Source organism: Tamandua tetradactyla, chromosome 20 (genome assembly GCF_023851605.1).
Source record: "Tamandua tetradactyla isolate mTamTet1 chromosome 20, mTamTet1.pri, whole genome shotgun sequence".
In the NCBI taxonomy this organism is placed as follows: domain Eukaryota; kingdom Metazoa; phylum Chordata; class Mammalia; order Pilosa; family Myrmecophagidae; genus Tamandua; species Tamandua tetradactyla.
The window spans coordinates 33,122,777-33,266,955 of NC_135346.1; the positions used below are offsets into that span (position 1 = coordinate 33,122,777).

At 38.4% G+C, this 144,179-nt stretch overlaps 1 protein-coding gene and 2 long non-coding RNA genes across 4 annotated transcripts; 2 read left to right on the forward strand and 1 right to left on the reverse strand.

Moving 5' to 3' along the window:
* The first annotated feature begins 7,128 nt into the window (after positions 1-7,128).
* Positions 7,129-11,282, forward strand: LOC143664533 (uncharacterized). The gene is made up of 3 exons (XR_013166465.1): positions 7,129-7,367; positions 10,152-10,331; positions 11,216-11,282. It is a non-coding gene; the product is annotated as an uncharacterized LOC143664533 (long non-coding RNA).
* Positions 11,283-14,036: 2,754 nt separating this feature from the next.
* On the forward strand, positions 14,037-115,779 carry LOC143664535 (uncharacterized). 2 transcript variants are annotated; one of them, XR_013166467.1, is made up of 3 exons: positions 14,037-14,381; positions 32,553-32,693; positions 115,720-115,779. It is a non-coding gene; the product is annotated as an uncharacterized LOC143664535 (long non-coding RNA). The 2 variants fall into 2 exon arrangements; XR_013166466.1 differs by lacking the exon at positions 115,720-115,779 and adding an exon at positions 41,382-41,587.
* NMUR2 (neuromedin U receptor 2) lies at positions 65,148-76,363 on the reverse strand. Its single transcript, XM_077138078.1, has 4 exons — positions 75,590-76,363; positions 69,610-69,694; positions 67,335-67,460; positions 65,148-65,622 (listed from the first exon to the last, which is right to left on the reverse strand). Exons 1-4 carry the CDS (start codon positions 76,304-76,306, stop codon positions 65,366-65,368), a joined length of 1,185 nt encoding a protein of 394 aa, XP_076994193.1. The 5' UTR covers positions 76,307-76,363; the 3' UTR covers positions 65,148-65,365.
* Positions 115,780-144,179: the final 28,400 nt, after the last annotated feature.

Sequence of the window (144,179 nt, forward strand, 5' to 3'; positions counted from 1 at the left end):
TGGTTATAATAAAAATTTCTGTAAAATGTATCTAATTTCCAGCCCGAGTATGGCTTAATGATACCTACATTTATTTTCCATAAGAAAATCAAAGTGAACAAAATTATTTGAACTGTCCCTTAGGATTGATATAATGGTAACAAAATAATGTATTTATTCACTATGAATCCTTTTCATGCTCTGTAAGAACAGTAAGAAAGAAACTTAAGGGAAGAAAAAATGCCAAACCAATGAAAACATGTCTCTTGTGTTTCATCTTTATCAGAGTTGGGGTTCTAGCTTTTTTAACTTAATGAATAATAAAATGTTGAATTTCACTGAAAAACATCATTCAATATTACAAGATCTACATCTTGAATTATGCTTTCATCATTCCGTATCTATTATTCCTTGTACCAACATATCTATTTGATAACTTTTGAACCAAATGAGCTTCCAGGTCTTGGCCAAGGTTAAGGGCCTATGACTATAGCTAGAATTAGTCCAGGCATTCAATATTATTTCCTCTAATATATTAACTGGATGCTATGCTGGACACTGATGATTCTTCTTTTTTTTTTTTTAAACTTTTTTTATTGTATAGTGTAGCATATATACAAAGCAAAGAAATAAAAAAGCAATAGTTTTCAAAGCACTCTTCAAGAAGTGGTTACAGGACAGATCCCAAAGTTTGTCATGGGCTACCATATATGATCCTCTCATATTTTTCCTTCTAGCTGCTCCAGAATATAGGATACTTTTTAAAATACTTTTTTATCATCACAATTGACTTTTTCCCTTCTTTTTTTGTGAAAAATAACATATATACAAAAAAGCTATAAATTTCAAAGCACAGCACCACAATCAGTCGTAGAACATACTTCAGACTTTGACAGGGTTACAATTTCACAATTTTAGGTTTTTACTTCTAGCTGCTCTAAAATACTGGAAACTAAAAGAGATATCAATTTAATGATTCAGCTTTCATATTTGTCAAGTCCTATCTTCTATGTATGATTCCACCATCATCTTTGATCTTTCCGTACCTCTCTTTAAGGTTGTTTGAGCTATGGCAATTCTAAATTTTTGTTATTGGAAGCATCTGTCACTAATATGGGATGAGGAGATGGAACTATCTGATGTTCTGGGGAGGCTGGGCTACGTTTCAGGATTTATCTGGACCAGGGACCCATCTGGAGGTTGTAGGTTTCTGGAAAGTTACTCTAGTGCATGGAGCCCTTGTGGAATCTTATATATTGCCCTAAGTGTTCTTTAGTATTGACTAGAATGATTGGGGGTTGGCAGGTTAGGATAGGTAGCAAGGTCTACCTGAAGCTTGTGTAAGAGCAACCTCCAGAGTAGCCTCTTGACTCTATTTGAACTCCCTCTGCTACTGATACTTTATTAATTACACTTCTTTTCCCCCTTTTGGTCAGGATGTAATTGTTGATCCCACTGTGCCAGGTCTGGATTCATCCCTGGGAGTCATCTCCCCCATCTCCAGGGATGTCATGTCCCACCCATGTCAGGGGGAGGGCAATGATTTCACTTGCAGACTTGGGCTTAGAGAGACTGACGCCACGTCTGAGCAACAATGGAGGTCCTCCAGAAGTAATTCTTAGGCATGCCTATAGGTAGTCTAAGCTTCTCTGCCACCTACATAAGCGTCACAAGAGTAAGCTTCATGATCAAGGGCATGGCCTATTGATTGGGTATCCCTAAAGTTTGACACAGTTATAGGGGGTTCCCTGATGGTAAGGTTTAATAGTTTCTTTCTCCCCTCCATCAAGGGACTTTGCCAATACTTTTTGATTATCTGCTTAATGTACTCTGGGGTATTTCCAGGCATTACAATAATCTATAGAGGATTAAAGGACCTCTTTCTTATTCGGTGCTTCCTGTGTTTTAGTTGTTCAAATGAGCTATACAGATAGGTTGAATTGGATTATGCACTACAGAAAATTTTAGTTCCAGATCAAATAAACCTTTCTTCTATTGGTCTCAAAGAGTATGCATAATTCTAAAATATAGACACTGTCTTCCTTACCCCTATGTTCTGAATTACTTTAGCCCCACACTGTTCAACTTTGTTCTTATCTCTAAATATCAGGTTATGTATATAAAATAGCCTCTCAAAATCCAGAAATAATAATCACCACTCTGAACTTAATGTGTCTGATGAAAGCTTACAATCTAAGCCCCTGTTTTCTTATAAGTATTTTCTAAAGGTGACCATACCATTGTTGTTTTTTTGTTTCTGGCTTATTTTGTCTCATCATATGTCCTACATGTTCATTCACATTGTTGAATTCCTCACGACATTGTTCCTTTTTGTAGCAGCACAATCTTCATTCGTAAGTCCACACCATTGATCACCAATCTACTTCTCCGTCAGTGCATCCTTCAGCCACCTGCCTTCATTGGGCACCATATAGAAGGCCCAAAGTCCACAATCCATCAACATTCTCAATTTTAGAGAATTTCATTGTTCCCAAGAGACAGAAAACCAATAAACACACCTTCGCCAAATAGGAAATCTAAACCTCTTAACTCTTGTCCCTCACCCCATTAATTACCTCTGCTGTTGCTGTGGTAATGCTGATGGTTTCTTTTTGAACATAGCTCATAGCATGCATTAGCAGTGTTCCCCCATACCTTGGACTTAAACACTCTTTATACAAGAATCATATCTTTGAAGTAATTCTTACGAGAACTCATTGATATTTCTAGTGTTAATCAGTGGGACACGTAGGTCTATACAACCCCTTACAATCTTGTTCATCTTCAAAATGGTAACATTACTTCTAGAACCACTAGAGAATGGTGATTCATTTTTGAGCTGAAAGAGGCATGGTCTCTATTCTCATCCTGTTAGAGCATACAGGCTGTCAGGAGAGACAGGCATTCAAACTAGCTCGCAAATGCTGACATTATAGATGTAGATGAGCATTTTGAATAACAGAGACATGCCTCTGTAAGGGTAATATTTAGCAAAGAAATCTGGCCTAGACCAGGGAATCAAGAAGGGATTCCTAAAGAAATGATTGTGTTGGTATAGGAAAGATGAGTAGGAGCTATTTATGTAAAGAGGGCAGGGATATGTTTTAGGCAGAAGGCACAGCATTTGCAAATGCCCTGTAGGAGGAATGAGCTTGGCAAGTTTGAGGAGCTGAAAGAAGAGCTCTCAGCTAGATGGGGTCTGGGATCAGATTTGTATGAGGGTGAGAAAGAGTCAGTCTCTCACTGGAATTAGATGCTTACTGTATAATAACCTGACATGGAGGATTAGTTTAGACTAAGGCTGAGAGTTGGGTTAAGTATGTGATCTGGATTAGGGCTTATTCAGTGCTGGGTTAAGTGGGCAGACTATGGAAAACGGTAAGAGTATATTTGAGGTCAATCATTCATTTCTTTAACACATATTTATTAAGTAGCTACTATGTGCCAGGCAGATTAGTGGTAGCCCAGAAGAATGGAGGAAAAGTGAGTTTACAGTGGTGGTTAAACATGTCACCCTGTGGACAGACAAATGTGGGATTGCATCTGGGCTACATAATGTAAGAGTTTGTTCACGTCACTTAATTTTTCTGAACTTCAGTTTTCTCAATGCTCAAACAAGGGACAATAACAGCCTTTTCAAAGATAGTCATTAGGATCAAATGAGTTAGCGTGTAAAGAACATTTAGCATGGTGCCTGACACATCATAGATAGATAATTAATATTAGCTATATGAAAGTGACTCAGCTGGCACCTACCTTTAGACAGCAAATTGCTACTGTCTGGGGTGGTTATAGTGGGCAATTATCCAACTTTAAATAGAAGTTTCTTTGAAAATTGATATAGCATTGAAATTACCAAGCTTCTGTGTTTTTCTTTCCAAATAGAAGACACATTTTAAGTACATTATACCAATGTAATTGAAAATCTGAAGCAAATGAGGGGGATGTGCTGTAACTTCGGCACTAATCGGAGATTCCACTTCCTGACCTCCAGTTAGGTAAGGGGAGAGGAAAATGTAGAGAAGAAGATATGCTTACAATATCTTTGTTTTCAGAATTGTTAAGATATGCTGGATTCTTCACTGAGAGCAACCCAGCATTTGGGAGACTCAAAGCCCCCAGGTTCTCTCCAGGGATACAAATATAGCAACTTGAATTTCAATTAAATTTCTGTTATCCCCATGATAGAATTCTCTTAATCCTTCAGAGTTGCTGCTTGGATAATCAAACCCTGGCTCTGCAAGCTGCAGGTGTTTTTGATCAACCCAAGCTTTACTGCAAAATCTCCTTGAGGTGAGCTCACCTCTTGGAGTCTATGCATCTATGCATCATCGCCTTCTGTTGACGATGTTGGAGGAATTGCAATGTTTCCATGTGGTGCAGGAGGCGGGCCAAAAAACACAAACCTGTGAAACTACAGGAAATCCCTGGACTGGCTGAGAGCCTGGCTTGGCTTCTTGTCTTTTTCTTTATGGAATGGTACCTGACAGTGGTGGTAAGGGAGGCGGATGTGGGCTTCCATCCCTTACTACCCCGATAGCCTACACTCAAACCTAAGTTTAACAATGTTTTGTGTGAACAATTGAAGATATTTCCTCAATCTCAAAAAAAAGTGAAAGAGAGCATCTTTTTACTTTTTAAAAATATAAGTCAGTGCCACCTGGGTTAAATGGGGTAAGAAGTGCCCAGCCCATTGCCACCCTAAGATATTTCTATATAGAGGAATCCCCATGGACACCTCTTCACCCCCCCCCCCCTTTTTTTGCTCATTCAACAGCATCCTGTGGCTAACTCCTAAGCATGGGGATGAAGTTTTCTCTGGAGGTGCTGATCGTCCTCACATCCAGCAGGCAAATCTGTGCAAGTCTGTCACAGAAGGTTGGTAATGGTGCTTTATCTGCAGAATAGAGTTTTGCTTGAAGAATACTGGCAATGGCATGTTATTTGAAGACCATTGATGTGATGGTTAAGTTAATGTGTCACCTTGGCCCAGTTATGGTGTCCAGTTTGGTCAAGCAAGCCCTGGCCTGGTTGTTACTTTGAGGATGTTTCATGGATTTAAATCATCAGTAAGTTGATTGCATCTATGGCCGATTACGTCTACAATCAACTGAGGAGGTTGCTTTCAACAACGAGAGAAGTCTCATTCAATTAGTTAAAGGCCTTAAAAGGAGAATTGATGATTTCAGCAGTCAGAAGGGAGATTTTCCATCTCTACTGCAGCCAACCAGCTTCTCCTGGGGAATTTGGACTTGCCTGTCCCCACAGTTGTGTGAGCCAATTCCTACAAAAAATCTCATATATATATAAAATATATATATATATATATATATATATATATATATATATATATATAAAACGTCGGTTCTGTTTCCCTAGAGAACTCTGACTAATATAAAGTCAAGTGATGTTATGGAGGTTTTCATGATAGATTTGTTTAGATGGCTCTCACCTTTGGGCTTTCAGTGTGGAGCATTTGAGTAAGTTCTTGGGCCAACATCATTGATGGGCAGGAATGCATTTTTATTTCTTTGCCATTTCCACCTTGAGTTGAAATTCTGCTCCTTTATGTCCCTGTTTCATGAAGTAATGATAACCTAGAGAATCAAGTTTGTCTCATTTTATTGGGGAACATGTTGCAGTGAGATAATGGTTGAGATGAGACCCACTCTCACTGGAAGTACCTGTGGTGCTGAAAGAAGTCAGAAAATATGGGTTTATTGTCAGTGATATGGGCTAGATGCCCTCACCCAGCACAGAATTGCAGAAGATAACGTTTGTTTTCAGTTCAATGAAAATCATTGGTAATAAAACCTGGGTTTGGTTCTTGTTCCTAGCACTCCTGAGCTGAGTGAACTACCCTCTTTTTACTCCAGTTTGCTCAACTGTAAATGAGGTGTTAGATTATATGATCTCTAAGATTAAAATGTAGTGGATAGGGGTTCATGAATTCATGAGACCTGGACTTAAATCTCACCGTTAGAACTAATTGGGAAAGTATTTCTCTTCTCTGGGCCTCAGCTTCCCGTAATATAGGGAGTTTTGACAAGATGTCTTTAAGATTTCTCTCAACTTTATAGTAGAGATGGCTCTATCACTAAAATAGGAAGGCAATGATCAGATACTGGCCCCTGAAACACAGCTGCATCAAGTTGAAAATTTACTAGAACAGAGTTATAATGCAGAGGAAAATTCTCACCATCACCTAATAAGCACTCTCTCCTCCATCTCTTTGGACCACTTTGGGCATTCTTAGAAGCTCAGGCCATGCTCACTGTACGGCATCACAGAACAAATGCAGATAAATGGGACAACTTCAGGAATGTTATTTCTATTGCCTACACTGAATGATATTTTGAAGTTACTATATGCTACAGAGGATGAGGGGAGCATGCACAATTGGGAGAAGTTCAATAATACTTCCAGTGAAAAAGCTTTGGGTGATAGTAGTTGACATAACTCCACTGAAACAATAGTTAGTTGGCACTCACTAAGATTGATTTATGTCGGTAGGGAGTGAGATGTTCACAGCTCCATACAGGAGGGAGGGCCTAACTCCAATCAGAGCAGATAATCCTGGAAATGAGGCTTAATTTTGTGTAGAAGAGGGTATTAATGTAGTGGGGCACATCAGAAAAGTGACTAAGTAGGGAGACAGTTGAAAGCCCATGCTATATGAAACATAGCTTAAATTCCTTGAAGCATGGGGGATTTGGAAAACTGAAAGAGATAGTGGAAAAATCTGTGATGAGGAGGCAACTTGTGACTGCTAAGAGAAGTAGGGAGAGGATTTATGTCCTTCTGGATAAAATAATAGTCAGTTGTGGACAGACAAATATTGGCTCAAGACAAAGAAAAACTTTTGGAATCTTCCAAAAGTGGAAGGGGTTTTTGCATTAAGTAATGAGCTCTTTGTCAATGGGGGTGTGCAAGCAGAAGCTGGGTGGCCTATTTTCTGAGATGCTGTGATGGGTATCCCTGTATTGGCGAGTAGGTTTAGCAAATCCTGTTATTTTAGGAGGGATAAATTATTACAATTAAACCCTCAAGTTCTAGTTGGGGCTCTTCTATTAACTTGCTTTGTCATTTTTTGACAAGGTCATTTAAACTTCCTAGACCTCATTTTATTCATCTACAAATGGAGACAACATCACTATATCCAACAGTATTCAAGGATAATGTCACAGAAGACTTGTAAGGATGAATGGAATGAAGTGTGTGAGGAACAGGTCGGATTACGCATAAATGACACATTAATGATGCCACAATTCATCATTCCCCAGCCATTTGCTTGGCAGTAAATCGTGGTGGTCAACAATAGAGGCTCAAGAGTTTGACTGCCTGGATTTCAATCTCATCTCTGTCACTTGCTGGATATGTGGCCTTTGGTAAGTTACTAAACCTTGTTGAGTCTTAGTTTCCTGGTTTAAATAGGGCTGATAATGATAATTGATTTTAGAGAGTCATTGTGAGGATTTCAGACATAATGCATGTAAAATAATTTTCATAGTACCTGACACAGAGTCAGCCCTCCACAAGGTTTGTTAATATTATCCACAAGTAGGATAATATTATAGTATTATAATATAATATAGTAATATTATAGTCTATTATAGTAGAATATCACACTAGCTAATTAAGTTGTAAAGGCATCTTCCAAATACCTCTTGGAGGGACTTTGACCAGTCTCTGAATATCCAAGGTGGCAATATCCAAGACTTGCCCATCAAGATCTCTCAAGGGCAATCTAAGTACACCTCCCAACATTTGTCAATTCTGTAACCCCAAATGTTTTCTATTTTTTTGTTTTTTTTTTTACATGGACAGGCACTGGAAACCGAACCCAAATCTCAGGCATGGCGCACGAGAACTCTGCCACTGAGCCACTGTGGCCCACACCCAATAATTTTCTTATATCTGGAAGCTCATAATATTCTATCATAAATGTTTCATAATTGCCTCATGAATTATTCACCTGCAACTTAATAACCTTAAATTTTATGGGATTATGGTTTTGTGGGAGAAAAACATTACTAACCTGGGACCCAGCTGTGAAGAGAAAGTGCTGATGTTACCAATTTATTTTTATGATGCAGTAGAAGGTTTTTTGTATCTGTGAAATGTAGAATATTAATAAAAAAGTCAATAACTAAATAATGAGGAAAACAGCCTTAAGTTGCTTGTTTTTAAAATTTTAATCTCAAAGCTGTATTTGTAATATTTTTCCTATTCCCAAGAAGCTGATCCACCTCCATTATAGTTGGTGTCACTTTCTTTGGTGTAATCAAAAAAAAAAAATCATTCATTATTTCCCTTCCACATCTATTTCCTTTCCTATACTTTTATCCATTACTCAGTTATTTTTGCTCTGTATTCATTTGTAATTCTCACTTACATTAGTATCACCTTCTCACAATTCTAAGATTACAGTGGTAGTTTCGGCATGTCTTTGGGGTTGTCTAAAAAGAATATTGTATTATAGTGAGAAGAGTGGTCAGGAGATTTGCATCTGAATCTTCAATTATTACTTAATTGACATATTATCTTAGCAATTTGATGATGTTTCCTTATATATAAAATGGGATAATAATGCCCATTATACTTAGATCACAGAAATCTTGAGAAGGACTAGTAAGATAATGGTGGAGGCAGCTTTTTAGGAATAAAACACTAACATAAGTAAGGAACTGGTCTAGCACTAGGGTGAGGGGAGGGTCAGTGTATTGACATGACTGATCCAGCAGCAGGACGTATAGCAAGACCTAAAGAGAAAGCTATTTTATTGTGCATAGATGGAAAAGAAGCCAACTTCTTTATATAAGTTTGAATTTTCACTAGTGGCAGAAAAGAACAAAGCACTGCCAAATAGAGATGTTTACCCACCAAATCATATTAAGATAATTGTATAGCAAATAATAGGATATGAATGCACTTTTAGAATCAGCAGAAAGAGTGTTGACCAGAAAGGCAATTGGTCTATTCCAACTTCCCTATTTTACAAATGAAAAAACTGAGACCGAGTGAGGGTGGTGTATTTGCCCAAGGGTCCCCTGTGGGTTAGTGGCAGAAACTAGGACCAAAAGCCTGTTTCTCTGATTTCTGATACCAGGCCCTTGTCTGCCCCAGAAAGTGCCATAAAGCGTTACAAGTAGGAGCCTTTGGAATGGAGGGCAGGGGCTTCTTACAAAGGAGGATTGAGAGCAGATGTTGAACAATGCAGGAGTGAGGAGAAGGGCTATGAAATGTGCTTCTGCCGCTAGCAAATGAGCCCTGCAACAAAGCTTGGGAATCAGCGGAGCATTTTTTTTTCTGGACTGGCTAGACCTGAGTCATCCAATTAAAACAGAAACAAGTGCCCTAGAGACTACACCTCCTCTCCTCCCCACAGTTTACACTGACTTCTAATAACATTTAATAAAATTCTCTGGGTCCTGATTAATTTCCCTGGCTGCTTTTTTTCTTATCACACTCTTGGCCACAAGAGAAGAACAGCGAGTGCTCTAATGAATGGAGTGAACAGTTAGGATCAACTCATTAGGTCTAAATGGCATTCTGTCCTCTGCCTAAAGAAGCTTTGGGGATTTCTCCCCTGACTCTTGCACTGTTGAGTGGGTGATAGGAGGTGACACCTACTAGTGTCTGAAAAGTCAGGCATTATCAAGAACTCATCCTCTCAAGGAACCATCTATTAGATTATTGTGTTGAATACTGGAGGGCTCACCTGTCAGCTAAGAGAAGACAGGAACTCACATTTACTGAATGCCTACTGTGTGCCAAACATTTTTTCTAATTGTCACTTCTCTGGGTTCCTAGAGCATCTTATGTATTCTAACAGAGTTGTTGAGTTCTGTTCCTCCAAAAAGTAGTGTGAGCAACTTGATTGAAGGCACTGTCTTCCTCATAGTTGCATTTTCAGTCCCAACACAATGGCTCACATGTAGTAAGTTTTCAATAAATAGGTGTTCAAGTGGTGAATGAGTTCTGGGTGCTAAACATATGTTTTCTTTTTTAATCACAGTCATTTTTTACTTCCATTCTTACTCCCCTTTTACAGATGCATTAGGCAAGGCTCAGAGAGATTTGCTTAGGGTCACACATATAATATTTATAGGTTTGTACGAAATTAAAAGGCGATGTTATTTCAATTGATTAAACATATTGCCCACTTCTAGGGATACTGTCTGGTCCCGGGAGATCTGATGGACTTTTGCATAGATCCCAATGAAGTGTTGCCTTTGGAAGATGAGCTTTGGATTTATCTTTATGGCACACAGGATGCTACAGCTACAGGATCAAGCTTGACCTGCACTGAAAATATTATGGACTGAGAGGTGGTTTCACCTGAAGCAAAGGTAAATTTGATGGGATGTAAACTGGAGTGGAAGGAATTTTAATTAGTAGGAGGGAAGATAATTCAGGATTTTCCCTGTACAATATTGCGATTTTCTTTAGCTTTGCCAGTGAGTACTTGAAATTATGGACATTCTTATTATTTGTATGCTGTATGGTATGGGTCACATTTCATTCTTTGTCCGTGTGACTATTCCATTACTGCAGCACCATTTGTTGAGTTTTTTTTTTTTTTTTTTTGAAGAGTGCATGGGCTGGGAATCGAACCCAGATCTCCCATATGGCAGATGAGAATTCTACCACTGAACTACCCTGGCACTCCCTTGGACCATATTATTTTGATTCACAGTAGTTATGGGAGCTAAATTAATTAATGGAATGGTTGGAGGCAGGTAGGAAGGGGATGGTTGAGAGGATATTACACGTAGAATCAGAGAAAACAGGGAGGAAACAGAAAAGTAACAGGAAGAAATGGGTGTAGAAGCCAAATTGGGGATGAGCAGACTTAAATGGTAGTAGATTTTAGCCTGGTGAGCACAGTCTAGGGTAGGCTCCAGAGGGTCTAGATAATCCCTTGAAAGTATATGCAAAATTTGCATATATATATATTTCACTGGAAAAAAGCGTAAATAGCTTTCATTTTTCAAAAGGAACTGTAAATTTATGAAAGATTAAGAACCTCTGGTTGGGGATAAATAAAAGAAGTCAAGGAATACTAGAAGTAGAGTTCCAGAGTGGCCAATATGTTCCTCAAAATTGGATTTCCCACAAAGGTGACTCTAAGGGCAGGTTATTGTAGTTAAAATTTATTGAGTGTAGAATATATTCCCAATATTACTTTAGGATCCTTTTAATCTAATCTTATTTTATCGAATCCTCTCAACAGTGCTACGAAGTGGACCCTATTATCATCTCCATTTTGCAGATGAGGAAATTGAGACACATAGAGATGTAAGTTGCCCAAATTTACATCATTAGTAAGTGATTGCAACTAAGCAATCTAATCCCAGATCTTGTCATCCTAACACAGCCTTTATTGGCTCTTTAAAGGAATAAAAAGGGAGTGCCCATCAGGGATGGCTGAAGGATTTACATTTGTGCAAGTCTTCCTAGGTCATGTGGCGATATAGTTCTGTGGCTGTAGCTTACCCACATGTCTGAAGTTGGGTGTTTGAGTTGACTCCATGGGAAAGACTCTGGTGAATAATGTCAGGAAATACTGCCAGAGAACCACCATGTGAGAGTGAATTCATGGTGGCGGCAGCAGCAGCAGCAGCTGCAGCAGCAGAATGGTTCTGAAGACCAGAATTTCTGGAGAACCTTCTGTTTGTTGAGCAGCTTGGAAGAAAACTATTTAAGAAGGAGCTTTTTGGAGGAGGGCTGCTGGAAAGACCACAAAAACTGAGGTTCCATCTTTAGAATTTGCCCAAGGAGAGTTTCAGTGTTGTCTCTTTCTATTCCCATGGTTGAGAGCCAACTGGCTTTCCTTCCATGAATTTCTGTTGTCCAAGTGGCAGCACAGGAAAGTGGAAAGAATGGGGGCTTTAGGGTCGCACAGGTCTGGGCTCCACTCTGAGCACTTGCCCTGCCTACCTTATGTCCTTGGGCAGGTTTCTTAATGTCTTACAGCCTCTGTCTCCTGCTCTATGATCTTGGCAAATGGTAGCTACCTTACAGAATGAAAGCAAAGCACCTTGCATGTGGTAAACACTCTACAAATAGATTTCCTTCTTAATCCAAGGAAGATCCACACACTCCATTTACAGAAATGTTTCTTGACCCAAGCAGGTTTCCGCTATCTTGCCAACCTCTCTTAAACTTCCTCTTTAGCCTTACCTCTGCTAACAGAATATGAACATTTCTTCTCTCTGTTTTACTTGAACTCCACTGCTTCAAGGGATCAGGGAGACATCTGTTGGCCATTTCCAATCAGTACTCAATAAGAGGGAATGAGGAGAAAAAACTTTAATGTAGTGATATGCTGTAGCTGGTTTGTATCATCTCACAAAAGCTGATTGTTAAATTTTAAGAGTTGACTTCACTTTGCTAGCTTGAAATTGGCCACAGTGAGAGTACTTAGAACACAGACATTGTCAAATGCTACAAATCAGAGCTTTTCTTCTATTCTCCCCCTCCTTCAAGAATTGATTTTGAAAAGTTACGAGCACATTGAATAGCTAACAGGTATAAAGCATGCTATTTGTTATATGCTGTCTAAAATCTTTACATATACTGACTCACTTATTCATCAACAACTTTTCAGGGTTACTATCACCCCCCTTTACAGATGAGGGGACTGAGATATGGAGGGAAATGACTTGCCAAAGATCATGTGGCTAATTAGTGAAAGAACTGAGATATGAAGTAAGGCAAGCTGGTTCCAAAGCCTGCATTCGTATTTCGTATTCAGCTATACTGCCTTTTGAGGATTCTTATGAGGATTCAGTAATTTATATAAAGAACTTGGCCCAGTATCAATAATTGCCTGATAATTATTATTAGTTGTTTTTATTTATAGCAGGGATTCTCAAGTTTTTTGAGGTCATGAGAATCTAACAAAAGCTACGGATCCTTTTCCTCTAAAAGAGGTAAACATGTTCAGCACATACACACTTACAATACATGCACACTTATACACACATATGCATGCAAGTGTAAAAGCATGCATACACAGGAACACACACAAACACACAAAAAACCACACAAATATATGGTGAAATAAAATCTTAGGAGAGAGTCATGGATTCTCTGAGACCCATTCATACTAGACATACCTCTTTGGACCATATATCATAGATAAGTCAGTTGCTCCTAGTTTCCTATACACTCTTTGAGTGCTGAGACTATAGGGATCAAATTTTCCTTATGTTTTCTCTATTTTTGTAGCTGAACATACCATATTTCTTCGTCTCTTCTTCAGGAACTGTTTGTGAACCTTCCTGAGTCACTCTTTGTTCTGTGGGTGTGCTCTAGCTTACTTTGTGTTTCTCACAGCGTCGAGTACAGAATTGGGTAGTAGTTCTACAATCTTCTTCCTTATCTCCAGATCTCTCTGTGAACTGATTTTTTCCTAGCCCCATTTTACCTCTGGTGACCTGCCTCCAGGGGACTTCACATAATCTTTGGCAACTGGGATATAAAGCTGAACTATAGTTTTAACGTCACACCTTCACTTGCCCTCCCCTGTACACCAGTACACACCCTACAAACCCAAAACAGGAAAAGAATACCATATATATATATATATACACACACACGCATTTTGCCATGACTTGACTTGCTTCTTCTGGACGTCTATGAAATGTAGATACTCTGGCTTCCTTCTGCCTTTTAACCTTTTCTTATACTTCATTCTTCCTCCCATAGCCCTAAACCTCTGTTGGTTTGCCCACTTTCCAGGCCTTCAGTACAGCTCTCACTTTGAAATGACAAAAGAAGAACAACAACTAATAAAAAGGATTTAGATGTAATATGTGTTTGAAATTTTGTATAAGTTATTTCATTTAACTAAACCTACATAACAACCCAATGAGATGGGTTATTAGCTCCATTTTTCAAAGGAAACTAAGTTCAGAGGTGTTAAGTAGTGGCTTAAGACTTCACAGCAAATAAGTGGCTAAGCTAGAATTCACACTCATGTCCAAGAATCCTAGGTTGGCACCTATTGTGATGCACTGGATCCTCTTCCTGCCTAGAATGAGAGCCGACAGTAGTCTTCTCTGAATAGTTGCACATATCAGTGGGCTTAAGTGTAGTTAGCTCTGTGCTTATAAGACTTAAAGAGCTTCATTTACAGGACTTTGGGGACATTATTGCAGATGGAAGCTCTCCCCAGGCTTTCTTATGACACACAGCTGCTTTGCCCCCACCAATCAAATGGCTCACTGGCCAGGTAGGAAGAGGTTACAACCGTTTTCCCCTTCCCTTTAACTTGAGGTGGAAGTAGACTACACCTTCACAGAAAACAAAGCCAACTTGGAGGTTCTTGAGATAGGCTTCTTGGAATCTAGGAAGCTCTTCAAATCAATGATACAGTTCTTAAAATCAAACAGGTAGGCATCCGTCCAGTTTCTATGGTTTACCAACGGCCCCTAGTGGTCAATGGCTTTAAGTGCCATGAGCCCTGAGCCCTGCCCTCTTTATACATGACTGTGCATGACTTAGTCATAATACACTGTGCTAGTGTCCTATCAGAGTGTTTGCAGTATTGGGACAGAAAAAAATGGCAAAGTTTAAAACTCTAGGCAAAGAAGGTATTAAGATGGATTATCTAATCGGTAAAATCTGGAGGTGGTTTGTCATTGAAGCCTTTCCCTTTTTATCATTCCAGACCACAAATCAATGGGCTAGATAATACTGTTCCAGTTTAGCTTCCAGGGGACCTGGCACTCAGTTCAGAGAATTTAAGTAACTAGGTCACTCATGTTTATAAAGAAAGGACTCCCAGGCTTTTGTGGATAGAGGTCTGTGTGAACTGCAGGCTCTACCCTTTGCCAGGCATGCCTAAGTTAGCACGTGAAAAATGACAGGGACATGGCAATGGTCTGGACTTGGGAAATAATGGCAGCTAAAATTTAAGAATTCTTTCTATGCCACTCACTGTGCTAAACGCTCTTATTTGGACTATTTCATTCATGCTTCATAGCCAACATGTTAGATAAACACCTCTAATTTATAAATGAGAATTCAGCCTTGGTAATATGAAAACTGCCAGAAATCACACAGCTTATATATGGAGAAGCTGGGAATTGGAAGCCAGGTTGTTTGAATACAAATCAATTGCTTTAATCCACCTTAATGTACTGCACATGTGTTCTTCTGGTTACTCTAGTTAATAGGTTCTTAATACTCACCTGAACATTCCATTCCTTCCTCCTGATCTGGCTATGTGCTGAACAAAGTTTTGGCAAATCAAGAGCTCATGGGGCTGTGGATGTCAATTGGTCAATGTCCCTGAACGTAAGACTTTATGGCTAGGAGACAGTCTATTCTTTATTCAGCTAATCCTCTCAGAAATCCTCTCTGGCTTTTAGGGTATGGTGAGTAGGATAGGGGCTGCTTTCAGAGACTCATTGGTGATTTGGTTATTTCCTGGAGTTTTGGAGGGTTTCAGTTAGGCAGGCATTCTTGCGTAGGCATTATAGTGTAGTGATCAGAGGCAGGATTTGTAATCTGGAGACTTTGGAACAGTTACTAAATCATCCATAAAATGGAACTGTTAGTGTCTACCTTATAGAACTGCTGTAATAATAAATAAGGCAATGCATATGATTTTCCTAATACAGAACCTATTGTAGGTTAAGCCCAGCTACCCTACTAATGAGACAGGGAACATACAGTGAGTTAATGTGATTCCCTAGAAAGGGTTTCAACAGAAGCAGTAACCATTGAGGACCTGGATCCTTGTTAAATGTTTGATGATGAGATTTGGTTGGTTTTCCTTTGCAACATAAAGCAATTAAAGCAAGAATAACTTCCTGTTGAAAGAAAGCTAAAAGCAAAGAAGTCATCTTCCCATAGGGATAAAATGGGTAGGGAGAGATGGTGCCAAAGCCTTTACCAGGAGCCATGCCATCCAACTTGCTTGCCAGGAAAGTATTAAATCTCGGGAGCAACAGGGGACAGAGCTGTAGAGGAATGAATTTGCATCAAAAGAAATCACCATGACTTAACAGCTTTATTGAATCTATGGTTTTTGGCCAATTGATTCCTGCTTACTTTAATTCTGGGCTACATAGGAGCTGTGCCGTTACTTTGCCTCGTCATATTGATCAGCCAGTATCCCTCCTCCTCTGGCTTATGTTAGTCCTCCTTCACACATATCAGTGTACCCTTTTTGTGCCTTCTGCCTTCTGTCTCATTACCTCAACCAACTGATGTGACTGGAAACTGTGTAGATGGACCAGGCAAACCTACCAAATTCCTTGCTTAATGGAAACATTGGCATCAGGCAGGTCAGTGATGCAACCTCACCCTAGGGCTCTTTGCTCCAGTTATAATAATACTTTTGCTTTAGGACTGATTTGTGTCATTAAAGTAAAAATATAAAATACAGCTTTTAATATGGGGGTTCATTTGAACAATTTTTCTGCATAGCTGTACTGCAGTTTCTTTAGGAATGCTTTTCAAACTTTAAAGTGCATCACAACCACCTGGGAGTTTATAAAAATGAACATTCCTGGGCCCAAATGTTTTGACTCAGTAGGCTCTTGGCCCTTCTCTCTTTTTTTTTTTTTTTTTTTTTTACATGTACAATCAGTAATTCTTAATAACATCACATAGTTGCATATTCATCATTTCTTAGTACATTTGCATCGATTTAGAAAAAGAAATAAAAAGACAACAGAATAAGAATTAAAACAATAATAGAAAGAAAAAAAACAAAAAAAACAAAAACAAAAAACCTATACCTCACATGCAGCTTCATTCAGTGTTTTAACATAATTGCATTACAATTGGGTAGTATTGTGCTGTCCATTTCTGAGTTTTTATATCCAGTCCCGTTGTACAGTCTGTATCCCTTCATCTCCAATTATCCCTTCTCTTTTTTTTTTTTTAATTAACGGAAAAAAAGAAATTAACCCAACATTTAGAGATCATACCATTCTACACATGCAATCATTAATTCTTAACATCATCACATAGATGCATGATCATCATTTCTTAGTACATTTGCATTGGTTTAGAAGAACTAGCAACATAACCGAAAAAGATATAGAATGTTAATATAGAGAAAAAAATAAAAGTAATAATAGTAAAATCAAAACAAAACAAAACAAAAACCTATAGCTCAGATGCAGCTTCATTCAGTGTTTTAACATGATTAGTTTACAATTAGGTATTATTGTGCTGTCCATTTTTGAGTTTTTGTATCTAGTCCTGTTACACCGTCTGTATCCCTTCAACTCCAATTGGCCATTATCTTACCCTGTTTCTACCTCCTGCTGGACTCTGTTATCAAGGACATATTCCAAATTTATTCTCGAATGTCTGTTCACATCAGTGGGACCATACAGTATTTGTCCTTTAGTTTTTGGCTAGACTCACTCAGCATAATGTTCTCTAGGTCCATCCATGTTATTACATGCTTCATAAGTTTATCCTGTCTTAAAGCTGCATAGTATTCCATCGTATGTATATACCACAGTTTGTTTAGCCACTCTTCTGTTGATGGAGATTTCGGCTGTTTCCATCTCTTTGCAATTGTAAATAACGCTGCTATAAACATTGGTGTGCAAATGTCCGTTTGTGTCTTTGCCCTTAAGTCCTTTGAGTAGATACCCAGCAATGGTATTGCTGGGTCGTATGGCAATTCTATATTCAGCTTTTTGAGGAACCGCCAAACTGCCTTCCACAGTGGTTGCACCATTTGACATTCCCACCAACAGTGGATAAGTGTGCCTCTTTCTCCGCATCCTCTCCAGCACTTGTCATTTTCTGTTTTGTTGATAATGGCCATTCTGGTGGGTGTGAGATGATATCTCATTGTGGTTTTGATTTGCATTTCTCTAATGGCCAGGGACATTGAGCATCTCTTCATGTGCCTCTTGGCCATCCGTATTTCCTCTTCTGAGAGGTGTCTGTTCAAGTCTTTTTCCCATTTTGTAATTGGGTTGGCTGTCTTTTTGTTGTTGAGATGAACAATCTCTTTATAAATTCTGGATACTAGACCTTTATCTGATATATCATTTCCAAATATTGTCTCCCATTGTGAAGGCTGTCTTTCTACTTTCTTGATGAAGTTCTTTGATGCACAAAAGTGTTTAATTTTGAGGAGTTCCCATTTATTTATTTCCTTCTTCAGTGCTCTTGCTTTAGGTTTAAGGTCCATAAAACCGCCTCCAGTTGAAAGATCCATAAGATATCTCCCAACATTTTCCTCTAACTGTTTTATGGTCTTAGATCTAATGTTTAGATCTTTGATCCATTTTGAGTTAACTTTTGTATAGGGTGTGAGAGATGGGTCTTCTTTCATTCTTTTGCATATGGATATCCAGTTCTCTAGGCACCATTTATTGAAGAGACTGCTCTGTCCCAGGTGAGTTGGCTTGACTGCCTTATCAAAGATCAAATGTCCATAGATGAGAGGGTCTATATCTGAGCACTCTATTCGATTCCATTGGTCGATATATCTATCTTTATGCCAATACCATGCTGTTTTGACCACTGTGGCTTCATAATATGCCTTAAAGTCAGGCAGCGCGAGACCTCCAGCTTCGTTTTTTTTTCCTCAAGATGTTTTTAGCAATTCGGGGCACCCTGCCCTTCCAGATAAATTTGCTTATTGGTTTTTCTATTTCTGAAAAATAAGTTGTTAGGATTTTGATTGGTATTGCATTGAATCTGTAAATCAATTTAGGTAGGATTGACATCTTAACTATATTTAGTCTTCCAATCCATGAACACGGTATGCCCTTCCATCTATTTAGGTCTTCTGTGATTTCTTTTAGCAGTTTTTTGTAGTTTTCTTTATATAGGTTTTTTGTCTCTTTAGTTAAATTTATTCCTAAGTATTTTATTCTTTTAGTTGCAATTGTAAATGGGATTCGTTTCTTGATTTCCCCCTCAGCTTGTTCATTACTAGTGTATAGAAATGCTACAGATTTTTGAATGTTGATCTTGTAACCTGCTACTTTGCTGTACTCATTTATTAGCTCTAGTAGTTTTGTTGTGGATTTTTCCGGGTTTTCGACGTATAGTATCATATCGTCTGCAAACAGTGATAGTTTTACTTCTTCCTTTCCAATTTTGATGCCTTGTATTTCTTTTTCTTGTCTAATTGCTCTGGCTAGAACCTCCAACACAATGTTGAATAATAGTGGTGATAGTGGACATCCTTGTCTTGTTCCTGATCTTAGGGGGAAAGTTTTCAATTTTTCCCCATTGAGGATGATATTAGCTGTGGGTTTTTCATATATTCCCTCTATCATTTTAAGGAAGTTCCCTTGTATTCCTATCTTTTGAAGTGTTTTCAACAGGAAAGGATGTTGAATCTTGTCGAATGCCTTCTCTGCATCAATTGAGATGATCATGTGATTTTTCTGCTTTGATTTGTTGATATGGTGTATTACATTAATTGATTTTCTTATGTTGAACCATCCTTGCATACCTGGGATGAATCCTACTTGGTCATGATGTATAATTCTTTTAATGTGTTGTTGGATACGATTTGCTAGAATTTTATTGAGGATTTTTGCATCTGTATTCATTAGAGAGATTGGTCTGTAGTTTTCTTTTTTTGTAATATCTTTGCCTGGTTTTGGTATGAGGGTGATGTTGGCTTCATAGAATGAATTAGGTAGTTTTCCCTCCACTTCAATTTTTTTGAAGAGTTTGAAGAGAATTGGTACTAATTCTTTCTGGAACGTTTGGTAGAATTCACATGTGAAGCCATCTGGTCCTGGACTTTTCTTTTTAGGAAGCTTTTGAATGACTAATTCAATTTCTTTACTTGTGATTGGTTTGTTGAGGTCATCTATGTCTTCTTGAGTCAAAGTTGGTTGTTCATGTCTTTCCAGGAACCCGTCCATTTCCTCTAAATTGTTGTATTTATTAGCGTAAAGTTGTTCATAGTATCCTGTTATTACCTCCTTTATTTCTGTGAGGTCAGTAGTTATGTCTCCTCTTCCATTTCTGATCTTATTTATTTGCATCCTCTCTCTTCTTCTTTTTGTCAATCTTGCTAAGGGCCCATCAATCTTATTGATTTTCTCATAGAACCAACTTCTGGCCTTATTGATTTTCTCTATTGTTTTCATGTTTTCAATTTCATTTATTTGTGCTCTAATCTTTGTTATTTCTTTCCTTTTGCTTGCTTTGGGGTTAGCTTGCTGTTCTTTCTCCAGTTCTTCCAAATGGATAGTTAATTCCTGAATTTTTGCCTTTTCTTCTTTTCTGATATAGGCATTTAGAGCAATAAATTTCCCTCTTAGCACTGCCTTTGCTGCGTCCCATAAGTTTTGATATGTTGTGTTTTCATTTTCATTCGCCTCGAGGTATTTGCTAATTTCTCTTGCAATTTCTTCTTTGACCTACTCGTTGTTTAGGAGTGTGTTGTTGAGCCTCCACGTATTTGTGAATTTCTGGCACTCTGCCTATTATTGATTTCCAACATCATTCCTTTATGGTCCGAGAAAGTGTTGTGTAAGATTTCAATCTTTTTAAATTTGTTAAGACTTGCTTTGTGACCCAGCATATGGTCTATCTTTGAGAATGATCCATGAGCACTTGAGAAAAAGGTGTATCCTGCTGTTGTGGGATGTAATGTCCTATAAATGTCTATTAAGTCTAGTTCATTTATAGTAATATTCAGATTCTCTATTTCTTTGTTGATCCTCTGTCTAGATGTTCTGTCCCTTGATGAGAGTGGTGAGTTGAAGTCTCCAACTATTATGGTATATGAGTCTATTTCCCTTTTCAGTGTTTGCAGTATATTCCTCACGTATTTTGGGGCATTCTGATTCGGTGCGTAAATATTTATGATTGTTATGTCTTCTTGTTTAATTGTTCCTTTTATTAGTATATAGTGTCCTTCTTTGTCTCTTTTAACTGTTTTACATTTGAAGTCTAATTTGTTGGATATTAGTATAGCCACTCCTGCTCTTTTCTGGTTGTTATTTGCATGAAATATCTTTTCCCAACCTTTCACTTTCAACCTATGTTTATCTTTGGGTCTAAGATGTGTTTCCTGTAGACAGCATATCGAAGGATCCTGTTTTTTAATCCATTCTGCCAATCTATGTCTTTTGATTGGGGAATTCAGTCCATTGACATTTAGTGTTATTACTGTTTGGATAATATTTTCCTCTAACATTTTGCCTTTTGTATTATATATATCATATCTGATTTTCCTTCTTTCTACACTCTTTTCCATATCTCTCTCTTCTGTCTTTTTGTATCTGACTCTAGTGCTCCCTTTAGTATTTCTTGCAGAGCTGGTCTCTTGGTCACAAATTCTTTCAGTGACTTTTTGTCTGAGAATGTTTTAATTTCTCCCTCATTTTTGAAGGATAATTTTGCTGGATATAGGAGTCTTGGTTGGCAGTTTTTCTCTTTTAGTATTTTAAATATATCATCCCACTGTCTTCTAGCTTCCATGGTTTCTGCTGAGAAATCTACACAAAGTCTTATTGGGTTTCCCTTGTATGTAATGGATTGTTTTTCTCTTGCTGCTTTCAAGATCTTCTCTTTCTCTTTGACCTCTGACATTCTAACTAGTAAGTGTCTTGGAGAACGCCTATTTGTGTCTAATCTCTTTGGGGTGCGCTGCACTTCTTGGATCTGTAATTTTAGGTCTTTCATAAGAGTTGGGAAATTTTCAGAGATAATTTCTTCCATTAGTTTTTCTCCTCCTTTTCCCTTCTCTTCTCCTTCTGGGACACCCACAACACGTATATTTGTGCGGTTCATATTGTCCTTGAGTTCCCTGATACCCTGTTCAAATTTTTCCATTCTTTTCCCTATAGTTTCTGTTTCTTTTTGGAATTCAGATGTTCCATCCTCCAATTCACTAATTCTATCTTCTGTCTCTTTAAATCTATCATTATAGCTATCCATTATTTTTTCTATGTTTGCTACTTTATCCTTCACTTCCATAAGTTCTGCGATTTGTTTTTTCAGTTTTTCTATTTCTTCTTTATGTTCAGCCCATGTCCTCTTCATGTCCTCCCTCAATTTATCGATTTCATTTTTGAAGAGGTTTTCCATTTCTGTTCGTATATTCAGCATTAGTTGTCTCAGCTCTTGTGTCTCATTTGAGCTATTGGTTTGTTCCTTTGACTGAGCCATATTCTCAATCTTTTGAGCGTGGACAGTTATCTTCTGCTGCTGGCGTCTGGGCATTTATTCAGATTTCTCTTGGTGTTGGACCCAGCAAGGTTGTAATATTTTTCTGTGAAATCTCTGGGTTCTGTTTTTCTTATCCTGCCCAGTAGGTGGCGCTCGTGGCACACGTTTGTCTGCGGGTCCCACCAGTAAAAGGTGCTGTGGGACCTTAAGCTTTGGAAAACTCTCGCCATCCTGGGGGTTCGCTAGCCGAAGCGGCTTGAGCCGGCCCGGGGTCCGAACGCAGGGAGGGTTGCTGGTCGCCGCAGCCAGGGAAAGAGCCCGTCCGAATTTCCTAGTCGGCCCTGGGCAACAAGCGTGGCGGGAGGGCGCCAGCGGCAGCGGCCCGCCCGAGAGAGTGCACGTTCCCCGGGAGTCACGGGGTCACCGTTCTCTGCGGCCTGGGGGTTTCCGATCCAATTCTCTCAGTTGGTCCGGGGGCTGCACGTGGTGTGGGCGCCAGTCGCCTTGGTTTCAGGGGACCACCTCTCCAATTCTCCCAGCCGGCCCGGGAAGGGGGAAGGGAGTAACTCCGGCCGCTTGCCACCCCACCCGGTAAGGCCCGCGCGCCTCGGCGATCTCACCCGAGCTGCTTCTCTCAGCCAGCCAGCCGTTCCAGGATGGGGTACGCTGTCTTTTTTATCTCTGTTGTGGCTTTGGGCGCTTTCTGTATCGTTTCTACTCCCCTAGTAGGTGTCCTGGAGAAGAAACTAAGATCCGCGCGTCTTACTAAGCCGCCATCTTCCAGGAAGTCTCCTTCTCTCTTAATCAAGTATCTCAGCTGACTTTGCAGCAGGTGGTCTCTGGTCCATGCTCTTGGGAATCACTGGCAGTGGAGATCTGGATTCCCCTTGAGCAGCTTGATACCTTGTCAGAGCAGGAGTCTGGAGAGTACCAGACCCCAGATGTTAATTGGGTGCAGCAGACCTTTGAAGATGGACTTAGCAGTGGATGATCAGGAGATGCCCAGCTAGGCAGGAAAAAGCACTGGGCCAGGGCAAAGAGACCCAGGAAAACAGTACAATGAAATTCAAGGTCAGAAAGACTGTCATCTTTGTCCCAGTTTTGCTGTCTAACTACTTGCAAGTTACTTAAACTTTCTGACCCTCGCTTTCCTCCTTTGTAAAATGGAAACAACAACAGTATGACTCTCACTGCAATGTTATTTGGATTAAATGATGTGCGTTAAGTGCTTAGCATAGGGCCTGGCACAAAATGAGCAGAGTGGAGCCAAAAATGGCCACGGTTTTTTATTACTTTCTAGAAAAGGGGTGATGTGCAGCTGGAGTCTGGCACAGGGTAGTAGATAATTTGTGCAGACACAGGGGAATGTTCTGAACAAGGCTGTATCATCTACAGGAGAAGTCATGAGGGCAAGGTGTGGTCCCTGGCATAGGAGAATAAGGAGGCCCAGTTTCCACCATAGGACACTGTCTCTGGAATAAGGTAGAAGCATGTTTTTAAAATGGGATATAGGGTCACCATGTTAGCAGTAATAAGGCTAAACTGATCACACTTTATTGTAACTGCTTGTTGAATTGTTTTATTTCTTTACTAGGCTGTGAGTACAGGGAGAACAGGGCTGTGTTTGTCATTTTTAATACTGTGTTTCTAGCACCCAGAGTGGAGTATGTACACAATACATTTGTTGAATGGTTGCACAGATGGAAGTATGGAAGGATGGATGCTAGGTCACATATCTATTGGCTTAGGACTCTTCAGAATCTTCCAACATAGTCTCATGTACCGTTGGCAGAATATGCACTGCCCAAGATCCCCTTCTGTGGTACTATTTCGAAACCTGCTTCACAATTTTTAAAAATGTGCACATCTTTTGATCTAGTAATACTACTCCTATGTTTTCAGCCTAGGAAATCCCTTGAAGCTCAGAAGGACTATGGCTTAAGGACATTCGTTGTGACATTATTTAGAACAGCATAAGTAGTATCCAACAAAGGGGGATTGGTTCGCTATATTATGATAGCTTCATTTATTAGAGTGTTTCAAAAGCATAAAAATGAAAGAGATTATTTAATAACATGAAGAAATGCCCAAATTAGGTATTTAGTGAAAAAAACAAGTTATACAACAGTATTTTTTATATAATACCATGAATGTAACACTGAAAAGTTATATAGCAAACTGTTATGAAATTACATATGATTTTATTTTTGAACTTTTATGTAATCCCCAGTGATGTGCATTAAACATGTAATCAAATAAAATAATAATGAATATTATCAATGATGATCTCTGATAAAAACTTGGGTCTTAAACCTCTAAAGTGTGTCTGATCCCATCTATTGGCTTAGGTGGAAACTGAATGGTTACGGCTAAGAGATACAGAAATCTGTGAAAAGACACTGGGGACAGACATTGGACAAGTGTTCTCTGACATTCTAAGGGTAGGGAATACTATTCCTGTTTTGCTGCGTAAGAATGCATTTCCTGATATGTAACCCCCCTTGCCTATCAGGTACTCTTTCTTTCCCCGGGTGTTAGCGTTAAGTACACACCAGGCTGTGGTAGCTTTGGTCCACATGAATTCTGGACCCATATTGTGGGCTTCCAACTACTGAATTAATAAGCCACACACTGGTTTTATAGAAGATGAATTTAAACCTTATATGGGATGGATGGGCCATGCAAATAAATTCTGTCCTGTGTTCTGGGAAATTAAAAGAAGAAAGTCTGGACTGAGATAGTACACATGGAATAAGTACTTCTATTTAAAGAAAAACAAAATGACACCTCTTGAGCACTTGCTTTTTAGATTTTCAGTTAACTAGTTACACATATCCTCCTCCCCAGACCTAACCTGAGGCTTGGTTCTGGGCCAAGCAGGTATGTCTGACTTTATCTCCCTTGAGGTCAAGTTCTCCTCAGAGGTTCTTGGTCCCTTCACACCAACACATGTCTCCTGGCTGTGTCTCTGGGATCTCTCCATTTGTCAACATCTTAGAGGTAGACAGGATTTAGTTTCACATCAGGACTGGTGCAAAATGTGCAAACCAACAGTGATGATAGATTGTGGCACATTCTTAAAAGGGGAAGGAGAGGTGTTAGAGTACTTTTCAGGGAGGAGCACCTACAGTGACACACACTGCAGTTTGGAAGATTAATGGGAATTCTCCAAGAGGACAAAGAGGACACACTGTCCTAGGCAGGGGCATGTCCCTGAAAACCCACCGAGGCAGGGGAAATTCACTGTGTATAGGGAAACTCAACATCCACACAGAAGGCATGTGGAAGTGTAGCAGGGACTAGATAATGAAGAAGCTTGTATTCCATACCCAGGGGTCTGGCATTGATCCTTTGGGTCTTCGGTTGCCATGGGAGGATTTTAAGCAAGGGTTACAGTTAGCAATATGTACACCCTATCTGTCCTATAAATCCATGAATTCCTGTCCTGGAAGGCACATGTTTGTTGTGAGTCATCTTACTTGTTCCCCTCTATGACTGCCTAATTCAGTCCCTTATTTATAATAACTAACTTTTTACATGGATTATGTCACTTAACTTGGACAATGATTTCACAATATGATTTCTATTTTTATTCTAGTTTATAGATGAGGAAACTGAATCTTAGAAGGTTTAGTCATGTCCATGAATAACAACAATTGGTAAGTTATAAGGCTAGATTCGGACCCAGACAATTAGATCCTGGGGTTCTATGACACTCTAACAATTTTTTTTTTATTGATTACTTACAGTCTCTTATATAGTTAACAAAAATATAATTCACTAATAATATAGAGATCAATTATATTAGACATCCATTAATATTTGCAGAATGAGTAAATAAATATACTATTAATACCTAACACTTGACCTTCAATAAGCCCATGCGTTACAAATTTTCCCCTGATTTTGGAGAAGAAAGGCAAGGTATAGGAAAGATGATATCGCTTAGCAAAAACTGATGAATCTGGTAGAGAATGCAGTCTCTTTTCCCTGGTGAGTGTCATAAGTCATAGCAGGTATATTTTGGGAAGAAAGAAATGTATGCATTAAGGTATGAAGGCAGTAAGTGCTGTCAGCCATATGATATATGTGCTGTGAACAGAGAAAAGCAACAAGCTTATAGAGAGACTTGATTAGTAGAATAATTCTGAGAAATAATTTTATGGAGATTGTTTGGACTATGTTTGGATAAGTTTAGAGTCAGCTGAACACATTCCAAGTCTTGGTAGTCATGGGCTCAGCTCTATAGTTTGATAGTTTCTTGTAAGTAGCATATCCTGGAAATATGCAATGCAAATCAAATTGGTTTCTTATTGATTTTTGTGGTTCTCTAAGACATCCTTCAGTGGACAGAGCTATTTTCCCTCCCTCACCCTCTCAGTTTTTCTGGCTAGTTTTTGTCTCTGAAATAAATGGCTACATGTAGAAGGAGGGTGCTCTGAATTTTGAAGCGTTACTTTAGAAAGCCAAATTTATCCTCATAAGGTATTACAAGTTGAGATATTTTTCACTGTAATTTCATTAAAATCAGGACACATCTGATTATAAGAAAGCATAAGGGAAGCTTCTTAATTAAGATTCTGGGATACATTTTAATATCACATTTACCCAGCTATTTAATATTTTATCAAATAGATTTCTGTTGATTGTTTTAACACTTTCCCAGAAATACAGTTTAAAAAAACACACAAAGGCTATTTCAGTTTGGGATAAGGGAACATGAAAATAAACAAATAACCTCATTGAAATAATATTGGCATATTTAGGACTGAACCAACGGCAAGGGATTTGGGGACTTCAGTGCCTTTGGCTGGTGGGAAAATAGGACCTGAGGGTTGGGTAATAGTCCAAGTTGTCATACCTAAGAGACAGCTTCAAGCTGGAAAGAAGCCAGTATACCACACTTAAGGTAATTAATGTAGGAAAATCTTTTTGTTTTTAGGGAACCAAACCCATTCAAGCTGGTTCAAATAAAAGAGGGTTTTGAAAATGTACAAAGGTATTTCACAAAAATAAAACACAGCAATATGCTTTGCTTCAAAGTAGAAAATTGAAAAGCTCCTAAAGATTGAGCTTCTATGTCTATTTATCTTTTTTTCCCCTCTCTCTGTCTTTCTTTCTGGCTGCATTAAAGACTGTTGATGAAGGGTGCACGGTGGTTCAGTGGTAGAATGTTCACCTTCCATGCGGGGGACCCTAATTCGATTCCCAGACCACGGACTTCCCCCACCCCCCACCCCCCAGAATAAAGGTTCATTAGTTTCTCTCTGTAATATAGTTTTCTAAGACAACTTGTTAGTAAGAACATGGCTGAAAATGACCATCCCACCCCTGACTCCATGTGAACTTTCAGTTTAAACATTCACCTGTGTCTGATCACAGATTTTTTTCCCTCTCTTTGTTTAAACTCATAGGGCAGAGTGCTGATTATTGCTGTCCAATTAGTGGTTTGGCATTCTTTGTGTTGGCTTGGGTTGTACACTTGATATGGCTATGCAGTGGGCCTCATGATAAAATATGGCCACCTTGAGTCTCTCCTTCAACAGAGGCTGAGAGTGAGAGGGATTTCTCTGAGAAGTGATTGTGAGCTTACCATTTTCTCAAAATTGTGTACCACAGTGAGTCTCAGCAGGGCTCATTGGTCAGTGATATTACTGTCCCCTGTTATCCTTCTGTGTTACACAGGACTCAAGCCATTTGGTGGGCATTCAGGAGACAGGATTCAGATCTCAGAGTAGAGGAATTGGTATGTATATGGTCAAGACTCCAGTTCAATAAATTTAGGTTCAGAACAAGGTCCTCATCTCAGAATGGAAACAGTGCTGTAAATCAGGATGCAAAGTGGAGGTTTTACCAAATGAAAGGGCCAAATGATATGGGTTATGAGAAGGTTTATGCGTAGGAACTACACTTATTTAGAAACCTCTCACATATCAGGCCCTCAGCCACCTACACACAACAAAATCTGAGCCAGACTACAGCAGCAAAAGCCTTGGTCCTCTTGCTTCCAGTCTGGGGCTCTTCCTTCACATCCACCTGCTGCCTTTATAGAGAAGGACACTGCAAGTTTCTTTCATGTCAAAGAATCAGGTTTGTCTTTTTATGACTATTGGCTCTCATGTCAGATGATGAAGACAGGCAGCATATCTTGGGAGATTTATTTTTGAGTCTGCATTCTTATGTGTATGTAGGAATTTGGACTTCATCAGTTGGGTAAGGTTAGATTTTAATTTAAAATATTTGATGGGTTGAAACAACAAAGGTTTATTTCTTGTTGATGTTTTATGTTCTTCCCGTATCCTCTGAGGATTCTATGGGCTTCCCTAACTCCACAACCCAGACTAGTTGCTGAGGTAGAGGAAAGAGACAGAATAATAAAGCATTCCCTGGCTCTTAAAGCTTCCACCCCAAAGTGACAGAAACCAGTACTGCTTACATTTTGTTAGTCAAAGCAAATCATATGCTCATACCTTACTTCAGATGACTAGGGAAGGTTAATCCTACCATGCTCCTGGAACAAGAGGGCCATTTATGGGCATTCCTAGATCCTAGCACAAGGAATCTGACTTGCTGTCTACTGCAATTCCCAGCATCTAGAATAGTGCCTGGCCACACAGCAGGTACTTACAAATATATATGAGAGTGAAATAATAATTTGTATTGTTCAGAGTTCACTTTGACTCCTATACACAATCCTGAAATTATTTTTGTTAGGGAATTTTAAAAAGTAAAGTCATTTTGTAGGTTGTCATTTTGCTTTAATGATAAAGTCCTTTAAGGCACAAAAGTTTTAAATTTTAATGAGGTCTCATTTATCTATTTTTTCCTTTGTTGCTTGTGTTTTGGATGGAAAAGCTAAGAAACTATTGCCTAAGTCCTAAAACACATCCCTACATTTTCTTCGAGGAGTTTGATTGTTCTGACTGTTATATTTATATTCTTGATCAATTTTGAGTTGAATTTTTGTGTGAGGTGTGAGTTAGGAGGCCTCCTTTTTTTTTTTTTTTTTGCAATGGATATCTAGTTTTTCCAGCACCATTTGTTGAAGAGACTATCCTTCCCAATTGAGTGTTTTTTTCCTCTGGTCAAGTATCAGTTGTCTATAAATTTGAGGGTTTATTTCTGAGCTCTCAATTCTGTTCCATTGGTCTATATGTCTGTCTTTGTGCCAGTACCATGTTGTTTTGATAACTGTGAATTTTTACTAAATTTTAAGATCAAGAAATATACGTCATATGATCTTGCATTTGTACTGCATGGTATATAGCTTAAAGAATTGAAAGAAGGGACTCGAACAGATATTTGCACACCGATGGTCATCATGACATTATTCACAATTGCCAAAAGATGGAAGTAAACCAAATGTCCATCAACGAATGAGTGGAAAAATAAAATTTGGTATATGCATGCAATAGAATATTATTCAGTCATAATAAAGAATGAAGTCCTGATACATGCGACAAAATGGATGAATCCTTATGACATCATGTTGAGTCAAACAAGTCGGACACAAAAGGAGAAATATTTTATGGTCTCATTGATTTGACACAAGTAGAATAAGCAAACTCATAGAGCCAGAATCTAGAATATAGGTTACCATGGACAAACTGGGGGAAGTTAAGACTTAAAATGTATAGGGTTCCTATTAAGAGTGATGAGAATGTTTTGGTGATAGAAAATGGTGATGGTAGCACAACATTGTGAACATGATAAACAGCACTGAAATATGTGTTTGAATATGGTGAAAAGGGTAAATGTTAGATTGTATATATGATAACAGAATTTTAAAAAGTTAAAAATCCATGGAACTACGCTACAGAATGAACCCCAAGTTAAACCGTGAATATTAATAGTACAATTATAAAAATGTGTTGTCATCAATATAACAATTGTTCCACACCAAAGCAAGGTGTTAATGATAGGATTGTATATGGAATCCTGTATTTTATGCATGATTATTCTGTAAACTGACAACTTCTCTATGAAGAAGAGCTGTTCCATCATGGCCAGAACTAGAAGTTATCCTTACCTTTTTTTGAAGCTTTTATTTTATTCTGCTGAAGAATGTAAACAAAATAGGCACTGAAATAGGGATGGGATGATGGAGAGGAAGGCAGGATCTTAGATATGGTGACTCAGGTAACCTGAGGAGGTTAAATTGAGATCTAAACAATAAGCAGGCTCTACTTACGTGTAGCATGTATGGTACAGAAAGCAAAGGAGTGTTCTGAATACAAATATGGATTCTGCATAAGTGACAGTTGCCAAAAATTATGCTGCCTAAACAGGAGTTAAACTATTGCATTTGATCTGTGTGCTATGTTTTTAAACAAATAATTCATTACAAGTGAAACCAACTGGGAGAGGTCTCGAGTTTATGAAAGAGGAGGAATAAAGAATACAAGACTATGGCTAGCAATGGGTGTGGGGTGGATTTGGGGGTAGGAGAGCATAAATGATACCTTCAAATGTCTGAAGGGCTGTCATGGAGAGGGCAGGTAAAACTCTAGATCAAGGATTGGCAAACTACAGCCTGAAGGCCAAATCTAGCTGCATACACCTTGAACAAAGAATTTTTTTTTTATTTGCAGTTTTAAATGACTTAATTTTAAATGGTCATATAAGTTCTTACTTAATAGCCTCAATTTTTCTTCTTGGCCCACAAAGACTAAAATACTTATTTTCTGGCCCTTTAAGAAGTAGTTTTGCAACTCCTGCTCTAGATCAATTGCAGTTATTGATTTACCAATCAGTAATAATTGGGATCAAAGGATCTTTGTAAGTCAAGTATATTCCTGGTTAGGAAACTGAAGGGACCTTCCTTATGGATCGTCTCATCACCCTTAATTTCACACTGGGTAGTTTTCCACCTACTCAGCTCATTCATGAGAGGATATACATTTGGCATCTTGAGAACAATGTGGAGACACTGAGCCAACTAGCCAAGAATTTGAAATGTGAAATTGGATGGTTTTCTATTTGGCTGAGACAATAGTTTGTTTGGAAACACTCGATTAGTAACTGTAACTAATAGACTGTTTCAGTGAATTAAATTCCTTTGTTTTGCTTTGAATTGTTTTTCAACTGGATTTAGGGAGTAGATAAAATCCTTGAATAAGAGATTAGTGTTTGAATTTAATCTTTGTTAAGACACCAACCATCAGGAGAAGACTAGATCAGAGTCTAATAAACTAGGCTCATCCCCCAGAAACTGGACTGTGGGTCCAGGCACTTGAAAAGGGAAACAGTAGTTTCTGAATAGTTTTTCTGTTTCAAGTGATGAAACATTCTGGAATGTGGTATAGACCATTCATTTGTTTATTAAACAAGGAGCTCACGGTTTAATGGGGAGACAGATGAGAAATAATAGTGCATTTAATGGACATACTTAGTTTAATTTATTTATATATTTATACCTATTAAGGTTATGTCCAGTATGCTAAAAAAACATAATATAAGAGAGGTATATAGATTGGCTTGGAGGGAGGGTGGAGGAAAATTTTCCGAAGGGGGTGGCACCTGGATGCAATCTCAAAGAATGGTTAGAGATTATTTAGGTGAAAGGAGCAAAGAAGCTATCGCAGGTGTGTGGGTGGGAGGATTAGGGTTGTAGAGGAACAAAAAGTCATGCAAGAACATGGTATGTTTTGAAAACTCCAGAACATTTTGTATGCCTAGGCCAGAGTAGTGAGAAATGATTCTGGAGAATCAAAAATAGCAGAGCCATGCCATGCTAAGGAATTTGAATTTCACCCTGAGGGCAATGGGAACTACTGAAAGATATTAAGAGTGGCATGATTATATTTGAATTTTAGAACGATTGTTCTGGCTGCACAATGGGGAGTTGAGTGGAGCAAATATAAGAACAGAGCCTGGGGGATATAAAATTGCTATTGCAATTTTCTAAGTGAGAGATGGCAGTGATGTAGGCAGTGGTAAAAGGAATGGGGAGATACAGATGTGAAAACTAGCAAGGTGGTCTAATTAATAGGATTAATTAGTGCTTGGATGTATGCAGTAAAGTAGGGAGGAGAAGTCAAGAATATCACCCAGATTTATCTTGAATGAGATGATTAAAACAGGATAAATGCACAGATAAGTAAAATGCCAGAAAAAGGATGATTAGCATAGAAAGTTACTGAGAGCTTTGAGAGTTTTGACCTGGAAATCAGGGAAGACTTCATGGAATAAGAAGTGATATTTCAGATAAACTTGAAGGATGGATGAGTTTTCATAAGTTTGTTGTTTTGCTTACAAAGATGAAGATGACTATGAATAAACGCTTGGAAGAAAGTGGTGTGTGTAGGAGAGCCCTCCTTTACTTTCATAGGTAGGTAATGGTTTGCAGATTCCAGTGTTCATTGACACTATTATTTGATTATGACAGTGTTCTTATGAGAAGGGCAAGGGAATTAGTATGATCTCCTTTTTTAAAGGTGAAAATGCTGGCACTCGGGTAAAATGATGCTTCCAAGCTCCCCACCTTGAAAGGAGAACCAAGGCTTGACCTGACGTGACACTGAGTACAGAGCAGACTGAAGGCGATCCAAACAGATTAGGCGGTTGCTGCTGTCATGGTAGGTAAATACACCGGTAAGAAATATCTCCCAAAAAAGAGATTTTTAGAAGTAGAAACCAGGATAGCTTGAACTCTTTACTGTAGATGGATAAAGGCTGAAATTGGGATAGCAGAGGGGTACTTTTTGAGGGATCTTCAGGGACACTGACACAACCAATGCCCCTGAGGGCTTCATTTCTCTTACTCCTAGGAAGTGGTAACTTACATGTGGCAGTTCGGAAAGATATGCCATAAATTCAGGTATCTCTTGCTCCAGCTTTCTGAGGCAAAGCTTTAAATTTGGAAGAACTCTAAGCAACCATGTTGCTCAGGGTTTCTCAAAGACTATTTACAAAATGTGAATTCTATAAGGTGTTAGTAGATAATAAACATAGATGAAGAGGATTCTGTGGTCAAATAAGTTTAGAAAACATTGCATGAATAGTTATACCTTTTTAAATGTAAACTTTCTATTTTAAAATAATTTTATATTGACAGAAAAATTGCAAAGATAGTACAGAGAATTCCTAGTTTTCCCTATTGTTAACATCTTACATTAATATGGCACATTTGTTGCAATTAATAGGCTAGTATTGTATATTGTTATTGCAGTTATTTAAAAAAAAATACTTCCCTACTTTCTGACACTACAAGAGACTCTTGTATATTTCCTGCCCCAGTTCTAGAACCTGATATTTTCCAGAAAGCCACGGTCCATTATTTTGTGAATGGTATTAGAAACCAAGATCTTTGTTCCAATTTCCTTATTCTTTCTCTGTGCTAATTTGAAACTGTTATGTACCCCAGAAAAGCAATGCTCTTTTTACCCAGTTTTGTGGGTTCAGACTGTTGTTGGGTGGAATCTTTTGATTGGTTGTTTCCATGGTGATGCAGCCCTGCCCTTAATGCACTTACTGGAGTCCTTCAAGACAGCGCCATTCTGGAGAAAAGCACAGATGGTTGGAGAAAGAAATGCCCCGGAAGATCTAAACTAAGAGATGAAATCCAGAGTTTGCCCCGGAGAAGCTAAGAGAGGACCCACGGATACTTAGAGAAATACCCTGGAGACACTAAGAGAAAACTCACAGGATGTGAGAGAAAGCCACTGGAATCATAAGATTAAGGTAATAAACCAGGAGCAAGCATCAGCAGATGCCAGCCACATGACTTCCCAGCTGACAGAGGTGTTCTAGAGGCTGGTGGCCTTTCTTCAGAGCCCAGGTATCATCTTGTTGATGCCTTAATTCAGATATTTTTATGACCTTAGAACTGTAAATTTGTAATGTAATAAATCCACTTTGTAAAAGTCAATCCATTTCTGCTATATTGCATTCTGGTGGCTTTAGCAAACTGAAACATTCTGTAATGTCCCTTTTTCAGTTCCAGGATCCCATCCAGTATTCCATATTACATTTAGTCATCATGTGTTCCTGGGCTCCTTCAGCTATGACAGTTTCTCAGACTTTCCTTGTTTTTGATGACTTTGAGAGTTTTGAAGAGGAATAGTCAAATATTTTGTGGAGTGTTCTTCAATTCGGATTTTCCTGATGGTTTTCTCATGATTAGACTGGGGTTATGGCTTTTTTGGAGGAAGATCACAGAGGTACAATGCCATTCTCATCATATTATATCAAGGATATTTGAAATCAAAATGACTTACCATTGATGATGTTAACATTGGCCAACTGGCTTTGATTGTGTTTGTAAGATTTCTCCAATGCAAAGTTGCTCTTCTTCCCCTTTGCATACTGTGATCTTTGGAACGGTGTCATTTGAGAGCCTATACTTAAGGTATTGGGAGTTATATTTCATCTACTTGAATTATTTGGAATTCTTCTGTACATGTGATTTGTTGATTTCCCCCTTCCCTTTATTAACTCATTCAATCATTTATTTTATCAGTGTGGACTCATGGATATTTACTTTATAATATGGGTTATGAAAATTTAATATGAATACTTTCTTGTTCAATCTTTCCATCTTTCGCTATTGGGAGCCCTTTCAGTTGGTTCCTGTGATCTTTTGACATATTCCCATCACTGCAGGCATTTTTTAAGGTACTTCCTTACTTTCTGGCATGAGAAGAGACTCTTATCTATTTCTTGCCCCAGTCCTAGAATCAGCTGATTTTCCAAGGAGGCTTGGTCCTTTTGTTTTTGTGAATGATATTAGAAACCAAGATCTGGGTACTAGGGGTGTTTGTTGCTTTTAGGTATGCTCAGCTGATAGGGCAAAGAAATATCTTGTATGTATATTAACCCATGTATATGCACACATCTAAAAATATTTTTATATATAACCATCTGTATGTATGTTAATTTTAATATGTGCTTATACTGATGTCTCCAATTCTCATCCATTACCATATGGATTGTTCTAGCCTCCTCCCCTTGCTTATCTGTAAATTCCAACTTAAAAAATGAGAGTCCTGTTTCCACCATTTGTCATTCATTTACCTAACTTCACTTCCTGTGTAAAAGTTTAGTGGGTTTAGAGTTAGCTAGTGTCCCCATAGGAAACAATTATATTAACTAGAGTTCAATGCTTATATAGAGTCGCTTTTACCTTTGATTTTATAGACTCCATTACTTTTGAGAGGTAGGTCATTACCTTTATCTCTCACACCATTGAAAGAGGTTGCTTTGTACATTTGTCTAAAGTTAGATTCCTTTGTCATTTCTGTGTTCCATCCTGGGATCCCCTGACTTCGTTAACTATTATTTAAAAAAAAAATTCATATATATAAGGTGCATTCTTTGTGTTATACAGTGTTATGGATTGAGTCACACCTCCCACAAAGATCTGTTTAAGACCCATCCCTGGTTCCATGAATGTGAACCCATTTGTAAATAGGCTTTTTGAAGAAGTTAGTGAGATCAAACTGAATCAAGGTAGGTCTAAAATCCCTTATGGCTGGAGTCTTTATATAAAAGCAAATTTGGATATAGTCAGGAGTAGGAGACAGATGGGAAGAGAGATGACCCTGTAACAGAGGCAGAAATTGAGTTAGAGGGAGCCTAAAAGCCACCATCAGAACACTGCAGACTTCAGAGAAATTATTATCCTTCTACCACCTTGATTTTGGACTTTTAGCCTCTAAAACTGAGACAGTAAGTTCTTGGTATTTAAACCAACCAGTCTTAAATAAAATGCTTTATTATAGCATCCCTGGTAAACTAAGATACCCGATTCTATCAGTTTTGACAAATGCATGGTAACATGTATCTGTAGGTTCAGTATCAAGCACAATAGTTTTACGGCCCCCAAAATACCCTAATTTTCACTTCTAATTCCTAACCCCCACCTCCAAACAACTGGAAAACCAGTGATCTGTTTACCAACCATATAATTTTGTCTTTCCTAGAATGTATTATGTGTTGAGGATTCCCAACATAATGCCCAAGTTTGATAATTCATTAGAAGGACTTATAGGATTCAGCTTACAGTAATTCCATGGTTATAAATTATTGCAGCAAAGAATATGAAGCAAAAGCAAAGGAAAAAGGCACATGGGATAAATTCTGGAGGAAAAAAGGACCAAGCTTTTAGGAATTCTTTCCCAGTGAAGTAACAGAGAATGTACTTAATTCACCCAGTAGTGGGTTGCAGCAATATGTATAAAATGTTGTCTACAAGGGAAGCTCATTAGAGATTTGGTGCCCAGTTTGTTTTGCTTTGTTTTGTTTTGGGGGAGGGGTGTGACGGTTAGTCAGGTAGACATTTTCTGCCTAGCACATACCAAAATTAAAAATTCTCGAAAGGAAATGAGATATTCAGCAAAAAACATATTGCTTGCACAAGGAGTTGTGGCACATGGAGTCACTCTTGGGATGGTGGGAAACCCTTCTGAAATCCATGTTCTCAGAAGCCAGCCAAGGGCCAGCCTTGCATGCAGGCCTTTCTAAGGATACTAGTCTCAGGTCTGCAACGTTAATGCTTCCCCGCATATCAAATAAATTAAATAATGTATTATATAGTTTTTCAAACTGGGTTCTTTCACATAGCAACATGCATGTAAGATTCATCCATGTCTTTACATCATTTAATAGCTCATTTGTTTTTATCACTGGATAGTACTCCATTGTATGGATGTATCACAGTTTGTTTATCCATCGAAGGGCATTTTAATTGCTCTCTGTTTTGAGAGTTTATTAATAAAGCTGCTCGAACTATTCACATGCATGTTTTTGTGTAGATTCACATTTTCAAATTGATTGGGCACCTAGAAATGTAATTGCTGAATCATATTAGGTTTATCCTTATAAGAAACTGCCAAGCTGTCTTCCCAAATGTATATATTCTGACCTGCAATGAAGGAGACTTCCTGTTGATCTGTATTGGTATTGCCGAGTTTATCTTTGTTTGTATGCTTGTTTGTTATTAGATTTTATTGTGGTGATACATATACAACCTAAATTTTCCCATTTTAGTCATTTTTAAGTGTACAATTCAGTGGCATAAATTGCATTCACAATGATGTGCTACCATTACCACTATCCAACATCAAAACATTTTCATCACTGCAAACAGAAACTCTGTCCCCATTAAGCAATAACTTCCCATTTCCACCTTCCTCCCGATCCCTGGTAACTGTTAATCTACACTGTGTATCTATGAATTTGCCTGTTCTAGATATATCATGTAAGTGGAATCAAACCATTTTTGTCATTTGTATTTGGCTTATTTCACTCAATGAAATAAGTTTCATCCACACTGTCACATGTATGTATCAAATATTTGTTTTTTTACCTATGAATAATAGGCCGTTTCTGAATTTAACTTTCTGAGGAACCACCATACTGTTTTCCACATAGCTGCATCATTTTACATTCCTACCATGCTTTCTTGATAAAAATCACTAAAGAAAAAAATAGGAATAGAAAGAAATTTCTCAATATGATAAAGGGTACATAGGAAAAACCTGCCATTAACCTCACATTCAATGGTGAAAAACTGAAAGCTTTCCCTCTAAGATTAGGAACAAGACAAGGTTGTTAACTGACACCATTGTCCTTAAACATTGTACTGGAAGTCCTTGCCAGAGAAATTATGCAAGAAAATAAATAAAAGGCATCCAAAGTTGAAAGGAAGAAGTAAAACTTCCCTTATGTGCAAATAACGTGATCCTATATAGAGAAAATCCTGAAAAATCAACAACAAAGCTAGTAGAGCAAATTAAAAAATTCAGCAAAATGGTGGGGTACAAGATCAGCACCCAAAAATCAGTAGTGTTTCTATAAACTAGTAATGAGCAATCTTAGGAGGATCAAGAAACGAATACCATTTACAATAGCAACTAAAAGAATCAAATATATCAGAATAAATTTAACCAAGAATGTAAAGAATTTACACATGGAAAGCTACAAAACTTTGCTAAAAGAAATCAAAGATCTAAATAAATAGAAAGACATCCCTTGCTCATGGATTGGAAGATTAAATATTATGAAGATAACAATTCTACCCAAAATGATTTACAGTTTCAGTGCATTGCCAATATGATATTATTTGTCTTTTTATTGGATAGTTTAATTGATTTATATTTAAAGCAACTACTGATAGTACGGGACTTTTTTTTTCCTGCCATTTTTTGCTATTTAGCTGTTGTAGGTCCTATATATATTTTTTATCCCTCAGTTATATTTTGCCAACTTTCTTATTTATCTAAATTTTTTATCATATCATTTTGAGTCCCTCTTGTATATATTTTTCAGATTTTTTTTTGTGGTAACCATGGGACTTAATTTACCTTCCTAAATCTGTTATAATCATGTTTGATTTAATACTAATTTCTTGTCAAATTTATTTTTGATTTTAATAGGTGTGTGGTGGTATCTTTTTGCTTTAATTTGCAATTTTATAATGACATATGATGTTAAGCATCTTTACCTATACTTATGTGCCATCTGTATATCTTCTTTGATGAGGTATTTGTCTGGATCTTTTCCCCATTTTTGTGTTTGGATTGTTTGTTTTCTTATTGTTGAGGTTTACCATTCTTTGTATATTTTTGATACAAGTACTTCAATGGATATATGCTTTACAAATATTTTCTCCCAATCTGTGGCTTGTCTTTTCATTCCTTAATGATATCTTTCACAGAGCAGAAGTTTTTCATTTTAATGAAGCTCAACTTATCAGTTTTTTTCTTTCATAGATTGTGCTCTTGGTGTTATATCTAAAATCTCATCATTAAAACCACGATCCCCTAGATTCTCTCCTAGTATTCGTCTCAGACATTTATAGTTTTGCATTTTTCTTTTATATCTATTATCTATTTTGAGTTAATTTTTGTGTAAGGTGTAAAGTATGTATCAAGCTTCAGTTTTTGTTTATGGATGTCCAATTTTTCTAGCACCATTTACTGTAAAGATTATTCTTTCTTCATTTCATTGCCTTCGAAACTTTTTCAAAACTCAGATCATTATATTTGCTTGGGCCTATTTATAGCCTCTCTATTCATTCCATTCATCTGTGTGTTTATTCCCTTCCCCATACCATACCACCTTGATTATTGTAGCTTTATAGTAAATCTTGAAGTCAGGTAGTTTAAGTCCTCACACTTTGTTCTTCAGCATTGTGTTGGTTATTTTAGTTCTTTAGTTCTTTTGCCTTCCCATGCAAACTTTAGAATCAATTTTCTGGTATCTATAGATAGCTTGCACAACTACTTTTTTTTACAGAACTTCTCAGAGCCACTAGTATATGGATCTTTTTTTTTTTTTTTTTGTCAAGGGTCGCATTTCATTCTTTTTCCATGTGAGTATCCTGTTATTGCAGCACCATTTTGTTGAATTTTTGTTTGTCTGTATTTTGTTTGATTTTGGGAAGTACATGGGCCAGGAATCGAACCCAGGTCTCCCACATGGCAGGCAAGAATTCTACCCCTGAACTACCCTTGCACCCCGAATATGAATCCTTAAGAAGGGTATATACTTGGTAGTGTTTTCTAAACTTATTTGACTTCAATCTCATTTTGGTTTGCTAAAGCTGATGAAATGCAGTATACCAGAAGTGAGTTGGCTTTTAGAATGATCATCTATTAACTTACAAGTTTACAATTCTGAGGCCTTGAAAAATGTCCAAATTAAGGAATTAACGGGATAATACTAAAGCTGAAGAAGGGCTGCTGGTGATCCTGACTCCTCTGTCACATGGGAAGGCACATGGCGGTGTCTGCTGGTCCTTCTCTTCCCAGGTTTCTTTGCCTCGGTTTCTGGCTCCCTGTCTTTTTTCTCTGAGCTTCCTGGGTGTTTTTCTCTGTTTTATCCTCTTAGAAAGGACTCCAATAAGAGGATTACTCAATTGAAATAGCCTAATCAAAAGCTCACACCTGCAGTGGGCCTATATCCACAGGAATGGGTTAAAAAAGCATGATCTTGGGTGGTGATATAGTGGCTCAGTGGCAGAAATTCTTGCCTGCCATGCTGGAGACCCGGGTTTGATTTCTGGAGCCTGCCCAAGCAAAAGGAAAAAAAAGAAAGCATGATCTTTTCTGGGGTACATACAGCTTTGAACCATTACAAATCCACCCCTGTCTTTTGATCACTGCTGCATTGTTGTCCTTCCTTTGTTAGAAGAAAACACTGGGGCTCACAGAGGCAAAGATGTCATGCTTTAGGCTAGAATGATAATTTGATTAGGTTCCAGGCCTGGGCTAGAAACCCATTTCTTTATTTTGTGGCAATGAATATCTTTTGGTAATACCTTACATAACACAACATATACACTTTCAAATAATTTTGTAGTTAAAATAAAAGCTCAGAAGCACATGATGCAGCTATTCTCTTGGTTTTACAAGTTTCAGTGATTCATGGTAGATGCCTGCCTTCTCATTCAATTTATTCTTTCAAAAAATAGTGATTAAATGTGATTATATATAATATATAATAATTTTTTTGTATTATAATGATGTAAAATTGTGCAATTTAATATTAGGGATAATAGTAACATAATTCTTATTGTCCCATACTTCCAATCTGTATTCATACCTATCAAATAAACATAATGGAATTGGGGGCGCACTAATTGAAAAGTGCGAATGGCAGTGAAATAAAAATACAGAAATGGGTCGGAAGCCAGTCAAACACACTGAGCTTTTGTTTGTTTTAAAATCCCTCTCTGATTCTTCTCACGCTCCTCAGGGTAACAGACCTATGTTTTGTTCTCCTGTTCACTTAAATGTAACTCTACAAATGAGTGGTTCTGAAAGGCTTCTCCTAAGCAGGCTGGTATAATTGCCCCTTCAATTAAATGCTTCTTTTCCTTCTCTGAAACTCTGACAGCTAATTGAAGTAGTTCTGAAAGGTCACAAATGACATCTACAAGGTCCCTAGGCTACGTGGCTTAGAAAAAGAACAATGTGTGTGCCTCCCTAATACCTCAGTTTTCTGCTTGGTTCATTTCTTTTTACTCAAGTGGGGCAACTTGGAAATAGTACTAATAATGGTTGGTTCTATTTCCAGACATGTGGCTTTACTTATATAACTACACCAAGAGGACCTGGTCACTTAGTGACCATGCTTTCTATAGTAGGTTGAATAAAGTGGCCTATAGAGAGGTATGTCCAAATCCTAACACCTAGTACCTGTGAATGTGACTTTATTTGGAAAAAGTTTCCTTGCAGATGTAATTAAGTTAAGGATCTTGAGAGGAAAGCATTCTGAATTACCGGGTGAGCCCTAATTCCAATGACAAATGTCTTTATAAGAAACAGAAGAGGAGAAGTCTCAGAAAGAAGTCTACATGAAGAGATTGAGAAAGAGACTGAAGTTATCCTGCCACAAGCCAAGGAATACCTGAAGCCATCAGAAGCCAAAAGAGGCAAGGAAGGGTTCTTCTTTAGGACTTTTGTAGGGAACACCAACACCTTGCTAACACCTTGGTTTTTGGTGTTCTGGCCTCGAGAGCTGTAGAAGAATAAATTTCTACTATTTTAAGTCATTAAGCTTATAGTATTTTGTTATGATGGTCACAGGGATCTAATACATCATCTCTTCCAAGTTTTCAAACTTCAGCTTTCAAAAAATTTGGGTCATCTTTCTGGTAATTTTAGATTTTTTTTTTCTGTCCAGAAGTACCATAAGGTGAGATTCAGAGATCTATGAATGAAACAGCTCTGTATACTTTAACTTGTCATCATAGCCATATGCCTGATCATCCCTGGTATAATAGTGGATGCTCAGTAAAAAATTGTGGAATGAATGGTGTCATTGAATGGTTGAATTCTAGGATGTCAGAGTTTAAGGGCCTTTGAGCAATTCATATAGCTATCACATTTGGCACATGGTAGGACAGAAACCCAGAAATGGGAATCCCTATATGCTTTTAATTTAATTATCCATGTGACTAAATAGATGGGTTTAATTTTTTAACTTGATAACTTGGGCATTGAAAAGCAATCCTTCCTTTGATAATAAAATATTCATGTCCATAAGTAGCTGATAAAAGATGTTATTTGTATATGTGAGATGTATGTATTATTTCATATATCACTGTTATTTAGAAAAATGTTTACCCCTACCACTGTGGAAAATAACTTAAGATACCTCTGCTGATCTTAATTCTCTGCAGAGGCTGAAAAACAGACTCTAAAATTTTTCTGTAAGTGTGCCACTGAAATATAAAAATAACATTAATATTTATTCATTATTCTCTTTCACTTTCTCTGTTTTCATGATACTGTTATCCTGCACTGTTATAATAGCCTAGTGTTGGAGACTGAATCATGCTCATGTCCTCCACAAAAGACATGTTCAAGTCTTAATCTGCATTCTGGTGTGTGAATCCATTTGTAAACAGGACCTTTGGAAGATGTAATTATTAGTTATGGCCAACGTGAATCAGCATAAGTCTTTATCCATATGACTAGAGGCCTCATAGGAAATTTAGACTTAGAATAAGTCAGTAGAAGCCAGAAGTAAGTGGGGAAAAAAAGGGGCAGATACAAGGAGAGGCAAATCACCACGTGACAGAGGCAGAGATGCAAGCCAAGCGATCCCAAGGATTGCAGCAAGCCAGCACCAGAACATTACAGACTCTGGGAGAAAATATGCCTGTTCAGATCTTGATTTTGGACTTCTAGTCTCCAAAACCATGAGACCCTAGGCCAATCAATGTATGGTATTTGTTATAGCAGTTCTTGGAAAACTAAGATATGTCATAGCTGTTTCCCTTTACTTAATTTACTTTCAACTATGTGTCCTGTACATTGACAATAAATCTTCATAAATCTCAGTTTGAATATGTATTTATCCTACTTAAGTGCTTTAAGTTGACTTAAATGTCTACAAAAGGTAGACAAAACTGCTCTAGTCAATCTTTCCTCCTTTATTTCTATATCCTTCTTATTAAAAGTGCATAGAGAGGGAACTGCTTGGGAAGACACCAGAGTAGGGAAATCTAGGACTCACTCCTCCTCCAGAACAGCCAGCAGACAAGTAGGAATTGTCTGAAATAAGTTTCTGGGACAGTGAAGGCCATAGGAACATTGCACAGCATCCAGAGAAGAGCAGGAGAAAGAGGCTGAGAAATTGTATTAAATTACTTTGAAGTAACTTGCTCCACAGTGGCTGCTGGTGTCCATTCCCCACTCTCAAGACAAGCCACCATGGAGTCCAGTCCATGGCTGGCTGCTGCAGATGGAGAGGGATATAGAAGTTCTCTTCCCCATGAACAGGTGGGGCATGGCCAAGCATTGATTATGGCTTTTTACTGAATCTCTGTTTCCTAGCTCAGAGCTGTGGTTTCAGCCTACCCCAGACAGGGATGGCCACAGTCATTGTTTCAACCCCACCCCTGACAGGGGCATAGGCAGTGGAAGTTTATAGACACAGAACTCCCTAGGTCTCTAGGGAACAGTTTGATTAATGGCACCATTTGCTGGTAGTCCAGGAAAGCACAACTTCAGGGACTCATCAAAAAGACTTTTGGTGTCTTTCCTGACCCTCTTTCCCAGGGCTCTTTGGAGCTTGTCCATGACCCCTTTATGGGATCCTCGCTCCTTTTTGGCTGGTAAAGTCCTCTCCACAATGGCCTTCCTCCTCAAAGTAACAAGAGTCAAGGAAAGGAGTATAAAACAAAAATATCTAGAAAGGCAAAACAAAAACAAACAGAGCAGATCACGGTCCCCACAGAAGAAACACACATCTGCTAGCCCTTCTCTCCTGGGTTGGTTTCAAAATGGCTCTCTCAGCTTCTGTGGGTGATTCTGGCTTCCTCTGGGGCATTTTCTTTCTTCAAGCATCTGTGACTCCTTTCTTAGCTTCTCCAGAGAAAACTCTGGATTTCATCTCTTAGCTTCTCTTGGCTCTCTCCAAGTTCTGGGCCTTCAGGTTCTGTGCATCCTTGCTTAAAATCTCCCAGGACAATTCTGTCTGAGCTCTATCCAAAATGTCCCCCTCTTAAAGGACTCCAAAAAGTGGATTAAGACCCACCTTAAGAAAGCTTTTTCTTGGGGGTGAAATAATTGTACAAATAGTGTAATCTTAAAAATTATACTGTAGGGGTGCACAGGTGGTTCAGTGGTAGAACCTTACAAGGTAGGTTCACCTTACATGCAGGAGACCTCGGTTCGATCCTGGACCCCGCCCCTCCCCCCCCCCCCCAAAAAAATTATACTGTGTATCTACGACAAGAATCAGATTAAGGATATCAGATCCTTAATCTGATCAGTTGAAAATGAGCAATTCTAAAGGTCTAGAGTAAATTGAACCAAGTGTCAAAGAAGAGTCTTAACACAGAGCCAATCAACAATAACTGACCTACAGAATAAACTCATCAAGATGTAATAACCATCTAAGTATTGCAAGTAATACTAAGAAGCAAGAAGTCATGCCCTATAAAAGAACAAATGAAAACTGCAGAGGAGAGACAGAAATTAGAAGAATTAAAGATGTTCAAATAAATCTCCTAAATCAATTTAAGGAGATGAAAGAAAATAAGACAAGAGATTTAGCATATTAAGAAAACATGGGTGAGCTTAAAGGAGAATTTCATAGTAGAAAAAGAAGCATAACAGAAAGTATGGGAATGAAAGGCACAGAAGAAGAGAGTAAAAATACAAGAAGTATACAATAGCAAATTTGAACAGGCAGAAGGAAGAATCCATGAACTAGAAGACAGGACAATTGAAATCTTAAAGGCAGAAGAACTGATAGAGAAAATAATGGAAAAGTTCAGCAGAGTCTCAGGGATTTGAATGGTAGCATGAAGAGCACAAACTCCTTCTGGAATCCAAGAAGGAGAAGAGAAGGGGAAGGGGGCAGAAAGAAGGTCTGAGGAAATAACAGCCAAAAATTTTCCAACTCTAATGAAAGACATAAATATACATTTCTATATCCAAGAAGTACAATGTATTGAAAATAGAATAAAACCTAATAGGCCTACACTGAGACGCCTACCAAAAATCTGCTGGGGTGGGTATACTAGTATCAGACAAAAGAGACTTTAAATGCAAAACTGTTAAAAAGACAAAGAATGACACTTTATATTAATAAAGGGGGAAATCAAACAAGAAGAAGTAACAATTATAAATATTTATCCACCTAACCACGATGTCCAAAAATAACTGACACAAACACTGAAGGGAGAAATAGATACCTGCACAATATATATGGAGACTTCAATATACTTCTCTCATCAATAGATGGACCATTTAGGCAGAACATTAACAAGGAAATGGAGAACTTGAATAATACGATAAACGAGCGAGACCTAACAGACATATACAGAACATTGCACCCCCAAAACAGGAGGATATCCACGTTTTATAAGTACACAAAGATAATTCTTCAGGATAGATCAATTTCACTAATGGGTATAGATGCAAAATCTTCAACAAAAAAACATGAAAATTAAATCCAACAGTACATTAAAAAAATTATATACCATGATAAAGTAGGTTTTATCCAGGTATACAAGGGTGGTTCAACACAATAAAATCAACTAATGTCATATGCCACATTATCCTACTGGTTGACGCAGAAAAGGCATTTGAAAAAGCCAGCATCCTTTCTTGATAAAAACACTTTGAAAAATAGGAATGGAATTGCTAACTGCTTCCAGAATGCAATATACCAGAAATGGATTGGCTTTTACAAAAGGAATTTATTAGGCTACAAATTTACAGTTCAAATTATGTCCAAATTCAGACATCAAGAGGATATCTTCACTCAAGAAAGGCTGATAGTATCCAGGATTTATCTGTCTCATGGAAAGGCACATGACATCTGCTAGCCCTTCTCTCCTAGGTTGGTTTCAAAATGGCTCTCTCAGCTTCTGTGGGTGGTTCTAGCTTCCTCTGGGGCATTTTCTTTCTTCAAGCATCTGTGACTCTTTTCTTCGCTTCTCCAGAGAAAACTCTAGATTTCATCTCTTAGCTTCTCTCGGCTCTCTCCAAGTTCTGGGCCCTTCAGGTTCTGTGCATCCTTGCTTAAAATCTCCCAGGACAATTCTGTCTGAGCTGTATCCAAAATGCCCCCCTCTTAAAAGACTCCAAAAAGTGGATTAAGACCCATCTTGAATGAGCAGGGTCACTTCTCCATGGAAACAACCTAATCAAATGGTCCCACCCAACAATAGGTCTGCCCCCAGCAGATTGGATTAAAAGAATATGGTTTTTTGGGGGTATGTGACAGTTTTAAACCAGCACAGAAGGAAGCTTCCTTAACATGATGAAGGGCATATAGGAAAAGTCCACAACTAACGTAGTATTCAGTGGCGAAAGACTGAAAGTTTTCTATTTAGGATCTGAAATAAGACAAAGATGCCTATTGTCACAACTATTATTTGACACTATGCTAGAAGTTCTATCTAGAGCAGTTAGTCAAGCAAAAAATAAAAGGCATCCAAATTGGAAAAGAGGAAGTAAAACTTCCACTATTTGCAGATGACATGATTCTATATATAGGAAGTCCCCCCAAAATTACAACAAAGTTTCTAGATTTGATAAATGAGTTCAGCAAAGTGGCAGGATAAAAAATCAACATGCAAAAACAGTGTTTCTATAAATTACTAATGAGCAAGCTGAGGAGGAAATCAAGGAAAAATTCCATTTACAACAGCAACTTCCCAGAATCAAGTGTCTAGGACTAAATTTAACCAAGGATTTAAAGAACTTTTTACACAGAAAACTATAAAACATTGCTAAAAGAAATTAAAAACCTATTTAAATGGAAGGACACTCATGTCTTGCTCATGGATTGAAAGCCTAAATATTATTAAAATATCAGTTCTACCCAAAATGATTTACGTATTAATGCAATTCCAATCAAAATTCTTACAGCCTACTTTACAGAAATGGAAAAGCCAATTATCAAAATTTAATTGTAAAAGTAAGGGGTGCAAATAGCTAAAATCATCTTGAGAGAGAAGAACGAAGTTGGAGGACTTACACTTTGTGACTTTAAAGCATATTACAAAGTTCAGTGGTCAAAACAGCATGATACTAGCAAAAAGACAGATATATTGACAAATGGAATAGAATTGAGAGTTCAGAAATAGCCTCTCATATTTATGGCCAATTCATATTTGACAAGGCTGCCAACTCAACTGGGACAGAATAGTCTGTTCCACAAATGATGCTGGGAGAACTGGATATCCATATGCAAAAGAATGAAAAAGAGCCCTTATCTCACATCTTATTAAAAAAATCAGCTTAAAAATGGATCAAGTACCTGAATATAACAACCAGGATCACAAAACTCCTAGAAGAAAAGGTAGAGAAGCTTATCTTCAGGAGTCTTGTGGTAGGCAATGGTTTATTTGACTTTATACCCAAAGCATGAGCAATGAAAGATAGAATAGATAAATGGGACCTCCTCAAAATTAAAACTTTTGTGCTGCAAAAGACTTTGTCAAGAAAGTGAAATGGCAACTAACTCAATGGGAGAAAATATCTGGAAATGCATATCCAATAAGAGGTTTTTTTTTTGCACGTGTAGTCAGTGGGAATCGGACCCAGGTCTCTGGCATGGCAGGCAAGAACTCTTCCTGCTGAACCACCATGGCCCACCCTCCAATAAGAGTTTAATATCCAGAATTTATAAAGCCAACTTACAACTCAACAATAAAAAACCGAACAATCCAATTTAAAAATAGTAAAAGGATCGAATACACATTTTTCCAGAGAGGAAATACAAATGGTTAAAAGGCAAACAAAAAGATGCTCAATAGCCCTACCTATGAGGGAAATGCACATCAAATCCACAGTGAAATATGATTTCACACCCATTAGAATTGCCACTGTTAAAAAAACAGCATGCCTGCCATGCAGGAAACCCGGATTCAATTCCTGGCCCATGCACTTCCCAGAAACAAACAAAATACAAACAAAAAAATTCAACAAATGGTGCTGCAATAACAGGATATGCATATGGAAAAAAAGAATGAAATGTGACCCCCGCCATACAGCATACAAAACCACAACAAAAAAACAACCAGAAAACTACAAGTGTGTGGGAGAGGATATAAGAATTCTCATTAATGCTGATGAGAATGTAAAATGGAGCAGCCACTGTCAAACACAGTTCGGTAGTTCCTCAGGAAGCTACATATAGAATTGCCACATGATCTGGAAAACCTGCTGCTAGCTATATAGCCAGAAGAATTGAAAGGAGGGTCTCAAACAGACATCTGCGCACCAATGTTCATAGTGATATTATTAACAGTTGCCAAAAGACGGATGTAACCTAAGTGTCCATCAACCAAAGAATGGATAAACAAAATTTGGTGTATACATGCAATGGAATATTATTCATCTGTAATAAGGAATGAAGTCCTGAGGCATGTCACAACATGGATGAACCTTGAGGATATTATCTGGAGTAAAATAAGCCAGACACAAAAGGACAAATATTGTATGAGCTCACTAATAAGAACTAATTATAATAAGAAACTCATAGACTTAGAATCTAGAATATAGATTACTAGGGGATAGAATGCAGTTAGATAATGGGGATAGGTAATTCTGCTTAATTTGTGCAGAATTTTTATTTAAGTTGATTGTAAATGTTTGGAAATGGATAGTGGTGATGGTAGCACATTAATGTGAGTGTAATTAACAGTGCTGAATTATGTTTGTGAATGTGGCTGAAAGGGGAAGTTTTGGGCTATATATCTAGTAGAATGAAAGTTAGAAGACAAAACAGGGCCCTGTATAATATAGTGAAAACTGTTGTAGATGATGAAATATGGTAAATAGTACAGATATAAGAATGTTCTTTTATGAATTATAACAAAACGTATGACACTATTACAAGTTGCTAATAATAGGATGGTATATGGGTAAACTATGGTCTATAGTTAACAGTAATATTTTAGTATTCTTTCAGTTGTAACAAGTGTACCAGGCCAATGCAAAATGTGAACAATAGCAGTATGTATGGGACTGTTGTATTTTTTACATTCCTACAACATCTCTAATGATTTTTTAACAAATTATGCAGAGTGAAAGAAACCAGACACAAAGTACTACATAATGGATGATTCCATTTATATGAAAAGTAAATACAAATAAATCTATAGAGATAGCATTAGGCAGGTGATTACGTAGGGCAGTGAAAGGATAGAGGGATTGAGAGGTAACTGCTAAGGAGTATGGGGTTTTTTGTTTTAGAGTAATGAAATGTTCTAAAATTGATTAAATGCCCAACCCTGTGATTACATTAGAAGCCACTGATTGTGCAATTTGGATGGATTGTATGGTATGCAAATATATCTCAAAAAACTGCTCTTTTACAAAAAAGTACATAGAGACCCTCCAGATCCCTAGATTCTTGCTTCTCAAACTTTCATGCACATACAAATTGTAGGTAAACTCAGTAAATTTGGGGTAGGAACCCGGAATCCTGCCTTTTTAATAAGTGTTAGGGAATGAGTTCTCAAGTGATGTCAATAAAACTGGTCCACGACCCTGACTTTGGGTAGCAAGGCCACTAAAATTTTGTGTTCTCCTGTATTCACTTGTCACATTTCTATGTTACGTATGTCAGTGTTACCCTCACTGGAGAATAAGTTCCAGAGGACTGTATAGGATCTGTTTGTTTTACTACTGAATCCACTGGAACTTATCAAGATGAATTTGAAATTCCTAATACTCCAAAAATTCTTGGAAGGACATAATTCACCCCTTCTCCTTGGGATACAGGCAGTGAATTAGGTTAAGGGAGGTGTAATGACCTCTCCAGAGTGACACTGCATAAGTTGTAGAACTGGAACTAGGAACTGGTCTCTGGAATTAGTATCTACTGTGGCACAAAACTTCCAGGGAAGTTCTTAGAACAGATAGCACATTATTCAGAACTGGCCCACCGGGTATTGGATACTTGACATAGAACTCTCATTGCAAGCCTTTGTCACATTGCAGATGTCTCAGAGAAGACTAGAAATATCTCTGGGGCATTTTTCAGAGCTCATGGAGCCTCCACAATTAAACTAACATCTAATAGAATAACTAGAGTGTAGCCAATTGAGAAGGATTGACCTAATTCTTCCTTTTTAATTACCTTAATTTTATGCATCAGGCAATTAATTGAATGACTTAGTGATTGCAGATACTTTCTCCCCAGTGGAGAATGAAAGGAAGTTGTGTCAGAAACACAGACGAGTGGTGGAGAAGGACAGATTAGGGAAGAGTCCGCAGATAGGAGTCTGCATGAACCCCATGTTGTGATACAAGCATCACTGCAATCTTTTATATCTGGGGACTGTATCTATCTGGCTGGTAGGAGAAAGCTGGGAATGCCTCAAGATAGTTTCTAGGATGAAACCAGGGTTCCTCAACTTTGACAATATTGATATCTTGGACCACATCATTCTTTATTGTTGGGTGGCAATCGTGTACATTGTAGGATGTTTAGCAGCATCCCTGGCCTTTGCCCTTTGAATGCCAGTGGCAGACCCTGCCCCCAGTGTGACAACCAAAAATGTCTCCAAACATTACTAAATATCCATTAGGGAAGAAATTCACCCCCAATTGAAAGCGTTGGTCAGGCTAAATATGTCTACAGGGCCTCTGAATACTGTAACACAGGCTGTGCAGTGCCATTTCCCCAGACTTCAAAAATGTGTGGGACAGCTTATTTCAGATTTTGGTAATACCTGAAATAGAAGGCTTTGGCTTTTAATGATGAAACCTTATAGGCTAAGACACCTCCCCATCTCCACATTTGTACACAGTGTTAGGATTTGCAAAAACTTGTGTGTCCATCAGAATACTGGGTGACTTTAACATCCAAGATGACCCATTGCTCACCTTGATCCTCCACCCACCTCTGCCTAGACCTTGCCATCAGCACATCTCTGGTATCACTTTTGAAATCTTCATTTCAAACATCTCATTCTCTGATTACCAGACTCCATGCTTCTGACTTGATTATCTGATCCTCCTACTGAAACAATATTTTGACCCCATCTGGATCTCCACTGTATCAACTTCAACATTTTGCACTGCTGACCATTTTCCTCTTATCTTTATTTACTTCCTTACCCAGTTTACACTCCCTGGTCCATCATGCTAATAATTTCCTAGTCAACAACCTCAACAACCTTGCCTTTCTAGCTTTCTGATATGATCACCTGGCTAAACCCTTGCAGTTTAAATTTAAGACCACAAAGTTTAAAGAGGCACTCACACTGCCCAGAATACTCATCCTGGTAAGTTTGCTTTCTCCTCTTCAGGACTCTTCTTTCACTCTCTCAGTCACCTTCATTCTTATCTGATAACCCTGCCTAGAAAATAAAAACAAGGAGGACTCTATCATCTATACAGAAACACATCTTTATTTTGAGCCACATGCTGTTTACCATCCTTTCACCTACTTCTGTCAAAGGCCAGTTTCTCTTCTTGTACTCTCTCACCTAGTTACTCCAACTTTCTCAAGAATTCCACTTATTTACCCCTCATCACTTGAATCAGTTTCTTCCTTCTTATCAAATCATTTCCATCATGTGTAAACAAACTCTAGTTTCTCCATTTGGCAATACTGTCTCATGATTCCAAAAAATCTACTTCTAACATCATATTTCTCCCTTCCTCTTCACAATAAGTCTTTTTTAAGGATGTTCTACATTCGCTGAGTCTATTTTCTCATATCACACTCACTATCTCTGTAACCAGCTCCAAAATGGCATTTACCATTCCTAGCCAGGCTGCCTTGCTAAGGGTAAAGATATGGGGGAAGCGGGGAAGCATAAGAAGAAAGCAGGAGAAATATCCTGGGGCAAAAGCTCTCTTGTCCCTTTTAACATCTCTCCCTCTTGTTCTTATCTTTTCTTGGACATGACCCTTCTTTTTTTTTTTTTTTTTTCTTATTTTGGGTTTCTGTTCGGTGCTTTTTTTTTTTTTTTTTTTTTTTGCATAGGCAGGTACTGGGAATCAAACCCGGGTCTCCAGCATGGCTGGCAAGAACTCTGCCACTCACTGAGCCACTGTGGCCCACCCTGCCCAGTGCTTTTGAATTTCCCTTTCCAGAAAGCCAATTGTCCTGGCCAGGAAGTTTTAGCCGGAGATGGGGAAACACACAAACAAAAACATAGAGAAAAAAGCAATAAACATCAAGACAAAACTAATTTTCATTGACTTAGGTAAAAAAGAGGAATCTGTCTATTTCTCCAGTATGTTTCTTCATCAAAGAAATAAGACTTTGAAAAATAGCATAAGATTGTAGCTTGTGATGGTTGGGTTCATGTATCAACTTGCCCAGGTGATGATGCCTAGTTGTCTGATCAAGTAAGCACTGGCCTATCTGTTGCTTTGAGGATGTTTTGTGAACTTAAATCATCAGCACATTGATTGCATCTATAGTTGATTATATATGCAGTTGGCCAAGGGGAGTGTCTCCCCCAGTGACAGACATTTAATCTAATCATTTGAGGGCTTTTAAGGGAGAGGTGATTACTTGAGCAGTCAGAAAAAAGAATCTTAGTCTCTCCTTCAGCCAGCCAGTGTCTCCTGCAGAATTCATCAAAAACCATCAGAGTTACCAATTGGCAGCCTGCCCTATGGAATCTGGACTCGTGCATCCCCACAATTGTGTGAGACACTTTTATAAAATCTCATACTGTTTACAGATACCTCCTGTTAGTTCTATTTCCCTAGAGAACCCTGACTAATACATGGACCTAGGAGAAAACTGTCAAGAACACTTGATTGTTGTTGTTTTTGTTTTTGTTTTTTGTATGCTGTATGATGGGGGTCACATTTCATTCTTTTTCCATGTACGTATCCCCTTATTGCAGCACCATTTGCTGAATTTTTGAATATTTGGTTTTCCATTTGTTTGCTTGCTTGCTTGTTTGTTTGGGAAGTATGTGGGCTGGGAATTGAACCTGGGTCTCCTGTAGTTGATTTAAAATGTTAGTTTGAAACTTTGGTAAAACTAAACTCTCAAAGATATGATTAACAAACTAGACCTAGAAATATTTGAGTCTTTATATCTATAAGGGTTCTTATTATGTCAGGATTGGTTGGATCATTTTCACAAGGGAAATAATATTTGGATAGGTTTCTAGGCTTAGACCCCAGAAAGGTTAAAATCCAGTTCTCTGAGTTATTTGAATATGTTGTTTGGAAGTTGTGGCATTTTCTCTTTTGGAAATTGCTAAGAACATTAAGAATGATATAAATGACGAGAGATGTCCCACATGGTTTGCAGACAGTTTTGCCAAGAGAAATGAAAACTTACTAGAACAACTCAAATGGGGCTGTCTGTAAAGAGAATGAGTTTCTCGGTAGGCAGCGAGCTTACATAACCAAAATGTGCAAGCATAAGATAGAGTACAGAGAGAATTCAAATAGATCACCTGTTGTAATGCTAGCTAAATTTTAAAGTTATCCCAAGTTCTGATATCCTGAGTCAGATATATAATCATTATATACCATTATTTGGAAGACAATGACATTTTTTTACATTTTATTCTGTAAAATAATTTATATGTCCACTTGGGGGTAGTAAAGTATTTTTTTTCAGTATCTCTAGGGAGTCTTCAGTATTTCCTCTGAAAATACATTAGATGTGAGTAAAAACAGTACCGAATAGATGTGTTATTTCTTACCTTTGGTAAGTGACAGTTTCTTTTGATTCATAAATAAACTCAATAGGAATTATGGATAACAAAAATGTCATTTCCTTTTTGTAATGTCCAGGGAGTTAAAAACATGCAAATTAATTTTTCAACAGTAGCTAATATGTTCAGAATAGGTCCAGACCAAATGACATAATTCTATGAGCAAGGCAATAAGATGATCCCAAGATGATTTAAAAGTTCCTGGATTTTAAAAATATGCTAACACTTGAACTATTGACACTCTTAAAACAATTTCAAGATTATTAAATTTTACTGTAAAAAAAGTAACCTAAAAAATTACTTCAAAACCCAATAGCTTAAAACAACATATATTTATTACCTCCCAGCTTTTGGAGTTAAGAATCCATGTGCAACTGAACTGGGTACCACTGGCTCAGGGTCTCTCAAGAAGCTGGAGTGAAGGTATTGGCAGGAGCTACAATCACTTGAATGGGGGGAGGAACTCTGTCTAAGCTCCCTGGCAGCTGGTCACCCTGGAGAGAGCTATCTGAGATAGAGGTAGAGAAAAAGTATGTGCCCAAGAGAGAAGCCAGGGTCTTTCTGTAACTCAATCTCAGAAGTGACATCCTGTCATTTCTGCCATATTCCATTTAGTAGAAGAAAGTCACTAAGTCCAAGCCCAAACTTATGGGGAGGAGATTACACAAGGACCTGATCAGAGAAGGGCATGAACTGGGGATCGTGGCAGGGGAGCATTGTTATAGGATGCTTAATATAGATCCAGACTTTGAAACTAAAGGATTTCAAATTCCTTCTTGCTTGAAAAATTACTAAACAACATTTATCCTTTCTTCAGATTTCTATTTCACAGGCAGAGTAATCAGAATACGACTTGCACTGGTAATAAGTGGACAAAGTTTCTAGTCCCACCTCTGTGCTGACCAGCTGCTGCACTACAGACATGTTCTTTAAGTTCTGAATCTTGGTTTCTATGTCAACAAAGAGAGAGAGTTTGATTATGTTCTTCATGGTTCCTTCTAGCTTGCACATTCTTTTCCAGCAAAAAGACAAATTCTTCACTCAGGGAGTCTAATTCACAGAAGACCAGGGTTTCCCAACCTCGCACTGTAGACATTTTGGGCTGTGGGGTGGGCACTTTCCTGTGCATTTTAGGATGTTAAGTAACATCTCAGTCTCTAACCCACTAGATACCAGGAGCAGCACCCTAGTCCTGACCATCAAAAATGTCTCCAGACTTTGGGGACCATGGCTCTAGGCAGATCTATATTTAATCTAACTTGCAAAATGCTTTCCTTTTTTTCTAATGCCTTGATCTTTCCCATCAGAAAAGAATCTACAAATAATTAACAGGTGTTAATAATTTTCAAGTATTTGTACTTTAAAAGAGAAGTGATCTTCTGAGGTAGAAATGTGAGACCCAGAGGTGAGAGGGTTCTACAGTACCTGGGGAGGGTGTGGGACACGGCTTATACCAAGCATAGATCACAATAGTACAACAGACTTAATGAAACTCCTAGAGAAAACTTTCCAGGAACCACGGAAGTGATCATGTGAAAGTGTGTGTGAGTCTTGTGGGGATTTAGAATAAGACAAAAGGTGGTCAGGGAAGAAGTTTAAGGGAAATGAGTTGAGAAGGAAGTGGAGAGGAGAATTTCAGACAAGCTGTAAGTTTTCCAAGCATCATATTCCATGGCCTGGCACAGAGTAGATGTGGGAAGTTTCTCTCTGTCAGCTGAAGATCCCTCCTCTTGCTGCGATTGACTGCTAGATTTACCACAATGAAATGATCGTTTTAGTCAGAAAAAACTTGCAGAGAAAAAATATAGACTAAATTCTTTGACATTCTCTCAAAAAAATTTCTTTCATCTCAGTGTGAAACACCTAAAGGTTACCAAGGTGTGTTTTAAAGCTATATCTTTTTTTTTTTTTAGAGAGGCCACATCTGAGCAACAAAAGAGGCTCTCTTGGGGGTGACTCTGAGGCCTAATTTTAAGTAGGCTTGACCTATCCTTTCTGGGGATAAGTTTCATATGAACAAACCCCAAGATTGAGGGCTCGGCCTATTGCTTTGGTTGTTCCCACTGCTTGTGAGAATATCAGGAAATCTCCACATGGGGAAGTTGAATTCTCTCCCTTTCTCACCATTCCTCCAAGGGGACTTTGCAAATACTTTTTTATTCACTGTTCAGATCACTCTGGGATTTATTGGGTCATCATTCTGGACAAACCTACAAAATTTCATCCTCTGCTTCAGGTTCCATGCACCTATGGTGTTCAACTAAACTGTCCACATAAGTTATATTAGGAAATGCACTAGTCAAAATATAAATTGTGTACCAAATAAACATTTTTTCCTTTAGTCTTACACGTAAGTTAAAGTTTTAAAACATGAATTACCATCTATTTTCAATACCCTGCAATATTGACATTCCTTTGTTCTTCCTCATGTAAAAACATTTTTTAATTTGTATATTTAGTCACTATCATTGTACACTCTAGGCATTCCTAGATTATACCATCTCAGTCTTTATCATCTACCTTTCCTTCTGATTACATTTGTGTCCTCAGGCCTCCTCCCTCTATCGTCCTCACATTCAACTTCATTCAGTGTACTAACATTATTGTATTACAGTTATTAGGTAGTATTGTTCTGTCCATTTCTGAATTTTTACAATCAGTCTTGTTGCACAATCTGTATCCCTTCAGCTCCAATTACCCAATATCTACCCTATTTGTATTTCAGGTGGCCTCTGTTCTTAACTGAAATTCCAAGTTCGTTCATTAATGTTAATTTATATCAGTGAGACCATATAGTATTTGTCCTTTTGTTTCTGGCTAATCTCACTCAGCATAATGTCCTCAAGGTCCATCCATGTTGCTACATACTTCATCACTTTATTCTGTATTACAGCTGCATAATATTCCATTGTATGTATATACCACAGCTTGTTTAGCCACTCATCTGTTGATGTACATTTGGGCTGTTACTGTCTCTTGGCAATTATAAATAATCCTGCTATAAACATTGGTGTACAAATGTCCATTTGCTTCCTTGTCCTCATGTCCTCTGAGTAGATACCTAGCAATGGTATAGCTGGATCATATGGCAATTCTATACTTTCTTCCGAGGAACCGCCAAACTGTGTTCTACAGTGGTTCTGCCTTTTGACATTCCCACCAACAGTGGATAAGTGTGCCTCTTTCTCCATATCCTCTCCAGAACTTGTCATTTTCTGTTTTATTGATAATGGCTATTCTGGCGGATGTGAGATGATATCTCATTGTGGTTTTGATTTTCATTTCCTCAATAGCCAGGGAAGCTGAGCATCTTTTCATGTGCCTTTTGGCCAGTTGTATTTCCTCTTCTGCGAAGTGTCTTTTCATGTCTTTTGCCCATTTTGTAATTGGGTCGTTTGTCTTTTTGTTGTTGAATTAAACAATTTCTGTACATTCTGGATACTAGACCTTTATCTGATATATCGTTTCCAAATATTGTCTCCCATTGTGTAGGCTGTCTTTTTACTTCTTGACAAAGTTCTTTGATGCACAGAAGTGTTTAATTTTGAGGAGTTCCCATTTATTTATTTCTTTCTTCAATGCTCAGGTTTTGAGAGTAAGATCTAGGAAACTACCTCCTATTATAAAATTTATAAGATATTTCCCTACATGTTCTTCTAGAAGTTTTATGGTCTCAAATCTAATGTTTAGGTCTTTGATCCATTTTGAGCTAATTTTTGTATAGGATGTGAAATATGGATCCTCTTTCATTCTTTTGCATATGGATATCCAGTTCTCTAGACACTATTTATTGAAGAGACTGTTCTGTCCCAGGTGAGTTGGCTTGACTGCCTTTTCAAAGTTCAATTGTCCATAGATGAGAGGGTCTATATCTGAACAATCTATTAGACTCCATTGGTAAGTATATCTCTCTTTATGCCAGTACCATGCTGTTTTGACCACTATGGCTTCCTAACATGCCTTAAAGTCAGGTAGTGTGAGACCTCTGACTTCATTTTTCTTTCTCAGGATATTTTTAGCTATTTGGGGCACCCTGCCCTTCCAAATATATCCTTTTGCTGTCAAGAATTGGTATCTGGATAAGAACGAAAACTAACTTTAAAGCTAATCAAATTAGAAAGATAAATCTATTGATGGAATCCTCTTTAATGGAGTCCAAAGATCAATATGATGCATTTAAGAATTAAGGTGTTAGTTTTTAGATTGGGCTTTGTTTTCTAAATTGCTTAGGATGTAGATGCCCTTTATTCATTCAAATATGAAGCTAAAGGAGGATCTGTGGCTGTGTGTCAGAGAAATAAGTCCAAATACCAACCCTGCCACTTACTGTTTTATATTGCATGAGTGAACCTTCTTTTCCTTTTCCTTTTTTTTTCTGTGCTTTAGGCAGGTAGTACGGATTTATAGCTAGGAGCTGAAGCTCTAGGCAGAGCCGACTAGATTAAATTTAATCTTCTATAGTCATTAGCTGTGTGACTTTGGGCAAGTCACAGTTACTTAGCCTCTCTGTATCAATGTATTTTTCTTTTATGAAATGGGGATTATAATAGTACTCATCAATTAGGGTAGTTGAGAAGGTTAAATCAGATAATAAATGTAACCCTCAGTACAGTGATTGGAAAAGTTTTGATGAGCATTACTGATATTTAAAAGGAGAATTGGGCTAAATGATCTTGAAGGCTCCTCCATTTCTTAATCTTCTTCATAAATTATAAAGGGAGCTCCATCAATTAGGGCCAGAGTTAAGAATAGATAATGAAAGAATGAATAACAAATTTTCTTTCAGTTTATGAATTTGAATACCCATGGATTCAATAGATTCAGTAGATTGAGTATGACTTGCTATTCATTCTCTGTGCTTTCAGATCTAGTTCCATGTTTGCCGCCTGGTTATATTCAGTATTGTCTATGTGGCTGGGGTAGGAGGGGAGGAATATAGCATTTATAGTGGTTAAGAATGTATTCCAAGTCAGGCTTCCTGCCTCTGAATGCTGGCCTCCTCACTTATCTCTTTGTGGGAATACAAACTCAGTTTTCTTTTCAAGCCTCAGTTTTCTCACCTGTAAAATGGGAATTTCCATAAGGATTATGTGATAAAGATGTAAGACATAGGGTCTGATATCTGCCTTATAGTAAGAGCTCAGTAAATAGCCATATTTGATGCATATTTGTCACTGAGGTTGAGAGTTGTGATGCCGCTAACTATGCATTTCTATACATACCGGAAATAAGGTCACATTTAATAGCCTTAAGGTTTCTTTCTTTGTTATTCTTCTCTGAGCTTGGGGTCAACACTGGAATGATCACATTAGTTAGATCCTTAACCCTCTGTCTTCTAATTCTGAGGCAGATAGATGCTTAATTCCCTGGATGAAGGCCTTCAAAAACAATTAATATGCTTAGCTGTGCTCAGCAGCCGGGGCTGCTTGTTGTTTTGCTGATTGCCGTATTATAATATTGATTAATCTTTCATGCAACAGAAAAACAATCTTTAATACATATTTGTGCCTTCATTATTAATGAAATCCTAGCAGTTGGTGATTAAACCTTGGGCAGCTTGTTTATCTGGTTGAAAAGACTAAAAAAACGCCTGACAAATTTCCTAGTGGGGAGCTCTTTTTAAATCATTTTGCATATGAATGCTGACAAGGAGACTAACAGTCTCTAAAAACTGTAAGCAAAGTGAAATTTATTAAGAAATAAATATCTTTTTGAAATAATGAATGCCCCCATTCTTATTTATCATTTTCCACAAGCACTTATTAGAATTCTTCCCAAATATCAGCCATAATCCTAAACGCATTACAAATAGTATAGTAATGTATTTAATCTTCACATAAGTACTATGATATAGGTACTTTTTTGATCTCAACTTTATAGATGAAGAAAATGGAGAAATTAAATAACTTGCCCAAAGTCAGACAGGTCATAATTGTCACAGCCAGGATTTGAACCCACACATCTAGTTCTGGTTTCCAAGCTCGTGACTATTCTGCTGGTCCACTGATCTGTATTAATGATTTACTGGAGAATAAATGAAAAATAATATTTAGGAATGACATTAAATTGAGAGGCTTTCTCATTGATATCAATGAAATGGAGTACTGTGTGGCCTCTGGTAGTGTAATGAGCGGGACCAGGCATTGGAGACAGTCCTGAGTTCAGGCTCTGCCACACACTGCGTGACACTAGTCTTGATCTTCACGCCTCTCTAGTAGTATTATGCATCCTCATCTTCGAGTGGAATGTGCTTCCAAGACCCTTGACTTTGGAATTGGCCATGTGCCTTGCTTTGCCTGCTGGGATGTTAACAGGCGTATCTCAAGCGCAGGGATGCCGTGCACTTGTGCGGCTGGGTTTGCCCTCCAGGACTTGCCCCATGACCACGAGAAGCACATACACCAAGTAGCCACTGTGATTCCTGCGAGTGCCCCAGAGTGACGCTTAGGAATCTAAGTCACCACTGCTGACCTGAAGGCACGTGCAGCGAGGCAGAAATACTTACTCTCGTGTGTCTCTGAGACTCTGTGATTGCTTGTCGAATTTTCCCAAGATGAGGATGCCTTACTCTCTCAAAACTGTAAAATGGGGATAATAACAATATCTCCCTCTTAGTGAAGCTATAAGGACTTAATGAGTAGTACACATGGATGTTATGAAGCAAAACTTTATTCAGTTCCTATTGTTAAAGAATTGGAAATAAAGTCAGGATCTGTATTAAAATGTCCAACATTTACAATGAGAAGCATACAATTATGACAAGACATGCCTTCTGTGGGGCAGTATCCAAATAAGCAAGCTTTACTCAGGCATTATTATCTATTTTCAAAATATCTATTAACTTACAAATTCTTCTTATTTATGTCTTAAATGGGCTTCTAAACTTATAAATTATTTCCTGCCTTTAAAACTAGTGAATTGCTTTTATTTTTAATTATTCTTTTTCTTGCCAACTGAATCTAACCCTTTCAACCTACTAAATTCACTGTATATTTTTCACTATATATATATTTCTTTGGAAATGGTATAACTTAGGTGTATGCAACAGTTTCTAGGTCATATGTAGATTGGCTTCCAAACATTGACATTGCCTAGAAATGTTTCCCAATTATAACATATTTGTGTACCTAAAGTAGATTTCAAATGCAAATTAATGATTTAATGAATTAAAGGAGATCAACAACAACAACAAAATTGGGGAATACAGTTCTTTCACTCCAAGGAGCAGGATTTTTCTTGTCTTTCCCTGTTGGTTCCTTGCTGCAGACTTCCTTAGCACCTCTCCTGGGATATTTGTCAGGCAGTCATTGCCATATCATTCCTCAAATCCCTAGGTTCCTAGCCAGTCTGCCGTTCCATCCTTTAGAGTTTTCTTATATTTACTTGTAGTATTATTCCCAAGGTTTATAGTTTTAGCTGGACCAGTTTTCTTATTTGAATCAGGAGCCAAACAAAGTTTACACAGGACTTTTGGCTGTTATACCTAGTAATGTTCTCTTAATCAAGAGCACTTTCTATTTTATATCTTTTTTCTTGTTACAGAGTCTGGGTCATTTGTTTTGTATAATCCTTCATACTTGGGATATCTCTTTTTGCTTCTTTGTGTGTCACTTAACTTTTCCCTCTATCTCATTAAGCATAAGTTATATAACTGGGGTTTTGATTAGATATGTTAGGCTTTTACAAGAATATCTCAAAGGCAGTTCTGTGTGCTTAAATAAGGTTTTTAAGATTTTGTATTCATAAGTGGTTAAATATACATTTATTTTTCTTTTTTTGTATCAAGATTACATATGAATAGACCTCCAAGGAAAACTCACTTTTATTCTAATGCATTTCTTTTTCTTAAAAAAAAAAGTGGGGAATAGAGTGGTATAATGAAACTTGATATTTGCTTTGCTTAGTTTGCATAAGCTGGTGCAGCCTCAAGCTTCCTTATAATTTTTTTTAGTGTATTTCCACATTTTCAAAAATGAGGTCTCCAGCTAAGTAGAGGAGAATGTGGAAAGTTTACAATGAATCCTGTGGGATATTTAAAAACAGATGTACATGGAAGATAACAAGTAGATCTGTTGCTATTCTCTGAACTAACATTAATGATCAGCATCTAAGGGTAATTCTTCCACTTGAGGTTAATTATAAAGTGCTTATAAGGCTTTCATGTCATAATTAGCATGCTTTAGCTTATTTTATCTGGTGCCTTTGGATCAAAAATCTGGTCTATTGACTGTTTTTTTTCAGTGAGCTAACCACAGCTTTAAGTGGTCTGTAATTATAAGACTGAGCATTTAGTCCACAAGCAAGATTGCCAGCATATTCATAGCTAATGATATACTGAAAAAGTGGCTCTTTAGAGTAGGGGGCCCTCTGTTTGCCATTTTCTGTGGTATAAATATTTCCATTGTTGCTGATTTCACACAACCAAACATTTGACAACCGGTGCCCCAAATTCTTTAATGTTTAACAATAAGCTTGGAGCCAGCACCTGCACACCACTGTAACAACTAGTACTTACATACTGGATTCTTATGATGGAATAATGATACTTTGTGACTATCCTGAAGTGCCTTCATTCAATTAAAACTCATCCAGTAAGAGAGTATCTTTATATAAGATTGTTGAAGGTACTTTACAATAGTAGTGGTTACAAAAATTTGACTCACAGACTATTTGAAGAGCCTAATCACAGCTTTAAATCCTCTCTCAAGTAAAAAAAAAAAAAGGCAAAGATTTCTAAAAACAATTTCAAGGGATTCTTGGACCTCCTGACACTTATTCATGGGTCTCAGATTAAGTGTCTCTGAAATCTCTTTGAGCTAGACAAACTAATTTGGCAAGAAACATTCTGAATGTCATTGCTTCAGTTCACTAAGTTTGTGAATTACCAGAGAGCTCAAAAGTCATTATCTCACTGAAGAAGAATTAAATAACCAATATGTTATTAAACATATTTTCTATGTGGCTTCTCCGTCACTATTCTAAAATTCAGATCTTGTAAGGGATTCTTGAAGAGATGATGAGGTCAGTCCTTGGTTTCCATTAAACAATTTAGTTTTGGTTTATTACTTTGTTCTGTTGATTTTACGTGAACTATCACATAAACTAAATTTAGGACTTGTGACATTTCAATTTTCACTTTGAAATATGCTGGCTATGTGTATATATGCATGTGCACACATGTGTAGGCAAAAACTCTTTTTTTTTTTTTTCCTTTTTAATGCTCGGGTTTATTTAAACTTCATTGCTCTCTGACTAGGTCAAGCCCATAATTTATATAATCCCATCATGGGTGATTTTATATTTGGCAGCACACTTTACAATTGGATTTAAATAATTAATTGTGTGATCTTTTTCAAAAACAATGATCTCCTCCATTAGATGTAAGGAAAGTCATGTGTCTCATTCACCTCTTCAAGCCCTGAACCTGGCACAATGTTCAACACCTAATGGACATTAAATGAAGACTTGTTGAATGAAAGAATTCATGAGTAAATGATACTTTTTAACAGAAAAAGATAAATGAGGAGAAAACAAAAAGAGACCAAAGTTTTAGTGAAGCAACCAAATTCCTAGATTTAGTTTTAGTATTCCTTTTTCCATCCATTATTTCTACCCATAGCAGGAAGAGGGAAGTCTTGGCCATTAGGAGTGATGTTAAGGTAATGACTCGGCTAGGTCCTTGTTCACAAATGTCTCTAATTTAAAAGACAAGAAGGAGACTTGACCATTTCTGAGGTTTGCTTTGGGGAGTCTTTTCAACTCAGCACGTTATGGTCATCAAATAACCTGAGTATTCTCCTCACCAACATAAACCATCCCTGGAGAATTTTGATTCTGTAGAGTTGGATTGTAATTAATAAAGAGATTTTTTAATACACTGAATCAATTTGAAGATGACTTATCTTATAAAATGATGATATTCAGAGACCAATACCTCAGTAATCAATGGGATGACTCATTCAATTTAGGGAAAATCCAGAAACTGAAAGCTGGAACTTGCATGTTCAGCATCAGTAAACCCTGGCATATGTCCACAGCAGACATCCCATTATAATCAAATCAGGTATCCCTATCAGAAACAAAATCTTAGACTTTTGGACTCTTAATATGGGTCCATTTGGAGCTGCTATTTGATTCAATACATTGGAAAATGAAAGCAAGTCACTTTCTCACATATTTATTGAATACCTATCATTGTGATAGATTCAAAGCCAATGTTCCAGGGATAACAATAATGAACACAAGACACATTCTTGGCAGAGCAAGAATAAAGATCATTGAAATACAAAGCAGAGTTAAAAACAGCTTCAGAGACATAAACTGACAGGGAAATCAGATACTACATCTATTTGTCTAAATCAAGCAAGGCTTCATGGAGGAGGTGTCAATCTGAGATGGACATTGGAGGATGAGTAGGATAGCTAAAAATGGAGATTAGAGATAAAGAGGGCATTCCAAGAGCAAAGATGTGTGGCTGGGAAAAACGTAAAACATATTTTCATAGGAAAAGCAAGTAATCCAGTTTGAATAGAATGTACATTATTTGTGTTGCTATAATGGGAGATGAGTCTGGAAAGTAGATTTTGCCCATATAATATGTGCAAAGAATATTATATAGGTAATGAAGGATTGAGACTGGGAAAAATGTAGAACATATTTTCATAGGAAAAGCAAGTAATCCATCTTGAATAGAATGTGCATTATCTGTGTTGCTATAATGGGAGATGAGTATAGAAAGTAGACTTTGCCCATATAATATGTGCAAAGAATATTAAACAGGTAATGAAGGATTGAAGAGTCAATAGTAGAATAGCTACTGTTTGATTTGTCTTTGTTCCAATATGATGGACCATATGTCTGTCTAATTATGAAGTGAGACATTAGAAACCCAGTTCTAGACCAATTTGTAAAAATAACTAAAGTTGTATCTGGTGTCCTTTATATCTCTCTTGACCTGCTACCCCAGCCTCTTCCCTCTTTTTCCTGTTCTTCTCTAAATTGAGCTTGTATCCAGTCCCATTCCTGGTGAAGAATGATTGATAATGACTCGGGGGTTGGAGAGGTAGACATAATAGTTCTAAGAGGAGTGTTAGTATTTTGTCGGAGGAGTTCTCTTAAAGTAAAAGGTTTCAGAACTCCAAAGAATCATGCTATAAAGGCAGAATATGGGGCAGTAGAAAAAATGGTTGGCTGTGGAGGAAAACTGGTGTGTGTCCCTCAAATCTTACAAAGTAGAACTGCATCTACACGTGCCCCTTCTGTGGCTCACCATGGTCACTGGTTGTAAGAGTGACAATCTGACTCAGAGTGTGGATGACTCAGCACAAAACATTTCCTGTAGTGGAAATAACACAACATATAGGGCCCTAATTTTCCAGTCATGTCCTCTTCATGAGCTAAACAAGGGCTTAAGGCAGCTAGGATAGTGGAAAGATAACTGAATGAAATGCATTCTAAACCCAGATAGAAGTTTAGCTTTTCACATGTAAGAGCCATTTCTCCTCTTTAACATTATATAAGAAGGCATACATTGTGGAATGTCCCTCCCTGCAGACAGGAATGTCAACTTTGAAAGAATCCAGGCCTTCTAAATGTGTCACCTTCTATAGTTTCTGGGTGCCTGGCAGTTCAGAGATCTGTGGAGAGGTGAGAGGTGCAGATGGATGAATGATAAGGGAATTGAGGTCCTGCATCCTGGGTTAGCTCCACAAGGTGATATTCTGCCAGGAAGTTGTTCTGCTGGACAGGTGCTTCCTGTGGTGGATCCTGAGAGGGCCACTGTTTGCAGGAAGGAGACATCACATTCCGGAATGCTGCCCGGAAGCGGCAGGACAGTAGATTATAGATAATGGGGTTGACCGCTGAGCTCAGGTAGAAGAAGACACCTGGGAAGCAAGGTATCAGAAAAGGAAATGCTGAGGAGAAATCGAGTGAGAAGAGTGAGAGGGAGAAGCATACATATTTGACAAAGACCTAGAGAATCTGTGATTTTCTCTTTTGAAAGTGATAATCTATGCAAAAATCTAATTAAGAAAGCAAAATGATGTAAACAGATCAACCACCTGTGCACTTAGAAATCAAATGTAGAAAGATTAAAGAGCCTTGGAAAAATTTAGGCTGGATTGGGAGCTCTCTGAGATGTTCAGCAACTCCCTTTGGTCCCCATGTGTTTAATTAAAGAGCATGTTCTCATAACATGAACAAGAGATGCTTAAGTATCAGAGGAAGGAGAAATGTTTTCATCTCATTGGGGTTTTATTTAAATTAATAATTTGATTTGCAAGTAAAAAAGGAGGAATGGTAAATCAGTCAGGGCTTAGTCCCTGCTGAAATTTCTGGCCATGCTAAATATCTCTTCAAAGAAATAATCTCAATGTCCTTTCACTAATCTAGTCTTCCCCCTCAATGACTCCTCCTAACATATTTCGCACTTTATTTTACCATTTTTTTCCACATTGCACAATTCTATTACCCTGCTGATATACATTTTTGATATATTACCTAATCTTACTTACTTTTCAAAGGTATAAAATGAGCCTAAGATTAAGAATCAGAAGATTTAGCTTCTGTTTTTAGCCCTTACTTGTTCTGTGATTTCAGAAAACACTGGCTCTTCAATTTCCTTTTCTGTAAAATGGGAATGAAATATCTGCCTAGCCCACCTTTCTGGGTTATTGTGAGGATAAATTTGAAATACTACACATAAAAGGCCTGAGAATAGCAAAGGATATGAGACAAGTGATCAATACTCTTTCAACATGGTCATTCTCATTTATATAGTTCAGGACATTCAGACTGCCACATTGCATGGCACAGAACTGAGCAGAGAGGAAAACAGGAGAATATTTCTATGGAATGAAATAACAGTTTTCATTCTGTTATACATAACAGTATTCAATAAATAGATTCTGATTTAACTCCTATCATGTGACAGGAACTTCCAGGTACACTGGAAGGCAGAGGAAATTGTTGTTTTCCAAGACTTGGAATACTACTGTGTAGGCAAGATCTGTGCCTAAATTCAAAAATTAAAATGCAACAATACCAAATGGTATCTGATAAGAGAAAATATATGATACCAAAAATCATGCTATGGAAATTTACATAATAGCATAAACATGTGGGCTTTGATAGTCAGAAGACATTTAGAAGGGGTGATCAAATACTAGCTAAGACCTGAAATGGGAAAATCTTGATGGTCAAGAATGGTTGGCTTTCATGAGAATCTAATACTTGCTAAAGGCAATATGAGATTTCAGGGTCATAGATATTTATTCATGAATAAGAACCAATTCAATCACATGGCCATTGGAAGGAAAACCTCCTTACACCATGTTTTGTGCTGTAATCATCATTTTTACAGTTGAGGTCTTCCATGAAGTAATGCCTACAATAGTGATCTGCTATGTTTCTTTTGGGCAGAAGCATACTGAATCAGTCTTTGAATAAAATAAAAATCCAACATCTCCATGACTGTATAGTAGGTCCTCATGATAAATTGGTGTACTCAGGCAGAACCTACAAGTCCTAAGCATGATTAAGAAGAAATTTCAATTACCCAGACACTACTCACGTAACCAGACCCACTAAGTTTTACCTGACACCACATGGATGAGATTGAACACAGCAGCCAGGGATTCTGTCCACTCCTCCACAAAGCTGAAGAACAGCCGATCAACATGGAATGGGGCCCAACAGATCGCAAACACTAAGACCAAGACAACTGGAGAAGGCGTAAAAAACAGGTCAAAGTAAGGATAGGTAAACAATTCCCACACTGAGGTTAACCATTCTTTCTATCACTTTGCCAACGTCTTTGTTAAACTTCATTATGGGCAAACTCAATCCAAAAAAAGTTTCAGTTTAGAATATTTAAATGTAGGAAAGAATTGTATAGGATAAAATCCATTTTCCATATGATTGAACACAATTTCTTATACAATATGATTGTTTAATGTAGACTCCTTGTGGAACATTCCATTATAGAACATAAAGTCTGTTTCAGATAGACTGTTGGAAATGCATAAACTGGTTATGTAAATAAAATGGCTGAGTTCCAAGTAGTTCATATTCTTTGAAGTCATTGATTAATAACAAATTGTTAAATGTTCTAGAAATAACTTGAAGTTTCTCTGAATTCAATAATTTAAAATGGGGTTGGGGAGAAGAGAGAAAAAGAGCAAGCAATCATGGGCATAATATTGCATTACAAGTATCTTTTGATTGGGATGGGATATGTCTATTACTGTATAAATTGCTAGAACAGTTTTCCTTCCTTCTTTTCTTTTCTTTTTTTGCACGGGCAGGTGCTGGGAATCAAGCCCAGGCTTCTGGCATGAAAGGTGAGAATTCTGCCTGTTGAGCCACCATGGCCTGCCTTCCTTCCTTATTTTCAGCTCCCAAGATAGAGATTCATGCTACTTTAGCTTCTCTTTGGGGTGTTTAATCTCCACAAATATAAAGATGCTTTTTTTTCCTCTTCTGAAGTTTAGAACACAAACCGTGTAATGATATGATGACTGGAAGTTACCTGAAAAGGCTTTTGTAGGGGTTGGATGGAGTGGCAGGGGTATAGGTGAAACATAATTAGCCATGAGCTGATAATTTTTTAAGCTGGGGTGATGGGTTCATAGAAGTTTATTTATTTCTACTGGGGTGCATGTCTGAAGTTTTCCATAGTATAAATAAAGTACATATCTTTCCTGTTTGCATGAAGCATATTCAGAGGAAGGTATCTCTCTGTGTGAATATCTAGAATGTTCTTTAGAGCTTATACTTGAGAAAAAGTCCCTCATCTGCTTTCTATTGCCTACAATTTCCTCTAGGTAAAATTTTTGAAGAATTGAATGCATGCCCCACCAAAAGGCAAATACTTCACTGTATATTTTTTCATTGGGACTTTAATGTGAATGAGCTTCAATTATTTTATTTTTTTTTTGTGAGAATGTATGTTGATCAAGGAGAAAGGGGAGAGAGAATAAAGACATTAGGGTTTTTAATGGAGAGAGGCGGGTGTCTTCAGAGGCCCCCAAATTTCTAGGAAATTGACTATTAGAGTTGAAAAGACAAACTTCAGTGACTTTACATTTTTATCGTTCACAAATACTAAATGGTTGTAGTGAGCCTTTCATACGAATTTTAGTCTGGAGGATTCGTTCCTTCCAAACCACAGGTTGTGACTTGGAAAGTATACTATAAACCTCCTTTCCCTCATTATGCTCTCTCATAGCATTGCATCATATATTTTTATAACATTCTTTTAGAAGGCTGCAGCTCAGTGCCTGAATATTTTTAATATCTTATCTCTATATAAAAGGGTATACTGTTTTATACATAGCCATATAATGTCATGGTTGGAAAAAATACTTAGAGGTGCTTTTGGCCAGATGATCTTAACCTGGAATTAAAAGGCCCCATGGCATACATCAATGGGCTCCAAAGAGTTCAGGATCCCCTGAAGTAGAATGCAAAAGGTGTTGTGTATGTGCATTTGTGTATTTTCTAGGTAGAGAGTCCAAAGTATTCATCATGTTTTCAAAGAAACCCATGCAAAATAGGTTAAAATAGAACAGGTAAAAAAAATCACCTGCTCATTTTACAGAGGGCGAAAGTAATGCTCGAAGCTTTAGAGAGTGGGTGTGATTTACCAGACATCATACAGAGTGAATTACGATGCATGCAACTTAGTATATTGTTTTGAGGGTTGAAAATAATAGTAAACAAATAGGTCCTAGCAGCCTGAGTAAACCAAGAGAGATTGGATCATACAATTACATTTCTGGGGCATTCTGTTCCATCCCCCAGCAACACTTTCCTCAGTATCAAATGTAACTCCTTTTCTTTTACAAACAAAAACAGAATTTGGAACTTACATAGCATCTTGGTGACTGACTTTCTGGAGGGTCTCTGGATATTTGTAGTCATTTCATCTGCCTCAAGGGATTGGTCTTTCTTCAGCTGAAGGGGAAGTGGAAAGAGGAGGTAAGAAAGGAAGCAATTTTCCCTTACTGTTAAGATCTGGGATAGTTAACATTCATTTTGCAAACAGAAACTGGGTTTTCAAAAAATATGAGAATTTGTCAAAGTTTAATAGGAACTTGGAGGTGGATGTGAATCTGAAACCTGGTCTCCTAACTCAACCTGATAGATATCTGTGGCCAAGTTGCATTAACATGCAGTTCTATAGAACACTAGTCATGTAGTATGTCGATAAGTGTTCCATAAAATAAAAGTGAAATACTGGAGTAAAAAGTGTTAGATAAGCTTTTCCATTCATTCATTCACTTATTTATTCAACCAATCAATAATTATTGAGCATTTATTGTGTGGCAGTCCCTTTGCTATGTGGTAGTATCTGTGGAAGAGAAAAAAAAGATATTATTCCTGCCTCATGGAGGCTGCACTCTTCATTGTGGGTCTTACAGAGCCTTTAATATGCTAATGGACATATGAATATCCAAAGGGGATGGGGGGGTAGTTTTGGAAATAACCCCTCTATCTCGAGTCCCTGCATAATGTGACTATCCACTTATCCTATCCTTCAGACACAGTGACTGGACAATTGGGGCCAATGAGATTTCAGGTATTTACCTATACTTCTAGGAATGGAAGTGTCATTTATCTTCTACTGGGACTGCCAGAAGGAAACCCTTCTAGTTCTCTGCATTGTGTAAATGTGAGCATGTAAGTTCTGGAATTATCACAGCTGCTTTTTTTCCACCATGAAGAAAGAGGTTGGAGTCACCGATAGGCTGCTATGTAGAGCTTGAGGTTGAAATAAACATCATGGAAAACAGAGCAGAGAAACAGAAAGAAAACTAGTTCTTGGTGACAAAACATGGGTAGCTGGGTTGATCTTCTCCTATAGCCAGTTCTACCTCTGTACTTTTCAGGTTTATGCTCCCATTCATATTTATCCAGATTGAATTGCCGATTCCTCATTTGTAATATAAAAAGTACTGATGGACTGATCAAAGCCATATGGTGGAATGAAAATTCAACTTATTCTATGTAGTCCTGGGTATAGGTTAGGATAAAATGATTGAGTTATAAAGAGACAGATTCCAATTCAAGCTAAAGAAGAAATCAGTGTGGTTATGTGTAACATTAGAATGTGTAGCTCTAGGAGGCAATGAGCTTCCTGGGTTGGTTGGAATTCTGAGGCAATCATTTTGAGGAGGTATTTAAAATTCAAAAAGAATTGGAAGATGGAGATTCAAGGGTAGTTCAGTGGTAGAACTCCTGCCTGCCATGCGGGGTTCGATTCCCAGTCCATGCACATCCCAAAAAGCAAAGAAATAAGGAAAACGAACAAACAAAACCAGAAAATTCAACAAATGGTGCTGCAATAATGGGATACCTACATGGAAAAATAATGGAATATGACCCTGCCATACAGCATATAAAGAGAAGAAAAAGAAAAAGAAGAAGGAAAAAAATTAAAAAAAGAATTAGAAGAGAGAATCATTAAGGTTGCACCTAAAGTTCAACAAACCAATGTCCTGTCCCCCTGACAAGAACATAACTCATGAAAGGCAAGATGCATTAATACCATGCCAGAGGCATACTGGCGCATCCACGTGGATGAATAACAAGTGTGGTGCTCCCTCTGCTGAATATATGGCTTTCTATAAATACTGATGTCTTCACAAAGTGAAGGATTAAAACTCATCTTGAGATTTGGCTCTTAGAACTCAGAAAGGAATACGGAAAAATATTGTACAGTCATTTAAGAATGGGAGGGAGGAAACAAGGTGATAAGGTGTTATTAACATAATAGTAAAATAAAATGGTGCACATAGGTGCTTATCTCAGGATTTGGCACACAAGAAGTACTTGATAACACTCTATATTATAGTAGTTGTGATTCTAATTACTGTCCTTGAGTGAACACAAAAGACATAATAAAAACTGATTTTTAAGAATGAAATATTGTGTTATTTATTCATATTTTTGTTCCCACTCAGAACAGTTCCTGATATGGGTTACTGAGTTCCTTCTAAATATCCTCTTTCTCATGGGGCCATTCACCCACAATCAGGGCCTGCACCAAATCAAAGAAGCAGCCAGATGAATTGAAGAAAACATTGGCGTTTAAGGTCAGAGCAATGCATCAAACTACAAACCTCACTTGCTCACCTCCAGTTAAATCTACTAAAGGTATAATAATTCCATGTCAATTTTGAAAGTGTGTCATTATTACAAGATCAGTTTTTTGATTATTTTATTTTAGTCCATAATAAGGAGCAATAAGAAAGCGAGTAGTTATTACAAGATACAGTTATATGATTATTTGATTTCAGTCCATAATTAAGAATAATGAAAGAATAGTGACGTCTACTAGTCACTTCTTTGAGGGATTTAAGACTTCTCAGTGGTAATTTCTTCTCCCCAATGAACAATTTCCTTAAATCAAACATCAAACAAACAGTTCACACAATTCTTTTATGAACAAGCTTCCTTCACAGGTATAGTTTGTACTGAAAAAAATAATTGTGTCATTTAATGATTGCTAGCTTTTCAGTTTCTTTAGATTGTGGTGTCACAACTGGCTAATGATGAAAAGAGTAAAAACTCAATATTTATTCATGTTTAACATTGTTCCAACAGAATTTGAAGTAGTTGATAGAATATAATTTGAAAAGTTTATCTAGCCAATGTTAAATGCTATCTTCTTATTGGGTAATTCCATTTCCCTTCAGGTACTTAGCAAAGTAGATAATGAATTACTGGTTATTCCCACCCACCCTCAAACTTTTATTTGAAAATTCAGATTACAAAAAGATGACTAAAGAATTGTGGTTACTCTATTAGAAATGTAGGCACTTCCCCCTCTGCACCTCCGCTACTTATGTAAGTTTAAAGGGCCATGGGGATCATCAGTGTCGATGTGTCATCCTGACCAGTTGTTTATATTGGTCAAAATTATTCCACAGGTGTTCATTTTTATAGTGTGTGGGGACTTAGCTTCAGAATACCAAGATATAAACATAGCTTTTGTACCAATATCTCTGTAATGTGGGCAAGATTTCATTTATTAAAACAAAATAAAACAAAAAACCAGTTCAGCCTCATGACTGGATCTTGCTACAATTGGAACAGTCATCCTTACTAGCTCAATCATTAATGCTGCATGGAGGCGATATAAGAACCAGGTTGACCAGGTTAGAGGTTCATCAGAACTTCCTCTCAGATGGGGAGGGACTTGCCCTGGGATTGTCTCCCTTCCATCTCCATGATGTTTGAATGCTGGAAAGCAGCTCAGAGGAGACTCAGGTGCTGGAATGAGGAAGCAGAACTGAATGATTAGATTTGAGCATACTTGTGTGTTCCTTCTTTCTTCCCTGGTCCTCATGGGTCTCAAGTGTGCTGCTTTCTGAAGGTCCGGAGTCAACTCTACCTTTAGACACATGGAGAATTAAAATCTTGAACAATATAGTTAGGGTTAATTGGGTCTCTAAAATCTCTGAAGTCAAAAAGCCAATGTATCCAAGTCTCTTATTTTGAAGGTAGAGAAGCTGAAGCCCAGCAATGAAGGAAGTAATTTAATTTCTCTCATTCATTTATTGCACCTACAGTCTAGTTAGGGAGAAATAAATAAATTCAGGAACCACAAGTATAGCATTTAAAATTGTGATAAATGCAATGAAGTAAAAATCACTGGGGGTACCTACAAAATAGAGATTGTGTTATGTTCAGACAGAGTTGGTGCAGAGGATGCATGCATCCCTGAAGGATCACATGTATCCAGAGAATCAGGAAGAGCATCCTTGAGGAAGTGATAATTGAAGTATGATTTAAAATAAGAGTTAAAAAGACAAGGGGATGGTGGTAGTGTTGGGAACAGGAGAGACGTTCCGGACAAAGGGTATGGAGTGTGCAAAGGTGCTGAGGCTAATGCCAGGAATAGGGCCTACTTCTCCTGACCCCCAGTGTAGGTGTCTTCAAATTCTTGTAGGAGTGACACTGTAAGCAGATAGTTCCTTTCCTGCTGTCCTCTGGTGTCTCAGGCAATGCCCCTTACTGAGAACAAGATTGCATAAATTGCATTATACAAACAAAGCAAACCAGGGTAGTTTCTAAAACTGCTGCCTGAGATGTCACTCAGCTCCTGATAAAAAGTAGCTGTGGATACATAAAACAAAGTGAAATTCAAAGATATTGATTAGGGAAGAATGTGCGTTTCTTTCTCAAAGTCAAATATTTTCTTTGAATTGACCCAGGTTAAGTGATTATTTGATGTTGGACAAAGTAGCACTGATAAGGCCTGGATGGGGGTGTCTCTCAGGGCTCATGGTATTTGGAATTGTGCAGATGTCTTTTCACCTCAGGGAGATGGACAGGGCATCCTAAAAATATGGGTGTGAGCTAGTCTGGGGTGACTATGTCTCTGGAAATACAGGGAACTGGTCCTCCAGGAGGAGATGGACATACCTCCCTTCCTGATTAGATTTAGTAAAACCATTTGTGGCTCTAAGAATTTTTCTTCCTACCTAGATCCTGCCACTAGATGTCCAAAAGGACCACCTATGGGACACATTTCTGACATTCACCTTTCTCAGAGATGGACTGAGATGGGAGTATATTAATTTTTACATAGTGCACAATGTCAGAGCCACCTTGGAGCATACAATGTGGTGTGATGAGCCTGTTCTGTTCTCCTGTAATTTATAACTCACATCACTTCTGCTCATAGGATTTTCTTTTCTTTCATTCTTTCGTCTTCTTTTTTTTTAACGAACCACACATTATTAGAGCTAGAAAGAACCGTTTTTATTACCAAATGTGAGTTTTTCATCTATGAGTGGAAAAATGAAGGCGAGGAAAAATTACGTGGTTTGCCTAAAGGTACATTTTCTGAAAGATGTAAACCTGGCCATTTGCTATTTACCACACAGGCTGCCTTCTTAAATGAGCATGAAAAAGTCAAACTCTAGACTTTCATGTTTATGAAATTTGATGTTGAATACACCAAGAGAGGAATTATATACACTTGCTCCTATCCTTATCAAAAATAGTTTTCCAAAAGTAATTTAGACTTGGACAAAAGAAATCAGTTTGCCACCATGAGCATAGGAAAGGAACCTCTAAAGATACTCTGTTGTCTAAATAATAGTTTTCAATTAATCCCAGATATCTCTTATTCACACTTTCTTCTATTCTATCTCATGTGCTCTACTCACCTCCTGACCCCTCAATCTCCACCCACTCAAGGGGTTTCAGAGTATCTCATTCAAGTCATTTTCTGTATTTTACTGATATTTCAATCAGAGGAGTAAAAAAAAGGCACAAGGAAGGGTTTGGTTTTAAAACTATACCTGTCTTGGCCTACAAAATAGAGATTGTGTTATATTCAGACAGAGTTGGTGCAGAGGATAGTTTCAATGCAGGCAGTAGAGAGAGGCAGCAGGATATGGAAGAGTTTCTCATGGTGTAGCCACCTAGCCCAGGTCACCTGAAGTGCTTATTTAAAATACAGATGCTCCGCTCTACCTCAAACATATGGAATCACAGATTTTCTGGGATGGACGTATAAGGGGATGGTGTTGGGCAGCGTGCGTTAGAGACTGTACATTATTATCCACAGTAAATTTTCTAAGTGATTCTTAACACTTTGTGAACCATGGATATAGAGAGAAGAAAACTGGAAGATGAATTAAAAGAAATGATTTATGGTTGCGTTAACTGTCTGATTTGGGGCAAGGCCTCTGACTTCTCAACTTCCCCCTCTGAGTTCATTCCATTGTTCTCAAACCTCACTGGAAACATCTACAATTCTAAGCTTCTCTCTGAATTCTGAGCCAGTGGAAGGAGAAGGGACTCGCCCCTCGGCCAGCCGCGTGGCATACTCACTCTGAGCCCCATGAGGCAGTAGAGGACACTGATGACAGCCATCGGGAGGATGTAGAAGAGGAAGGAGGTGACCTGGATGATGAAACTGTAGACCCACATGGGCTTGACAACCGCGCAGGTGGCTGAGCCTGGCACCAAGGACCCATTGGGGAAGTAGTGGAGCTTGATGCCGTGGATGCTGGTGTTGGGCAGAGCGAAGAGGATGGAGAAGCCCCAGACAGCACCCAGGATCCTGAGGGCCCGCCGCCGGGTGCTCTCCAGCTTGGCGCGGAATGGGTGGAGGATGGCCACGTAGCGCTCCACGCTGACCGTGGTGACGCTGAGGATGGAGGCGAAGCACACGGTCTCAAAGAGGCCCGTCTTGAAGTAGCAGCCCACAGGCCCGAGCGGAAAGGGGTAGTTTTGCCACATCTCATAGACTTCCAGAGGCATCCCAAGGAGCAGGACCAGGAGGTCTGAGACAGCCAAGCTGAAGAGGTAGTAGTTGGTGGGTGTCTTCATGCTCTGGTGCCATAGAATCACCAGGCACACCAGGAAATTGCCAACGACCCCGACCACAAAAATCAGCACATACACCACCGTCATGGGGAGGAAAAGATGGCTGCGCCGGGGCCCACAGAGGAAGGCCAAGCAGTCCTCAGTGCTGTTCAGGTACTCCTTGAGTGGATCTTCCAGTTCCTGCTGGTGCATCCAGGAAACATTCTCACGTTTTTCCATCACTGAAACTAAAATCCAGAGACCTGAGCTCCCCCTCGTCTGAGACTCTTGTTCAAAGCTGAGCCAAAAAAGGAAAGAGAAAGCAGTCGGGGAAGAACAGGGTCGGTGAAGGAGGCCGGCAGAAACTGAATGCTTCAGACTGAAGGCTGGGTTGCTCAGAAGGGTAATGCCTTCTAAAGAGCCCCGACACAGGAGCCCCTCCCCTCCACAGGCTGAGGGCCAATGAGCGTGTCAGGCTGCTCAGAGCTGAGGACCTGCTGGATTGAGTGTGCTGGCTTGTGTGCAGGGAGCTGGGGAGGAGGAGGTAGAGGATGAGGAGAAGATATTTCTCTTGGATGGCAAGACAGAGCTGACACAGACGGTGACACTCTGTAGCTCAAATCAGGTGTGGGAACTCTGAGCAGAGTATATTGCAAAGTTGTAAAAGTCTGAGTGGAAATAGAAATGAAAATTTTAGGGTTATGGTAGAACAGTACTAATCTCCATTGATCCTTGTTACTTGTACAGTGTGACAAAAATGGGAGGTAAATTGATTGCTCAAGTTATCTTATTTCACTGGAAATTCAGAGCTCTCTGGGGAAAGCATGATCAATGTGACATTTTGCTTTTTTTTTTTTTTTTTAACTTTTTTATTAATTAAAAAAAATTAACAAACAAAACATTTAGATATCATTCCATTCTACATATACAAGACATTTTGCTTTTGATTTCATGAACAACAGACTCCAAAACCTAAAATGGCCCTTGCATGACATCTAGCCCTGCCTGCTATGTGACACTTTCATGATTTTTGGCAGTGTCTCACTAGAGCAAAAGGAAAGTGGGTTTCAAAATCAGATGTGCCCAAGAAATCCTGTAAGGCTTTGAGAAGTGTCTCAACCTCTCATTGTCTCATTTCATTATCTGTAAATTCAGGATTAATTAATTCTATTTTATTCAACAACTATTTCATGAAGATTCCCTATGGGTAAGGCACTACTCTAGGCATTGTAGAGTCATCAGTGAACAAGCAAGACAAGGGCCTTGCCCTTATGGAGCTTTTCTTATTGTAGAAAATTGGGAAAATGCAAAAGCACACTAATACATGAATAATAGGATTTCAGATAATTAGTATTGTGAAGGAAAATAAAGAAAGGTAAGCAGAGGCAAGGCAGGAGTGTTCTTTTAAAAAGACATTCCCAGCAAAAGCAATAGCAAGTATCAAGGCCCTGAGGCAGAAACAAGCTTGATGTGTTTCAGAAACATCTAGAAGACAAGAATGGCTGGAACTTAATGAGTGGACAGGAAAGTATGGATGATTAGATTGAAGTGGCTGGCAGAGACAAGATCATGTAGTCTGGTAGGCTGTGGTAGTAGAAGGGCTGGAGAAACATTGTTGGATGAGGGAATGTTTTGCAAGGAACAATGACTGACTTATATGGTCATTGGGAAGATTAAATAAGATTACATATATTAAAGCATTTTATATCGAAGAGACACCCAGTAAATGTTACTATCTCTTTCTCTTTTGTTTGTAAACTCAATGAAGAAACTGAAGGCTAAAGAGATAAAGTGACATATCCAAAAATATATCAATCAAGATGTGATCATTTATGTTACTATAAAAATGACCCTCATATATTAGTTGTTTAAAACAATAAATATTTATTTCTCACTAGCACTGCATATTTATTATGGATCAGCTGTAGGCTTTGCCCCATGCTGTCCTTATTTTGGAACCTAGGCTGATGGAGTGGTCACTATATGAAACTTTTTAATCATTATGGTAGAGGGAAAGAGAGCTCTGGAAGGTCTCAGCTAGGTATTATATGCTTTAGCCACATGTCACATGCCCCTTCTGCTTACAGCAGAACAGGGCTAGTCATGTGTATCCACCTAACCATAAGGGGGGTAAGAAGTTCTATTCTACTATGTGCACAGAAGAAACCAGGAGAATTTGGTGAACAGCGTTTTTGATAACTACAGACACACATAAGGTCATGTCAGAGCCAGAGCTAGAGCCCTGTCATTATGGATAAGCTTTGAAGTTGAAATCACTACTAACATTAATACATACTTCCAATGAAATAGGAAGAAAAAATTTCAAGTATTAAGGTGAAATATCTCATTGATATAAAGGTATTTAAAATCATGGTGGTAGAAAATTGCAGATTGTAAACTTGAGGCTAGGGAAGGTACTTCTTAATACATAGGGCAACAAATTAAAGATGTAAAGGCATCTATCTCATCATTATGGTGGGATAAATTGGCAAAGTCAGAGTGATGTCTAACAAGGAATGGAATAATGGACTCAGTGTATGGAGGTGGTATAGGGGTGTTAAAGAAGATGGAGTCTAGTGAAGATTTGGGTTTAAACCCTGGTTTTGCCTTTTACTAGCTGTATGACATTATTTAACTTCTGTAAGTCTCAGTTACCCCATCTGCAAAATGATTAAAACAGCAGGATATTTTTTTTTTTAGGTTGCTATGAGGGTAAATTGTTCCTGGCAAATTGCTCAATATATATTATTCAAAATAATACAGTACTTTAAATAAGTATTTAATAATGAGTTGTATACTATGATAGTGATAATTTAATAATGAGAATGTTTATTTTATTGAGGTGAAAAACACTATTGCAAGATTTAAAAGCTGGGGAATTGTATTTTGAGCTGCTAATATGAAAACGTCTTCTCAGTTTTATTTAATTGTCAGTACTGTTAAGCAAGTCAAACAGTTGCTAAGAAGATATATAAAGCTTTTTGTCTTTGTTAATTGGTGTCTATTCGTCAGTTCACCTGGACTGTATCTATACTTTCTAATCATGTCCAGATAGTGAGAATGATGAGGGTCTCAATATCCTGTGGGTAATATTGATGCAGGCAGGCATACTTTGCTTGAAGAAGACTCAGAGAGTAGAGTAGGAGAGAGGAAGAGAGTAGGGCATGAGGGTTACTTTCAAATAATTGACAATATGACACAAGGAAGGCAGATTAGACCTGCTTTGGATGACACCTGTGATGGTTTGAAGCTGTTTTGTACCTTAGAAGATCATGTTCTTAAAGCTAATCCATTCTTGTGGCTGTAACCTTTTGATTAGGTTACTTCAGCTTAGGCATGCCCCATATGGGTCTTACTGGGGTCCTTTACAAGAGCCTGAAATAGAAAGATAACACAGAAGCTGAGCGACAAGGACCTGAACAGTAGCTCAGAAAGAAAGTCACAGACTGAACAGCCAGAAGCTAAAAGCAATGAAACCTGGGAGAGAAGTACCAGCAGATGTCACCATGTGCCTTACCATGTGACAGAGGAGCCCAGGATCATCAGTACCTCATCTTCGGGGAGTAAGCATCTTCTGTTGATGTCCTTATTTGGATATTTTCATATCCTCAGAACTGCAGGCCTGTAAATTAACAGACTCCCATTGTAAAAGCCAACCAAATTCTGGTATATTGCATTTCACCAATTTTAGCAAAATAAAACAGTACCCAAAGACAGAGGGAAAACTAATGTATAGAAACCTTGGAGAGACACATAGCTTTCCCACTCGAAGAAGCCCTTTCTACTATTTGGAGCTGCTGGAAAATTAAGTTGAAAGCTCATTTTTGGTTATTGGTTTTTAAGAGGCTTCCGAGAACTAAGATGTCTCCCACCACCTTGGATATTGTAGGCCAAGGGTTATGTGTCATATTGTATTGTGCAATGCAGAATATCAAGTGTTTCCCCAAGATGGTGGTTGCCATCATCATTCTCAAGGACATTAAGAATATACCCTCCATGGGGACTGAATCGCTTTCCTAGCCTGCCTCCTCCTTGTAAAAGATTGTAAAAGATTAGGGGTGTTAGGGGTGCATCCAATGCTGGTCAGAGTCATTTGTAGTCTTTTCGTCTTTAGCAGTATACCTCTCTTAGTAACTTAGTTGGCTCCTTATTCTAGTTGAACTAGCATCATATACGAATCACAGTACACAAAGTTTTTTCTCAGCCTACTTTTAAGATTTGCTATATATTTTTTCTCCTTTCTCAAAAGAGATTCTATGACAATCTCTTTCTAGATTTAATTATGATATATTGGATAAAAGTAGTTTCCATGAACAGTTATATACTTGCTTTCTTTTCCAAGTGTCCTTTCATCCTATTGAAAGGGTTTGCCACCTCCTAAACCAGGCCATCATTCTGAGACACAGTAATAAACTCAGGTTTTAGAAATGATTTTAATATGAATTCCATGTCCTTGATTTTATCCATGCCACAAGGCTGAATTGTAGTTGACTATTTTTTTTTTTTTTTTTTTTTTTACATAGGCAGGCACCGGAAATTGAACCCGGGTCTCTGGCATGGCAGGCGAGAATTCTACTGCTGAGCCACCATTGCACTGCCCTGTAGTTGACTCTTATTGTGCAAAACATTTTTCAATTTTTTAATCTTACTATTTAGAATTGAGAAGGAGTCGCCTCTTTGAAACCTATGAGTCCTTGAATCTCTGTACTCTCTCTAATCGTTTTCATTTATGCTTGTAAACTGGCTGTTTTTATTTCTGATAGCATCTCTTATAAAATCATTGCAAACATAGTCAACAGCTACTACAACTCAGTTTAAAATCTTTCCCTGAGGCTCATTAGTTACATAATTTGCAGGCAACAATTATACTCCATGGTTTGCCTCTGTGGATGCTTCTAGTCTCTAATAACAGTTTTCTCATTGCCTGCCATCTGGCCTCTAGACCACTGCCATGCATTTTAGAGTTTTTGTTATAGTACGGCCCCATTTCTATGTCAAGTTTTGACTCAGTGAGTTGGACCAGATTATTCCGATGTGACAAACAATCCTAAACTCTCAGTGACTTGAAGCAACAATGGATAATTTCTTTTTTATGCCATGTGTTGATTGTGGTTTGAGAATTTGGGGAAGGGAAGTTTTGAATTATATTGTCTTCATGGAAATGAATATGGAAAATTCTACAACCTAAACACAGTAATAAAACTCCTGTGAGGACATGACTGTGGAGTTGTTTATTGCTCACTCTCATTCTTCTGAGGGAATTCTCCCATCCCGTTAGCATCTGGGCAATGAGGCATTTTAGTTCTTGGCGATGAGGACATACTCAGTGAATGAATAATAAATAAAGAGGCATTGAAGCAAATTGATTGACTATAAGAAATCACAGTTGTTGAGGAAATAATTGGGAAGGCGACCATCTTATAATAAAATGCTTGTTTTATAGATGCTAAAAATTTAAACGCATTTCTCAGAGACCTTTGTTAGTAGAAACAGAATCTTGGTTCAGGGGCACAATATTCCTAATTCCTAACTTTGGCATTCTAGTGGGTCAAGAAATGCTATATGACTTTGGATAATATCGTTCAAAGTATAGTGTCTAGATCAAGAAAGGTTACCTTCAGTTCTATTATATACTAGTTAGGCCAAGATTATTAGCTCCAGTTTTTTTTTTTTTAAATTTTTTTTTTATTAATCAAAAAAAAGAAAAGAAATTAACACAACATTTAGAAATCATTCCATTCTACACATGCACTCAGTAATTCTTAGTATCATCACATAGATGTATGATCATCATTTCTTAGTACATTTGCATCGATTTAGGAAAAGAACTAGCAAAACAGCAGAAAAAGATATAGAATGTTAATATAGAGAAGAGAATTAAGATAATAATACTAATAAAAATATATATATATATATAAAAAGGAAAAAGAAAAAAACAAAAGATACAAACAAACAAACAAACAAAAAATGATATTTCAGGTGCAGCTTCATTCAGTGTTCCAACATAGTTACATTACACTTAGGTATTATTGTGCTGTCCATTTTTGAGTTTTTGTATCTAGTCCTGTTGCACAGTCTGTATCCCTTCAGCTCCAATTACCCATTATCTTACCCTGTTTCTAACTCCTGCTGGTCTCTGTTACCAATGATATATTCCAAGCTGATTCTCGAATGTCGGTTCACATCAGTGGGACCATACAGTATTTGTCCTTTAGTTTTTGGCTAGACTCACTCAGCATAATGTTCTCTAGGTCCATCCATGTTATTACATGCTTCATAAGTTTAGTCTGTCTTAAAGCTGCATAATATTCCATCATAGGTATACGCCACAGTTTGTTTAGCCACTCGTCTGTTGATGGACATTTTGGCTGTTTCCATCTCTTTGCAGTTGTAGATAATGCTGCTATAAACACTGGTGTGCAAATGTCCGTCTGTGTCTTTGCCCTTAAGTCCTTTGAGTAGATACCTAGCAGTGGTATTGCTGGGTCGTAATCCATTCTGCCATTCTATGTCTTTTGATTGGGAAATTCAGTCCATTAACTTTTAGTGTTATTACTGTTTGGATAATATTTTCCTCTACCATTTTGCCTTTTGTATTATATATATCATATCTGATTTTCCTTCTTTCTACACTTTACTCCATACCTCTCTCTTCTGTCTTTTCGTATCTGACTCTAGTGCTCCCTTTAGTATTTCTTGCAGAGCTGGTCTCTTGGTCACAAATTCTCTCAGTGACTTTTTGTCTATAAATGTTTTAATTTCTCCTTCATTTTTGAAGGACAATTTTGCTGGATATAGAAGTCTTGGTTGGCAGTTTTTCTCTTTTAGTAATTTAAATATATCATCCCACTGTCTTCTAGCTTCCATGGTTTCTGCTGAGAAATCTACACATAGTTTTATTGGGTTCCCCTTGTATGTGACAGATTGTTTTTCTCTTGCTGCTTTCAAGATCCTCTCTTTCTCTTTGACCTCTGACATTCTAACTAGTAAGTGTCTTGGAGAACGCCTATTTGGGTCTATTCTCTTTGGGGTGCGCTGCACTTCTTGGATCTGTAAATTTAGGTCTTTCATAAGAGTTGGGAAATTTTCAGTGATAATTTCTTCCATTAGTTTTTCTCCTCCTTTTCCCTTCTCTTCTCCTTCTGGGACACCCACAACACGTATATTTGTGCGCTTCATATTGTCATTCAGTTCCCTGATCCCCTGCTCAAGTTTTTCCATTCTTTTCCCTATAGTTTCTGTTTCTTTTTGGAATTCAGATGTTCCATCCTCCAGTTCACTAATTGTAGCTTCTGTCTCTTTAGATCTACCATTGTAGGTATCCATTGTTTTTTCCATTTTTTCTTCTTTGTCCTTCACTCCCATAAGTTCTGTGATTTGTTTTTTCAGATTTTCTATTTCTTCTTTTTGTTCAGCCCATGTCTTCTTCATGTCCTCCCTCAATTTATTGATTTGGTTTTTGAAGAGTTTTTCCATTTCTGTTCGTATATTCAGCATTAGTTGTCTCAGCTCCTGTATCTCATTTGAACTATTGGTTTGTTCCTTTGACTGGGCCATATCTTCAATTTTCCGAGCGTCATCCATTATTTTCTGCTGGTGTCTGGGCATTTGATCAGATTTCCCTGGGTGTGGGACCCGGCTGGTTGAAAGGTTTTTCTGTGGAATCTCTGGGCTCTGTTTTTCTTTTCCTGCCCAGTAGGTGGCGCTCGTGGCGCTCGTCTGTCTGCGGGGCCCACCAGTAAAAGATGCTGTGGCTCCTTTAACTTGCCAATCCGAACCTCGCAGTCGGCCGGGGAAACCGTGTGTGGAGGGTGTTCGCCGGCCGCCGCGGCTTGGGGGAGTGCCGGTCCAAATTGCCCAGCTGGCCCGAGATGCCAAGCGTGGTGGGAGGGCCCCGCTATCCAACGTTCCCAGTCAGACCGGGGAGCCACGTGCGTGGAGGGGACCCCAGTCGCCAGCCGCCGCGGCCGGGAAAACGCACGCTCCTCGGGTATCTCACCGCAGCGGATTCTCCCTGCCCGTTCAGCCGTTCCAGAATGGGTACGCTGTCTTTTTGGTCTCTGTCGTGGCTCCAGGAGCTGTTTCATATTGTTTCTGTTTCTTTAGTTGCTTTTCTGGAGGAGGAACTAAGACCCGCGCGTCTTACTAAGCCGCCATCTTCTCCAGAAGTCTAAATTCCCCTTTTTAAAAGCCATTCCGTTTCTGGTATATTGCATTCCAGCAGCTAGCAAACTAGAACAGACCTGTATGTGTGTCCATTAGGGCATCCCTCGCCCTGGCACTCTGGAGTCCTAGGCCTGGGCGTGCTCCTCCATGCTCTGCCTTGCAAACACAGCAGGAGTGGGAACAATTCCTCTGTCTGCCTCAGCCACCCGCCGGAAGCCTTAGCTCCAGTTTTGAGTCCTGCATTTAGAGAGGGACTTGGAAAAAGGCTGTCATATTCTATTGAGGGCAAATGGGATGGTAAAAGAAGTTGGAGTTATTTTTCCTATTAAAGAGAAAGTTTGAGTAAGATATAATCACTGCCTTCAACTATTTAAAATATAGTTTTGTAATTTATATATATTTTATTTAATAGAAGAAGAATTTAATTCATTCTAAATCACTTTGCAGAATAAGGAACAATAGGAGATTAACATAAGGAGGAATATTTTGAGCATTTGGGGAAGACTGAACTAAATATGGTCCATCCATACCAATGAAGGCACTCAGTCAAGACTGATTGGCCATTTGCCAATGATATTTTAATAGGGGTCTCATATTAGCTGACCTTTGTGGTCCCTTCTAACAGTAATATTTTGTTGGATATATCGTTCTGCCAATTCAGTATCTCTTCTTGGGTGTTCCATGGGCATTTCAAAATTAACAAGTCTAAAGCTGAGTTCATGCATCATCTTCCCTCTAAAGCTGCTCCTCTTTTATGTTCCCTGATCAATGATGGCACCATCATGTGCTTAGTTGCCCAAAATAGAAAGCTGTGTATCATATTGATCCCTCTCTCCCCTTTTCCCCTCTCATCTTACTAATATACAAGTTTTGTCCATTATATCTTCAAAATATTTATTTAATCCATGCACTGTTCTCCATCCTCACCATCACTTTCCATTCCTAGCCACCAATACCTCTCAACTGAACTACTAACTGGCTCCCCACTCCTACTTTGGTCCCTCCAAGCCACATTTTATCCATAACTACAGTAATCTTACTAAAATGCTAATATCATCATATCTGTCCTTCAATTTGAGTCTTCAAAGGCCCCCAGTTGCCTAAGGATAAAGTCCAAACTTTATTAATATAATTTGAATTAGAAGGCCCTTCATATGTGTGTCTATCTTTTTTGTAGCCTCAGTTCTCATCAACTTTCTTTTATACCTCATGCTCCTGCCAAGCTATGCTCAAAGATAGATGGGCTTCTGTGTACGTTGTTCCCTCTGCCTAGGATGGTCTTCTCTCCATCTCCTTTCACCTTGTTAGCACAGGGTAGACATTCAGAATTTAGTTTATCCACCACATTTTATGAGAAGACATTCCATACCTCTATACTGACTCAGGTATCTCTCTTATGTGCTCCTCTCATACCTTTTAATTGTATGATTAAAAAAAATCTTAATATTTTGTAGCAATGGTCAGCAACCTATAGCCAATGGGCCAAATTTGGCCTGTGTCTTATTTTGGTAAATTGTTATTAGAACACAGACAGTTGCATTTGTTACATCTTATCGATGGCTTCTTTTGTGCTACAGTGGCAGACCTGAGAAGTTGCGACAGAGATCACATGGTGCACAAAGCCTAAAATGCTTAATATTTGACTCTTTAAAGAAAAAGCTGACTCCTGATTTATAGTATTAATCTTACCTATGTATCCCAGACGACAAGGTCTGGGATCTGTCCATGGTAGTATCTTCAATATGTAGCATGATGCTTTGGACAGACTAGACACTCAACAGATACTTACTGAATTAATAAATGGCTTTGTGGTACCATCTGGCTCTAAGCATGAGTTTACTCATCACTAAATTTAGAGGATTACACATGATGGCCAGCTCTTAAAACACTAATATTCCATAATATTGGTGGCATTTAACTAATCAAATTTCTTGCCATGATTAATGATAATTCCTCCTCCCTTGATGATCTGCTTTGTTCTTTATTTACAAAGTCCAGTGGGTCCACACTCTGGTAGATTTATAGGACAGGGAAGGGAGGAAGCCCTTGATTTAGATTAATTTTTGCAGATGCCTCTATAGAGTCACAATTGTTCAGACAGTCAACAGGAGTTTCTGTGGCAGAAGATGCCATGTAGCCAAGAAGAGAACCATGGTTGGCCTTGATTACTTCTGGACACTTTGAGGAAATAAAGTCAGTGTCAGCTCTAGGATTTCAATGACTTCTTAAAAATCAGGAACAGCTAATGACTAGAGATGCATGAACCACCAACTGATGAAAGATTTAGAAATTACATCTTTATGAAGTGGGATACCTGAGCCACATCCAGATTATATAGAGTTTTCTCTTCAGATTGGAATGTGATTCAGCTTAAGTCAGTACCTGACTATGTGGCAAGAGTTAAAAGCATATAAAAGTCTCATTGGCTAAATTTCCCTTCCCTATGTCATAAAAATCTTATGATTCCTTTAAGTTGCTCATTCCCCTGAGGGAAAATATCATAGCAGCAGCAGTGGCAGCAGGCCATCTCCATGATAAAGTACTCACATGTGCAGGAATTGAGCTGAGTACTTTACTTCAATTCTCTAATTTAACCCTTAAGACAACTCAATGAGGAGACATTTCTGTTGCCCTTCCCCCTTTTACAGATGCAAAAAGCCAGTCTTAGAGAAGCTTAATACCTCATGATGTCACATAGTTCATTAGCATTAGCCAGGACTCACACCTGATCCTAGATTGTCTAATTGCAAAGCCTTTGCAATGTATTAAGACTCATAATCACCATGTGACAAATTCTATTATTTTTTCATACAAACTACTTAAGCTACGAATTTCAGAGGTATCTATCTAAACAAGGTATTCCTAAAAAACATAATATACTCACCCAAGGGTTAGTCCACAGCTGACCATGAGCGCAATTTCAGGATTCACATTTTAAGGGTCTACTTTATTTAAGTAAAACAACAAACATTTTAAGCGTGCAAGTTAATAAAACTTGTCAAAATGCTTTTACACAGAAGCGTGTCCTCATTGTTATGCTATAAATTAATTTGTAAAGTGTCAATTTGCCATATTAGTGTTAATTATTATCACTTATAGAGAATACTGTTCATGTTCATTGAAGATCTAATATGTATCAGACTGTGAAAGTATTTTAAGTAATACTAGTAAGGCCAGTTGGAGAGAAATCTAATGAATTAATCACCCAAATAAACATGAAATTATAGTGGGGTTACACCAGAGAGGTACTTTATTGGTATAGTGCTATGAGATGTGATCTAGAGCTGAGATCTGAGAAATGAGTAGAAATTAATCATATGAAGAGGTGGGGTGGGAGCTGGGGCATTCCAGACAAAGCAAAGAGCTTATGCCAATACCCCTATGGGAGGAAGGAGGAGCTACTCAGTCAAGGGAGTGTGTAATATCGGGACAATTCAGGGCCTTTCAGTCCAAGCCCAAGGATTATGAGAAGATGATAAAGTAGGAAGCTGTAGCAATCAGTCCTTCCACCAGCATAACTATTAAACAGGTAAGAACTATCTGAATCAACTATTTTAAAATTCCAGAGTACTGCAGAACACTGTAAAGTATCCAGCGAAGAGTTGGAGGAAGAGACTGGTAAATGATAGTAAATACCAGTAAATTGCCCTCTCTGTACAGCAATTACTGTTGCCTACACCCTAATTTTGTGGCAGGCAGCAGTGGCGTCGAGCCCCTGGTATTGCTTACTGGTGCCACAGAAGGACATAAAAATCTACTTCCCCAAGATTTGTGGTGGGCTCCAGCCAATCACTGATCACAGCTTTTGATTAGCTACTTCAGATTGCTGAGGAGCAGGGTCTGAGGGCAGCCACTGTTCCAAACCACCCTACACAAAGGCAACAGAGGAGACTTAAGGACTGCATGCTTCCTCAGAGCTGTGGAGAACAGGTGGAGGGCTGCATTTGGTGGGCAAGGGCTGAATCTAGAGATAATAACTTTGGGGAGGTGTGGAAGAAGCTCTTAGCGCCTTCCAGGTCCTTTCTGCATCCCCTATCAGGTTTGGAGCAGTTTGGAGCCAACTGGAGACCACTATTTGCAGTTGGGAAAGACTAAAATGGGAAACTCCTCTCAGGTATGCACCCCCTCCTAGCATTTGCCCTTCAGGCAAAAACAGTTTATACAAAAAAAGTCCTGTAAGAAACAATTAAAGTGGAAAGCCAGGGACAAAGATTTACCTGCTTTGGCTTCTGCTGCAGAATGCCTGGGAGAGGGGAAATTGTGTCTTCTGGGAAGTAGAAGGGACATTCAAACTCCTGTAAATAGGGGAATCCCTAAAGTCACTAGCAAGCACAGCCAAGGACAAGATACAAGGCTAGAAAAGACAAGGAGGACTTTGCATTCGCCTTGGCTTGACCTTCCTGATAGGAGGGCTAATACCCAGGAAATTCTTAGTTCTTATCAATAGCTGATTACAAACTCAATATAAACAGACATCTCAGGAAATAAATCCCAAAGTTAACATTTTACAACTTAAAATGAACAGTGTACAATAATAGATTACAAGGCAGAAAATGAGAAATGATGGCCCATCCAAAGAATGAAGATAAAAATCCAGAAAACATCAATGAAGACCAGACTATGGACCTATCAGATAAAACTTTAAAAAAAAAAAAAAGGTCTTCAATATGCTCAAGGAGATAAAGGAAAATACAGAGAAAGTACTAAAAGATATCAGGAAAACAATTAATGAAGACTATGAGAATCTCAATAAAGAGATACCTTCCCTGGGGTGATTTCTTTCTGCATCTCCAAAGGCCTGGGCTGAGCTGTGAGTGCTGAGATGAGGTATGCTGAGCTGCTTGGGCTGTGCTACGTTGCACTCTCTCATTTAAGCACCAGCCAATTAAGTCAAACATCATTCATTACAACAGGCACACCTCTTAGCCGACTGCAGATGTAATGAGTAACAGATGAGGTTCACATACCATTGGCTCATCTCCACAGCAACAGAATTAAGTACCTTCACCTGGCCAAGTTGACAACTGAATCTAACTGCCACACACACAAACTACTTACATCGATCCAAGAAGAAGTAGAAGATCTCAACAATTTACAGTAAATAGATTGAATCAATCATCAAAAACCTCCCACAAAGAAAGCCCAGGACCAAGCGGCTTCACAGGAGGATTCCATGAAACATTCCAAGAAGACTTCACTCCAATTCTGCTCAAACTCTTCCAAAAAACTGGAGAGGAAAGAACCCTCCCTAATTCAATTTTCTAAGGCCAACATCACTCTCATACCAAAGCCAGATAAAGATACCACAAGAAAAGAAAACTATAGACCAACAGTTCATGAATATAGATGCAAAAATCCTTAAGAAAATAATAGCAAACTGAATCCAAGAACAGATTAAAGGAATTATATACCATGATCAAGTGGGATGTATCACTGGTATGCAAAGTTGTTTCAATATAATAAAATAAACTAATGTACATTAGTTGCAGAATACAATGAAAGAAAGAAAAAAATATGATCATTTCAATTGTTGCAGAAAAGGCATTTGACAAAATCCAGCATCTCTTCTTGATAAAAACATCTAGAAAACTAGAAGCAGAGAGAAACTTCCTCAGCATGTAAAGGGTATTTATGAAAAGTCCACAGCTAACATCTTACTTAATGGTGAAAGACTGAAAATTGTCCCTCCAAGATCAGGTACAAGACAAGGATGCCCTCTGGCATCATTGCTATTAATCATTGAACTGGGAGTCCTTGCTAGAGCAGTTAGGCAGATTAGATAGATAGATAGGTAGGTAGATAGATAGACAGATGATAAGAGGCATCCAAACTGGAAAGGAAAAAGTAAAACGTTCCCTATTTGCAGATGTCATGATCCTGTATACAGAAAATCTTGAAAAATCTATAACAAAACTCCTAGAATTAATAAATGAATTTAGCAAAGAGGTGAGGCATAAGATCAACACATTAAAATCAATTTTTATACTTGAGTAATTATGGATCAGAAGAAGAAATCAAATAAAAATTCCATTTGAAATAGCAGCTAAAGGAATTATCTAGGAATAAATCTGACCAAGGGTGTAAAGGACAGAGAAAACTACAAAACACTGCTAGAAGAAATTGAGAACTAAATAAATGGAAGGTCACTCTGTGTCAATGGGTTGGAAGATTAAATTTGTTGTTATCAATTCTATCCAAAGCAATTTATGGGTTCAATGTAATTCCAATTAATATTCCAACAATCATAAAATTTACATGGAAGGGTAAGGGCCTTCCACCAAGAAGCTAAAACCATCTTGAAAAAGAAAGAAGTTGGAGGACTCACACATACTGTCTTAAAACATTGTACACTCACAGTAATCAAAACAGCATGGACCTGACACAAGGACAGTTATATAAAATGATGGAATTGAATTGAGAGTTAAAATAGCAATACTTATATTTATGGCCAACGGATTTTTGACAAGGGAGAAAAGACTACTCAATTGGGGTTTTGTCTCTTTAACACATGGTGTTATCTATTTGTGAAAGAATGAAGGTGGACTCCTCTCTCATGCTGTATACAAAAATCAACTTAAAATTGATCAAAGACCTAAATATAAGAGCCAGAATTATTAAAATCCTGGAAGAAAACATATGGAAGAATCTTTAAGACCTTGTTTCAGGCAATGGTTTCTTAGACTTTATACACAAAGCATAATCAACAAAAGAAAAATACATAAATGGAACTTATCAAAATATTTGTGCCTCAAAAGCCTTTATAATGAAAGTAAAATGATAGCCTACAAAATAGGAAAAATATTTGGGAGTCACATATCTGATAAGTGTTTAATATGTAGGATATATAAAGGAATTCTTCTACTCAACAATCTAAAAACACAACCTAATTTTTAAAAAAATTAGCAAATTATTTGAATAGATATTTCTCCAAAGAAGATATACAAATGGCTAAAGAGCATATGAAAATTATGTTCAATATCATCAGCCATTAGGGAAATGCAAATCAAAACCATAATGATATACCATTTCATATCCTCTAGAATGGCTATTATTTAAAAAATGGAAAATTACAAGTGTTGGAGAGGATGTGGAGAAATAGGAATACTCATTCATTGCTGGTTGAAATATAAAATGGTGCAGCCAGTGTGGAATACAGTTTGACAGTTCCTCAGAAATTTAAGTATAGCATTGCCATGTATCCAGCAGTCCCATTTCTAGATATACATCCCAAAGAACTGAAAGCAGGGATTCAGATATTTGCACACTGATGTTCATAGTGGCATCATTCACACTTGCCAAAAGGTGGAAATCATCTGAGTGTCCATTAACTGATGTACTATCAACAAATTGTTGATGTACATCAACAAATGTAGTTTGTACACAAAATGGAATATTATTTAGCAAAAAAAAAGGAATGAAGTTCTGACATGTGAGACAATATAGATGAAACCTGAAGACATCTCACTGGATGAAATAAGCCAGACATGAAAGGACAAATAATGTATGATCTCACTGATAGGAAGGAATTAGAGTAAGCAAACTGATAGAATCATAATCTAGAATATGGGTTACCAGGGAGCAGGGTGGGGATAAGAAATGGGGAATTAAGGTTTAAAATATTCGGTTTCTATTTTGGATGATGGAAAAGTTTTGATAATGTTGGAGAAAATAACACGTCGTTGTGAACACAATTAACAGCACTAAATTACATATTTAAATGTGTTTAAAAGGGAAAATTTTAGATTTATATGTTACTAGAATCAATTTTAAAATCCTTTGAATTGCACAATACAAACATTGAGCGCTAAATTAAATCATGGACTATAGTCAATAGTGCAATTATAAAAAGTTGCTTTCATCAATTGTAACAAATTTGCTACATCAGTGCAAGGTGTTAACAATGGGGTAGTATATGGGAATCCTGTATTTTATGCATAATTGTTCTTAAAATCCCAAATTCTCTAATTAAAATTTTTAAAAATATGGAAGATTTCTAATAATTCTCCAAATTATTTGTGAGGAGAAAAAAAGGGAAAGAAGCCCTGTGAATGGCAGGGACTTCCCTAACAGGGGAAATCTTTAAGGGAGACTGGAGACTTTTCAGGACTGTTGGAAAGAGCAATACAACAGGCAAGGATGGGCTAGCTTCTCACCCCTGGGTTTCCTCTGTGGACCAGCAACATTGGCCTCACATGGAAACGTGTTTGAAATGTAAACTCTTGGTCCCATCCAGACCTCCTGAATTAGAGTTTGCATTTCAGCAAGATCCCTGGGAAATGTGTTTGTACATTAAAGTGTGAGACCCACTGGAATAGAAAACCTCGATGGTTCTTTCTGAATCTGCATGATCTTGTGAGTCTTGGCATGATCTCGAGAGAGAACATGAGGCACGGTGTGAAGACAGTGGGGGAGCTTCTGTTGAACTTGGCAAGGCTTGTAGGGTATTTCAAATTATTCCAGTCATTTCTGTGTCGAGTTCTCAGCAGTATGTCCAGCAATATTAGAAGAAGCTAGTGTGTTTCATACACAATGAATTCTCAGCAGTAGACTCGTAGAGCTGAAAGAAAAATCAAGGAGATCATCTGGTTTACAGCTTTATTTTGCACAAGAGAAACTGAAGGTCAGAGACGGACAGCAGCTTGTTGCAGATTAAATTGAAATTTGTTGGCTTCTTTGTACTTTCATTTCTAACCAGGTTTGTGCTCTCTCTCTGTCTGTCTCTCACATCCACACACACACATCCACACACACACACACACACACACACACTCTCCCCTTAAATTGACCACCCTGCTTTAGAATTGATCTGGTGGTTGTCCTCAGGGCCAAACAGCAAAAGCAAGAAGAGAGGGAAATGTAACACCTCAGAGGGTATCTTTTCCAGGTTTAGCAAAGCAGGCTGTGAAAAGGAACAAAAGCTGAAGTAAAAAAGAATGTAAGCTAAGGATGCCAATACCATGTAGCCTTTTCAGAGTAGTATGTAGTCTTCATTAGTTTTCCTTCAGACTCTCCAGCTGAGATTTGTCATTGGTTATTTCAACAAAGAGTCTAGAATAATGATTAGGGCCACAGAAGAAAATGGCAAGTAGTAGAGTAGCAGTGAATGGAAGTTCTAATCTTAAAAGTTAGAAAACCTGTGTATAATTAGCAGTTTCACCCTCTAGAGGAACTATGTTTTGATCTAATGGGTCCTTGGGCAAATTATTTTATATGTACGTGCTTTAGTGTTCCTATGCAAAAAATATGGACTGTTCTTATTTCACCCACCAACAGGATTGTTATGAGTTCCAATAACATAATGGCTAGGATTTTTGCAATTTCTTGTTTAATTGTCTGCTATCCTAATAAATACATTAATATTCATGAAGACAGAGCAATGTCTAGTTTGTCCATGGCTCTATTTCCAGGGCTACCACAGTGCCACTGCATAAAGAACATTAAGTATGCTCAATCAATTTCTGTTGAATAGATGGATATATGAATGAAGGAAAGAAAGAATGGATCAGAAGGTAAATGGTGGGATAGCAGGTTGACTGCCTGTGTGATATTTGGTTCTTATTTGTAATAATTGCATTTCCTGTAGTCTTTTTTTGATATTCTCATCTCATGTTTCTTTCACAGGTTTTGATTTTAGTGATGGCTTTAAACTTCTTAATGATGTAATGAAAAGAACTCAGGCTCTATGTTCAGAAAGGCTTAGGCTTAATTTGCTGCTTGAGACCATATGACCTTGAGCAAATCACTTACTCTAAGCATCATTTTTGTCATTAATAAAATGAGAATAATAATTCCTAACTCATTGTGATTGTTGTGATTAGATGGCAAAATGCATGTAAATAGCTTAGCACAGTACTTGGTATGTAGTATGCATTCAATAAATGCTATTTTCATTTAGTGAGAATTCAAGAAGGCTGCTTACTAATAAAAAGATTTGATCAATAACTGGTACGCTGGTTCATGGTGGGTACTCAATATATGGTTTGAAATAGAATATAAAAATGTAATATTTTTCTTCAATCACATTTTAGTTGAAGTTAATTTATGTCTGTCAATTTTTACCTAATTAAATTTTAGTTTTTTTTACTTATTAAAAAGTGCTGATTGTACAATTTTTGACTTTTTAAAATTATTGAGATTTTCTCTTTGTTCTGTGAATTTTGCATGAGAACTTGAACAGTGGAAAAGAAGATATATTTTCAATATGAAATAAAATCTTACCTGTATCTATTAACTCCATCTTATGGACTGTATCCATTAATTTTTTTATGGGAAGCAATAATAATGCTTCAGAAGCAAACAAATAAACAGAAACAGCTTGTTTATTTGTAACATACTTGATAATTCACGGAATTAAAGGATGAGATAAACAGCCTGATTTCAGAAAGGAAAAAGAACCAGTGTAGCTCTGGAGAGCCAAGCAGCAGACATTCATGAGCTCATCTTTGGAACATCTGAAGTTCAACTCCATCTCTATTTTCCCTCATTGGAACTCTGCTTAGAATGCAAATTCCCCAAAGAAAGCATGAGATCAGTTTAACTTTGGTTCCAGGCTTAACCCTGTGATTAAAGTGGGTCCTGTGAATGGTGGGGGGCAGTTCCCTACTGGAAGGAAGGAGGTGGATGGGAGGGAGGCAGGCCATAACTACTGAGGGCCACTACGTGACCAGTCTTGTTTAATCTTTTATATCCTCATCTTGCTGTTTCTCTTTGATTTTCCATATCAAGCTCAGGGTGCACTTAGGACCCAGGAAGTGGGTGACATGGTTACCTATGTAAAAGAACATGGCTGGTTTGGGGTTCAGGATACTCTTTCTTTCCCTGGATTTGCTTGTCTACAGGGAAAAAGGGTTGCTACTCTATTGTGATTACCTTACTACCACCAGCAACAACATTTATGAAATACTATTCACTTCCTTACTCATTTATTAATATTTAAGCTATTTGAAAGATACTATGCAAGGTAGAGTTTCTGGTCCCATGGGGCTTAGAATCTAGTGACAAGTGTCATTTACTCAAATAAACATGAAACATTGATATTAAATATAGGTGGAGTAACTGTGATGAAAGATAAATATAATTTGGAGACTTGGTCTTATTGGGAAGGGCATACAAGAATTCTCTGAAGAAGCGATGAATGTGGTTATATTGTAGAATGTGTAAGAGTTAATCAGGTGAAAGGAACCTAGGGAGGAAATATTAGGCAGAATGAAAAGTCTTCATCCCTAACCATGGTTTATTTGATAAATGAGCGGTATAATAGGAGTGCAAACAGTGAATGGAAGTTGGGTGTAATAAGGGCCTGGAGAGGGGGTTGCAGGCATGCAGGATCTAATGAATCATTTTAGATCGTTTGGTTTGTAGCTTAACAGGAATGTGAAGCTGCTGGAGTTAATCATGGGAGTGATATGTCCAGGTTTACTTTTTTTAAAAACACTTATTTTGAAGTAACTTCAAACTTACAGGAATGTTGCAAAAATAATATAAAAACAATACATAGAACTCCAAAATACCCCTTCACCCAGATACCAAGATTTACCAACTTTTAGCATTTTGTGACATTTATTACATCTTTTCATCACTCTCTGTCTATTGTTGATCAATCAGTTGTCTGTCATCTGACTATCATCCCAATATTTGAGAGCATATTGCACACATCATAATTCTCTAACGAACATACTCCTGGTAGCTTTCTTGAGAACAAGGGCACTCACTATAGGAACACCTTAAGTACAGCTATCAAGTTCAAGAAATTTAGTATTGATATACAATATATAGCCCATATTCCAATTTCTTCAGTTGTCTTGGGAATGTCCTTTTGTTTTTCTGGGTTGAAAGATGTTTTAGTTTCCTTTGCTGCTCAAATAAGTACCCTGCAATGAGTTGAGGTAAACAGTGGAAATTTAATGGCTTACTGTTTTGAGGTTAGGAAAAAGTACAAACAAAGGCATCAAGGTGAAGCCTCCCTGCCCCCCACCCCCAACACTGTGTTTTCTGGTGCTGGCTGCTGGGAAATCTTTGTCCTTAGCTTATCACATGGAAAGTCACATGGTGGCATCTTCTGGCCTCTCCCCTTACATCTGTGTTCCACTGATTTTAGATTCTGGCTCCTTCCTCTGTGGCTTTCTTTCCTTCTGTCAGAATTCCATTCTGCTTATAACGGACTCCAATAATAGGATTAAGACTCATCCTGGGTCACACCCTAACTGAATTACCTTGCCAGAAAGTTCTGCTTACATGGTTTCATCCCTACAGGAACGGATTAAGTTTAAGGACATGTTTTTCCGGAGTACACACAGCTCCAAACAACCACAGAAAGTGTTTTTTTAAATTTTATTTGAATAACATATGTACATCCTAAAATTTTCTACTTTAACCACATAAGATATATAATTCAGTTGTATTAACTACATTCACAATCAAACTACTATCACCATCATCCAATACCAAAACTTTTCCATCACCTGAAGCAGAAATTAAACTTCCCATTCTCAAAACTGTTCCAAAATGAACAGAGAGAAACAAAGGCTGGGGAAAATGTGGAGAAAGAGATGTACCTATTCACTGTCGGTAGGGAAAGAGAGGTGCAGCCCTTCCTGAGAGCAGTGTGGTGATTCCACAAGAGGATGGAGGTGGGGTTGCCAGATGACCCTGCAACACTGTTTCTCAGTATATATTCTGGAGGAACTGAGTGTCAGGACATGAATGGACGTATGCACACTTGTGTGTATGATGGCAGTGTTCGCGATTCACAATGGATGGGGGTCGACTAAGGGTACACCCTGAGGGAAAGATGGGGGAACTGTGGTGTATACATACTATAGACTATTCAGTGGCTGCAGGAAGGAATGAGGTTGTGAGACAAGCAACTGGGTGAATGAAATTTAAGGACTGACTGTGTGTGGAATGAAATGCCAGAAATTAAAAGACAAATATCATCATGTCTCACTCATATGGACTAACTATAATATAAAAACCTGGTGAATTGAAATCGAGAGCATACACTATCAGGTTAGGGCCTTTGTAAAGAGTTCTAGATTGTAAACTCTTACAGCAGTCACATATATTCAGGAGTTCTGTTATTTCTAAATTCTGAGATACTGAACTGTTGGTATATAACCTGGTCATTCCCAGAAATTTGGGGTATTTATGTGACATCAAGACACAGAATTAGAGCTCTGAAGCTGTGAAAATTAGCACTATCTCATACAGGAACTGTTTAAAAAGTCCAAAAAGGGATCAGACTTCAACTAGAGATATGAATGAAGCTGATCTGGATAGGACTAAGGTAAATCAGAATACAGGGTAAAGGATGACAGGGTCCATATCTTAAAATTTCAACTTCTGTGTAAGACCACAGGGAGAGATGTTTGTTTGGTACAAATTTATATTTTGGGTAGTATATTACCTAATTTAACTTGTATGGTCAGTGTAGTTGAACACCATAAGTACATGAATCTTCAATAGGGTATGAGATCTTGTTGGTTTGTCTGGGTTAGTGTGATGCCCTGATATATCCCAGAGTAATCTGGGCAGTGAATAAAGAAGTATTTGCAAAGTCCTCTTGGGGGACTGGGGAGAAAGGAGAAAATATTCAAGCTCCCCATTTGGAGAATTCTTGATATTCTAGCAAGCAGTGGGGACAACCAAATCAATAGGCTGAGCCCTCAATCTTGGGGTTTGCCCTGATGAAACTTATTCCTGCAAAGGAGAAGCACAGCCTACTGATAATTACGCTTAAGAGTTACCCCCAAAGAACCTCTTTTGTTACTTAGATGTGGCCTTCCTCTCTAAGCCAACTTGGCAAGTAAACTCACTGTTCTCCCCTCTATGTGGGACATGACTCATAGGGGTGTAAATCTCCCTGGCTATGTGGAACAGAACTCCAGGGATTTGCCAGAACCCAGCATCATGGGATTGAGAAAGCCTTCTTGACCAAAAGGTAGAAGAGATAAATGAGTCAAAATAAAGTTTCAGTGGCTGAGAGATTTCAAACAGAGTTGAAAGGTTATCCTGGTGGTTATTATTATACATTACACAGATATCCCTTTTTAGTTTATGGTATATTGGTGTGGCTAGAGGAAAGTAGCTGAAACTGAGTTGTGTTCTAGTAGCCTTGATTCTTGAAGATGATTGTATACTAATATATCTTTTATAGTGTGACTGTGATTGTGAAAACCTTGTGTCTGATGCTCCGTTTATCCAGGGTATGGGCAAATGAGTAAAAATATATGGATAAAAAATAAATAATAAGGGGGATAAAGGGTAAAATCAATTGGGTGGATTGGAATTCTAGTGGTCAATGAGAGGGAGAGGTAAATGGTATGGAATATATGACTTTTTTTCTTTTTATTTCTTTTTCTGGAATGATACAAGTGTTCTGAAAATGATCATGGTGATGAATACACAACTATGTGATGATATTGTGAGCTATTGATGGTACACCATGTATGGACTGTAAGGGTATGAAGATATGTCAATAAAAATATATAAAAAACAAAAACAAAAAGCTTTTCATTCTCTGTCCACTCCCCAGCCCCTGTATAACCTCTATTCTAGTTTCTGACTAAAATTTGCTTTTTCTAATTATTTCATATTTAGTGAGGTCACAAACTATTTTTTAATTTTTTTTTGTTTTTTGCATGGGCAGGCACCAGGAATTGAACCCGGGTCTCAGGCATGGCAGGCAAGAGCTCTACCACTGAGCCACCATGGCCTCCCCAAGTTCACAAACTATTTGACCTCTTGTGTCTGGCTTATTTCGTTCAAAATGATGTCTTCAAGTTTCACCCACACTGTTACATGTATCAGAACTTTATTCCTTTTCATGGCCACATAATATTCCATTGCATGTATATACCATATTTTAATTATCCATTCTTCTGTTGATGGATACTAGGGTTGCTTCCATCCTTTGAAATTTTTGAATAATGTCACTAGAAATATTGGTGTGCAAATATCTGTTCGAGTTCCTGCTTTCAATTCTTTTGAATGTATACCTGGATATGGGACTGCCAGGTCATATGATAAATCTCTACTTAACTTTTTGAAGAACTGCTAAACTCTTCTCTATAGCAGCTGCATCATTTTACATACTATTAGCAATGAGTGAGTGTTCCTGTTCCTCCATATCCATTCTAACACCTGCTATTTTTTGTTTTTACTAATAGCCTTTTTATTGGGTTTGAAGTAATATCTCGCAGTTTTGATTTGCAATTTCCCAATGGCTAATGATGTTGAACATCTTTTCATGTGCTTTTTTGGCCATTTATATAGCTTCTTTGGAGAACTGTCTATTCAATTCTTTTGTCCACTTTTAAAAGATGTGTTGTTTGTATTTTGTTGTTGAGTTGAAGGGTTTCTTTATATATTCTGGATATTAAACCAATATCAGGTACATGGTTTCTAAATATTTTCTCCCATTCTGTAGGTTGACTTTTTACTTTCATGATGAAGTCCTTTAATGAACAAATTTTAAATTTTTCATGTAATCCCTTTTATCCCTTTTTTAAAATTGTTGTTTGTACTTTGGGTGTAGATTCTTTTAGTTGATATTGTAAAGGGAAATAAAAAAATTTCCTATCAGATTGTTTGTTATTAGTGCATAAAACACTCCTGATGTTTGTGTTTGGTCCTGTACACCACCACTTTTCTGAACTCTTTTATTAGCTCTAATAGCTTTGTTATAAATTGTTAAGGACTTCCTATATATATAGGATCATGTTATATACAAATTTGAATGTTTTACTTCTTCCTTTCCAGACTGGATACCTCTTATTTCTTTTCCTTGCCTTATTGCTCTGGCTAGAACTTTCAGTATGAGTTCGAAGAACAGTGGTGACAGTGGGCATCCTTGTCTTATTCCTGTTCTTAGAGGGAAATGTTTCATTCTGCCACCATTGAGTATGATGTTAGGGGCAGGTTTTTCATCTGTACCCTTATCGTGTTGAGGGAATTTCCTTCTATTCTTAGTTTTCTACGTAATTTTTTTTTAATGAGTAAGCAGTGCTGTATTTTGTCAAATACCTTTTCTGCATCAACTGAGATGATACTGTGTTTTTTTCCATTTGTTCTGTTAATATTGTGTATTACATTAATTGGTTTTTTTATGTTGAACCACCCTTGCAAAACTGGGATAAAGCCAATTTGATCATGGTGTATAATTGTTAACGTGCTGTTGAATACAGTGTGCTAATGTTTTGTTGAGGATTTCTGCATCTATGTGCATAAGGAATATGGTCTCTAATGTTCTTTTCTTATGTTAATGTTATCTGGTTTTGGTATTAGGGTGATTTTGGTCTCCTACAATGTGGATGTTTCCTCCTCTTCAATTTTTTGAAAGTGTTTGAGAAGGATTGGTATTAATTATTCCTGTACTGTTTGGTAGAATTCACCTTTGAAGCCATCCGACACTGGGCTTTTCCTTGTTGGAAGTTTTTGATGCCTGAGTCAATCACTTTACTTGCAGTTGGTCTGTTGAGATCTTTTATTTCTTCCTATGTTTGTGTAGGTTGTTTCTAGGAACTTGTCCATTTCATCTAAGTTGTCTAATTTCTTGGCATAACGTTGTTCATATTATCCTCTTATGGTCCTTTTATGTCCTTTTAATTGGAGTCAGTAGTAATGTCCTCCCTTTCATTTCTGGTTTTCTTTGAGTGCTCTCTTTTTTGTCAGCCTAGCTAAAGATTTGTTGCTCCTTTTATCTTTCTAAATAAGCAACTTTTGGTTTCATTAATTCTTTCATTAACTTTTATTCCTGATTTCATTTATTTCTGCTCTATTCTTTGTTATTTCCTACCTGATGCTTGCTCTGGATTTAGTTTAATGTGCTTTTCTTTAATTAACCCAGTTGTATTTAATCTCTGATTTGAGCTAGCTTTTCTTTCTTAATGGAAGCATTTAGAACTATAAATTCCTTTCAGCACTTCTTAGCCGTGTCCCTTAAGTTTTGATATGCTCTGTTTTCATTTTCATTATTCTCAAGATATTTCATGATTTCCCTTATGATTTCTTCTTTGACTCATTTATTGTTTTAAGGCATATTCTTTAAATTCCATATAATTGGAGATCTTCTAGTTCTGCCTGATATATTTCTTATTCATTCCATTGTGATCAGTAAGATGGTTTGTATAGTTTCAATCTTTTTTCATTTATTGGTCTTGTTTTGTGACCTATATAGTCTGTGCTGAAGAATGAGCCATGTGCACTTGAGAAGCATGTGTTTATGTTGTTTTGAGGTACAGTATTCTGTATATGTCTATTAGGTCGAGTTTATTTATCATACTGTTCAAATTCTCTGTTTCTATCCATTGATAGAACATCTAGATAGAAGATCCATTATCCATTGAAAATGGTGCACTGAAGTTTCCAGCTATTATTATAGAGGTGTCTCTTGCTCCCTTCAGTATTGCCAGCATTACCTTGTGTTTTTTGGGGCACTATGTTTAGGTGCATAAATGTTTATCATTATTTCTTTCATGGATTGACCCTTTTATTAACATATAGTATCCTTCTTTTTCTTCTGTAATAGATTTTGACATAAAGTCTATTTTATACAATATTTGGTGCTGCTACTCCAGCTCCCTTTTGTTTGCAATTTTCATGGAATATCTTCTTCCATCCCTTCACTTCCACTTATTTTTGTCTTTAGGTCTAATGTGAGTCTCTTTTAAAGTACATATAACTGTATCATGCTTCTTTATCCATCTTGTCAACCTGTGTCTTTTGATTGAGGAATTTAATTCATTAACACTTAGTGTCATTATTGATAAGGCAGGACTTATTTCAGTCACTTTGTTTTTTAATATGTCCCGTATCAATTTTGTTCTCTTTTCCTTTATTGCAGCCTCCTTTTGTGTATAGTTGCTGTTCTTGATGTAGCTGATTGGTCTTTTCTCATTTTTGTTTCTTTATATTTTTAAAATAATTTCTTTCTGGTTACATTGGGGTTTGCACTAAATAACCTAAGTCTATAACCTATTAGTTTAAAAAGATATCAACTTACTTAGATAGCATACAAATTCTCTGTTCCCAGTTCCCTTTGTTTCTCCTCTTTATGTTCTTTTTGTCACATATTACCTCTTTATATTCTGCATGTCTGTTATAAGGAGATATGATTATTTCTTATTAACTTGTATCCTAACTCTTATAAGAAATAAAGACTAGATTTATATACTGAGATGCATTATCAATGGGTCTTGCATTTGATTGTTTTGTTACCTTTACTTAATATCTTTATGATGATGCTGGAATATAGGATTGAATAATACTAATAAGAATTTATCTCAAGTTAGGGGCAGTGGAGCATTAGGTTATCCAGTAAGAGGAGTCATATATCCTGCTCCTGACTTCCTTATGTATATGCCTCTTTAAAGAAGGGCTGTTAAGAAGAAAAGGAGGCATGTTAGAGTTCATGGAAGAAAATCCTTAGCAGCACATGAGATGGATGCAGGTCTTCAACTGGCTATTTCATTTTAATATAACTAATCTGCATCTCATGAACATATTCATGAAGTTTCCAAGGTTAGCCAAGGCATATCCCAGTTCCTTAAAGACACGATACATTTTCTCACAAATGTGTGCCACTGGTGTCAGATGGAAGTGAAAAGTAAGTGGTTGCTTTAATGTAAAACCTTTACAACCTCTGGAAAATGTTTAGAATCATGATCTATTGAGAATAGTTTATTTTGATTTTTGCTTATGAAATCATGGACTATTAGAGCTGAAGAGCCCTTAGAAATCATCTGTGGTGGTTTGGAACTATGTATCCCAAAAAACATGCTCTTAAACTTAATCCATTTCTGTGGGCATGAACCATTGTAATTACAATTTTGTTTTATATTTTCATTTGTGTGGTCCGACTTAATCAGAATAAGTCTTAATCCGATTACTGGAGTACTTTATTAACAGAATGAAATTCAGACAAATAGAGAGAAAGCCATGGAAGCAAGAGTCTGAAAGTCAACAGAATCTGTAAAGAAGGAAGAGGCCACAGGAAGCTGCCAAGTGCATTGCCATGTGGCCAAGAAGTCAAAGACCAGTGATCACTTATAGCCAGTCCCAGAATGCCAGTCTTTGGGAAGAAAGCATCACTCTGATGATACTTAAATTTGGATTTCTTCTAGCCCCAAAAGTGTTAGCCAATAATTTCTCATTGTTTAAGCCAACCCATTGCATCGTATTTTCTTCATCAATGAGGAAACTAAAACATCATCCTAGCTGATTTTTTTTGAATGGGGAGGCACCGGGAATCAAACCTGGTCTCTGGCACGGCAGGTGAAAACTCTGCTTGTTGATCCACCATGACCCAACCCTAGCTGATTTTTTAACTTATGAATGAGGAAATGAGGCCTAGAGATAAGAACACATTTAAGGATCTCAGTAGCTAAGAAGCAGGCTAGAATGAAGAAGCCATTTTTCTACTATCTCTCTGTCTGACATGTTTTTCCATAAATTCTGTCACTTCAGCCAGTATCTTTCAGAGAACAGCCCTCTCTTTTTTGGCAGGAAGAAACTTAGTGGAGGTGTAGATAATCCAGAGAGCTACCCCCTCCCCCAAGCATTAAACTTAATTTAGCCATTTGAAACCACTGACCTGAGCCTCCAAATGAAGCCCCGCTTACTCTAGATGGTGTCATTGATGAACCTGAAGCCTTTAGGAGATGAACAGTGTCTGTAAATAGAGCTAGTTTCCCAGCACATATCCTAGTGAAGTGAATAGCAGGGCCTCTTACATCTCTAATTCTGTTTTCCTCATCTGCCAAACCCATTAGCAGGAGGCAGCATCTGATATATTTCTGTCTTTTCCTTTTAGAGTCCAAATTCTGTTCCCAGTGAGTTTAGGTGACTTCACATAAGTAGGATGATAGAGCATTATTATGATACTGAGTTAGTTATAATTTAAACTAAGCCATATGTGGCTGGAGATAATGATCAATTTTAGCACAAATGTATATCTATTTTATTAGGAAAAAGGGTAGTTTGGAGTTTTGTTTGCACTGCTTTATTTTTATTTACTGTCACAGGCTAAGGATCTTATGATCTTCCTGCCTTGGAAGTGACCTATCAAGAATTGTAATTAATTGAGATTTGGGGTACAACCAAGAGTTCTAGAAATAAATGCTGAGTCATTACTGATACAGAAGTCATTTTACCTTCTCCCAACCTCAACTTTCTCATCTATAAATCAGTCTCAAAATTGCATACCCTGTTGGCACCTCGAACTGTCGGGACGGTCTGAAGAAGGATATAGGGTGCTTTTTCCTTGCTCTTGGGGGCAGTTTAGTTCTCATTGCTTTTTTCAAAGGGGTTTTGAATTCATTAGCTCACTTGGTATTTCCACTGAGAGTGCAAAGTGAACATGGAAGAGAATACTGACTTGTCTATGGTCACCATTTATGGAATTAGGATTCCTGAGTTTCAAGCCTGGCTGGGTTTCCATGTAGCCCATCTGATCCTGAGAATCAGATTGTACTAGACATCCTGAACATGTCCTACAAGTTCCTACATGATTGGGCCCCCTGCTCATTTCCAGTCTTCTCTCTCTACTCACCTTCTCATTCACTGGATTCCAGGAAGAGAAAAGTTCATTCAGTTCCCCCTGTATGCCATTCTTTCCTGTCTCAGAATCTTTACATTTGTAGTTCTTTAAATTTATAATGCTTTTTACCCTGGGGCCCTGCAAAACTGCTACCTTCTCATATTTCAGTTCTAATTTTAAATGTTAGTTGCTCAGAGACTTTCTCTAAATTCCCTACTTATTGTATTATTTTCTGTCGCAGTTGTTTGTTTCCTTCAAAGCAATATTAATTTGTAATTATTTTTCATGGGTAACTATTTTCTTCTGTTGTATTTACTTGATTTATGTTTTCAGTCTATCTTAAAATGTAAGCTTAATTTATTTCATTACAGAAAGTTTATCATTTATTAGCTGTGGAGATATAAAGCAAGTCATGTCATCTCTATGAGCCTCCATTTCTCTGTCAGTAAAATGAGAATATAGAGTTAGAAAACTTTAAGATTGTTTATTTTGGAGTCTGTGATAGAAACTTTAAACTTCCTTGAGAATTAAATATAGTATTGGTCAATGGTTGAAGCCAGGATAAGTAATTTGTAGTTAAAAAAAATGGCTATCTCATTGGAGAAAGGCAGCATAGTTCTCTGATGTGTCAAATATGAAACAAAACAGTAGCCACCAATTTGGTATGTCAAGGCCCTAGGAAAGCATGACCCTGTAAGCTTCATTTCACTTACTACTATATTTCCACCACCTTGGACAGTGCCTGAAACCTCATCTGCATTCAGTGTTTGCTGAGTGTAAAAGTGAACTAATAGATAAATCACTCTCTCTGAATCCTAGGTTCATCAAAGGTGGAAATGAAATTATAACAATACCTACTGTATTAGCAAGGGTTCTCTAGAGAAACAGAATCAGCAAGAGATATCTGTAGACATAAAATTTATAAAAGTGTCTCATGTAACCATGGGAATGTAGAGACCAAGGTCTGCAGGGCAGACCTTAACCTGGTAACTCCAATGAAGTCCACAACGAACTCTCAGAAGGGGCTGGCTGGACAACCATGGGGATGGAAGAGTCCAAATCCATAGGGCAGGCTGTGAAGCTGGTGATTCTAAGGAGGGGTCTGGATGACCTCCACAGAAGAGTCTCACCAGCTGAAGCAGGAATAATGCCTGTCTCTTCTGAATCCTCCTTAAAAGTCTTCTGCTGATTAGATTAAGCATCACTCATTGCAGAAGACACTCCCCTTAGCTGATTACAAATGGCAATCAGCTGTGGGTGCAGCTGACATAATCATGATTTAAGTCAATGAAATGTCCTCATAGCAACAGACAGTGCTTGTTCTTGCTCGACCAGATGACCAGGAATCACCACTGGCCAAGTTGATACATGAACCTGACCATGACACCTACCATGTTGTTTTAGTTCCTTGGCTGTGCAAGCAAATAAAGTGCAATAGGAAAACAATGGGAATTTATTAGCTTATGGTTTTGAGGCTAAGAAAATATCCACTCAAGACATCATCCAGGAAATGCTTTATTCCTGAAGACTGGCATTCTGGGGTTGACTGCTGGTGATCCTTGGCCCTGGGTTCCTCTGTCTTGTGGCAATGCACATGCTAATGCACATGGCACCCTCTCCTTACCTCTCCCTTTTCTTCTTGGTCCTATTGACATTCAGCTTCTGGCTGCTCCCTCTATGGCTTCCTCTCTATCTGTCTGAATTTCATCCTGCTTATAAAGGACTCCAATAATAGGATTAAGGCCCATTCTGCTTGTGTGATTGGGCCACACCTTAACTGAAATAACTCATCAAAAAGTTCACTTACCATGGATTTCCACCAACAGGAGTGGATTAAATTTAAGAAAATGTTTTTCTGGGGTACATAGCTCCAAACCACCACACTCTGCCCTCTGGACCCCCAAAACACATGTTATTTCCACATGCAAAATATATTCATTCCATCACAACATCCAAAAAGCCTTAAAGTCATTTTACTAACAATGCTAAGTACAAAGTCTTATCAACATTGCTTATGAGTGTGATCTGTCCTGGGGCACAATTCCTCTGTCTGTGGACCTGAAAAACCTAGGAAAAATATTATCTGCTTCCAATATACAATTGAGAGACATACAGGATAAACATTCCCACTACAAAAGGGAGAAATTGGAAGGAAAACTGTTCCAGCTGGGCAAACTCCACTCAATTTCAAGGTCTGAGAGTCATCTATGGATCAATGTTTTATCCTCTGGGACTGATGGAAAAATAGCCCCAACTTTTCAAGTGCTTGTGCAGCAGCCATGTTCTCCCCAAACACTGAGGTGAAGGCTCCACCCTCTGAGCGTTGGGTGGCAGCACTGTCTCTGAACAACAGGGTGCAAGTTTCACTCTCTCCAAGTGGAGGGGCAGGCCCATCCTTTCTGCGCGCTTGGGCAGGCCTGCTGTCTTTGCCTGAGGAGATCTCTTTGGTCCAGACATTGCCTTCCATGGTTCTTCCCTTGAAGTCATTCTCCCTTCAATTTGTCCCTTCTCTTTCCCTTTCAGTACAGGCTGGCAGCAGTTTCACTCATGAATTTTGCAGAAAACTTGGCAGCTTTGCATGCAGTTCATAGGGGGTTCATAGTTCAATCCATCAGACCCTAGAACTTTCCACAAATCTTTCCTGCACAACTGAACATTTCCAGTCTTGGTTCCACTGAAATAGCTGACTGGATCCATGCTCAGTGAAAACCTCATATAGGGGCCTTGCTTTCTGGAAGCACAGAGAGGTCTGTGATAGAGCCATGATTGTCCCTAGTCTCTGAGCACACTATCTGGATAAGCTCATAAATTTCCATACTGTTAATTTCTATTTCTTTGTGCTTAAGAACTCAGACTTCAGTCTATTTTTCTCCTCTTATATTTTGCTAAAACTGCAGGAGAAACCAGGCTGCAGTTCCCAATCTTAGCTTGGAAATCTCCACACTTAGCTTGGAAATCGCCTCAGCTAAATATCTAGGTTCATTACTTTTAAGTTCTGCTTTCCATTTGATATGAGAACTCAATTTCACCAAGTTCTCTGCCACTTTAATACAATTTTTCACCTTTCCTCCTGTTTCCAATAACACATTCATCATTTCCTTCTAAGGTCTCCCTGGAAATAGCTTTAGCATTCATATTTCTACCAACAGTGTCTTAAAAGCAATCTATGGTTTTTCCATCAAGCACCTCACATTCTTCTAGCCTTTATTCATTACTCAATTCCCAATCTGTTTCCACATTTTTGGTACTAAAATCTGGTTTAGTTTCCTTGACTGCTCAAGCAAATGCTATGCAATGAGTTGGCTTAAACAATGAAAATTCATTAGCTCATGGTTTTGAGGCTAAAGAAATCCAAATCAAGATGTTATCAAGGCTATGCTTTCTTCCCAAAGATTGGCATTTGTCATGGTTAGGGACAGGTGTCAACTTGGCCAAGTTGTGGTACCTGTTCATCTGATTGAGCAAGCACTGGCCTGTCTGTTGCAATGAGGACATTTCATAGGATTAGGTCATGATCACGTCAGCTACATCCACAGCTGATTCCATTTGTAATCAGCCAAAGGGGAGTATCTTCTGCAATTAGTGATGCTAAATCCAATCATGGGAAGCCTTTTTAGGAGGACTCAGAGGAGACAGGTCCCATTCCTGCTTTGGCTGGTGAGCCTCTCCTGTGGAGTTCGTCCAGGCCATCCATTGGAGTCATCGGCTTTGCAGCCTGCCCCGTGGATTTTGGACTCTGCGTTCCTACGGTCATGTGAGACACTTTCATAAATTTTATATTTGCAAGTGTTCCCTGTTGATTCTGTTTCTCTAGAGAGCCCTAACTAATACATCTTGGCACCGGGAGTGGTTCTTAAGGAACAGAATCTTAAAAATGGGTTTTTATGAATGGTTTTCTACTCTGACTGGGCTCAGAGACACTAAGGACTCTGATTCCCGTAATCAGAATGACACTCCCAATCCATGGACTGAGTTGGCAAAGGAGATAGTCAAAATATCATCATTCGATTCTCCTAATGCTTCGCTTGTACGAAGCCAGACTCTGGGGGATAATGTTTTTGACACCTTTACACAGTTTTGTAGGAATAAGAGTTATAGAGATGTTGGTTGGTTGTTGTTAGATACACTGTCTACGTTAAAGGGTGAAAGGGATGGGCTTAAGGCTTCAAACAAGAAGCTTAAGTGCCGTCTGAAAGATGTAGAGGTTTCTATGAGTATCCTGAAGGAAAATTTTATTTCCTGTAGCCGTAGACTTGAGATCTCTGAAAATCAGACTCAGAATCTTATTGTTAGAGTAGCAACTTTACAACGTAAACTGAAATCTCAGTCTTGCATGGTGTCTGCCGTTAAAGTGAGGGCATTGATTGGAAAGGAGTGGGACCCTGAAAAATGGGATGGTGACACATGGATTGATAATGATGTTGGGGGTGAGGTTGAAACCCTAGACCATGCTGAGCCTTCTTTAGATAACCCTGTAATAGTCTGCCCTGAGGACATAGCCGCCCCACCTCCAGCCTGCCTTGAGGAATTGGCCACCCTACCTCCTCCTGAAGGGATTAGCCCTAGAGTTATTAATCCTGTTTCACCAGATGAAACTGCAAATGAAAGCCCTGAAGCAAATGGCTTGGAAGATATTTCTAATTCTTTTCATGACCCACCCCCACCACCCCTCATTTCTTCTAGACCTATAACTAGACTAAAGTCCCAACAGGCCCCTAAAGGTGAGGTACAAAGTATCACACATGAGGAGGTACGTTATACTCCAAAAGAACTGTGTGAGTTTTCCAATTTATATAGACAGAAATCAGGGGAATATGTGTGGCAATGGATTTTAAGAGTGTGGGATAATGGTGGGAGGAGTATAAGGCTGGATCAAGCTGAATTTATTGATATGGGCCCACTAAGCAGAGATTCTGCATTCAATGTTATAGCTAGAGCAGTTAGAAAAGGTGTTAACAGCTTGTTTGGGTGGTTGGTTGAAACATGGATCAAAAGGTGGCCAACATTACCTGAGGTTGAAATGCCAGAACTGCCCTGGTATAATGTAGATGAGGGGATCCAGAGGCTTAGAGAGATTGGGATGTTAGAGTGGATTTATCATGCAAAGCCTGCTCTTACACCCCAGGAATGTCCAGAGGATGCACCTTTTACCAGAACAGTGAGAAATAAATTTGTGAGACTAGCACTATCATCACTCAAGAGCTCTGTGGTTGCACTTCTCTGTAGGTCAGATATTACTGTAGGAATTGCTGTCACTGAGCTGGAATCCTTAAACACAATGGGGATGACAGGATCCCGAGTTGGCAGAAGCCAGGTGGCAGCACTTAATCACCAAAGACAGGGTAGACGTGGGTATTATAATAGACAACAAACTCAAAGGAGGCATCAAAATTATATGACACGCAGAGATTTGTGGCATTGGCTAGTAAATCATGGGGTGCCTAGAAATATAATAGAAGGGCAGCCTACTAAATTCTTGTTGGAGCTGTATAAACAAAAGAGTTCTAGGTCAAGGGAACAGAAGTCTAATCTGAATTACAAAAACACAGAGTCACGGCCCCTTAACCAATTTCCAGACTTGAAACAGTTTACAGACCCTGAGCCCCTTGAATGAAGGGGAGGCCAGGTCCCTATGGGGAAGAAACCTGTTACACTGCCACAAATTTATACTGTTAACCTTCCTCTAAGTCTTCCCCAAGGAGACCGACGGCCTTTTACCAGGGTAGCTGTGCATTGGGGAAAAGGAAATGATCAGATATTTCGGGGATTATTAGACACTGGTTCAGAAGTGACATTAATTCCAGGGGACCCAAAACGTCACTCTGGACCACCAGTCAGAGTGGGGGCTTATGGAGGCCAGGTGATCAACGGAGTTTTAGCTCAGGTCCATCTCACAGTGGGTCCAGTGGGCCCCCGGACCCATCCTGTAGTTATTTCCCCAGTTCCGGAATGTATAATTGGCATAGACATACTGAGCAACTGGCAGAATCCCCATGTTGGTTCTCTAACTCGTGCAGTGAGGGCTATTATGGTGGGAAAGGCCAAGTGGAAGCCACTAGAACTGCCCCTACCAAGCAAAATAGTAAATCAAAAGCAATACTGTATTCCTGGAGGGATTGCAGAGATTACTTGAAAGATGCAGGGGTGGTGATTGCCACCACATCCCCGTTCAACTCTCCTATTTGGCCTGTGCAGAAAACAGATGGGTCTTGGAGAATGACAGTGGATTATCGTAAACTCAACCAGGTGGTAACTCCAATTGCAGCTGCTGTTCCAGATGTAGTATCATTGCTTGAGCAAATCAATACATCCCCTGGTACCTGGTATGCAGCTATTGATCTGGCAAATGCTTTTTTCTCAATAGCTATTAGTAAGGACCACCAGAAACAGTTTGCTTTCAGTTGGCAAGGTCAGCAATATACGTTCACTGTCCTACCTCAGGGGTATATCAACTCTCCAGCCCTATGTCATAATCTTGTTCGCAGAGACCTTGATCGTTTCTCCCTCCCACAAGACATCACACTGGTCCATTATATTGATGATATCATGTTGATTGGACCTAGTGAGCAAGAAGTAGCAACTACTCTAGATTTACTGGTAAGGCATTTGCGTGTCAGAGGATGGGAGATAAATCCAACAAAAATACAGGGGCCTTCTACCTCAGTAAAATTTCTAGGTGTCCAGTGGTGTGGGGCATGTCGAGATATTCCTTCTAAGGTGAAGGATAAATTGCTGCATCTGGCCCCTCCCACAACCAAAAAAGAGGCACAACGCCTAGTGGGTCTTTTTGGATTTTGGCGACAACATATTCCTCATTTGGGTGTGCTACTCCGGCCCATTTATCGAGTGACCAGAAAAGCTGCTAATTTTGAGTGGGGACCTGAACAAGAAGAGGCTCTGCGACAGGTCCAGGCTGCTGTGCAAGCTGCTCTGCCACTTGGGCCATATGATCCAGCAGATCCAATGGTGCTGGAAGTGTCAGTGGCAAATAGAGATGCTTTCTGGAGCCTTTGGCAAGCCCCTATAGGAGAATCACAACGCAGACCCTTAGGATTTTGGAGCAAAGCCTTACCATCTGCTGCAGATAACTACTCTTCTTTTGAGAAACAGCTTTTGGCCTGCTACTGGGCCTTAGTAGAGACTGAACGCTTAACCATGGGCCACCAAGTTACCATGAGACCTGAGTTGCCTATCATGAGTTGGGTGTTGTCTGACCCACCAAGCCATAAAGTTGGGCGTGCACAGCAGCACTCTATTGTAAAGTGGAAATGGTATATAGGAGATAGAGCCAGAGCAGGTCCTGAAGGCACAAGTAAGTTACATGAAGAAGTGGCACAGATGCCCATGGTTTCCACTCCTGCTGCCATATTACCTTCTCTTTCCCAGACCAGAGCTATGGCCTCTTGGGGAGTTCCTTACATGAATTGACTGAGGAAGAGAAAACTTGGGCCTGGTTTACAGATGGGTCAGCACGATATGCAGGTACCACCCGAAAGTGGACAGCTGCAGCATTACAACCCCTTTCTGGGGTGTCCTTGAAGGACAGTGGTGAGGGGAAATCCTCCCAGTGGGCAGAACTTCGAGCAGTGCACCTGGTTGTTCATTTTGCTTGGAAGGAAAACTGGCCAGAGGTCCGTTTGTATACTGACTCATGGGCTGTTGCTAATGGTTTGGCTGGATGGTCAGGGACTTGGAAAGACCATAATTGGAAAATTGGTGACAAAGAGGTCTGGGGAAGAAGTATGTGGATAGACCTTTCTGAGTGGGCTAAAAACATGAAGATATTTGTGTCCCATGTGAATGCACACCAGAGGGTGACTTCAGCAGAGGAAGATTTTAATAATCAAGTGGATAAGATGACCCGTTCTATGGATACCAGTCAGCCTCTTTCCCCAGCAACTCCTGTTATTGCCCAATGGGCTCATGAACAAAGTGGTCATGGTGGTAGGGATGGAGGTTATGCATGGGCTCAGCAACATGGACTTCCACTCACCAAGGCTGACCTGGCTACAGCCACTGCTGAGTGCCCAATCTGCCAGCAGCAGAGACCCACACTCAGCCCCCGATATGGCACCATTCCCCGAGGTGACCAGCCAGCTACATGGTGGCAGGTTGATTACATTGGACCACTCCCTTCATGGGAGGGGCAGCGATTTTTTCTAACTGGAATAGACACATACTCTGGATATGGGTTGGCTTTCCCTGCACGCAATGCTTCTGCCAAAACTACTATTCATGGGCTTACAGAATGCCTTATCCATCGTCATGGTATTCCACATAGCATTGCTTCGGATCAAGGAACACACTTCACAGCAAATGAAGTGTGGGAATGGGCACATGTTCATGGAATTCTCTGGTCTTACCATGTTCCCCATCATCCAGAAGCTGCTGGATTGATAGAACGGTGGAATGGCCTTTTGAAAACTCAATTACGGTGCCAACTAGGTGGCAAAAACTTGAAAGGCTGGGGTAATGTTCTCCAGGAAGCTGTGTATGCTCTGAATCAGCGTCCACTGTATGGTGCTGTTTCTCCCATAGCCAGGATCCATGGGTCCAGGAACCAAGGGGTGGAAATGGGTGTGGTGCCACTCACTATTACTCCTAGTGATCCACTAGGAAAATTTTTGCTTCCTGTCCCTGCTACCCTGAGTTCTGCTGGTCTACAGGTTTTAGTTCCAAAACGGGGTGTGCTTTCTCCAGGAGAAACAACAGTGATACCACTGAACTGGAAGTTAAGATTGCCACCTGGCCACTTTGGGCTACTTATGCCTCTGGATCAACACACCAAGAAGGGGATTACATTATTGTCTGGGGTAATTGACCCTGACTATCAGAAGGAAGTAGGACTGCAACTACATAATGGAAGTAAAGAAGAGTTTTCTTGGAATATAGGAGATCCCCTGGGGCGTCTATTAGTACTACCATGCCCTGTGATTAAAATCAATGGAAAACTGCAACAACACAATCCAGGCAGGACCACTAATGGCTCTGAGACTTCAGGAATGAAGGTTTGGGTCACCCCACCAGGCAAAGAACCACGGCCAGCTGAAGTGCTTGCTGAGGGGAAAGGGAACATGGAATGGGTAGTGGAAGAAGGTAGTGATAAATATGAACTTCGACCATGTGATCAGTTACAGAAACGAGGACTGTAATGCTGTTTTGTTTGTGTTATACTATTTAAGTTGTAAGATATCAAGTTTAAGAATGAATGTTGCCCAAGGATTTGCACGCTATTCTGGAGAGATTTAATGTGTTTCCAGTTATATGCAGGACAGTTGAGTATTGTCAGGTAAAAGAAAAAATGTGTGCTTATTTGTTTTCATTTGGAAATTAAGTATGGTCTAAGGTGATATATATATATATATATATGTGCCAAGTTGACAAGGGGTGGACTGTCATGGTTAGGGACAGGTGTCAACTTGGCCAAGTTGTGGTACCTGTTCATCTGATTGGGCAAGCGCTGGCCTGTCTGTTGCAATGAGGACATTTCATAGGATTAGGTCATGAGCACGTCAGCTACATCCACAGCTGATTCCATTTGTAATCAGCCAAAGGGGAGTGTCTTCTGCAATTAGTGATGCTAAATCCAATCATGGGAAGCCTTTTAAGGAGGACTCAGAGGAGACAGGTCCCATTCCTGCTTTGGCTGGTGAGCCTCTCCTGTGGAGTTCGTCCAGGCCATCCATTGGAGTCATCGGCTTCGCAGCCTGCCCTGTGGATTTTGGACTCTGCGTTCCTACGGTCACGTGAGACACTTTCATAAATTTTATATTTGCAAGTGTTCCCTGTTGATTCTGTTTCTCTAGAGAACCCTAACTAATACAGCATCCTGGGTCTGTCTGCCAATGATCCTTGATTCTGGGGTCTTCTGTCATGTGGCAGCGTGCATGGTGGCCTCTCCTAGCCTCTCCCTTCTCTTCCAGGTTCCATTATTTTGGAACTGGCTACTCTCTTTGTAGCTTTCTGTCTGCCTATTAGTTATGCTAATAAAGGACTCCAGTAATGGAATTAATACCCCTCCTGATTGAGTTGGGCTACATCCTCATCAATATGTCCTACTTAGGGTTGATTCATACTCACAGGAATGGATTAAATTTAAGAACAAGTTTTTCTGGGGTACATAGCTCCAAACCACCACACTTACTGTATTAGAGTTTTCTAGAGAAACAGAACCAACAGGAAACATATGTAATATGAGATTTATAAAGGTATCTCATGCAACTGTGGGAATGGAAGTGTCCAAAATCCATAGGGCAGGCTGTGAAGCTGGCAACTCTGTTGAAGGTCTGGATGAATTCCACAGGAGAGGTTGCTGGCTGAAGAAGCAGTGAAAAAGTCTCTCTTCTCCCTTAAAAGTCTTCAACTGATTGGATTATTGTGCTTGAGGGAGACATGCCTTAGTTGGTCACAGATGTAATTAGCCACAGATGCAATCAACTGATTGATGATTTCATATACCAGCCTTCTGGTTTATCAACCAGCCACAAAATATACTTGTAGCAATGATCAGGCCAGTACTTACCTGACATGACAACTGGGCATCATCATTTGGCCAAATTGACACCAGAACCTAACCATCACACCTACTTTTTAAACTCCAAATAAGATAGGGTATGTGATTCTTCCCTCCTGGAGTAATCACATCCTGGTCTCCATCAGACATGCTTTTCCTTTTCCTTTTCCTTTTCATTTTCCCTTTGTCTGCTTGAGCTGTTTTGTTCGGAACCTAAACTTTACTAAGCTGAAAGTTACAATGATGGGAACTCTCAGTAGGAAGTTAGGAGATTTGAGTTTGACTTAGTTATGTCTCTATCTCACAATGTGATCCTAGACAAGTTATATGCTTTTTTTGGACTTTGGTTTTGCCTGCATTCAAAGCAAGAGGATTATAACAGATGAGCCTTTATATCTGTACAGTTATCTGACTTGTTATTTGTGCCTCTTTGGTCAGATAACTTGGGCAGTCCCATGCGGTGGCTTTTAAAATGCAGTGGCCATCTGGAACCATGTTCAGGTATGTTTGTTAAAAAAAAGTCTCATTAATTTATATCCTTGTTATATTTTTTACAATTCTCTGAGGGGAAACAAACTTCTAAACTAGCTTATCAATGAGCAAAAGATCTTATGCCCTTGATGCATGCTGGGTACTTTGGAGAGGAAACTGGGAGCCAAAAGTGCTGGTAAAACAGAAGGGAACAGTATTATCTCTTCATGTTGTTTTCCATCTGCTATGTTTTGTAGGTAGGCTAGAATCTTCCCAGCATGGCTCCTCCAAATATCCCATTTCATCCCAGATTATACACATTTCAGCCCTGGCAGGAAGGTCTATATTTAGAGCCAGTTTTGGAAATAGTGGAAATGTTTGACATCCATTCAGTTTTTAGTATTCATTTCCTTGCACCCAACGGCAAAACCGAGAATAAGTATGGCTTTGCAATTAGGAGATTAGGCTGTGAAATCAATAGCCTGGATTTGATTGAGCTGTGACTTGGGATAGTCCCTTACCAAGTCTAAAACTAGACTCCCTCATCTGTGGAGGGAGCATAATAATAGTAGTTAACTCATAAGTTCTTGTCAGAGTTAAGTGTAATAATGCATGGAAAATACTTAGTATATTCCAAGCATAGGGTAAGCATTAAAAACATGCTATTATTATTATTTTCTATTTTTACTTGAAAGAAAACTGGACAATCTCCAAGCTGGATTGAAAGGCTATAGTTTATTTTATCATATCCAATATATTGATCGCTGGAGGGGAACATAGTCTCTCTAAGTCTCTGTATTATGATCTTTAAAATTGATCTTTAAAATCCTTCCAGGTCTGTAAGGCTAAAGTGAATAGAATAAGACATATCTGATATTATTATAAGGAAATAAATAATTCTCGTCTTAGTTTCTCTTAATTATATAAAAACTCTGGATTTCTCAGTTATACCAAAGAAGCCAGAAAAGCAAGTTTGTGATAAAACCATGAAGGTGATATTTTTGGAAAATCCAGGCCTTCTCCATCTTCACCTTTCCCCAAATGAGATGTTTCTTCTACACAATTTAGCCTTTTCCCTTGTACTTCCCTTTCCCTCCCTGCCCTTTACTGAATCTCTGACTTATATGCTTTGTCTCTAACTATAAAATGAAAACTCTTGTTTCTTTTAAATAAATTTCACGCTCTGACAAGCAAGGAGGACACATATTCTAACCAAGTTCTGTGCTTGGGTCACACTTTCCAGGGCCCTGATATCATGCTAGATTGATGGCTATTATTTTCCTTACTATATGGCAAATCAGAGAATTATGATACCCATCCCTGACTAATGATATGGACAGTTCTTTAAATTTCACACCTTACTGGTCCTGGTTTTAGCCATTGTGCAATATTTCTCATTCTGAAGGATGCTTAGTGTTTCTATCACAATTTTTTTAAAAGAATGATCTTAGGCATTTTCTAATTCTAACTTTCTCATTTTGCTGGTGGGAAATGGAGGCTTAGAGAGATGACATGGTTTGCTTTATGTCCCCACAGCTAATAAATCGCACAGCTTTCTGTAACAATATCTGAAGTATCACAACTGTATACACTCCTTGGGGTCTCATTGTTTTTTATTGTTAGTTTTTGTGTTTAAAGAAATCCTGTTATTAAATTTTCATTTCTCTAAGATAGTGAGAATGCCAGTAATTAATACTCTATTCAGGTTAGTTGAAAATCACTTGATAGCAAGATCAGAATAGGACCAACAAAATGCCCGGCATATAAGAGGGTAGAATGAAGTGGAGAACCAACACTAGATATGGCAAGATGGGATTTGTTTGTGACTCTAAAAGCAGTGGCTTCCATGTAGTGGTAGGAGGAAAATGTGCCTGAAGGGAGGTATGAGGAAGTGGAAAGATACCAATATTTAGTAAAGTTTTTCTCTGAAGATGACTAGAGAATTTAAATAGCAGGTGAAGAGAGATGTGAAGCCAAGGGAGGGATTTCTTTAGTATATGGGTGAAATTATAACATATTTGTATGTGGATGAACATAATACAATATTTAGGGGAAAAATCAATGCAGGAGAAAGAAACATTGATCATAGGAGCAAAATCTTGGGCTAGTGAAAGGACATATGATCCAGTGCACAGATACAGAGTTTGGTCTTACATAAGAGAAAAAAGAGCTTGCAGATGGAGAAATAGGTAGCTTGTGAGGCTTGATGGTAGAAAAATTGGATGGTTATCTTTTTGTTGCTTCAGTTTTCTCAAAGAAATTTTAAAATGAGCCAAAAGATGAGAGGGAGAATTGGGAGAGCATGTTGGTGATATCAGAAGAGAAGAAAAAGAATGAACATCCATCTCAGAGAATGGAAGAATGAACTGACTACAGAAATATAATGAAATTGCTGGGAAGTGCTAAAGATCACTAGAGTTTGGTGGTCATAAATTTAAAAAGAGACAAGTTGGACCCATAGTGATTTTTTTCTTCAATCACTTTCACCTTCACCTTCAGCTGCCTGAATATAATTACAGAATAGACAAAAAAAAATTTGTTTTTTTTTTTTTCCCAAATGAGGCTAAAGGTGGAGAGAGGAGCCTGGGATTTGAGAGTTTATAAAAGGAATATTTATAAAGACTGACCATGGAATCTAAGATGAATAAGAAAGGACAGGTTATGCATGGTGAAAAGAAGTAGGGTCAATGGGCCGGAGATCCCAATTGGGTCAAAGAATTTGTACAGTTGGATTAAAGAAGATTCTAAATTTAGATGAGTTGCAATTATAAGGGCGGATAGTCAGAGAGAAAGACAGAGAAATTTTGAAACATATTTCAGAAGCAATGCATTTAATAGTAATTACAAGGCTTAGTGTATGGCCATGGTAGTGGGTGGCCAAGGTGGGGTGAAAATCAAGAGAGGTGAGATAGTCAAGGGATTGAAAAGCACAGAGACTCTATGGGACCATAGCATTGGTGTGGAGGGGATCCAGAAAGCTGACTTATAGTAGGAGAGGTGAAGAATAATGATATTATAGTGAGATAGTAGGGAAGAAAGGGTGAAGGAAAAGACAGTGAGGTTGGCACTACGGTCTTCAGTGATTGAGAAAGTTGAAGAGGACGGTTGCAGATGGCTGCAACATGGAAGAATAATGGGGGTATAGTTTGATAGCTTGCACTTCAAAAATGTGAGATTTTTAAAGGAAGATGGAGGAATTAATTGATTATAAACTACTGAGAGGCACATGGAGAGCACCTAGCCTCAGCTACAGGTTCTGTGCCACATGACATGTGGAGGTAAAACAACCCCTGTTTGAGAGGTCTGCAAGGAATGGAATATCCTCAGGAAGGAGTCAGGCTTCATTATGAGCACACACTGGGAGGAAAACTCAAAAAAATGTTTGAGGATATAACAGATTTTGCTGGTACAGATCATAAGTTTCAAAACACCTAGTAGAAGAATTGGGCTTGGATGGGAGAGATCAACTATGGCTATGAAATCACATTAGAGGATGCACAAATCTCATCTGGTAATGGCAGGTAAACCAGAACGCAGTATTTGTGAAAATTAAGGTTCTGATTTAATAGGTCTTAAATAGGACTTTAGCGTATCTGAGATTCTTCATTTCTAACTAGCTCCCAGGTAATACTGATGCTGCTGATTTGAGGATCTCACTTTGAAGAGTAAGAGTCTATAGGCTTTGACTAGTGGAAATGGTGACAAGGTTGGGCCCTGTGGGAAGGAATATCGTAGAGGCATACGATGAAGAGAATCTGGAACTCTGGAGCCTCCTTTATTTCTGGAGTATTTAATAGTTGCCACTATTTTTTTAGAAAAAAAATAAGCAGCTCCATAATTTATATATAATTCACATACTATACAATTAAGCCATTTAAAGTGTATAAATGGAGTTTTTAGTATATTTATAGGTTTATACAATCATCACCACAGTCGATTTTAGGACATTTTCATGATCTGGAAAAGAAACCCCAAGGCCATTAACTATCACCGTTCTTATCCCCCTTCCTTCCAATTCCCCCTTCCTCAATCTTAAGCAACCACTAATCTACTTTCTGTCTCTATAGAGTTGTTTGTTCTAGACTTCATATGAATGTAATCATATAATATATGGTCTTTTGCGACAAATGCCTTAACTCATGTTATCAAGATTCATCTATAATGAATAGATGAATCTGCCTTAACTTACTGTGTTATCAAGATTCAGCTGCAATACATACTATATATGTACTTCATTCTATTTTATGTGTGAATAATATCTTACAGAATGAATGTAGTACATTTTGTTTGTCTATTCATGAGTTAATGGACTTTTGAGTTGTTTCCAACTTTTAGCTTTACTATGAAAAATGCTACTATAAGCATTTCTATACAGGATACTTTGTAAAGGTATATTGCATTTCCCTTGGATATGTACTACTTCAGAGAGTGTATATACAGAGGTCATATAGGCATTTAATCATTGATGATTTTCTAGTTTAAGCTTATTTTTATTAAATATATTAATCTCCTTTCAGTTGCTTTTCATTACTATCTCCCCTATTCTTGAGAGCATCCTTAGGTTTAAACTTCTCTGTGCTCTGTTGCAAATAATGTCAACTCCTTTGGGGAGAGATTAGAACTATATGTTTTATGGCCTGCTTCTTCTACCAGGCAAAATTTCAGAGCCCTATCTCTGGGGGGTAGGGGACAGAGTGAATGGCAAGCTCCTCTCTGAGTGACAGACCCATTCTAGTTGAGTGCTCAGTGGAAGTAGGGCAACAACATGGATTTTCTTGCCTCTCCTGGTGTGGAACCACTTCTTCCTGAGTTGGGGAAAGGGCTATTGGAGGCCCATTCTCAGTCTGCCACCCTCAAAGTACAGCCTCTATTCCATGATTTTGGGCTGGAGGAAAGAAGGGAGCTTCTACCTCTCCTCCACACCTGCCCAGAACTTGACCTTATCTTGGGGCAGGATGAGAAATGCTGAAGTCCTGTTCCTCCAGGGAAAAAAACCTGCTGACTTGGTGGGAGAGAGAGGAAACTGCATCACTCTGGAGTGGAATCTCCACCTTACTAAGCTGGGAGATGGTGGGAGGGAGAAATTCGATTCAAATACCAAGTACTTTCCTTTCTTACTGAATTTTCATTGATGTCCTTGAATATGTGTTTCTTCATTTGTTCTTTTGCTCTTAGGACCCTTTCCAGGGGCTTTGAATGATTACTTTTCTTGCTTTGTTTTTTCATTAATTATTTTTTATTAGTGAAATTGTAAGTTTACAGAAATATCATGCATAAAATATATAAGCTGCAGTTACCATATACCACCTGTGCTGGTTTGAAAGGATGTATGTCCCCTAGAAAAGCCATATTTTAATCTAAATCTCATTTTGTAAAAAAGTAGAATAATCCCTATCCAATACTGTATGTTTGAAACTGTAATCAGATCATCTCCCTGGAGATGTGATTTAATCAAGAGTGGTTGTTAAGATGGATTAGGTGACGACATGTCTCCACCCATCTGAGTGGGTCTTGATAAGTTTCTGGAGTCCTATAAAAGAGGAGACATTTTGGAGAATGAAGGAGATTCAGAGAGAGCAGAGCAGAACAACATAGCCATGAGAAGGAGAATCCACCAGCCAGCTACCTTTGGAGATGAAGAAGGAAAATGCCTCCCAGGGAGCTTCATGAAAAAGGAAGCCAGGAGAAGAAGCCAGCAGATGACGCCGTGTTTGCCATGTGCCCTTCAAGATAAGAGAGAAAATCTGACTGTGTTTACCATGTGCCCTTCCACTTGAGAGAGAAACCCTGTACTCCATCAGCCTTCTTAAACCAAGGTATCTTTCCCTCAATGCCTTTGATTGGACATTTCTATAGACTTGTTTTAATTGGGACATTTTCTCAGCCTTAGAACTGTAAACTAGCAACTTATTAAATTCCCCTTTTAAAAGCCATTCCATTTCTGGTATATTGCATTCCAGCAGCTAGCAAACTAGAACACCACCTGTATTAGTTAGGGTTCTCTAGAGAAACAGAATCAACAGGGGACACTCATGTGACCACGGGAACTCAGAGTCCTAAATCCACAGGGCAGGCTGTGAAGCCGACTATTCTCATGGAGGGTCTGGATGAACTCAACAGGAGAGGCTCACCAGCTGAAGCAGGAAGAGAGCCTGTCTCTTTTGAATCCTCTTTAAAAGCCTTCCAGTGATTAGATTGAGCATCACTCATTGCAGAAATAACTCCACTTGGCTAATTACAAATGGAATCAGCTGTGGATGCAGCTGATGTGATCATGATCTAATTCTATGAAAAGTCCCCATTGCAACAGACTGGCCAACACTTGCCCAACCAGACAAACAGGTACCATCACTTGACCAAGTTGACATATGAAGCTGACCATAACAGTATACCCCTTGTCAACTTGGCAGCTATATATATCACATTAAACCATACCTAATTTCTAAATAAAAAATATTAAAATGCACATTTTTTTCTTTCACCTAATAATACTCAACTGTCCTGCATATAACTGGAAACACAGTAACTCTCTCCAGAATAGGGTGCAAGTCCTTGGGTAATATTCATTCATCACAGTCCCCATTTCTGTAACTGATCACGTGGTCATAGTTCATATTTATCACTACCTTCTTCCACTACCCATTCCATGTTCCCTTTACCCTCAGCAAGCACTTCAGCTGGCCGTGATTCTTTGCCTGGTGGGGTGACTCAAACCTTCATTCCTGAAGTTTCAGACCCACTGGTAGTCCTGCCTGGATTGGGTTGTTGCAGTTTTCCATTGATTTTAATCACAGAGCCTGGTAGTACTAAAAGAGGCCCTAGGAGATCTCCTATATCCCAAGAAAACTCTTCTTTACTTCCATTGTATAGTTGCAATCCTATTTCCCTCTGATAGGCAGCATCAATCACCCCAGACAATGATGCAATCCCCTTCTTGGCTTGTTGGTCCAGGGACATGAGTAGCCCAAAGTGACCAGGTGGCAGTCTTAGATTCCAGTTCAATGGAATCATTGTTGTTTCTCCTGGTGGACACACTCCCCCCTTTTTAACTAAAACCTGTAGACCAGCAGAGTTCAAGGTTGCAGGGACAGGAAGCAAAAATTTTCCTAGTGGATCACTAGGGGTAATAGTGAGTGGTACCACTCCCATTTCCACCCCTTGGTTCCTGGAACCATGGATCCTGGCTATGGAAGAAATAGCACCATACAGCGGATGCTGATCACTAGGGGTAATAGTGAGTGGTACCACTCCCATTTCCACCCCTTGGTTCCTGGAACCATGGATCCTGGCTATGGAAGAAGAAATAGCACCATACAGCGGATGCTGATTCAGAGCATATACAGCTTCCTGGAGAACATTACCCTTACCTTTCAAGTTATTGCCACCTAGTTGGCACTGTAATTGAGTTTTCAAAAAGCCATTCCACCGTTCTATCAATCCAGCTGCTTCAGGATGATGGGGAACATGGTAAAACTGGAAAATTCCATGAGCATGTGCCCATTTCCACACTTCATTTGCTGTGAAGTGTGTTCCTTGATCAGAAGCAATGCTATGTGGAACACTATGATGATGGATAAGGCATTCTGCAAGCCAACAGATGGTAGTTTTGACAGAAGCATTGCATGTAGGGAAACCAAACCATAACCAGAGTATGTGTCTATTCCAGTTAGAACAAATCACTGCTCCTTCCATGAAGGGAGTGGTCCAATGTAATCAACCTGCCACCATGTATCTCGCTGGTCACCTCGGGGAATGGTGCCATATTGGGGACTGAGTGTGGCTCTCTGCTGCTGGCAGATTGGGCACTCAGCAGTGGCTGTAGCCAAGTCAGCCTTGGTGAGTAGAAGTCCATGTTGCTCAGCCCAAGCAAAACCTCCATCCCTACCACCATGACCACTTTGTTCATGAGCCCACTGGGCAGTGACAGGAGTTGCTGGGGAAAGAGGCTGACTGGTATCCACAGAACAGGTCATCTTATCCACTTAATTATTAAAATCTTCCTCTGCTGAAGTTACCCTCTGGTGCGCATCCACATGGGACACAAATATCTTCATGTTTTTAGCCCACTCAAAAAGGTCTATTCACATACTTCTTCCCCAGACCTCTTTGTCACCAATTTTCCAATTATGGTCTTTCCAAGTCCCTGACCATCCAGCCAAACCATTGGCAACAGCCCAAGAGTCAGTATACAAACACACCTCTGGCCAGTTTTCCTTCCAAGCAAAATGAAGAACCAGGTGCACTGCTTGAAGTTCTACCCACTGGGAGGATTTCCTCTCACCACTGTCCTTCAAGGACACCCCAGAAACTTTCAGGTGGTACCTGCATATCATGCTGAAACATCTGTAAACCAGGCCCGAGTTTTCTCTTCCTCAGTCAATTCACTGTAAGGAACTCCCCAAGAGGCCATAGTTCTGGTCTGGGAAAGAGAAGGTAATGTGGCAGGAGTGGAGACCATGGGCATTTGGGCCACTTCTTCATGTAACTTACTTGTGCCTTCAGAACCTGCTTTGGCCCTATCTCGTATATACCATTTCCATTTTACAATACAGTGCTGCTGTGCACGCCCAACTTTGTGGCTCATGATAGGCAACTCAGGTCTCATGGTAACTTGGTGGCCCATGGTCAAGCATTAAGTCTCTACTAAGTCTCTACTAAGGCCCAGTAGGAGGCCAAAAGTTGTTTCTCAAAAGGAGAGTAGTTATCTGCAGCAGATGGTAAGCTTTGCTCCAAAATCCTAAGAGTCTGCATTGTGATTCTCCTATAGGGGCCTGCCAAAGGCTCCAGACAGCATCTCTATTTGCCACTGACACTTCCAGCACCATTGGATCTGCTGGATCATATGGCCCAAGTGGCAGAGCAGCTTGTACAGCAGCCTGGACCTGTTGCAGAGCCTCCTCTTGTTCAGGTCCCCACTCAAAATTAGCAGCTTTTCTGATCACTTGATAAATGGGCTGGAATAGCACACCCAAATGAGAAATATGGTGTCACAAAAATCCAAAGAGACCGACTAGGCGTTGTGCCTCTTTTTTGGTCGTAGGAGGGGCCACATGCAGCAACTTCTTCACCTTAGAAGGGATATCTCGACATGCCCCACACCACTGGACACCTAGAAATTTCACTGAGGTGGAAGGCCCTGTATTTTTGTTGGATTTGTCTCCCATCCTCTGACATGCAAATGCCTTACCAGTGAGTCTAGAGTAGTTGCTACTTCTTACTCACTAGGTCCAGTCAACATGATATCATCAAAATAATGGACCAGTGTGATGTCTTGTGGGAGGGAGAAATGATCAAGTTCCCTGCGGACAAGATTATGACATAGGGCTGGAGAGTTGATATACCCCTGAGGTAGGACAGTGAAAGTATATTGCTGACCTTGCCAGCTTAAAGCAAACTGTTTGTGGTGGTCCTTACTACTAGCCATTGAGAAAAAAACATTTGCCAGATCAATAGCTGCATACCAGGTACCAGGGGATGTATTGATTTGCTCAAGCAATGATACCACATCTGGAACAGCAGCTGCAATTGGAGTTACCACCTGGTTGAGTTTACGATAATCCACTGTCATTTTCCAAGACCCATCTGTTTTCTGCACAGGCCAAATAGGAGAGTTGAATGGGGATGTGGTGGGAATCACCACCCCTGCATCCTTCAAGTCCTTAAGAGTGGCAGTAATCTCTGCAATCCCTCCAGGAATCTGGTATTGCTTCTGATTTACTATTTTGCTAGGTAGGGGCAGTTCTAGTGGCTTCCACTTGGCCTTTCCAACCATAATAGCCCTCAAAGCACAAGTTAGAGAGCCAGTGTGGGGATTCTTCTGGTTGGTCAGTATGTCTATACCAACTATACATTCTGGAACTGGGGAAATAACTATAGGACAGGTCTGGGGGCCCAATGGACCCACTGTGAGATGGACCTGAACTAAAACTCCATTGATCACTTGACCCCCATAAGCCCTCACTCTGACTGGTGGACCAGAGTGACGTTTTGGGCCCCTGGAATTAATGTCACTTCTGAACCAGTGTCTGATAATCCCCAAAATATCTGATCATTTCCTTTTCACAGTTACCCTGGTAAAAGGCCTTTGGTCTCCTTGGGGAAGGCTTGGAGGAAGATTAACAGTACAAATTTATGGCAATGTAACAGGGTTCTCCCCCAGTGGGACTGGGCCTCCCCTTCATTCAAGGGTTTCAGGGTCTGTAAACTGTTTCAAGTCTGGAAATTTATTAAGGGGCCATGACTCTGTGTTTTTGTAATTCAGGTTAGACATCTGTTCACTTGACCTAGAACTCTTTAGTTTATACAGCTCCAACAAGAATTTAGTAGACTGCCCTTCTATTGTATTTCTAGGTAACCCATGATTTATTAGCCAATGCCACAAATCTCTGCACGTCATATAACTTTGACTCCTGCTTTGAGTTTGTTGTCTATTATAATAGCTATGTCTACCCTGTCTTTCACAATTAAGTGCTGCCACCTGGCTTCTGCCAACTTGGGATCCCATCATCCCCATTGTGTTTAAGGATTCCAGCTCAGTGACAGCAATTCCTACAGTAATATCTGACCTACAGAGAAGTGCAATTACAGAGCTCTTCAGGGATGATGGTGCTAGTCTCACAAATTTATTTCTCACTGTTTTGGTAAAATATGCATCCTCCGGACATTCCTGGGGTGTAAGAGCAGACTTTGCATGATAAATCCACTCTAACATTCCAATTTCTTTAAGCCTCTGGATCCCCTCATCTACATTATACCAGGGCAGTTCTGGCATTTCAACCTCAGGTAACGTTGGCCACCTTTTGATCTATGTTTCAACCAACCATCCAAACAAACTGTTCATACTTTTCTAACCCCTCAAGCTCTAACATTGAATGCAGAATCTCTGCTTAGTGGACCCATATCAATAAATTCAGCCTGAACCAGCCTTATATTCCTCCCACCATTATCCCACACCCTTAAAATCCATTGCCACACATATTCCCCTGATTTCTGTCTATATAAATTGGAAAACTCACACAGTTCTTTTGGAGTATAACGTACGTCCTCATGTGTGATACTTTGTACCTCACCTTTAGGGACCTGTTGGGACTTTAGTCTAGTTATAGGTCTGGAAAAAATGAGGGCTGGTGAGGGTGGATCATGAAAGGAATTAGAAATATCTTCCAAACCATTTGCTGCAGGGCTCTCATTTGCAGTTTCATCTGGTGAAACAGGATTAATCACTCTAGGACTAATCCCTTCAGGAGGGCGTGGATGGCCAACTCCTCAAGGCAGGCTGGAGGTGGGGTGACTATGTACTCAGGGAAAACCACTACAGGTTTATCTAGAGAAGACTCAGCATGACCTAGGGTTTCAACCTCACCCCCTACATCATTATCAATCCATATGTCACCATCCCATTTTTCAGGGTCCCACTCCTTTCCAATCAATGCCCTCACTTTAACAGCAGACACCATGCAACATTGAGATTTCAGTTTATGTTGCAAAGCTGCTACTCTAACAGTAAGATTCTGAGTTTGATTTTCAGAGATCTCAAGTCTACAGCTACAGGAAATAAGATTTTCCTTCAGCATACACGTAGAAACATCTACATCTGTCAGACGGCGCTTAAGCTACTCATTTGAAGTCTTAAACCCTTCTTTTTCACTCCTTAATGTAGCCAGTGTATCTAGCAACAACCAGCCAACATCTCTATACCTCTTATTTCCATGAAACTCTGTAAAGGTGTCAAAAACATTATCCCCCAGAGCTTAGTTTCTTACAAGTGAAGCATTAGGAGAATTGAATGGTGATATTTTGACTATCTGTTTTGCCAACTCACTCCATGGATTGGGAGTGTCATTCTGATTATGGGAATCAGAGTCCTTAGTGCCAGTGAGTCCAGTCAGAGTAGAAAACCATTCATAAAAACCCATTTTTAAGATTCTGTTTCTTAAGAACCACTCCTGGTACCAAGATGTATTAGTTAGGGTTCTCTAGAGAAACAGAATCAACAGGGAACACTCGCCAATATAAAATTTACAAAAGTGTCTCATGTGACCACAGGAACACAGAGTCCAAAATCCGCAGGGCAGGCTGTGAAGCCGACTATTCTCATGGAGGGTCTGGACGAACTCCACAGGAGAGGTTTGCCAGTTGAAGCCGTAATAGAGCCTGTCTCTTCTAAATCTTCCTTAAAAGGCTTCCAGTGATTTGATTGAACATCGACCATTGCAGAAGACACTCCCCTTGGCTGATTACAAATGGAATCAGCTGTGGATGCAGCTGACATGATCATGATCTAATTCTATGAAATGTCTTCATTGAAACAGGCAGGCAAGCACTTGCCCAACCACTTGGTACCACCACTTGGCCAAGTTGACACATGAAGCTGACCATGACACTACCCTGTTATTAACACCTTGCACTGATGAGGTATATGTTATAATTCATGAAAGAGCATTTTTATAATTGTGCTATAAACTATACTGCATCATTTACAATAGGGTTCACTGTGTTGCACAGTCCTATGTTTCTTCTTTTAATTTTTATTATAGTAACATATATATGACCTAAAATTTCCCCCTTTTAATCACATCACGTATATAATTTAATGCTGTTAATTTCAGTCAAAATATTATGTAACAGTCATCACCATTCATTACTAAAGCTTTATAATCAACCCCAATAGAAATTCTGTAAAATTTAAGCATTAACTCCCATTTTCTACCCTCACCACTTGGGTAACCTATATTCTAGATTGTGATTCTATGAGTTTTCTTATTTTAATTATTTCATATTAGTGAGTTCATACAATATTTTTCATTTTGTGTCTGGCTTATTTCACTCAGCATAATGTCCTCAAGGTTCATTCATGTTGTAGCATGAATCAGAACTTCATTCCTTTTTGGCTGAATAATATTCCATTATATGTATATACCACATTTTGTTTATCCAGTCATCATTGATGGATTCTTGTGTTGCTTCCAACATAAGGCAATTGTGAATAATGCCACAATGAAGATCAGGTGCAAATATCTGTTCACATTCTTCCTTGCTTTCAATTATTGGGGTATAGACCTAAGAGTGGGATTGCTGGATATGTGGTAATTCTATATTTAACTTTTGGAGGAACTGCTAAAATGTCTTCCACAGAGGCTGCACCATTTTACAGTCCCACCAGCAATAAATAAGAGTTCCTTTTTCTCCACATCCTATCCAATACTTGTAATTTTGTTTCTTTTTTTAATAATAGCGATTATAGTGGGTGTGAAATAGTTTCTCATTGTGGTTTTGACTTGCATTTCCATAATAGCTAATGATGTTGAGCATCTTTTCATGTGCTTTTTAGCCATTTGTATATCCTCTTTGGAGAGATATCTGCTAATGTCTTTGCCAATGTTTGAATTGGGTTGTCTTTTTATTGTTGGGTTGTACAGTGCTTTTATGTATTCTGGATCTAAACCCATATCTGATATGTGATTTCCAAATATTTTCTACCATTGAGTAGGTTTCTTTTCACTTTCATGAAAAGTCTTGATACACAGAAGTTTCTAATTTTGAGGAGGTCCCATTTATGTATTTTTTTCTTTTGTTGCATGTGCTTTGAAGAAATCATTGCCTAATACAAGATTCTGAAGATGCTTCTCTATGTTTTCTTCTAGGAATTTTATAGTCCTAGTTCCTATATTTAGGCCTTTGATCAATTTTGAATTAAGTTTTTATGTACTGTGAGATAAGTGTCCACCTTCATTTTTTTGCATATGAATATCTAGTTCTCCCAGCACCATATGTTGAAGAAATTATTCTTTTCAATTGAGTGGACTGGGCAGCCTTGTTGAAAATCAATTGGCCATATATAAGGTTCTATTTCTGAACTCTCAATACGATTCCACATTTCTGTATATCTGTGTTTAACCTGGTATCATGCTGTTTTGAATACTGTAGGTTTGTAGTTAAGTCTTAAGTCAGGAAGTGCTAGTCCTTCAACTTCTTTCTTCTTTTTCAAGATGTTTTTTAGCTATTCCTTGCCCCTTACTCTTCCAAATAAATTTGATGATGACTTTTCCATTTCTGCAAATTAGGCTGTTGAAATGTTGATTGGGATTGTTTTGCATCTGTAAATCATTTTGGGTAGAATTCATGTTTTGACAATATTTAGTCCTTTAATCCATGAACATAAAATATTCTTTGATTTATTTAGATTTTCCTTAATTTATTTTAGCAAAGTTCTGTAGTTTTCTATGTATAAGTACTTTGCTTCTAAATCTGTATATAGCTCCTTGGTTAAATTTATTCTGAAATATTTTATTCTTTAGTTGATTTTAAGTTTTTTTTTTCTTGATTTCCTCCTTAGGTTGCCCACTTCTGTGTATAGAAACACCATTAATTTTTAGGTGTTGATATTTTACCCTACCACTTGGCTGAATTTGTTTATTATCTCTAGTAGCTTTGTTGTAGATTTTTCAAGACTTTCTATGTATAGGATCATGCCATCTGCAAATAGTGAAAGTTATCCTTCTTTCAAATTTGGATGTCTTTTATTTCAGTAGTGGATTTTAACAAAGTTCTGTAGTTTCCTATGTATAAGTTCTTTACTTATAGATTTGTGTATAGCTCCTTGGTTAAATTTATTCTGAAATATTTTATTCTTTCGTGCTATTTTAAGTGGATATTTTTTTGGCAGTGGATTTTTCATATATGCTTCTTCTTACCATGTTTAGAAAGTTTCCTTCTATTCTTATTTTTTTAAGTGTTTTTATCAAGAAAGGATGCTGAATTTTGTCACATGCCTTTTCTGCCTCAATTGCAATAATCAGGTATCTTTTTTCCCTTTGCTTTATGAATGTGATTTATTGTATTAATTGACTTATATTGAATCACCCTGCATACCTGGCATAAATTCCACTTGATTATGCTGTATAATTATTTTAAGATGTATTGGATTTGATTTACTAGTATTGTGTTGAGGACTTTTGCATCTGTATTTGTAATAGAAATTGTTGTGTAATTTTCTTTTCTTGCAGTATCTTTATCTGACTTTGGTATTAGGGTGATGTTGGCCTCATAGAATGAGTTAGGTAGTATTCCTTCCTATTCCATTTTTTGGAAGAATTTGAGCAGGATTGGCATTAATTCTTCTTGGAATGCTTGGTGGAATTTACATTTTAAGCCATCTGACCCTGGCCTTTCCTTTGTTGGGGGATTTTTAATGATTGATTCAATCTCTTTAATTGGTCTTTTGAGATCTTTTATTTATCCAATAGTTAGTGTAGATATCCTTATGTTTTAGAAACTTGTTCATTTCATATAAATTGTTTCATTTGTTGGCATACAGTTGTTCTTAGCATCCTCTGATGACCCTTTTTGTTTCTATGTTGTCAGTATAATGACCTCCCTCTCATTACTGATTTTATTTATTTGCATCTTCTTTTTTTTCTTTGTGAGTTTAGCTAATGGTTTGTCAATGTTATTAATCTTTTAAACTAGCCAAATTTTGGTTTTGCTAATACTCTCTTTTTTAATTCTTGATATCATTTATTTCTGCTCTAATCTTTGTGATTTCTTTCATTTTGCTTCCTTTGGGTTTAGTTTGCTGTTCTTTTTCTAGTTGCTTGAGGTGTGTAGTTGAGTCTTTGATTTTAGCTCTTTCTTCTTTTTAATGTAAGCATTTAGGGCTGTTAATTTCCCTCTCAGCACTATCTTCTTTGCATCCCATAAATTTTGGTATTTTGTATCTTCATTTTCATTCTTCTAAAGATTTGCTCCTCCCTCTTTTGCATTTTCTTTAATGCATTGATTTTTTTCGGTTTGTCATTTTAACTTCCATGTATTTGTTGATTGTCCAGTTGTCTGTCTTTTGTTGATTTCCAACTTCATTCCGTTGTGGTCAAAGAAAATGCTTTGTATAATTTGAATCTTTTAAAGTTTATTGAGACTTGTTTAGTGACTGAATATATATTCTATAGTAGAGAATGATCCATATATGCACTTGATAAGAATGTATCTTTTGTTGTTTGGGGGTGCAGTGTTCTATATATCTGTTGAGTTTAGTTCATTTTTGATGTTATTTCAGCTTTCTGTTTTCTTATTGATCTTCTGTCTAGATGGATGTTCTATTGACGAGAATGGGGTATTAATGTCTCTAACAATTATTGTAGAGGTGTCTGTTCCTCCCTTTAGTTTTGCCAGTATTTTGTACATTTCATGCTGTCTCTCTCATCCCTGAGACACTGGTTCATTTTTTTCTGTTCCTTTCACTATTTTTCTTCTGATGTATGATTTTGATTGTCCTGTCTTCTAGTTTGCTGATTCTTTCTTCTGCCAGTTCTTATCTGCTATTGTATGCCTTTAGATATTTTTAATCTTCTTTGTGTCTTTCGTCCCCGTAATTTCAGTTATGCTTATTTTTAAAATCTTGAATTCTTCTTTATGCTCACATATTTTCTTCTTAATATTCTTTTTTTTTTTCCCCCTATGGGCAGGCACTGGGAATCAACCTGGGTCTCTGGCATGGCAGGTGAGAATTTTGTCACTGAGCCACAGTCGCACCACTCTTCTTAATATTCTTTAGCTCTATATCCATCGTGAGTTTATTTCTATCCATATTTCCTTCATTTACTTGATTTAATTTAGGGAATTTTTTGACTCCTTTGATTAGCTGTTCTAAATTCTGTGTCTCCTCTGAAATTTTAATTTATTCCCTTGATTGAACCATGTCTTCCTTTTTCTTATTATGCCTTTGTGATTTTTTTTCCTGTCTTGGCATCTGATTATTTTGATGAATTAATTCTGAACATCAATTTCTTCCTCCTGCCAAGGAGTTTATTGTTGATTGACTTTGTGTTGTCTCTTCTTTGCTACTTGGAACAACTTATTCTTGACCTTTAGCGTAATCTCTGTTTAACTGTTCAGATTTTCTCATTTCTTCTGTATGTGATTCTTGCCCTGAATATGTGATTCAATCATTTTAAAGTTTCCTTTTTTGTGTACAGTTGTTTCACCTTCAGGAGAAAGCTTCCTTTCCTCTGTACCTTTTTCAGGAATGCTGATCTGTTCTATTTGTTTTTGTGCAGAATTTTCTCTCCAGCTCCTGTAATTTGTTTAAATTCTCTTCCTCAGTGTCCCTTTTTTATTACACTTTTCAATTCTGGGAACTGTCCTATCTTACAACAATTCAGTTCTCACCCCACCCACCCCTTTTATTTCTGTGAGACTTTTCAGCATCCGTTTTTTTTCCCCATTAGGGTATCCCATCCCAGGGAGCCAGGTGGGGTCAAACCAGAAAGGTCTGTTTTACACTTAGGTGGTACAGCAAACAGACTGGATTGAGAGTGTGTGCCTTTTCCCAACAGTTTTGTCACTGTCTCTTTTTTCTTCTGAGGGTACTTATGTATGTGGCCCTTCTCTGCCACTTGTGGTCCACCCTGGGTCTCTGCAGCCTTGGGTCATTGCTCCTGGACACACAGGTTCTAACTTGCTGCTTTGAGTGGCTCTATGGTCTGCATCCGTGCCAGACTTGGGTAACTATGCCTGGGCCATGCTGCCTCTATGTCACTCCCAAGGTAGGTGGGGACCTAGTGAGGTGGAAGGAGAGAGTCCATACAGGTTGGTCCAGGATGCCAATCTCCTACTTTATTCTAATGTTTATCTTTTTCTTTGATTCAGCATTCGTGGAATCCTTACCAAGTCTCTATTATACTTCAGAGATCCAAGCAAGTGGGATTTGTCTTTTTATTAGTTGATTCTTAGGGGAAACTTCCAGGTAATGTCTCATCTTCATGTTGATGACACCACTGAGTGTTTACTTTTTGTTAAATAATTTGTGCCAGTTTCATTGGGAACAGATCAGCAGAGCTCCTCACAATGTTATGCCAGATATTGATCATTAACATATTCTGTCCACCTACTATTTACCCATTAGTGAAAGAAATATCTTCCATCCTAAATAGCACAAGATGGTCAAATGTATGATACCCAGCATGGGAGAAACAATATTGCAGCAGTGTATTAGTCACATATACTTACAGACCAGGAGAGGGCATCATGAGCTGTGCAAAGCCATTTTGGGAGGTGGGAGGTATGTTTGGGAGCAGGGAGAACCTGTAGGGGCTATGGAAGGCAGGCTCTGTAGTAACCAGATGGTAGAATAGCCCCTGGTTATTACAAGATGATCTGATTGGTTTGTGTGATTCCACCAGCTGGCAGGGAACTGAAGCCCATCAGGTTGAGGAATCAGTAGAATAGGACTTATCCAATTAACAGGGGAACAAGCTGGGTGGGGTGCCTTTCTTGCTGAAAGAGTCACATATCTTGTGACAGCCATGGATCTCATGGTTAAGCCTTTGGGACTCTGTGAGGCTCAAAGATGTAGGACAACCCTTGAAATGCTTAAAATACATACCACCTGTTTTGGTTTGCTAAAGCTACCAGAATGCAATATACCAGAAATGGAATGGCTTTTCAAAAGGGAATTTATTACATTGCATATTTACAGCTCTGAGGCCATAAAAATGTCCAAACTAAGGAATTCAGAGAAAGATACCTTGGCTCAAGAAAGGCCCATGTCTGTCACATGGGAAAGCATGTGGCTACTGTCTGATGGTCCTTGTTCCTGTTCTGTTGCTTCCAGTTTCTGATGCCAGTGGTTTCCTCTCTAAGTATCTGTGGGTCTTCTCTTAACTCCTTTGGTTCGGGTTTGCTTTGCATCTCATGGGAAGGTACATGGTGACATCTACTGGACTCTGTATCTTCAAACATCCCTGTGTAGGCATCTGCTTTCTCTGTCGGCACTCCAAGCATCTTCAAATGTCTGCATCTCTGTCAGCTCTCAAGCTATCTCTAAAATGTTTCCTCTTCTAAAGGACGCCAGTAAACTAATCAAGTCCCACCTTGTATGGGCAAAGTCATATCTCCGTCTAATCAAAAGGTCACACCCACAATTGGGTGTGTCACATCCCATGGAAATTATCCAATCAAGGTTTCCACCACACAATACTGAATCAGGATTGAAAGAAATATGACTGCCCATACAAGATTGGATCAGGGAAAAGGACAGGATTTTCTGGGGTACTTAACAGCTTCACACCGGCACACCACCATTTCTGAAGGTCATCTTTTATACTTTGATTCCTCATCTTTGTTTTTCTGAATCTGAAGCACCTGTGTTGGACATATATTTGCTGTAATACCTGTATTCCAACAGGATCATTTGCTCTTTGGAGCCAGAGATTGTGGAGCATAGTGGAACATTGCCAGATCATGAGTCATAAGACCTCATTTTAATTACCATTTCCATCTCTAACTAGCTACGGGAAACAATGAAGAAAAATTACCTTTCTGATAATTTTTGTATGTGAAGGAGGATAATCATGCCTTTCCCACCTACCAGTAAGTATTATGAGTGTCAAATAGAACTTAAAACTGTCTTGTAAGTTCTAAAACAAAATGATATAATAATGGATTATTACAGGGCTGGAATTTCTCTGGTACACACCAACTTGACATAATGGCTAGTGCCTGGTGTGATCCATCTGTGCCTCTGCCATCCCAATGGTTAAATATTTTTCATATATTTTTTAATAGTGTGCTTGATAACTGTTATTATTGTTTATTCTATATCTTTATACAGTGACAGCAGAAAAATGGACAGGGAATAGCTATTGAATGAGAGTTGTTATCACAAGGTGGGTAAAATATATGAACACCTATCCCAAAGCATACTGAATGAAAAGTGAAAGTAATTTCAGAAGTCTGTGGAATAAGAGCTTTTCTAATCATGATTCTGTCACTTTTACTAGGAAGCATTAAGATATTAGGTCTTCTTCCATGTAATACATTCTAAAGTGATATAATCACGATTTCTTATCTTTGCTTCCTCATGAGATTATACCTTTTACATTATTGTTGATTAATATCTGATTCATGCAAGTGCACTCAGCCAAGGGAAGAGTGTAGGCACAGTCAAACTTTGATTAATCTTAGCAATTTTTTTTTATTTAGCAGAACTATCTGTTCCCAAATTTGTTATGGGTTCTTAGGTCAAAATTTCTTCAAACTCCTCATAGATGGGTTACTATATGGAGAAATGTTTTAATGAAAGCAGCCTATTATGTACCAGGAAAAATATTTATTTTATTTCCTTTTTATTGAGGATTTTTCTTTTAGTGAGGATTGATTTTTCAATGTCCCTGGAGATGACATAAAAAGGTGTTTTGTGGAGTTCAAGTTCTGTCCTCTTTCATCAGTTTTGAGATCTTAACCAAGTTATTAACTTATGTAAGCATCAGCATCAGGTTCCTCATCTGTAGAATTTGGATAATTATAGTATCTTCCTGATAGGAGCATTGTGAAAATTGTGACAATATTCATGAAGTAAATAGCAGAGTGTTAACCCATAATAAGTGCTAGTTATTGTTATTATTGCTCTAAAAGAATTTGGATAAAGGATTTGCATCCAGAATTTATAAGAACTCAATAGAAGGAAAACATACAGCCCAATAAAGAAGATGAACAAAAGATTAAAACAGATACTTCATGAAAGATGATATACAGAATGAAAATAAAGCATAGGAAAAGATGCTCAACATCATTATTCACTAGGAAATGCATATTAAAACCACAACAAGATACTATTTCACACCCATCAGAATGATTAAAATTACAGTACCAATACCAGTACCAATGACCATACCAAGTATTGATGAGAATGTAGAACAACTAGAGCTCTGATGCACTGCTCGTGGGAGTATAAAATGGTAAAACCATTTTAGAAAGCTGTTTGGAAATTTCTTTAAAAGATAAGCATAACCCTATATATGACCCAACCATTCCACTCTTAGGTATTTACCCAAAATAAATGAAAATGCGTGTCCAAGCAGTGGTTGGTATACAGAGCCTTTCTATCTTCATTTGTAATAGGCCCAAACTGGGAACAATGCAAATTCCCATCGACAGATGCCTATGTAAACGAACTGTTGTATATCCATCCAACGAAATACTGTTCATCAATAGAAAGAAATGAATTTTTGATACCCACACCAGCAAGGATGAATCTCAAATATGCTGAGTGAAAGAGGCAAGATAAAAATACTTACTATATGATTCCATTTATATAAAATTCTAGAAAATGTAAACAGTAGTGACAGAAAGTAAATCATCGGTTTCTTGGAGCTAGGATGGCAAGTGAATAGGAACATCAGGAAAGAGTATACAAGAGGACATAGGGAAATTTTCAGGGGTGTGGATATGTTCATTATCTTGATTGTATTGTTTATAACGATTTCACAAGTGTCTACATATGGCAAAACTTGTTGAATTGAGCACTTTAAGCATGTGGAATCTACTGTATGTCAATTATTGCTCCATAAAGCTGTAAAGAGAAAAATAAAGTATGGCAGCTTTCACCCTTCATTTCCTTCCCTATGTCTCTAAGCCTGGAAGGCCTCCATAACCTGATAGCCTCTTATTATGAGCCCCATCCATTACTGAACCTTCTACTCCACTTAGACTGTTTATTTCACCCCCTGCCATGTATGGCTTGATGACTCCTGCCTTCCTGCCTCTGTGTTAATGTTATCCCCCTACAGGTCTACTGTTTGCTTTTCCTGATAATTACACCTCTTTTGGGACCACATCGAAAAAGCTCTTTCATTTTTTCATTAAACACACATTTATTGGGTGCCTGTTAGGAAACAGACCTTGTGCTTAGAGGTAGGTATCCACAGGTGATCAAGACAGCTCCAGTGTCTGCTCTCATGTGATCCTCATAATATGGTCAGAGACACAAAGAAGTAGATTGCTGTGCAGTTATGAGCATTTTTTTTTATAATCAGTCTTTGACCATCCTTTATGTTATCAAGGAATTCTCCATTGGAGGTTATTCATGGATCACAGGACCCATTTCTCCCTAATGATATTTAATTAGGACAGATGATCCTTTTTCCACCCCTGGCTCAGGCATATAATCTAGGACTGATAACTAAATGTTTCTGCCCAGTGTCTGGAAATGTTGAAAATAAAGAAGAGGCATAGGGACAGGTAGGTGCTGTTGATGGGGGTACGAGCAGAATCAGAAGTTAATAGGAACAAGGCAAGTACCCGGGTGTCTTTGCCAGTGTCAGCATTTCAGGGAGACCATGCTTGTGGGGACCTTTAGTTCTTTCCTGTTCTCAGAGGTTTGTTCACACTACTTTCTCTATATGTCTACCCAATAGATTTCCCACAGATTTCCTTTCTTTTCTGTTTAATTTAACTATACTGTACCAATGATGTAGTAAGTGCTAGGAAAATTATTGCCCTTTGGAGGAAATGGTCCAGCTTCTCTCTGAAGTAGTTATTGCCCTCTTAAACTCTTTTTTTTTTTTTTTTTTTAGCTATGAGAAGAATGTTGAAACATTTCAACATTTGGCAACTAAGGTTTAATGTTTCACATAAACTTCTAGAAGGGGCAGAAAGGAGACATATCCTTAATTAGAAACTGCCCCATTTTTGTCCACCCTACATTTTCCCACAGTAATCCTGGCATAAACATGTTCTAGGAATTGGTGAGTGGTATTAGATCTGTCTTTCCTTGCATTATGGTGGTAATAAATTTGAGTCTAGTGTTTGGCCAGTACTGATGGTGGGAAGACAAAAAAGACTACTATCTTCTGAGAATTTTTAGTCCTTGGGGCCAGGAAAAAAGAGAAAAAAACAGCAATATATAGTCATGATCAGTTTACTAGAATCTCTGAGTTTGGGGTGAAAGCCACTCCAGCTATTAATAATAGGTCCTGTTCCTCTCCACGTGCTGGTTCTTGCATTGCTCCCTGAGTGTCTATTTATCTCTCTCAAGGACTTGTATACTTTTTGGGTCTCTTGCATTTAAATATATAAACTCAATATAACATTCAGTTTAGTTTTGCTGGTTTGAGATCTTCTCCTATTGTTCTTCAGTGGTTTCATGGGTCCCTTCTTAGATCATTGCCACTTTCTGATAAACAGGGTATCATAATACTAAGTGCATGAGTTCTGAAGTCAGACTGCTTAGACATAAATCCTACTTTCCCCACTTTCTAGTTTACTTAAGCTCTCTTAGTTTTAGCTTCCTACACACTAATAATGCTGCCTACCACATATGGTTGTTGTGAGGATGGGATAGTCCAAGTAAAATGCGGCATTGTTTGGTATATTGGTGATGCTCCGTACGTGTTAGCTATCACCATTTTACTGGCTTCATAAGTGGCTTGACACATATATTAAATCACTGTCACTCAAGGTGATAAAGCAGTGTTTATTGGACAGTAGCACTGATGTAGTGTCTCGAAGAGTGCCAAGATCACCCTCCAAGAACATGTACTCACATAGATTCCAATATCACAGAGGAGAAGAGACAGAAGTTTAGAAGACAAGCAGGTAATAAAAAAAATAGTTTGGAGTCCCAGAGCAAGAGGCATATCAGGAATTGAGGTAGTCAAAATTCAACCAAAGCACAGGTAGGTAAAGCAAGCCTACAAATTAAGGGCAATTAGTCAAGGTTATCTGGGTCATGATTATGCAGATAAAAAATCTGGATCCAAAGCAATGTCAATCTGAATGGTAAAATGGCAATTCATTTCAGAGATCAGTATTAATTCCTAAGGAGAAAGGATCCTTATATAGTTCTCAGTAAATGTGGATACTGTGAGACCCAAGTGGAAAATGGTAAAATGATTTCCAAGGCTAAGGAAGGCCTACAAATGTGATGTCATAGAATAAAACATCCACAAAGCACAAAGTTGCATATATTCATCCTTTTTACACTTTTTTTTTTTTAGCTTATTCTCAGCTAAAAGCTCATGAGTAGATGAAAATTTGGGTAGAGAAAAAAGTGACTGAAGCAATATCATTTATTCTTTGGAAACATATTAACTTGGTTGGTAATTTAGAAAAGTACAGAAGAGACATTGTCAATTGTGCAATGGCGACACTTTTGAAATCATCACATAAAATATTTGATGCTTAAAAAATTTTAAATAATGGAAAATCACTGTTCCTCTTAATGAGTGCAGAGCCAGAAAGGACCATCTATCATCATGCAGAGTGTCTTCTTGGCATGTGAACCTGACTGGCAGTGTTATCCCAGCATGCCGAATGGCATCTCAGGCATCTGTGTGCAGAGCCCTTCCAGAGACCAAAGGACGGGTAGCAGCAGTGATATGAAGGAGATGAGGACTTTATGCAGCAGATTTTGATTGTTGTATACACATGGCTGTTTGCCAGCTCCCAGCTAGTGCCCCCTCAATAGGAATTTCCCAACCTCCAAGCTACTGCTGGCAGATTGAACAGGAACAGAGGATGTACAAGAATACAAAAGAAAGTGGCAGTAGTTTGGAGGTGAACCCTGTCAGAGATCATTGTTCATGCTCAGATTAAAGAGAATTCTGGAAGGTCAACACCATAGGAATTGTTCAAAGTAGACCATTGAATCCTCTGGGCTACCCTACTTACTTCCTTTCCTGTCTTCAGTACTCCCTACTTCACTCCCAACCTTCATCCTTCCCTTCATTACCTCTTGCATTTCCCCAGAGCATTAGATGCTTGAAAGATCCCAAGTTAAATAAAATGTAATCCCTGCTACCAAGGAGCATTGGACTAGGAGTTAGAACAGCAACTTCTAATGATCCAGATGACTTGAGTAAGTCTCCTTGCTTCTTGGAGCACTATTTTGCCTTATTTTAAAAACTAGGAAAAGGTTTTGTAACTCTAAAAGTTTAGTCTTTAAATATCACTTAAATGGGCTAGGTATTCTGCTAAGAACTTTATTTGATTCTTGTAAAACTGAAACAAGTAAGTACTATTATTATACTTCCCATTTTACAGATGAGGAAATTAAGTGTTAAAGAGACTGTAGATGATATCTTAGACAGCTAATAAATAAAAGAATTGGAATTTGCACCCAGGCAGTTTGACGTGAGGGTCTTCACACAGTCACTACACTCTTGCCTTTTTTTGAGGCCAAGCAGGTTTGTTTAACTGCCGGCTTAACTGGAGCTAATAGATATGGCACAGTGTCAGCATTACCTATGTTCAAACTCCAGCTCCATACCTTCTAACTGAATGTTTTTAAGCAAATTACTTAACTCCTCTGTGCCTTAATTATAGGCTATCAATGAGTTAATACCAAATTCTGGATTAGAAATGGTGTCATACTGTTTTCCTTTTTGCTAGTTAATGACAATTGATTTCCTGATCCATAATATCTCTTCCTTCCCCATTTCAGTGTCATGGTGTCTGAGATGTCATTATTAAAATGTAATTCCTTCTAACAAAGCATTATCCTTTTAATAAGATCCTCTTATTAATAATAAAAATATTGACTAGGATTGAGTGATTATACGTTATTTATACATCATCTCATTTATCCCTCACAGCAACCATATAAGTTATGTCTGTATAGCATATGTGCAATAATTTTTCCTATTTTGCTTATAGGAAAATTGAGGCTCAGAGAAATGCCCAAGAACATACAACTTGTGATTGGTGCAACTATGAATCTCTCCAGATCTCTCTGATTTTAGAATCAGTTTCCTAACGATTATGCTATTCAGGATGCCTAGAAAAGTTAGGGTAGCAGTATTATTAAATAAATATGTACTCATTTGTTTCTGTCTTCATTTCTCCCACAAGAAAGGAACCATAGCCTTGTGAAAAGCATGTGGAAGGTGTGGCCATTTAAAAAGAGAGAAAAAATTCTGAAAAAATCTTCCCTGGGCTGCAGAGAGCTGGTTATGGAGATTAATTTGGCTTTCCTTGTCTGGCTTTGCACTCATGCTGGGGTTGCTGCTGGGAGACACGGCAGCCCTGATTCCAATTAGAATCCCAGAGGCTCAGGGCTGGAAGAGAATCTGTAGCTTTGTGGCTTTCAGTCCTGTCTCACAAAGGCACACTCTCAATGACAACATAAAGTGTTTTTTCCCCTTTCTCTTGGCAGTAAGGCTTCCTTAAACATGGATTCACTATGCCCATCAGGCGGTCTCTTTCACCAGTGGGCAGCTCTGTGTTTCAAAGCTTCTTCCTTATCTCAAGCTTGATTTATACTTGTTTTGTTCTTTTCTGTTGCTCGACCCCAAATAACAATTGTGCTTATTTATTCAAACTGTGGTTTTACCTTGTTAACCATCACTTCCCTTAACCCTGTGGCTCTTTCTCATCCCCCAAGTTTTAGGTCAAATGTCACTTTCCTTAAGAAACCATCCCTCATACCCTAAACAAGATCATGTTCCCTGTTTTATATGTCCCCACACCCTGAATTCTGTTTTGTAGTTCTTTGTATACTAATAAGATGATAGTTAAATGCTCATGTTTTCAGTTCTATTAAGGCAGAAACTTTCTGTCTCACTGACATCTGTATCCTAGGCACTGTGCTTATTCATTTTAAAACCTTTTATGATTTATAATGATGGTATGGTAGCCCATGACAAACTCTGGGACCTGTCCTGTAACTTGTTGGGACAACAAGTCCTGGGACTTGTTGAAGAGTGCTTTGAAAACTATTGCTCTTTCTTTCTTTGCTTTGTATATATGTTGTATTATACAATAAAAAAGTTAAAAAACAAACAAACAGAACCACACTTTATGGAGCATTTCCTAGGTTCCTACCACTGTACTTGTGAAGAAGATAGATTGATTCCCTCACCTCATATAACTTTTGGTCGAGTGGAGTTTTGTCACTCAATTTTGATTTCCTGCAGCAATTAGCAATAAAAGTGTTTTTCTGCATGATTCCTCTGTACAGTGTTTTTCAAGTATATATTGGTTCTGAGTGGTAGTTAAGATGTATGTTCACTGCCTTAATTTTGTCTGTGAACTCTGCTTGCCCTCATTTTACAGATGAAAAAAAAATGAGGCTGGACAGTTGGATTCACATGCCTCAAGATTTTATCAATAACATCAGAGTGAATTGGGAACCATTTCTTCATTCATTCATATTAATTCATTAATTCACTCCTTTATCTTTTCATTCCTAATACCCTCTGGAGTTCTAGTTTTTCTAGAACTAGAACTGGCATGGCATCTGGGATAATAAAAACTTTGGCTATGGTGTAGGCATGGGTTTTGTGGTTAGAGTGACCTGAGTTCTTTACTATCCTGCCACTTATTAGCTGTATCAGTTAAACTCTCCAGTTTTTCAGTTTTCTGAGAAATACTGCCTTCTACACTGTAGAGTTTTCTAGAAGATGAAATGAGAAATGGCAGGAGTAGCTGCAGCAACAGTAGTAATACCTAATAATTATATGACACTTTTTACTCCTTAAAAGCCTTTGAGGTAGATATTAGTGTATTAGTTAGGGTTCTCTAGAGAAACAGAATCAATAGTAAACACTCGCAAATATAAAATTTATAGAAGTGTCTCATGTAACCATGGGAATGCAGAGTCCAAAATCTGCAGGGCAGGCTGTGAAGCTGATGATTCTGACGGAGGGTCTGGACAAACTCCACAGGAGAGGCTCGCTAGCCAAAGCAGGAAGAGAGCCTGTTTCTTCTGAATCCTCCTTAAAAGACTTCCAGTGATTAGATTAAGCATCACTCATTGCAGAAGACACTCCCCTTGACTGATTACAAATGGAATCAGTTGTGGATGCAGCTGACGTGATCATGATTTAATTCTATGCAATGTCCTCATCGCAACAGACAGGTCAGCACTTGCCCAACCAGACAAATGGGTACCACCACTTGGCCAAATTAATGCAAGAACCTGACCATGATAACTAGTATTGTCCTTATTTTATAAGTGAGATAAATGAGGTACAGAGAGGTCAATAAACACGCACAATGTCACCTTGCAGGTAAGTTTAGACCCAGGAGAGAAGCCTCAGCATCTGGATCTGCAGTCCATGCTCTCAACAACGTGGCTCTAACTGCCTCCAGATAATGTATTCAGAGAACTCTATACAGCTGTTAATAAAAAGTGTCTTTATCTGGGGAATCCAGCTTTGTGACAACTCTGAATTTGTTCTCCCCATTTTTCCAAGGGAATCTCATCAGATAAGAGGAGAATTGTGAACATGAAGCATTATTTAGCTAACCAGCCCTAAACCCTGGCTTGTTTCAGCTCTAAGTGGTCAGACTGACAAACTGAAAGGGGTAAATAGGTAAAAGAAGGAGTCAGACTTGGAATCTAGTTGGGGGTGTGGGGGTGGAACATGGAGAATGAGCTTCAGATGTGAAAAATGTCTATACGGTAACAGAGTTGGTTTCTGGCTCTTCCACCCAAGTTCCTTGGCTCTGAAGGCAGCAGAGTTGTTCATTAGCGTTAGTTACTAAATCATCAGTTCTCTTTGTGGCTTAGATTTAAAATTCTCTTGAAGGGCACATAAACATACCCCTTGTTTACAAACTCCTACTCTGCATGGCTGTTAATTCTTAAAAGTGGGATGAGGAGGTTTTCTTATACATTCACACCTGGTCTGGATAGTTCTCTATCAAGG

Bases quoted from the DNA above. Each gene is read 5' to 3' on its own strand.
- NMUR2 (XM_077138078.1), bottom strand. From the start codon at position 76,306: ATGGAAAAACGTGAGAATGTTTCCTGGATGCACCAGCAGGAACTGGAA. The intron at 69,695-75,589 runs GTGAGTATGCCA...CTTCCCCTTCAG, and splicing joins ACTGCCTCATGGGGCTCAGA to CTGAAGAAAGACCAATCCCT. The intron at 67,461-69,609 runs GTAAGTTCCAAA...CGCCTTCTCCAG, and splicing joins GTCAGTCACCAAGATGCTAT to TTGTCTTGGTCTTAGTGTTT.